Raw genomic sequence first — 115,519 nt, forward strand, 5'->3', positions numbered from 1 at the left:
GTCACCTTCCTCTTCGTTATCATTTATGGCAGAGTGGTAAGGCCTTACCAAAAATAAACTGAATAGGTAAAATGAGATAAAGTTAACTTTTATTTAACACTTATGCCAGACAACGCCACCTGGGGCATAAGGCTCCAGGAAATACATGCAGGTCCTGTTGCTGCTGCTCCTGTTGATGAGGAGAGATGTTTGAGGCAGTTTAATATAAATATTTAATATAATTTAATATATTTATTTAATATAAAATGTAAAGACTAAGATTGGTTAGGTATAAAAACCACTGTTAAGACCTGTTAAAATGAAGTAACCAAATAACTATATAAACTAAAGAAACCAGGCCAGCTGGGACCACCAGTGGAGAGCAGCCTACAGGGTAGGAGTGCCAGTGTGATGCCACCTCTTACCTTATAAACACAAACGCACTTCACCGCAAACTATAACCATGGAGCCCTCATACGCCCAATACATCAAAACAAACCAAACATGAGGGTCCCCAACCATGAGTGCCTAGTCTAGCCCATTCACCTAATGCTTCCCAGCTGCCTACAGAAAACAATTCAAACAAAAGAAAACAAAGTCAACTAACAAACTTTAACTGAAGCAAAAGCAGCAAGCAAAACTTACTAAGAATAGAAACGCTACAATAAAAATATGCTAAGAGAAAAAGCAGCAGGTGGATCTATAGACAGAAAACACAGTTAATAAAGCCCCTAAATTGGTTTTCATTTCAAGATCCTGTGCTTTTACTCACCACCCTGAGAGTAAAACCGAGCCAGGAGGAGTACAGAGGGCAGCCACAGTCATCACCACCACCAACACAGAACCAGCCAGCAGACAGAGGAAGATCAGCAGGTGTCTTTTAGAGCTACCTGCTGATTAGTGGGGCGGGGCCAACCTGAGCACACATGAGACATGACATCAGTTTGAGCCAAATCATACATATCATATAATAGAAACCAACTGAGTCGAGTCATGACTTCGTTCGAAGTGACAAGTTATGAACAGACAAGACGAAAAGATGGATAAATGGATGAGGGAGAAAAGGAAAGATGGAAAGATGAATAGATTAGGAAGATGGTGGATGAAAAGAATGGATGAGGTGGGTGAATGGAATGAAGGAAAGATAAATGGATGAGGAGGATGAGCTGGATGGATTAGAAGGGAAATGGACAAGAGAGGGAAAGACGGATGAATAATGAGCGAGGTAGGATGGAAGGAAGAGGAAGAAAGGGAAAGATGGGAAGGTACATGGTGAGAGGGAGGTAGAACAGTTTAACAGATGGAAGAGGGGAGAATGAACGAGGAAGAGGAAGGAGGTCTGAGGGATGGAAAGAACGAGGCAGACTGAGGAAGAGAAGCAGGTATCAGAAGCACTACCAGGTAACGATGGAGGCCTGACCTTCCTCCTGAACATTAAGCATTTCACCCTCCCAGCTGATCAAATCCAGCCTGGTTTGCAGCCGGCATCTTCATCGAGGCATGTTTTTAGGGTGGTTTGTTGCTGATAAAGTTAGCTTTTTGGTGAATGTAATTTTCCTTCGGAAGCCCGTCACTTCTCCCAGCATCAAGGCTGCTGTATTCACACACTCATTCAGCGAAGGCTGCCTTTCTTTCTGCCAGCTTCGGCTTGAGCTCCAGCTCTGCATCAACTCTGGAAATTCTAACAAAATGTCATTAACTGTGTGCAAATAGAGAGTGACGTAAATGAAAGTTACTGTCTTTGCTTTTTAGATTTCACCGCTTGTCGTCACCTCTCGTTGCCACCCTGTGATTCACTTTCTGTCACTATTCAATGAGATGAAAATGCATTAAGTGGTCCTCCACCCATCTAGACGGTTTATTTATGGTCGCAGCTTCTCTTAACGGCTGCTATGGTTACCTTCACACCAGATACGGTGCGGAGCTCAGGTTGGCGGTGTTGTTGTCGCTTGCACGCTCACCTCACTTTTGTCTCATAACAGATCTTTTCATTGGTGGAGGTGTGAGGCGTTACCAAGGCGTTAGTGGGTGGGAGGGGCACGGGGGCGCTGTGTTTGCATGCGTGCACAAGATGATGATGATAATGATGCACAAAGGAGCCCGAGGAGAGGTCGCAGGTTACTTTGCAAGACTTTGTCGGTAACTGTCACGATGAGTGTGTTTGTGGACGTACAGGAGCTTGTTGCCGAACGAGAACACAGAAATGAGAAGTCAGTCATTATTTTATGCCCAATGAACTCAAGACAAACAATAAAAGGTAACCTTGGTGTAATTGTGCTGTTAACCATAGCATTGGAGATAACACCAGGCTGCCTTGGATGTGTGTGTGTGTGAATGTGTGGAAGTCCAGCAGCATGTGGGAGTTGTAAGCCTGTATGCTGAGATGCAGGTGTCTCCAGGTTACTGTGGAATGTAAATGCAAACCAGGCTGCTCAAACAGAGGAGAGGGGAGCGTTTATAAAACCCAGGGCTACACACACCATTGAGTACTGTGTGTATTAGAGAGAAAGTGTAAATATGAGCGTGAGTGTTTGTCAGATTTAGAACAATATATGCAGCTGATATGCAGCCAGTGTTGGAGTTTGTTTCTGGTTTCTACAGATCAGATATTGCACGCTACAAACAGAAATAACATACATAAAAAGTAATAATTCATTAAAAATAAAAAAATCTCAAAGCTGGAGGAAAAACTGACTTGAAGTTTCGTGGAGGTTTGCAGAGATGTGTCCAGTACAGAGGTTAAGTGCAGACACCAGGAAGCAGCAGTGCCTGTGTAGCACATCTGTTTAGTTGGGTTGATTGGTGTTAGAAGTCTGTAAATGAGGGATTGACACTTCAGGACATTTTTTATTTGACTCCTCAGAAGTAGAACTAACAGTTGTTAATGTCTACCCCTTACTTTTAGAAGTGAATGCATATCATTCTACCCAGGAAAATAGTTCCTGACAAGTATGAAGTGTATTTGGGGTAAATAAATTATGTTACATACTTCTCCCTCTTCAAAATATGTATGTGATCCTGTAGTATAAATCATGTGACATTAACATGTAGCTTGGAAACATGATGGGGAGAAACTCAGCTAAAAGCATCAGTATCCAAACCAATTGCAGTTCAAACCCCAAGCAGTTATATGGGAATGTAAGAAACATGAAAAGATCACTGTGCACTTCAGAGCTTCTACCACAAGAACAAGCTGTCATGTGATGCCTGAGACTCACATCTCTGCTACTGTGATTCCTGTGATTATGCCTTTGTTTGAACAGAATCATGAAAATCATGAAGGTCCTGTTAATTTCCATGGAAATGAAGGTCGTGCAAGTTTCCATGGAAATGGAAGGTCCTGCTAGTTTACATGGAAATGATGAAGGTCCTGCTAGTTTCCATGGAAATGAAGATCCTGCTAGTTTCCATGGAAATGAAGATCCTGCTAGTTTCCATGGAAATGAAGATAATGCCAGTTTCCATGTAGATAAAGGTCCTGCTAGTTTCCATGGAAATGAAGGTCCTGTTAGTTTCCATGGAAATGATGAAGGTCCTCCTAGTTTCCATGGAAATGATGAAGGTCCTCCTGGTTTCCATGGAAATGAAGGTCCTGTTAGTTTCCATGGAAATGATGAAGGTCCTGCTAGTTTCAATGGAAATGAAGGTCCTTCTAGTTTCCATGGAAATGAAGATCCTGCTAGTTTCCATGGAAATGATGAAGATCCTGCTAGTTTCCATGGAAATGATGAAGGTCCTCCTAGTTTCCATGGAAATGATGAAGGTCCTCCTAGTTTCCATGGAAATGAAGGTCCTGTTAGTTTCCATGGAAATGATGAAGGTCCTGCTAGTTTCAATGGAAATGAAGGTCCTGCTAGTTTCCATGGAAATGAAGATCCTGCTAGTTTCCATGGAAATGAAGATCCTGCTAGTTTCCATGGAAAGGAAGGTCCTGCTAGTTTCTGTGGAAAAGAAGATAATGCTAGTTTCCATGGATGTGACAAATTATATGCTAGTTTCCATGGAAAGGAAGACAATGCTAGTTTCCATGGAAATTAAGGTCCTGCTAGTTTCCATGGAAAGGAAGGTCCTGCTAGTTTCCATGGAAATGAAGATCCTGCTAGTTTCCATGGAAATGAAGGTCCTGCCAGTTTCCATGGAAAGGAAGGTCCTACTAGTTTACATGGAAATGAAGGTCCTGCTAGTTTCCATGGAAATGGAGATCATGCTAGTTTCAATTGAAATGAAGGTTGTGCTAGTTTCCATGGAAATGAAGATCCTGCTAGTTTCCATGGAAAGGAAGGTCCTGCTAGTTTCTGTGGAAAAGAAGATAATGATAGTTTCCATGGATGTGACCAATTATATGCTAGTTTCCATAGAAAGGAAGACAATGCTAGTTTCCATGGAAATTAAGGTCCTGCTAGTTTCCATGGAAAGGAAGGTCCTGCTAGTTTCCATGGAAATGAAGATCCTGCTAGTTTCCATGGAAATGAAGGTCCTGCCAGTTTCCATGGAAAGGAAGGTCCTACTAGTTTACATGGAAATGAAGGTCCTGCTAGTTTCCATGGAAATGGAGATCATGCTAGTTTCAATTGAAATGAAGGTTGTGCTAGTTTCCATGGAAATGAAGATCCTGCTAGTTTCCTCGTAGATAAAGGTCCTGCTAGTTTCCTCGTAGATAAAGGTCCTGCTAGTTTCCATGGAAAGGAAGGTCTTGCTAGTTTCCATGGAAAGAAAGGTCCTGCTAGTTTCCATGGAAATGAAGGTCCTGCTAGTTTCCTCGTAGATAAAGGTCCTGCCAGTTTCAATAGAAATGAAGGGGATTTCATAGTGACTTATTCTCTCTTCCAATCATAAACTATGTTGGGCTTCACCTCTTCCTGGACCTCCCATGGTGTTTTAAGGTGAATGTGGCATCTATTCCTGGATTCTCCTGACTCTGAACATTGATAAAGGTATTCTACTCTACAGTCACTTAGCAGAAGCTTTTATCCAAAGCACCTTATATCTGTCAATGAGAACAACACAAGCAAGAAATCAAATAGTAGGGTATCATAGATAAGTTCTAGTCAGACTGCAACGAGTCCAGTTGGATTCAGGTGTTGCCATATAGTGCATATAGAGGCAGTAACTGGGGTCCAGCTCATTCAGTGCTGAAATGTGGCAAAGAACTGGACAAATCTTTCCATCTCATTCTGACTAATAGAAGAGTTAAACTAAATGCTGCTTGATGAACGGAGTCTTCAGCATGTTCTTAAACGTAGACAAGGACTCTGCAGATCAGACAGAGTTTGGCAGGTCATTCCACCACCGAGGCTAGTGATTTAGCTCCACGTAGTGGTGGAAACCCAAGACGTCATTCACTGGTGGATCATAACTGTGGTGAGTGTTGATAATCAATACATACTAATGTGTTAATGAGGTATTTAACAGCATACTCCGTCTGCAACAGCAACTCTTTCCGATATGAACTGATTTTTCAGAAAATCAGGTTTTGTTTTGCGATCTATTGTTGCTTCGCTCCACAAGCAGAGTAAAATTAATGACGGTGCAGTCAGATTCCTGTGCTCTCCGCTGGCCTTGTTGGAAATGTCAGGAAGTTAATGTTAGCTTACTGCATACATGGGATGTTTGGTTAATATAATAATGAGTTATTTTATTTGTCTATTTTTTTACTTTTTTGCATTGACTTTTTATTTTTACTCTTAGTTTTTATTACCAACTCCTATACTTTGAGGACAGAACCGGTACTGTTTCTTTGTGTCTTTTACACAGTAACAATAAAGTCTCTGTTCCCGTCTGCTGCAAAGAACAAGCCACAAAGCAAATGATATTGTCACAGCCTGCTCATACGCTTCTTTCTGTCATAACATTTACTCATATCAATCCCAGTTGCATTAATATGATTAAACATCACTGTGAGAGCTGCAGCCTTAAGGAACTGTAATAGTATTTCTTTAATGAGGACGCTCAATTGTTTCCTATGCTCACGGTTAAAGGAAGCTTTAATGTTCTTTTCTTTGCTGATTAGAGAATTCATGGCCACTTAGAAACATTTCACTCAGTTATCTACCTTTCATGAGGGGAAAGAGTTGGAGCTTATTGTAGCTTAAGTTGAAGCTCTTTGAATTAGTTCTTCGCTTTTTGTTAAAGAACAAGTTCTCAATAGCGCTTACGCAGTTAAAAAGTTGTAAAGGCACAAGTTCTCTCTGAAATCTTTAAATAGATCTAGAGTAACTAGATTTTCATGGTGAAGTGCCTTTCTGACTAATACAGAAGCAAAGACTGATCAAAATTCCTCTTGGTTATTCACAGGAAAATGTTAAAACTATGTGTTTTAGTTTTGTATTGAATAATTGTTAAATGAAGTGAGAACTTTATTCTTGCTCTGGAGGCTGCAAGAACAAGAAAAAAATTCTTTTTCTTCAGGTCCGTTCATCCTCCACGAGAAGCACATCTGCAGCGGGGAGGGGTCACTGCGGGCGGCGATGACTGATTTTTGTGCAATAAACTTTAGTTTATATTTTGTCCATGGCAGGGCGGGTTGCCTCCGTGTGTTTTAATACCACTTGTTGAAAAAAATCTTTGTACTTTCTCACCACCTCGATCAGCTGTTTCATCAAAATAATACAATTTACCTGCAATAGAAAACCCGGGAAGTGACAGCTGTCCACCTCACGCGTTTCTGTGTTAACCACGCCCACCTCAAATGTCCGACCAATCACACAATACTTCTCGGAGCAAGAAAAAAGTTCTGCCAGCCCCATGTATCGACAACTGTCTTCAAACACGTCTGTGAGAACAAAATGACGTAATTTTCTTCTCGGGGGCTTGAGAACACGAACAAAGTTCTCGCTTCTCATGGAGGATGCAACAAGGTTAACTCAGTCCATGTTCACTTGAAAGGGGTGGAGTTTGCAGTATCTGACCAATCACAGACATGGGGAGCTGTTTTCAGTCCTGGTCATAGACTGCATAAAAAGAGATGGACGGAGCCTCTGTGACGTCACCCGTAGGTTTCTGAAGAACTGAATTGAAGCTCGGTGGGTGGTTCCTACCATCACCATCTTAGCAGAGGCATGCGTGTCATCTCTCCCAGAAATACAAATATGGGCAAAGAGGTGGAGCTGAGACGGGGGCTGTGAGCGTCATGGTGGATGATTGACATCGAGCAAACGCCGAGCTTTCTGTAGCTAAGAGCTAACCGAGCTAACCCGGAGAAAACGGGAGCTAAGCATCTAACGGAGGTAAGCGGGCTAAAGCTAAGTCACGTTGTTAACCGGCTAAAAACCGCGGTTGTTCTACGTTCTTCTTACCTGAAGTGGGAGATCGGGTACCTGTCAATCAAAAGGACACGCCCCTAAATATGCCGAATTTAAAGTTTAAATTACTTTTCAACGGACGAGTTAGAAAAAGATTCACTCCCCCCACAGTCGTCATGAAGATAAACCTGACCTATTAAACTGAAAATGTTTTAGTACCAGGCTGTAAACATGTTTATTTCTGCTGTAAACATGTTTATTTCTACTGTAAACATGTTTATTTCTGCTGTAAACATGTTTATTTCTACTGTAAATATGTTTTTTTTTGTTGTGAAGTTGTTTTTTTAACATGGGAGTCTATGGGGATTCGCTTTGCTTTGAACACAAACCACATCTATCTGTCTATCTATCTATCTATCTATCTATCTATTTTAGCGTATAAGAGCTAAAATAGATAGATACATGAAACATAATGTTTCAGTTTGCAGGATGTTTCTGCGTTGGTTGAAACCTATAAAACTTCTGGAACCAGAACACTTGTTCCCCACCAGCTGATGAATCATTCATGTGAGGATTTATTTGACATGTAAATTACAATAAAACACCAGCGCTTGCATTTATAAATATATATCAACTTTGTTCTAGTGTAATCGTTCAAACTACAGTGTGTGTGAGTGTGTGTGTGTGAATGTGAAAAGCCCCGGGAGTGGATTAATCATTTATTGAAAAAACAGCAGAAACAAACACACTCATGTCCTTCAGGAGGTGAGCAGAACCATCAGCGTCTTATTTGGCTTGGTGGTCCGTAAGCTGCTGTTTTATATGGCTGTTTCCCAGACATGCTCTCGCTGAAACGGGTCAGTGCTCTTAAAACCCTTCACCTCTGTTCAGTTAAACAAGAAAAAATTACTGATATGTTAGAAACACACGGTACCACATGTGAAGAGTGTTTATGAAGGACAAGCCTCCGATATTAGTGTTAACTATGTTTTTATTTCCATCTATTTCTGCATTTCATGGCCTCTGATGGTTTCATATCAGTTTACAGGTCGCGAGACTGAAGCATCTTCTCCAGTCGGTTCTTTCTTTATGTGACCGACTCATAATAAGAGAAGGAGCACTTATCAACTTATCACCTGAGTTTTGCCTGTTTGACTCAGCGGTACAACCCTAACCCCTATCTCCTATCCCCTAACCCCTAACTCCTAACCTCTATCCCCTAAGTCCTCACCCATAACCCCTAACTCCTATCCCCTAATCCCTAACTCCTATCCCCTAACCCCTCACTCCTAACCTCTATCCCCTAACTCCACACCCATAACCCCTAACTCCTATCCCCTAACCCCTCACTCCTAACCTCTATCCCCTAACTCCACACCCATAACCCCTAACCCCTATCCCCTAACCCCTAACTCCTATCCCCTAACCCCTAACTCCAAATCCCTCACCCATTTAATATTTTTTATAAAGTTTAATAATTTATTTATAAAATAAATGTATTTACTTTGTGTATATTTTATCTTTATATACTTTGTATTTTATGAAAATACATTTTAACCCTTTATTAGGATTTATTTAATATATTTACACATTTATAACAACTTCCAGAACACAACGATTCATAAAATCAGAAAACATTTAATCACAGGTATCGAAAACTTAAAAATTATGTTTTTCATGTCATGATCAGAGAAACTTCTAGAAGTTATACATGTACATTTCCATATGTGTGTATTAATCCTGACCACCTGAACTGACACAACTGAAGTCACAACATTTAAGTCAGAAAGTGAAGTTTGACCTCCTTTGAGAGCGACGTGTCTATTTATGTGCATTAGGTGACCATAAATGAGCCCTCAGTAGATCACCTACAGGTGTGTTTGTGTGTTTAAATGTCTACATGTCTGTGTTGCTCTTAACTCTCAGAGGTTTATTTTTTTATGTCTAATTAGTTTATCAGAATCTTACCAGATAAATAAATAAAAACATTATAATGATGAAAATTCAAATACGAATCAAATTAAAGTAAATATATATACTGAATGTAAATCAGACACATTACTCATTATTAATTTAATGTAATTAATTCTTCAGATCCCGCATCCTATTGATTGGTTGTTAATAATAAAGAATTAACTAAGCAACCCTAAATTAGGAGAGGATACAGGTCAGTCTCAGCTATGTTCTATTTTTTTGTCCAATTCTTCAGTATTCATGCTTCATTTTTCACTTCACTCCAGGCAGTGCATTCACATCTTCAGACGTCTCATTGCACACAAAACCAGGGTTTGCTTTTGTTCTGAACCTGAGTCACATTTGTTTATCAAGGCCAGTCTTTCAGGCTGCGTGCAGCCCAAAAATACCAGCTTACTTACCGACACAAGCGGCCACTCTGGTGTGGGTTGGTGCTGATTCTGCTGCTGAGGATGACAAATGATGCTGGGGGTTCAGTTTGACCTATACAGCAGTTGTTTAAAGATAAAACTATATAGTTTTGATTTAATAATGTGCAATTTTAGAACCTGCTGAAGTTCACAGGCAATAAGTAGCTGGAAGCAGAAACAAACAACCTAAATTTGTCTTAATAATACATTTTTCATAAAACTCCACTCAAAACAAGAATTTAAAAGTTGTTTACAGCTGGAGAAGAAACAGAGTATAATAGGACATTATAAAATCATTGATCAAAACAATAAGAAAAACATAAAAGCCGTGACCACTGATTTAATCACCGCCACCAGCAGCAGATGAAGTAAAACTACATCTTTAGAAAGGCTAGTTTAACCGATATTAAAAGCTGAATATTATCAGAGATTTTAACTCCGTACTGACATGAAACATCACCTGTTTGCTGCAAATCACCATGAGAATCTCCCGTTCCACCTCATCGGGATGAGAATCTCCCGTTCCACCTCATCGGGATGAGAATCTCCCGTTCCACCTCATCATGAGGAGAATCTCCCGTTCCACCTCATCATGATGAGAATCTCTTGTTCCACCTCATCGGGATGAGAATCTCCCATTCCACCTCATCATAATGAGAATCTCCCGTTCCACCTCATCATGATGAGAATCTCCCGTTCCACCTCATCACCATGAGAATTTCCCGTTCCACCTCATCACCATGAGAATCTCCCGTTCCACCTCATCGGGATGAGAATGTCCCGTTCCACCTCATCATGATGAGAATCTCCCGTTCCACATCATCACCATGAGAATCTCCCGTTCCACCTCATCGGGATGAGAATGTCCCGTTCCACCACATCATGATGAGAATCTCCCATTCCACCTCATCATGATGAGAATCTCCCGTTCCACCTCATGACCATGAGAATCTCCCGTTCCACCTCATCATGATGAGAATCTCCCGTTCCACATCATCATGATGAGAATCTCCCGTTCCACCTCATCAACATGAGAATCTCCCGTTCCACCTCATCATGATGAGAATCTCCCGTTCCACATCATCATGATGAGAATCTCCCATTCCACCTCATCGGGATGAGAATCTCCCATTCCACCTCATCATGATGAGAATCTCCCGTTCCACCTCATCATGATGAGAATCTCCCGTTCCACCTCATCATGATGAGAATCTCCCGTTCCACCTCATCGGGATGAGAATCTCCCGTTCCACCACATCATGATGAGAATCTCTCGTTCCACCTCATCATGATGAGAATCTTCCATTCCACCTCATCACCATGAAAATCTCCCGTTCCACCTCATCATGATGAGAATCTCCCGTTCCACATCATTATGATGAGAATCTCCCATTCCACCTCATCATGATGAGAATCTCCTGTTCCACCACATCATGATGAGAATCTCCCGTTCCACCTCATCATGATGAGAATCTCCCGTTCCACCTCATCATGATGAGAATCTCTCGTTCCACCTCATCATGATGAGAATCTCCCGTTCCACATCATCATGATGAGAATCTCCCGTTCCACATCATCATGATGAGAGTCTCCTGTTCCACCTCATCGGGATGAGAATCTCCTGTTCCACCACATCATGATGAGAATCTCCTGTTCCACCTCTTCATGATGAGAATCTCCCGTTCCACCTCATCATGATGAGAATCTCTCGTTCCACCACATCATGATGAGAATCTCCCGTTCCACCTCATCACCATGAGAATCTCCCGTTCCACCTCATCATGATGAGAATCTCCCGTTCCACATCATCATGATGAGAATCTCCCGTTCCACCTCATCATGATGAGAATCTCCCGTTCCACCTCATCATGATGAGAATCCGCCGTTCCACCTCATCACCATGAGAATCTCCCGTTCCACCTCATCATGATGAGAATCTTCCGTTCCACATCATCATGATGAGAATCTCCCGTTTCACCTCATCGGGATGAGAATCTCCCATTCCACCTCATCATGATGAGAATCTCCCGTTTCACCTCATCGGGATGAGAATCTCCCATTCCACCTCATCATGATGAGAATCTCCCGTTCCACCTCATCATGATGAGAATCTCCCGTTCCACCTCATCGGGATGAGAATCTCCCGTTCCACCACATCATGATGAGAATCTCTTGTTCCACCTCATCATGATGAGAATCTTCCATTCCACCTCATCACCATGAGAATCTCCCGTTCCACCTCATCATGATGAGAATCTCCCGTTCCACATCATCATGATGAGAATCTCCCGTTCCACCTCATCGGGATGAGAATCTCCTGTTCCACCACATCATGATGAGAATCTCCCGTTCCACCTCATCACCATGAGAATCTCCTGTTCCACCTCATCATGATGAGAATCTGCCGTTCCACCTCATCATGATGAGAATCTCCCGTTCCACATCATCACCATGAGAATCTCCCGTTCCACCTCATCATGATGAGAATCTCCCGTTCCACATCATCATGATGAGAATCTCCCGTTCCACCTCATCGGGATGAGAATCTCCCATTCCACCTCATCATGATGAGAATCTCCCGTTCCACCTCATCGGGATGAGAATCTCCCGTTCCACCACATCATGATGAGAATCTCTCGTTCCACCTCATCATGATGAGAATCTTCCGTTCCACCTCATCACCATGAGAATCTCCCGTTCCACCTCATCATGATGAGAATCTCCCGTTTCACCTCATCACCATGAGAATCTCCCGTTCCACCTCATCATGATGAGAATCTCCCATTCCACATCATCATGATGAGAATCTCCTCTTCCACCTCATCGGGATGAGAATCTCCTGTTCCACCACATCATGATGAGAATCTCCTGTTCCACCTCATCATGACGAGAATCTCCCGTTCCACCTCATCATGATGAGAATCTCTCGTTCCACCACATCATGATGAGAATTTCCCATTCCACCTCATCATGATGAGAATCTCCCGTTCCACATCATCATGATGAGAATCTCCCGTTCCACCTCATCATGATGAGAATCTTCCGTTCCACATCATCATGATGAGAATCTCCCGTTCCACCTCATCGGGATTAGAATCTCCCGTTCCACCTCATCATGATGAGAATCTCCCGTTCCACCTCATCATGATGAGAATCTCCCGTTCCACCTCATCAGGATGAGAATCTCCCATTCCACCACATCATGATGAGAATCTCTCGTTCCACCTCATCATGATGAGAATCTTCCGTTCCACCTCATCATGATGAGAATCTCCTGTTCCACCACATCATGATGAGAATCTCCTGTTCCACCTCATCATGACGAGAATCTCCCGTTCCACCTCATCATGATGAGAATCTCTCGTTCCACCACATCATGATGAGAATCTCCCGTTCCACCTCATCATGATGAGAATCTCCCGTTCCACATCATCATGATGAGAATCTCCCGTTCCACCTCATCATGATGAGAATCTGCCGTTCCACCTCATCATGATGAGAATCTCCCGTTCCACATCATCACCATGAGAATCTCCCGTTCCACCTCATCATGATGAGAATCTCCCGTTCCACATCATCATGATGAGAATCTCCCGTTCCACCTCATCGGGATGAGAATCTCCCATTCCACCTCATCATGATGAGAATCTCCCGTTCCACCTCATCGGGATGAGAATCTCCCGTTCCACCACATCATGATGAGAATCTCTCGTTCCACCTCATCATGATGAGAATCTTCCGTTCCACCTCATCACCATGAGAATCTCCCGTTCCACCTCATCATGATGAGAATCTCCCGTTTCACCTCATCACCATGAGAATCTCCCGTTCCACCTCATCATGATGAGAATCTCCCATTCCACATCATCATGATGAGAATCTCCTCTTCCACCTCATCGGGATGAGAATCTCCTGTTCCACCACATCATGATGAGAATCTCCTGTTCCACCTCATCATGACGAGAATCTCCCGTTCCACCTCATCATGATGAGAATCTCTCGTTCCACCACATCATGATGAGAATTTCCCATTCCACCTCATCATGATGAGAATCTCCCGTTCCACATCATCATGATGAGAATCTCCCGTTCCACCTCATCATGATGAGAATCTTCCGTTCCACATCATCATGATGAGAATCTCCCGTTCCACCTCATCGGGATTAGAATCTCCCGTTCCACCTCATCATGATGAGAATCTCCCGTTCCACCTCATCATGATGAGAATCTCCCGTTCCACCTCATCAGGATGAGAATCTCCCATTCCACCACATCATGATGAGAATCTCTCGTTCCACCTCATCATGATGAGAATCTTCCGTTCCACCTCATCATGATGAGAATCTCCTGTTCCACCACATCATGATGAGAATCTCCTGTTCCACCTCATCATGACGAGAATCTCCCGTTCCACCTCATCATGATGAGAATCTCTCGTTCCACCACATCATGATGAGAATCTCCCGTTCCACCTCATCATGATGAGAATCTCCCGTTCCACATCATCATGATGAGAATCTCCCGTTCCACCTCATCATGATGAGAATCTCCCGTTCCACCTCATCATAATGAGAATCTGCCGTTCCACCTCATCACCATGAGAATCTCCCGTTCCACCTCATCATGATGAGAATCTCCCATTCCACATCATCATGATGAGAATCTCCCGTTCCACCTCATCGGGATTAGAATCTCCCGTTCCACCTCATCATGATGAGAATCTCCCGTTCCACCTCATCATGATGAGAATCTCCCGTTCCACCTCATCAGGATGAGAATCTCCCGTTCCACCTCATCATGATGAGAATCTCCCGTTCCACCTCATCAGGATGAGAATCTCCCATTCCACCACATCATGATGAGAATCTCTCGTTCCACCTCATCATGATGAGAATCTTCCGTTCTACCTCATCACGATGAGAATCTCCCGTTCCACCTCATCATGATGAGAATCTCCCATTCCACATCATCATGATGAGAATCTCCCGTTCCACCTCATCGGGATGAGAATCTCCTGTTCCACATCATCATGATGAGAATCTCCCGTTCCACCTCATCATGATGAGAATCTCCCGTTCCACCTCATCATGATGAGAATCTCCCGTTCCACCTCATCATGATGAGAATCTCCCGTTCCACCACATCATGATGAGAATCTCCCGTTCCACCTCATCGGGATGAGAATCTCCTGTTCCACCACATCATGATGAGAATCTACGTTCCACCTCATCATGATGAGAATCTCTCGTTCAACCTCATCATGATGAGAATCTCCCGTTCCACATCATTATGATGAGAATCTCCCGTTCCACATCATCATGATCAGAATCTCCTGTTCCACCTCATCGGGATGAGAATCTCCTGTTCCACCACATCATGATGAGAATCTCCCGTTCCACCTCATCATGATGAGAATCTCCCGTTCCACCTCATCATGATGAGAATCTCTCGTTCCACCACATCATGATGAGAATCTCCCGTTCCACCTCATCATGATGAGAATCTCCCGTTCCACCTCATCGGGATGAGAATCTCCCGTTCTACCACATCATGATGAGAATCTCCCATTCCACCTCATCATGATGAGAATCTTCCGTTCCACCTCATCACCATGAGAATCTCCCGTTCCACCTCATCATGATGAGAATCTCCCGTTCCACCTCATCATGATGAGAATCTCCCGTTCCACCTCATCATGATGAGAATCTCCCGTTCCACATCATCATGATGAGAATCTCCCGTTCCACCTCATCATGATGAGAATCTCCCGTTCCACCTCATCGGGATGAGAATCTCCCGTTCCACCTCATCACCATGAGAATCTCCCGTTCTACCTCATCATGATGAGAATCTCTCGTTCCACCTCATCATGATGAGAATCTCCCGTTCCACCTCATCACCATGAGAATCTCCCGTTCTACCTCATCATGATGAGAATCTCTCGTTCCACCTCATCATGATGAGAATCTCCCGTTCCAGCAGCAGGACTCAGGTAGGCTGTGGAGGTTAAACCATGTTATGTTGGTACTAAGAGGACCAAAGTGGGACATTAAATCTCTGGGTGTTTAGCCGCAACATTAAGTGTGTACATATGCAACAGGAAAATCAGATGTACAATCATTTAGTGTTAATGAAACTTTGGTGACCACCACTCTGTTTGAAATACCACATGGAAGCTTACAGCCACCTGCTGATGACTGTTAGCAGACTAGTTTATTCACACCACTCCAGGTGACAGAAAAATAAACCCCCAGGCAGATTTTCTGTTCAGGGAAGTCAGGCAACCTCCACATGTCAGCCAGTTAAGACAGTTCAAGGAGCTCCAGGTGTTCAAGTCATGATTACTCACATCATGATTACTTGCATTTATTCCCTGTTTGCCTTAAAGTTTAAAGTTAGTCTGTTCTCCTGGGCCCTGGATTCATCTGCCTGCCTGACACCAGCTGACCTCCAGCAGCCACCAGACTTCACTCTGAGCCAATTAACTAACACAGCTTGAGGAAACATCCACCTCAGCTGGCCTTCGGTCAGCCTATCCTGCTCTCATGCCTCATATTATATCAGTAAAGGTGCATTGTGCAAGGAAATGAAAAGTCAATAACAGAAAATGCAATATGTCATTAAAAGCAGTGTTTCTATTGGTTTCTAATCACTTTACAGAAATATTTATGTTTTATTGTCTTAGAATGAACCATTTGTATATTTTTGCTGTGAGACCACATGCATGGAAGCTGCCATGGTTCTGCCACCATTTTTGTAATGCAGTAACAACATTGTCATATGTCTGACAAACAACTCTAAGGTTTTAAAACTGCAATACCAGATTGTTTGATAGGAGCTAGTGCACCGCTTAGGATAAGCAATGCTTTAGAAATACCATAGAAGAAGAGGGTACACATGTACACAGTGTTGAAGTAGGTACCTGTAGTACTGTCATTTTTGCACCTTAGGCCACCAGAGTGTCTTGGCTGCAGCCTTAAGAATGAGGCGGGGCTGGATATTGGGCGGGGTTGGACGTCCAACATTTTGATTGGATTAACCCCAACCCTAACAATGCTCATTTGATGATATTAGAAAAGCCAAATTAGAACTTAATGAAATAATAGATAAAAGAACACAATTCATGGTGCAAAGACTTCGATTGGACAATTTTGAACATGGTAACAAATCTGGAAAGTTCCTGGCTAACCAACTAAAGGCAAATAAGGAGAAAACAACAATTTCCTCTATAAAAGATTCAGAAGGAAATATCAGCCATGATCCTGACATGATAAACAATACTTTCAAAGAATTTTACAAAGCATTATATTCATCACAAATAAATCCAACAGATGAGAATATTAACCAATTTCTTAGCAGCATCAATCTTCCTAAAATAAATCAGGAAAATAAAATGGCTCTAGATTCACCTATTTCAGTTCATGAGCTCCATGAAGCTCTCCACCGTATGCCAAATAATAAAGCACCGGGTCCAGATGGTTATCCAGCTGAATTCTACAAAGAATTCTGGACCACACTGGCTCCAACCTTTTACAGCATGGTATTAGAAATAAAGGAAAAGCAAAAAATACCCTCCAATATGAACTTGGCGAATATTTCAGTCCTATTAAAACCAGGAAAGGACCCTACACTCCCATCCAGTTATCGTCCAATTTCATTAATAAACATAGATCTCAAAATAATCAGCAAAGCTCTAGCCAGAAGGATAGAGAAAATAACCCCTTCCATTATTCACCCTGATCAAACAGGCTTTATAAAAGGTAGACATTCCTACACTAACATGCGCAGATTAATTAACATAATAGATTATTCAACTCTACACAATCTGAAGTCCACAGTTATATCTTTAGATGCAGAAAAAGCATTTGACCGTGTAAACTGGAAACTTTTATTTGCAACTTTAAAAGAATTTGGGTTTGGGTCATCATTTATTGACTGGATAAAAATATTATACAACAACCCAAATGCATGTGTGAAGACTAATGACAAAACTTCTCCAAACTTCTGCTTACAGAGAGGCACCAGACAGGGCTGCCCACTTTCTCCATCACTCTTTGCCATTTTTATTGAACCTCTGGCAGTTGCCATAAGACAAAACCCAGAAATCAAAGGAATTCAAGCTAAAAATATTGAACATAAAATTAGTCTTTACGCAGATGACATTTTACTTTTCCTTAACAACTCACAAACAACACTTTCTCAAACAATCACACTAATTAATACATTTTCTTCAATATCAGACTATTCTATTAACTGGTTAAAGACTACAGCAATGCCCATTACCTGTGACTTTAAAAACATATCTAACACCACTATACAGTCAGGAAATATTAGTTATTTAGGTATAATAATCTCTCCCAGACTAACCGAACTAATAAAGTTAAATCATGATCAGCTAATAAAAACAGTAGAGGATGACCTCTCAAGGTGGAACCGCTTGCCCATATCACTTATGGGGAGGGTTTCCACTGTTAAAATGATGGTTTTACCAAAAGTTAATTACCTTTTCTCAATGGTTCCCATCAGACCATCCTCCACTTGGTTTAAATCACTAGACTCCCACATATCCAGATTTCTCTGGAAAAACAAGCCATCCCGCATTAGTCTAAAAACTTTACAACAGACCAAAGACAGAGGTGGGTTGGACCTGCCAAATTTTAATCAATATTTCTTATGTAATAGGCTGCAATGCATCTCTAAGTGGCTTAATCCAAGTTCTTTGGATGAGCCATGGCTGGATGTTGAGCAAGCATTGTGTGAGGATTTAGTCATCTCTGATTTACCATTCATCAGCTCAACTGTCAAGTCATATAAGTGTTTTAAAAGCATTAACATCAACTCCAGTTTAACGGCTTGGTGGGAATTCCTGAAAGTAACCAAGTCTGTGCTTATTCCATGTAAGCTCACACCCATCTGGAACAATCCTGACTTCCTGCAAAACAAAAAGATGATAAACTTCCCTCGGTGGAAGAATAAAGGAGTAAAGCGGTTAGAACATATAATAGAAAATGGAAACTTTCTGCCATTTGATGCAATTTCTTCACGGTATGAATTCAGCAGCACCAAATTCTTAGAATACCACCAACTTAAATCTATCATAAGTAAGAAATACACCACTGATCAACTAAACTTACAGTTACCTATAAGGGTTGCAGAATTCCTAAATCTTAAGGCCCCGAAGCTACTATCCAAAATATACAGATTACTATTGAAGCTAGAAGATTCCATCTCTCTCCCAACTTCTAAATGGGAAGCAGACTTATCAAAATGAATGGTCACAAATCTGCTCAAACACATTCAAAATGACTAAGAATTCAAGCATGCAATTAATACAATTCAAAATTCTACACAGAACTCATTATACGGGACACAGGATGTTCAAGATGGGTCTGTTACACTCACATATCTGTCCACACTGTACTGACAACATGATTGACAGCTACTACCATGCCTTATGGTCTTGTCCACCTGTCCAGAGATTCTGGCTCCAGGTATGTAAAGATCTGTCAGACTGGTTTAAATGTAATATTCCTGCAAACCCCAAATTGTGCCTATTGAGTCACTTAGGTGAAAATAACATAGGGTTTAATTTAGCAAAACCAATCCTCAGCAGCCTGTGCATTGCAAAGAAAACTATCCTTGTGAACTGGAAAAGCAAACAGAATCTGTATATCCAGCAGTTTAGAAATCTGTTATTAGATTACATCAGCATGGAAATGATGTCTGCCTCCTCAAAGGATCAGTCAGTTGAATTTCACTCTCTCTGGTCTCCTGTGATCAACTCCATCACTTAGTGTAGGGGGGAGAGTGTGACCTCATCCTGCTCGGGGCTGGGGAGTGGCTGGGTGGCTCAGGTGGCTATGGGTCTGGGGTGGACCCCTGGACGGGGATCTTGGCTGCTTCATTACTGGGGGGGCTAGGTTTCCAGACCTGGCGGGAGGCCTTGGGTTGATCAATGGTTGGAGTTGCCTTTTGGCGGTGGGGCGAGGTCGCTGGCGGGGGCTGGATTGGCGGGTATTGGCTCCGTGACGGGTGGCCGTGCCGCTGTGGGGTGGGCGGGGTGCGGGTCCTGGGCTCCGGTGCCCGGGGCTGTCCCCTGCTTCTCGGGGATGGGGGGTCGGCCCTGCAGTGGGGGGGTTGGGCTGACCTGGACCTGCCGCTGCAGTGGGGGTGGGTCCGTGCCCTGGTGCCCGGCAGAGGGACTCGGGCCCAAGATAGTTGAGGATGGGGGGGTGCCTGTGTATATATGGGGTGTGTATGGAGGAGTGTAGTGGTACATGAATGTATGGGGGGTAGGGGTGCGTGTATGTGGGAGTGTGTTGAGGCATGTATGTGTGGGGGTGTATGTATGAGGGAGTGCGGTGGTGTATATGCGGGGTGTGTATAGAGGATTGTAGTGGTACATGAAGGTATAGGGGGTGAGGGGTGTGTGTATGCGGGAGTGTGTGAGGGGTGTTGGGGTGGAGGTTTAGAGGACTGTGATAGTACATGAGTGTGTGGGGTGTAGGAAGTGTGTGGTGGTTTATATGTGGGGGGTTTATGGGGAGTGTAGTGGAGCATGAGTTTGTGGGGGGTGGGGTTGTGTGTAAGGGGGAGTGTGTTAGGGCATGTAGGTGTGGGGGTGGAGGTTTTGGGGCGTGTGATAGTACATGATTGTGTGGGGGGTTGGGGTTGTGAATGAGGGAGTGGGTGTGTGTGTGTGTGTGTGTGTGTGTGTGTGTATGGGAAGGGGTAAGGGCTTGTGTGTGGATAATCTGGTGTTAAATGCATGGGAGATAGGGGTGTGTATATAGAGGAGTATTGAGATGCATGTGTATGGGGGGTAGTGGCCCGTGTGTAGGGGGGAGTGGGGGGGTGCATGTGTATGTAGGTGTATAGGGGGGTGAAGGGTCATGATTATGAAGGGGGTAGGACTTCAGTGAGAGAAGTGGGGAGTTGTGGTGGTTTGTTCTAGGGTAGGTAGAATGAGAAGGGGTGTTTTGTGATGGGCAGGGGGGGGAGTGGGATGTAGGGTTTTGGAGGTGGACTAATCTTTTGGCCGTGTATCTGTTAGAATGGGTGTGTATGTGTATAGATGTATGTGTGGGTCTGTAGGTGTGTGTGTGTGTGTAGATGTGTGTGTATACCAGGCTGATGGTGAGGGGGTGTGAATGTGTTGGTGTGTAAAGGAGAAGGGAATGCAACGTGTCTCTGGGTGGGGGCGTCTCCTAGGGGTGTGGGGGCGGTGGGCCCTTGGTCTGTCTCTCCTTCTCCCGCCCCTCCTCTTCTTTGCCCCCCCCCCCCACTTTTGCATGTGGTTCGTTGGTGCCTTCTGGGGCCGGTGGCGGCTCCTTTATTGGGGTTGCTGAGGGCCCTGGTTGTTGGGGCAGCTGCCCTTGGCCTGTCCTGGCCTTCGGGGGCCCCGGGAATGGGGGACGTGCCTCGTGCCGCAGGTGGCTCATCTTCTTGAGGGAGGCGCGCTTCCCTCGGGACCTAAATCCCCGGACTCCCCTCCTTCCCTTCTTCCACCACACACAGGCAGGGCGTTGGGAGGTGGACACGTTGATCTGGATGGTGAGAGAGGCCATCAAGGTGGTTTCGATCGCTGCACCCAGCATCGGTTCACCTCCCAGTTTTAATTACACTTAGTCAACATAACACAAAAAACACACACTGACAACACATGGACATATTTTGTGGGGCGGGCCATGCAGTGTGCGGTGGGCGGGGCTGCTTTGGTGGTCCCGCTCCCAACATGATGTGGTTACTTCTTCCCAATTTTAATTGCAAACAACACACACTTCACAATCATTCATAAGCTGGGAGGGAGGGGGTGACAATGGGGTCCTGCCACGCCCCTATTTCTGGGGCTGTGCCGGAGGAGTTTGGGCGGGGGAGTGGTGCTGTTCAGGGGGCCTGGGTCTGGGCTGGCCTGGCGGGGGTGGGACTGCTGCTGGCCCTGGGTGGTGCTGGATCGGCTGCATGTGTGGAGTGGTGGGGGGGCATTGACAGGGGTGGGGGATAGTTGTGGGGCCCTGATCGAGGCCCTCCTATCCCCTGCTCCCCCGGGGGTATCTCACAGGGGACACGTTGGGAAAGAAAGGTGAGGGCGTGCAGGAGCCAATGGATGAAGTGGTGACTGAATGTTAGGGTAGAGGGGGGGTGGGGGGATCAGGGTGAAAGAATTTAGGAAAGTGGATGGCCGCTGGGATAGGAGGAAGGGGGGGTGTATGCAGATGGGTGGGGGTGCGTATGTGGGGTTATGTTGGTGGTACAGGGAAGTGATGGGGTGGGTGTACAATGAGGACTGTGAATGTGGATAGAGGGGTGTAGGGAGGTGTGTGTGTGTGTGTGTAGAGTGGGGTATGCGTGTATGGAAGAATGGGTGATTATAGAGGGAGCAGGGATGTGTGTGTGAGGGGGTGTGTGTGTATAAAGAACGGGGGTAGGAGAGTGTGAGTTTGAGCGTGTGTAAGAGAATGGGTGTATAGGGTGTGTTTAAGGAGGAAGTGTGGATGCGTGTGGGTGTGGGTGAGGGTAGGTGGGTGGGTGCATGTGTGTGTGTGTGTGTGTGTGTGTGTGTGTGTGTGTGTGTGCACATGTGTGTGCGTGTGTGCGTATGTGTGTGTGTGTGTGTTTGTGTGCGTGGGTGCGTGGAGGGTCTTGGTGCTCGGGGAGCGCTGCTGGTGCGCTGGGGCGCGGCCTGGCTGCCGCTCGGTGGCGGTCTGGGGATCCCGACCCTCCGTCGGTGTGGGCTGGGCCCTCTGCCTGCGGGGGTGGGGGGTTGTTTCTGGGCTCTTGGGGCCGGGGGGCCCGCGCTCTGTCTGCCCTGGGGGGCCGGTGCCCGGCGGGGCCGGTCCTCGCTGGTCCGGGCCTGCTGGGGCCTGTTCCCCCTGACTGCGGGGGGCTCTGGCTGGGACCCCCCTCTGCCTCCTCCTGGGTCGGTGCATGGCTGGCTCCGGGGTGGGGCGGTTGGGGTCTGCGCCTGGGGATGGCTGCCGATGGCCCGGGTCTCGGGGGTACTCCTGGCATGCCTCTTGCCTTTGTGTGGGAAGGGTCACACTGGCATGATCACCTTTTCCGGAACACGTTCCACTCTGCATGTTCTGCATGTGACAGTCACCGAGTCGTCACGCAGTTTTATTCACTAACAGCAGCTAGTTTTCTCATTTCTGTTTGTTTCTCATTTATATTTAACTTTTTAGATTCATAGTTTAGTTACTATGATCTAAAGTTGGCTTGTATGTGTATGTATATGTGTTAATACTGGCAAGTGCGTATATGTTTGTACGTATGTATGTGTGTGTATGTGTGTGCATAGAGGTGTGTGTGTAAATGTATGTATGTGTATATGTATATGTGTACATATGTATATATATGTGTATATATATATATATTATGTGTGTATACGTGTGTGTATATGTATGTGTATGTATGCGTGTGTATGTGTGTGTATATGTATGTGTGTGCCTGTATGTGTGTATGTATACATCTGTAGGTTGTTTTCTTTCTTTTTGTTTTTGGGTTATTTTTTAGTTGTTTTTTTTTCTCCCTTTTCTCTCCCTTTATCTCTTTCCCTTTTCTTATGAGGTGTTTCTTCTCCTTTCTCTTTCTGTCTTTTGTCTGTCCTCTCTGGTCCAGCAGTACAAACTCTACAATTCAAACAACAATACAAAATAAACATAGAAATAAAATAAAAATTCAGAAAGTCAAGGGGATCATTATATCTATAAAGCTTCCCTTGGCAGAGAAAATTTGCTCAGCAGAACATCCAGACCATCATTCTGCTGCCTAAATGCTGGACAAGACAAAAAAAAAAAAAAAAAAAACAATGCTCATTTGATAATGAGCCCCGCCCATTTGACATTCAACTCCGCCCATCGACATCCAGTCATGCCCATTGGACGTCCAACCCTGCCCAATATCCAGCCCTGCCCCATCCTCCAGGCTGCAGCCGGGGGTTATTGGAGGCCACTGGGTCCACTAACACACCAAACTATATTCATACCTGGAGGAATTTTGACCACCAGTGGTCGCTTTCCATTCACTACTCTACTTGGCATTTAGAGCAATATCTATGCCCTTCTTTACCACTAGACCTCAGTGCCTTTAGACTAAACTCGACATACCAGACTTCTGATCTGAGTCATAGCTTCTTGCATTTGGATTACTATTTATTTAAACTGAAAACTAAATATAAATAAGATATCAGTTCAAGTTTCTGATGAACAACATTATTCTGTCAGAAAAAGTTCCTAATTGTACCTTTGCAGACACAAGGTTTGACACTGGGATGGTACCCTCAAAGTTACTGCTGTTTTACCTCCAACAGTACAGTTTGTACTTTATAAAGATCATTATTGTACCTCTGTTGACTGTATGGTCTCTCCAAGGTCTAAACTGCACTGCTGAGTGTAGAGCGGGGGGGTACCACCCTAGTGACAACCCTTTGTTCAGACAAGACCCATTTCTGCATCAGATTTCTTCTTCTTCCCTGATTTGTTCCTTCCGTCAGATGCGTGTCAGCTATTGAACTCAACAATGCCCCCGTGATATCTGGTGGTATTGCTCCCTTTTTTACATCAAGTGACAGATAACTAAACCCCTTGGAAATGGTCCAAATTATGTACCTAACCGTCACAGGAGATGGACTAAACCATGCATTTTTGTATTTGTCCTCTGCGTCCAACAGAAGTGAGGCATCATACGTGTAGTCCGATACTCTATTCTCTGAGAGTGTAAAGTGTGTCCTCCACAAATTCACACAGGGTGTGAAAAAGAAGCGGACTTGGTCAGCCAAAAAACACAGGTCAGTTTCAAGTGGACCAAACATAGGAAGTGCATTGTGGATTAAATGCACAATCTTTACTTGCACTGTGGGTAAACACAACCAAAACTTACGCATGTGGGACAGGAGAAATAAATGTGGAAAAATTTGGTCAAAGTTCTGATAGAAATCAGATCAACCAGACCACAAGGATCCGATGGACATCTATGTTTTTGGTCTTTGTTGAAGAGTGAAACACAGTTTTTTAAAGGTCCAATTCATTTGCGAAGTACAGCGTGAACACAGTCTCACTCCGGAATAGTGTTGCCCCTTCCCAAATGAACCAAGTCCCCAATCGGACCGAGTCTAGCAGACTACCCTAACACGAGTGCACCCACAGACAGCCTCACAAAATAAGAGGAGGGTGTGTGATTGGGCCCAACACTGCTGCATCTCTGTGAGCTTCAGCAGGGCAGATGCCCAACTGAGCTGCACAACAGATTGTTTATTTAAAAATCAAGCAGGACCAATCTGAGTTACTGAGTGGGTCAGTTCGGCAGACAGTCCACTTAGAACTGTCCTGGTGCTCCTGATTGCCGGTCCGCCACTGCACAAGGTACATAGAAAGTAATAAACATACCATGTGTGGCTCCTCGTGAAGGATTTTGCCCATAATGCAGATTTTTTTGGTAAAAACACACCATGGTGGTGTGCACGTACAACAATGTAGGATAAGAAAACTCAGTGAAAACCAGCAGAGGCAACTCCAGTACCACACCGTTTCAGCAGATCAAGGCGTAGATGGCAGGAAAAGGACCAGCAAAAAGAGAAATCCCTCTCTAGGTTGCTTAGGATCCGTTTGGCTCTAAAATTCATTACAAATGAGATACAGTGATACTCCAACAATTAACAGTTGAGTCTTTAGAGAAGTACACGAAGAAGAACAATAACAGCATGTTAAAAGAAGCAGATCGTGTCTCTGTAATCGCAACTAGTCCATGTTTGAGAAATGGTTCATTTTACCTTTAGTTTTAATCTCTGTTGGTGGGTTCAGTGGTGAACAATGCTCCCTAATCACAAACTCATGTCTGTCTTTGGACTGCCAGCAGCATGAATTGGTTTTTACTGTCCTCACTGACTGACTTCTTTACATTTAAAACTGCTGCAACACACTCAATATAAGGTGTTATAAAGTTATGTTTCATCAATTTCTTTTCAATGAGACTTGATTGTTTTAGTTTGTCAGAGGATTTCGCGTCCATTCTTGCCGAAGTCAGCGGCTCAACAATCAACTGTTGTTGCAGACAGATACACAGAGAAACAAAGTCTATGTGTCTTTTAAAAAACTTCTCCTTTTGAATCAACGCTAATGTTTCAAGAATCCCATCATACATGTCAGTCATTTCATTTAAAACCTCAGGAAGAAATATGCCGTGGTAACTATAGCAACCATTCTGTTCAATGTTGTAAATTCATTACAGAAGAAGATTTAGCTTGTGCTGAATAGAAAGCTCCTTTCACATGATCATGCTCTGTTTTCTATAGTGTGGAGGAATGTTTGAATTAACATCTGACCACTTCCCGCACAATCAAACTGTATCTGCTGTATCACAAGACGTGAAGAAGTTTTACGCTCACATTTAGTGAAAATACCACTCAGCATCCAGGGCTGGTTCACTCAACATGTTATGTGGTTGCACAGTCAAGCACAAGTGAGTTACACCATTATTTCGTATGATGGGGGGACGGGATGGTTTGGTGGATGATTTTGTCTAAAAAAAAAAAAAAAAAAAAGGACACGTACAAACTAAGAACAACTTTTGTTAAATGTGCTTTAACAAATGAAAATGAATGTAGATAACCTCCAGCATTAATGTATCTTTCAGCTATTAGGTGTCATATCGCCTTCTGGGAAGACTCACAGAGGTTCTTTTGTTCAGGTAGTTTTTAGAGGGAAAAAGAGTGAACTGGCCCGAAGTGTTGTGTGTTTCAGAGGTAACAGGTAAGGATGGGGGTGGGAATACCAGGTGAGATGGTGGAAGAACTTGTGATTTAACACTCAGCAAAGTCAGAAAAAAAATCCCAAGTTGTTTTCAAGTCCAACTTGAAAACAACATCCAAAACCAACAGAGGTAACTTAGCTATGAGAGCTGACATCGCTCACTGCTGGTTACACAGCATTTTGTGGTTGTAATGGTGTTTTCCAAAAATTGGACGTTCATTTTATAAAACCATCAAGACATGATCTATCTGCTCATTCACAGCACTGTCCAAACTAGGGATGGTGGTATCAGTGCTTTGGAGTCGATACTTTTGTGTATAGCAATACCACTCTGCTGATGTAAAACACACCATTTGTTTTCATTTCTGAGGATTTTAGGCAATAAAACATAGTTTAAGCCACTGTGTCCTTCTACGTCTCATGATTAAGGCAGCCTATCAGATGGCATGATGATGCTGCAACTGTTAGTGATGAAAAAAAGGGGAATTAAAGCCGCAAGCAGCATCCATTGGGTCTGAGCCTTGTGGCTCCCATCATCCATCTCATATTCAGCTTAACTCGGCAGGGTGTAATGTGTTAAGGGCCTAACAAACATAAATGCTGTCATTTTTGGTGCAGATCCCATGTATTTGCGTTTAGATTTGTAAAAACTGTTTTCCATGGCGAGAATGCTTTTTTCGTGGGTTGCCATGGTAACACGGTTTGTCCTATCAGAAAGATTTCAGTTGCGTTTGAGCTCCAACTTTTCATGAAGCTTCCAGCCAAACTTGCAGTCACTTGCATGAATCCCCTCAGACTTTTTTAAATACAATGCATGTAAAGTGGCAAAATGGGCTTAAAAATGGGTGCAAACTCCAAGACGGGGGATACCCCGTTGTCATGGCAACAGTGTTTGATTGACTTTTTTTTCTTGTCTTGGGGTTTTCCATGTGTTCCAATCTTTGTTGTTGTACGTCAAAGTAGACATTCAGAACCCAGTTCATTTTTGGATTTTTTTCTCACGCTAGGTGGCGCTGTAAAGCCGTTTTTGCATAGGAGTGAATGCCGACCATAGACTGTGAAATTTTTCTCTGGGCATGTTGTGTGTGCCAAATTTCACAACGTTTCATGGATGTTTAGGGGGTCAAATTTGCTCTCAATATGCTCAGATTAAACATTTGGATAACAAAAACTTTGTATGGCTCAGGCCCCAAAAGTCCTCTATCACAGAGAAGTTCATTTAGTAGTTCATTTTAATAAATTTATTATATATTATTTTGTTTAACTTACTAATTTACAACATCAGACGGTCCACCAACATGTCGGCAGCAATCACAGAAAGCCCAGCAGCAGCTGAACCTTTAAAACAGCTGAGGAAGTGCCACTCAGAGGGTTGTATCAGTTTGGCATACCAATCACTATAGCATACCATTGCTTAATGTGCATGCATACCACAGAATGTAGCAAAAGTATGTGCATGACAGTACTGTAATGCTACAGTTTTCTGTAATGTCTTTTTGGGGGTTAAGGTCAGGGATATGGCATGGCTTAGGCTTATTTGGTAGCCTGAACCGACAGATACAAACCGACAGTTTGGCACCTGACGAGGTGCCAAACTGACAGAACAACAGCCATGAAAGCGTCTTGATGTATAGTATCACGGTGCGGTCCGCAAGCAGCTCAGCTGGAAGCAGGAGAGCGTTACATCGAGTAATCAAAGCAGCCCAGAACATCAGGCTGCTGGAAGATATGCCACCTTAGCAGAGCAGAGAAAGTTTGCTCTGATCACTCGCATTCAGGTCAGGGTCTCTTCTGCCTCCTTCCCGCTGGCAGAGCCGCAGGTGTCGGACAAACCGTCTCAAACACAGTTTTTACCCGTAGGCAATCAGGTCCCTAAATGAATACGTATGGCCCCCACGGGTTCACTACCTCAGTGCAGCAGCCGTCACTGCTTTAACTGTTTCCCTGCTGTAATATTTACACAATATTTCTTCATTATGCAATACAAAGTGCTATACTTTTTTCTATCATTGACATGTGTTTATATCTGCAATGGACTGGCGAGCTATACAGGGTGTAACCCCCCTCGCCCAAATAATGCTGGGATAGGCTCCAGCTTCCCCGTGACCCTTCAATGGATTAAGCGGTTAGGAAAATGAATGAATGTATGTATATTTTTATATATTTTTATCTTTATTTTCTTCTATTTTAAGTGGTTTTATTCCTGAACTGGAGGGTAAAAGCTCTTTAGTTTCATTTGATACTGAGATGCACAAGGACAGTGAAAGTTTGTTCTATTCAGATACTTCAGGGTTGACCTGTGATGACAAACACGAATTATATGTAACAGCTGGTTTGGGAATAACTGGGGATCTCGAGGAAGAGATGGAATAAATTCCAGGAAACAAGCAGCGCTGCACTTCTCTGCTCTCTTATCTGAGCTTGAAATGCATAAAAAAGTTTGCAAAATGCATGAAACATCTTCATTTAATATGAGATGAATTAGAATTAACTAAAGTATTTGCTTCATTTTTCTTTTCTTTTTTTATTCCTTTCTGGGTGCAATGTGAGGTTGTTCCACAGAATTTAACAAAGTACAAATCTCATATAAAATGCATGAGATGCATGCAGGAGTTCAGTCAGATAAATCTCCATCAGACAATGTAATATAAAAAAATTTACAGATGACTCATAAATAAGTCAAAAGAGGGCAATTTTTCAAACCATTCTGTTTACTTTTAGGTCCCAGAGCTCCGAGAAGATCTCCATAAACCATTTGGAGTTCCTCAGTGACTAGTTCATTATAGATATCACATCATTACGAATATAAAATATTTTCATGCAGTCTTCTGGATGCTGCACTAAATGCAAGTGACTCCCTGGTTGCCATGGGGATGAAGAGAGAGGAAGTCCTCTGTGATTGCCATGATCTTCCTAAACTCAACCATATAAAAAAAAAGGGGCAAAGACAGGTACTGCTGTTGTACCTCACCATGGTGTACTTATTTGTACCACTGCAGTTTGCACTTTCTAGAGACTAGTACCTCTAGGTGCAGAGACTAGTACCTCTAGGGGCAGGGACTAGTAACTCAGGGGGCAGAGACTAGTACCTCTAGGGGCAGAGACTAGTAACTCAGGGGGCAGAGACTAGTACCTCTAGGGGCAGAGACTAGTAACTCAGGGGGCAAAGATTAGTACCTCTCGGGGCAGAGACCAGTACTTCTGAGGGCAGAGACTAGTACCTCTGGGGGCAGAGACCAGTACCTCTGGGGGCAATGACTAGATCCTCCGGGGGCAGAGACTAGTACCTCTTGGGGCAGAGACTAGTACCTCTAGGGGCAGAGACTAGTACCTCTGGGGGCAGAGACTAGTACCTCTTGGGGCAGAGACTAGTACCTCTAGGGGCAGAGACTAGTACCTCTGGGGTCAGAGACTAGTACCTCTAGGGGAAGAGTGTCTAGCACCTCTCGGGGCAGAGACTAGTACCTCCCGGGTCAGAGACTAGCACCTCTCGGGGAAGAGATTAGTACCTCCCGGGGGAGAGACTGGTGCTTCTCGGGGCAGAGACTAGTACCTCTGGGGTCAGAGACTAGTACCTCTAGGGGAAGAGTGTCTAGTACCTCTCGGGGCAGAGACTAGTCCCTCTGGGGTCAGTGACTAGTACCTCTCAGGGAAGAGACTAGTACCTCTCGGGGTAGAGACTCGTACATCTGGGGGTCAGAGATTAGTACCTCCCGGGGAAGAGACTGGTGCTTCTCGGGGCAGAGACTAGTACCTCTGGGGTCAGAGACTAGTACCTCTAGGGGAAGAGTGTCTAGTACCTCTCGGGGTAGAGACTAGTACCTCTCCGGGAAGAGACTAGTGCCTCTCGGGGCAGAGACTAGTACCTCTAGGGGCAGAAACTAGTACCTCTGGGGTCAAAGATTAGTACCTCTCAGGGAAGAGACTGGTGCTTCTCGGGGCAGAGACTAGTACCTCTGGGGTCAGAAACTAGTACCTCTGGGGTCAGAGACTAGTACCTCTCGGGGAAGAGACCAGTACTTCTGGGGGCAGAGACCAGTACTTCTGGGGGCAGAGACCAGTACTTCTGGGGGCAGAGATTAGTACCTCTTGGGGCAGTGACTAGATCCTCCGGAGGCAGAGACTAGTACTTTTCGGGGCAGAGACCAGTACTTCTGGGGGCAGATACTAGTACCTCTTGGGGAAAAAAAACTAGTACCTCCGGGGGCAGAGACCAGTACCTTTCGGGGCAGAGACTAAAGCCTCCGGGGGCAGAGATTAGGTGCCTCCAGGTGTCTCAATGACCACAGCATTGACACTGGATGACAACAGTCCACTTACCAAAGCAAATAACAGAATTGCCTACCTGACTGAAAACTATTGGTTTGTTGCAGAACTCAAAGCAATCGAGAGTCTGTTGTCCCAGTTTATGACTCTGGCCCACAACCATTTCCAAAAAAGTCTTCTCACTCCCTGACACTCTCCCTTGGGATTCTCTTACCTGTCTGCAGCCATCCAACTGCTTTGCACCCTCTTCATTGGCGATCGTCCAAACTCTCACTGATGTAGAATGGATTAATACTGAAGCTAGACCAAAGGTCTAACGGTTCTTCTGTTCCACCCCAAATTGCTCAGCACAACTGGACCTAGTTCCAGATGTCAAAACAAAAACAAAACCTTTACCCACCAGACTTTTATGTTTGGAACTTTCTAATCACTATGAGCTTCTGTCCGTTATTGCTCCCCCTGCCCTTGCCATCAGTAAGTACTGAGCAGGCGGTTCTCCGTTCCACTAAGGCTCAGTTCAACACAGCAGCAACCTGCTGCAGAAAGTTGCAATGAATCAGCATTCTGGGGGTTTTCGCCTCTGCAGTCAGGTGATGAGCAGTCCCCACAACCAGTATGCACCCCTTCTCCAGCTACCAGACGCTCACCTTCCGATTGTGAAAGAGACTACTTTCAAAGCATTGTACTTGCACGGCCCTCTCCACCCACAAAATACAGTCTCTACATGGACAGATGGGTTGGTGGTGTCTCTTAAAACGACAATAATTCTCAATCATCCCCTAAAACCAGCTGTCCTCCATGCTACTTTTCCAAAGATGTGCCTCATCTCCCCCCACCACCATGATGGTGGGTGACTGTATAACCAGGTACAGTTGCTTCTTTTTCTCTGCTTACACCTAATATGCAGTTTGCAATTAATTTTTCACCACACTGACTTGTGTTTACAATATACACCTCCCATGATAGTGGCACAACCTCCCCCTACAGGTCACTGCCATCATTGGTCACAAAACCAAATATTCAAGCTAAACCAGAACAAGGCTGTTCAAGTTTTTTTCAAGAGTTGTTGAAGAACAAGTTGTTCCAGAACAAGTTTTTTTTTTATGGGTCCTGAAGACAAGAGAGAGACTATTTTATCAAAGTTACATGCTTTTAAACCTATTAAGTGTGAGAAACTCTGATCTGCATTTAATTCCACAGATTAGAAATGTCACAAGGACAGGATTTTATCACCAGACTCCGCCCACTTCTCTCTCGTGCTAGCAGGAGGTGCTAACACTTTTATTTATAATAGAACAGATTACTGTAAGGCCTGCTCTGTGGTCTTCCCAGAAAGAATGTTTTAACCATGTCAGCCATGTCAGAACTCGGTTGGACCAGTTCTGACGACGACCTGAGGGCGGGTTGCATCAGTTTTAAAATGGCTGCATTGGCTCCCCGTGTGTATCAGGATGGATTTTAAGGTTCTTTAGGCTGTTTATAATTGTCTTAACAATCTTGGGCCTTATTTTATCTGACTTGCTTTTAAATTGTGAGCCCTCACCTGAGGTCTTCTGGTACCATCCTTTAAACTATTTTCAAAGTCAGAACCAGAACTTTTCTTTGGCGAGAGCAAGACTTCGTAGTGCTACTAAGGCCACCATTCAGCCTGCCAGAAAAGCTCAGGGCTGCAGAGACTGTCCATGTTCGTAAAAAGAGGCTCGAGACCATTTCATCTTAGCTTTTAAATGAATTTCTAATCATTTAATTGCACTTTGGAATTTAAGAAACAGAGTTTACATGAGTGTGCAGGCTTGTTTAATATTTATTGTGTTGTAATGTGAATAAATTGTTGTTATAAAAGGCGCTCTGTGATGCTCTGTGTATGAATAGTGCTTTATAAATAAAGGTTTATTTGATTTTCAATGGAATGAAGCAATACTTTCAGAAAGTCATGGTTATTAAAAGTTGGGCCACAACAGAAAGCAGAGAGCCAGAAAGCATCTCTCTACTCTATAACAGCTGTCCCTGGAAGTGATAAAGTGTGGTATGAGCACATTGGAGGGGAAGCGAGCTTCTTCTAATCAGAAATGACTCAACTGCCAACATGCACTCCACCATGTACAGATAAAATGTTAAACATTTTCATTATTGTCCGAACAGATGTTGCTTTAAATATAAACCTAACTCGGAGAAGAAAATAGATTCTTGGAATGGGAAAAGAATCAGCGTCAATGTGCACATTTTAAGGTCTTCGTGTCTTTAACAAGACACATCAGCAAACTGAGACACAATGTTTTATTTTAGAAATAAAATAATGGCTTCAATCCGAGCAGAGGAAAATGTGGTTTCACATCAGTTTGGTTTTTATCCACATATTTACATGAAAAAAGGTTAATTTGATATGTTCTTGCATTAAAATAAACTTAAAATAATGCTTTAATAGGAGCAATTCCCTTCATCTTTAACTTGTCATCAATAGAAAACATAATAAAATCAAAGGAAGATGGCAGAAAAGTCTTTGAATGGCTTTTTCCTGATAAGTTCTTACAGTATTTGAACAGGGCTGCATCACATCATCCATCTTCTTTCTGTGCAGCGATGCCACTGAGAAGTAGGTTCCCTCTGAGTAGCTGCACAGGTACAATTAAAATACCTGTGCAGGAATTAAACACTTTTTACTGATTTAGAAGTTTTATTACCTCTGTCTCGTAACTTTTCATTGGACATTGTGAAAATTACCAAGTAGAAACATTCTGGCGCATAAAGTACTTTGTTCCAAAGTAAAAGATAAAATGAATAACACAAAACACAACTGCTTACTCTACTGATTTTAAATGGGGGATTTTGCAACAAACTCAATAAAAAGACATTAAAATGTGGTTTAGGTTTCCAGAGGAGACCACCAGGTTCTATTCGAAGGGAGGGGGACAGAAGCAGGGCCAAAACCCTGAGGAAGAGAGAAAGATGTCTGACCAAGGCTCCGTCCAACACAGACTGCAACAGCACTCAAGGTTCAAAAACCATTCAGAATGAGTCACAAGGAATAAAGTAGTTTTCAAGACTGCAAATTGTTAGTGGATCTATTTTCCAACCTGGTCAGTACCGACTCACTTTCACTCCTGAATCTGACCGCTTTAAATCCTGTCATTTCCACCTTGACAGCATCCACGTCTGCACCGGGAGAACATGGAGACTGCACACAGAAAGCAACCTCCTGCAGCCCTGCCATATATACATCATCTTATAAACATGTTTCCACCACCGCCGTCATCATGCATGACGGTAATGACCACTACAGGTGGGATATTCTTTTACTGCGATGAGGAGCTGCAGGGGGTTGTGGGATTTCATTATCTCCTCATCTTTCACAACTGATGCTTCGTCATATCCGATGTCAACTGAGATGATGAAGTGACGACTTGTTCTGGATTTAAAGCAGACGTGCTTCTAACATGGCTGACACTCATCAATGTGAGACAGATCAAACCTGGTCCTGCTCCACAGCAGAGTCCAAACCCCAGACCAGACCTGGTGTGATGTTTACGTTTACTGTACTATGGCAACTTAGTTTATTATTGCTGATGTCTGATAAATGTTATTTTTATTTATCTTGACGCGAAATGTTTACGTTGGTGTTAGACAGTGTGACGTTATCATCCATCATAACAACATATGAACACGTTGATGGATGTCCTGTCGTTACTATGACAACACACTGCATTAAATAAAATTATAACTCATGGCAAACATCATAGTAGAAGGAGGAGATGAGAGGAGACAAGAAGAGTGTGAGACGAGTTGGGCTAAAAAATAATTTTAAAAAAAAGGTTCGGAGGCGTGGCTGAGGAGGAAGGGGGTGGGGTCCGGGGATATGGATGGTTGGGTTACAGGTGAGTTCAGGTGAACAACACCTGCGGCAACAGGTGAGTTAAGGTAATCCACATCTGGAAACAGGTGAGTTTCTGTTATTATAACAGCAGCAATCATGTTTGTAATAAAAATATGACCAAATCCAGTCACAACTCAGACACAAATGGATACAAGAAATCAGTCAGTTTTATTTTTATTTTATTATTCTTTAATATATTTATGTTATTTAATGTGGGTTTATGTGTTTGGCAGATGAATAAACTCAAAGTTCTTTCATCATGTTAGGAAAGTTGCATAAACACCATGGAGGAGACCATGGAAGAGGGACCAAAGTGGCCGGTTCACGATATTTGAACATGTGATGATTTTCCAACCTTGTCTTTATAACTTTTTCCATCTTTTAATGCGGAACATAACTCAGTGTGGCGCAAACACACTGAAAAGGGAAAAAAATGTATTTCAGGCTGTGTGTGTTTGTTGGCAAGCCAGCAATACAGGGTGATATTTTTCTGTTGCCATGCGCCATGGCAAGCCATGACGTCACTTACCAGCTTTAAATGACACGTGCAGCGTCAGAGGAAGTGATGGCAAAGGGAAACCATGTGTGTTAAAACACTCCTGACCCATCATCAGTGTGCCACAAGTCCCTGCAGGTGTGTTGATGCTACTCACTGTCTCTGTTTATTCAGGCAAATGTTCATTGTTTTAGTTAGTTAGTTAGTTAGTTAGTTAGTATGGGAGACAGAAATCCTTCCCCACTGATTCCTGAAGTCTGAACCCAAACTGGCAACAAGACCCTTCTCACAGAAAGTTGTCATTAGTTTCAGGTGAATTCAACAGTTTGGTGGTGATAAATTACCCCCCCCTGCTCTGACTGATGCACCGACACCCCCGTGGCCTCCTCCAGCTCCGGGCTGGTTCGTCTCGAGACGGTTTGCAGTAAAAAGCTCTTAGTGTCACAGCAGCATCACATCTGGTTCAAACACACTCTTTTGGTTTAGTCTTTACTTTGTCTCTGTCTCATTTGAAGCAGAAAGAGCTTCGGTGTGATTTACAGCCCCGGGTTTGATCCGGACACCCCAGGGATGGAGTGATGATGATGATGATGGTGGTGGTGGTGGTGGTGTGCTGAGGGATGAATGCGCTGCTGCTTCCATACCTTCCTGTGTGGGCGTTGTTAAAAACTCCTGAAGCGGGGAGGCGGTGGGATTGTTTCTGAAGTCCTTTTCCCTCCTATTGGTCCGTTAATGGAAGCAGCTCTGATGACACAGGCAAGACTCCTGAGATAAAAAAAAAAAAAAAAAGAAGAAGAGAGAAGCCGGGCAGGAGAAGCCAGTGCTGGACGGAGGACAGGGTTGGTCAATAGATGCGCTTCTGCAAGTCTTCACTCGGCTGGAAGTATCTGTCACACTCCTAAGGTACCACCTCTTCACTTTAGACTTTAATACATCACTGAAACTTTCATTTAAACCACATTTGGTTATTTAGTGGGCTGTTTTAGAGGAAACAAGGAGCACCATTACGCACGGCGAACAGCTGTACGCGCGCAGAGTAACAGTGCTTTAATTTTAATTCACCTTTTTAAACATGATAGATTTGGATTTTTATTAAATGTCATTTTTCCATCTGCATCAGAGAATGTGTTTAATTACTTTCCAAGTGTGTGGATCCTGAAACTAAGCCAGAATCTTTTTATGTCTTTCTTTTTGTTAAATCCAGACTTGTAAAACCTCTTTTCTTCCCTTTTATGTGTGTAGGGATCTGGTGAAGAATGGAGTGGTATGTCCTGGTGCTGATGCTGAGCTTGCCGTCCTCCATCCACGCAGATTGTTCGTCACAGTGTCAGCAATGCGCGCAACAAATGCTTCACCCCGACGCCGCCTTCGGCAGCTTGGTAAGGCAACTTTAAGCCAAGGCTGAAAAGGGGACAGAGATGGGGGAGGAAAGTTGCTGGTTTGCTCATGTATTTAACTTTCATTGGGGTTTTGTGGTACAGACCAAAAGACACGTTTAACTGGGATTGCATCCTTTTCTTTATCCACAAAAATCCAAATATTTACCTTAAAACGAGACATTTCAGGGTTTTTCCCAAGTTTAATAAGATAGAAAAATAAAATCCAGACACTGTTCAGGAAACTGTGATTGCTGAACATTCAGGGTTGATTTCCTCCCGATGTCTGAATGCAAAGTCCAAACATGTGAATGTGAGCAAATAACCTGGCTCGTGCGCACATGGCAGCTGTCGGTTCACGCTCCTGTCTGTGTGTTGTGCAGTCGTGCAGTGCGGAGTGTGAGGGCGAGCTGGAGAGCTGCAGCCAGGCTCCGCGCACGGCGGACTTCACGGAGGACGCGGCGGCGGCGGCGGAGGAGAGCCACCAGGCCGACCTGGTCAAACGCTACGGCGGCTTCATCAAGAGGCTCGACAAGAAGAAGAACAAAATCTTCACGTCCTCTCCGTGGCGCGACAACCTCATCCTGAAAGCCGGAGTGCTCCCCATGAAATACGAGGACCTGTTGAAGCGGCTGGAGGCGCGCGACCTGCGGCTGGAGGCGCGCGACGCGGACGCTCCTCCGGACTCAGCCGCGGAGGATCAGATCCTCCACAGTTACGTTAAACGTTACGGCGGCTTTTTACGCAAATTCGGCCCCAAGACAAAGAGGAGTAGCTCCGCGGAGCAGGAGAGCCTGGAGCCCGAGGAGCTGCAGAAGCGCTACGGGGGCTTCATGCGGAGGGTCCGGCCAAAGCTCAACAACCTGAAGTGGGACAAGAGATACGGAGGCTTTCTGCGCCGCCACTTCAAAATCTCTGTGCGCTCAGTGGAGGAGCCCTTTTACTCCTACGATGACTTGAGCTTATAGAAGAACCCTGCTGAGGAGGAGAAACCACAAGAACTCGCGCAGGTTGACTGCAGATGTCGACATTTATTGAAAAGTATCGTTTGCCTGCCTATCCTGCCATTCTCAGTTGCCTTCAGTGTAAAAGTCATCTGTGATGTTTGCCTCATCGTCTGTCTTCAATAAATAATGCTTGTTTAATAAAACCGTGAATGAAATCACCTGTTCAGCAGTCAGACTGCATCGTTAGAGAGAAAGCTGGAAATGTTTCTGCTACTGGAACAACTGGTGGAAACCATCAGAAGTAAACTGGAAACCAGGCGCGTCACCAGTAGCACAATAAATTAAAACTTACCTGCAATTTACATTTAAACTGGTGGCTTTTCTGATGGGAAGGCTACAGACAGACCACTTATTGTGGTGAAATTAATATCTAATTATCATTATGCCTGGAATTGATGAGGTTTATCTTCACTTTAAAAAATGGGAAGAAAAAACTGAATTATGAAACCTGTTAAACCCAAACCAGTAGGTATTCATTTTATTTTACTTTATTTTATTTCATTTTATTTATTCTTTTAACCTTATTTTGTTTTAATTATATAGGAACATGTATGTATTTATTTTCAGTAAAAATAATAATGTTTTACAAATCATGTTGTAACATTTATTTAGTTAACCTCAACAGTTTTCAGGAGATTTTGTTTTTAAAAATCTGAATCTGCAGAAAAAAGCATGAAATGTTCTGGCGCCACCTTGTGACGTTTTATTTATTTATTTATTTTGGCCATGAAGTCGTGTTTGTGCCTGATAAGAGATTAAAATATGTGCAAGCATCACTTCCTGTAGGCCTAATTTGTTCCTTTTTGTTTAAAAAAAAAAATCACTGAACTTGAAAATATTTCCTCGCTGTTTGCAAAGTTTTCAGACTGTGTTGGAAAAACAAATGTGTCAAAAATATATCAATGTAACTTCCAGCTAATAAAATCATGAAAAAATAAACAACCAGAAATCCAAACACCTTGATCCTGTGAATGTCTTCATCTGCATGTTGTAGTCTGAAAACCAGCTCTGTAATCCCACTTTTGGGTTTATATGAACATGTTTGTTTTTATTTGGCATTTTAAAGCAGCCAGTGTTGGATCTGAAAGAATGAGGGGAAATAACACACATGCAACATGTTGAGTTTATTAAATACACAAATTCTAGTTTTCTGCTCCCAGTTTAATGAGGTTGATGACATGACTTGCTTTTGTTGCTGCTTTCAATGCAGCAGCTGTTTCATTTCAGAATAAAAAGAAAACAACAGTGCCATGGAAGTCCAGATCCAACCTTTACTGCTCAACACAGAGAAAAGGAAACGTGCAGAGACTCACTTCAACATACATACAGATGAATGTTGTCCTCCGGCATTGTTCTCCATGCTTCTAGATGGACTTCCCAGAACTCTTCTTTGGGTTTTGTGCTTTTTGTTCTGTTTCTGTCCCGATGATCCCACACAGCAACGTTGAGGTCCAGGTACTGGGAAGGGTCCATCCCTCCATCGGACCTGTTCCTGATCTTCAGTCCAGTTCTTGTGACATATTTCAGCCTTTTCTCTCCATTTATCTGGCCTAAAAAGAAGGCCACTCTACAGGGCCGGATCTAGAGGGGGGTCAGGGAGGCACCGTGGCCACATCTGAGCAGTGTTGCAACCTTCGTGACATTTTGGCTTTATTTAGCGACGTCTCACCTGTCAGACGTCTCTAGCCAGAGATGTAGTGACAGGTGAGGTTGTAATAGACCGGGCTGATCATTCACAATGACTTTTGCCTTTCAGCAACTTTTAGATCAGATGATGGCTCCTCCTCTTACTGAGGAGATGGCAACAGCCTGTCTGAAATCCGTCTGGACACCCAAGGTACCACCTCAAGCAATTGACAGGTCATTGGAGGACAGAAATGTCTTCCGGACATGAATCACCAGTATCACTACACCAGTTTGAAGTAGCTTTCTAATCAGTCACATGCGGCTTCACATTTCTAGAAGAGATTTCTTCCTTGTTCCATTTAACTACTAAAGGAATAACAAGTAGCTGTTAACCTAATGCTAGCATGATGCTATGTAGGAGCGCTAATCTAGTTCTTAAGTTTTACGATAATGTGGGAACGTCTTATTTAGTTTCCAGTGAGTATATTTAGCGACTACACATCAACTTAGTTAAACAAGGCATTCACATTAGCCAAAAATAAACTATAAAAATGCTCGTAGTACCTCTGTATTCATACTTAGTGCTAACTAAGCTAGCACTACATGATCCAGTTTCATTTAGTTGATTTTAAAGTAGCTACGGCATGAAAATGTGAAGAAATACATCCCATAACCAGTCTGGTGTTGTATGGGAAGATAAAATAACTTGAATAAAGGTAAATATTTCCCTTTTATTTCTGATAATCTTTAAAACCTTCTGGCTACTTCATGTACAAAAGTCAAGCTCCGCAACCGGAGTCGTAGCGTTGATTTCTACCTGATGTGATGGAAAACGTTCCACTTTGTGCTTGCTCCGTGTATATATGAATCCTAAAATCCTTTTATGTATGAGCTGCGTAGTTTTCAGATGTTTGTTTCAAGTTAAATGGAAAAGCTGAATAAAAATGTTCTGGGAAAGAATAAAGGAAACATTTTACTCATAGCCTGTTATGCGAATTCATTTAACCCAGAACTGCTCCTCACTACTGCCGAGAGTTTAAGACATTATATTTAGTTGATTGTATCATTTTTAATATCCAGTCATTATCCATCAATTAGTTTTTCATGCCAGCTTTTCCCAGTGCAGGGTCACTGGGGGCTGAAGCCTAATACTGGGTGAGCAGAAGGGTGGTCCATGGACAGCAGGACCAACTCATAGAGACAACCACCCATGCAGGCTCACTCCTACGGAGAATGTGGAGAAGCCAGCTGACCTCACAAGTACTGGACAGTTGGAGGAAGCCGGACTAACAGGAGAGAACAGGAGTACTCCCAACAGAAAGGTCTGGACTGGGAGGTGACAGCATTAACCACCACAACGTGTCATCACCGTCTCAGAAACTTCATGGAGTGTGGGGTCATGTGGAACTTTTCTTCAGTCTCCCATAAAAGAATACGAAGATTTTGGGTAGCAATAAACGTACGTTCTGATCTGCAACGTTTTCCTGTGAAACCTGCTCAGCACGTCATTTTTAATAATGATCGTTATATTTTCTTCTCCCAGTATCTTCCCACACTGGTCCGCTGTGGTTCTGGTTCTGTCATGCGGTTCTTGCACTTAAACCAAAGTTCCACCTCTTTCTGTTTGTCTGGATGTGAAGAGAAGTTGTTGGGTTTCTCGTCACCATGTGAGACGATCCAACATGGTTTTATCACATGTAGAATATTTAAAAATGAAAGAAAAACATGCAGCTGGTTTATCTTCGGCTGTGTTTGTGCAATCTAAGCAACATTTTTGCAAATGTTTTCCTTAAAAACTGAGCATTTATTATAAAACTAAGCAATGCACTCCTAGACTCAACTCCGTTACAAAGCAATCAGTTACGAACATATTTACAGAACAAACACACACGTCTCACACCTGAACACACTCATGAAGACATGTTGAAGTCAGAGCCACAGCTACACAGAAGAACTCTGAAATGTTTAGACGTCAGATGCAAATGAATTCCAGTTCAGTGAGAAGCCAGCCAGACGCCGAAGGATGGGGGACGCCACAGCTGTCCGTCGTCTCACTGCTGCTCGGCCGGCTGCTCCCCCTCCTCCCCTGTAACCTGCTCTGGCTGACCTTCATCATCACCATCAGTCTGGCCTTCCTCTTGAGTATCATCAGCGGTGGTTGCCGTGGCTCCCACCACACTGATGCTGCTGACCTGCTGCTGGACGGCGGGGCTCTGTGACGCAGTCAGTGGCAGCGTCACCAGCTGGAACTGGGGGCCGACCACCTTAACGAAGGCTTGGGAGGCTGCAGAGCTGCTGGACCCTGCCGTGCCCTCCTGGCCCGCTGCCGTGGACAGCACAGTCAGGTTGGAGGTGTCGGCTGCCAGCTCAGACCCAGAGAGCGGAGAAGTCACCAGAGTGTACCCGCCTGCCTGGCCTCCCGCCACAGTCAGCACCTTCCCCAGCGGCAGGCCGCTCAGCTGGTTTAGAGGAAGCGTGATCTGGGTGGGAGTGGCGCTGACCGTGGCCGGGCCGGAAACGGCGCGGGTCAGGCGGGGACGTTTGGGGGTCTGGGGTGCAGGAACTGGAGTGAGAGTCATCAAAACGTTGTTGAGGTGCTGAGATTTACTCTTCAGCTCTTTGGCTCGCCTCCTGTGTTCATCACACTGCTGTTCCAGAGCTGCAGACAGAGACAACAAATCAGGACGGAACAGCAAACTTTTCCTCACAACTCCTCTAAGATCACGTCTGGAGATACGCAGACATGAAGGAACTCATACTGACCGGCGAGGCTGCGCGTGTACTGCTCTCTGTAACGGTCCATCTGGCTCTTATGGCTGGCCAGAGCCTTCTTCACCAGATCCAGCATCCCGAAGTTCTGCACGATGTTGTTGAGTAAAACGGCATCTGAGGAACAAGCAGACATCACGTCCAGTGGAACACAGCAGGGTGGACCACCTGAACGCAGACTGCCCCAATGCAGACAACCCTTAACATGTACCACCCCAATGTAGACCACCCTAACATGTACCACCCCAATGTGGACCGCCCTAACATGTACCACCCCAATGTAGACCGCCCTAACATGGACCACCCCAATGTAGACCACCCTAACATGGACCACCCCAATGTAGACCCCCCTAACATGGACCACCCCAATGTAGACCCCCCTAACATGGACCACCCCAATGTAGACCCCCCTAACATGGACCACCCCAATGTAGACCCCCCTAACATGGACCACCCCAATGTAGACCCCCCTAACATGGACCACCCCAATGTAGACCCCCCTAACATGGACCACCCCAATGTAGACCCCCCTAACATGGACCACCCCAATGTAGACCCCCCTAACATGGACCACCCCAATGTAGACCGCCCTAACATGGACCACCCCAATGTAGACCGCCCTAACATGGACCACCCCAATGTAGACCGCCCTAACATGGACCACCCCAATGTAGACCACCCTAACATGGACCACCCCAATGTAGACCCCCCTAACATGGACCACCCCAATGTAGACCCCCCTAACATGGACCACCCCAATGTAGACCCCCCTAACATGGACCACCCCAATGTAGACCCCCCTAACATGTACCACCCCAATGTAGACCCCCCTAACATGTAACACCCCAATGTAGACCACCCTAACATGGACCACCCCAACATGTACCACCCCCATGTAGACCACCCCAACATGGACCACCCCAATGTAGACCACCCTAACATGGACCACCCCAATGTAGACCACCCTAACATGCACCACCCCAATGTAGACCACCCTAACATGCACCACCCCAATGTAGACCACCCTAACATGGACCACCCCCATGCAGACCACCCTAACATGGACCACCCCCATGTAGACCACCCTAACATGGACCACCCCAATGTAGACCACCCTAACATGGACCACCCCAACATGTACCACCCCCATGTAGACCACCCTAACATGGACCACCCCCATGCAGACCACCCTAACATGGACCACCCCAATGTAGACCACCCTAACATGGACCACCCCAATGTAGACCACCCTAACATGGACCACCCCCATGCAGACCACCCTAACATGCACCACCCCAATGTAGACCACCCTAACATGGACCACCCCAATGTAGACCACCCTAACATGGACCACCCCAATGTAGACCACCCTAACATGGACCACCCCCATGCAGACCACCCTAACATGGACCACCCCAATGTAGACCACCCTAACATGGACCACCCCAATGTAGACCGCCCTAACATGTACCACCCCAATGTAGACCACCCTAACATGGACCACCCCCATGCAGACCACCCTAACATGGACCACCCCAATGTAGACCACCCTAACATGCACCACCCCAATGTAGACCACCCTAACATGGACCACCCCAATGTAGACCACCCTAACATGGACCACCTCAATGTAGACCACCCTAACATGGACCACCCCAATGTAGACCACCCTAACATGCACCACCCCAATGTAGACCACCCTAACATGTAACACCCCAATGTAGACCACCCTAACATGGACCACCCCCATGCAGACCACCCTAACATGGACCACCCCAATGTAGACCACCCTAACATGGACCACCCCCATGCAGACCACCCTAACATGTAACACCCCAATGTAGACCACCCTAACATGGACCACCCCAATGTAGACCACCCTAACATGGACCACCCCCATGTAGACCACCCTAACATGTAACACCCCAATGTAGACCACCCTAACATGGACCACCCCCATGCAGACCACCCTAACATGGACCACCCCAATGTAGACCACCCTAACATGGACCACCCCCATGCAGACCACCCTAACATGTAACACCCCAATGTAGACCACCCTAACATGGAACACCCCCATGCAGACCACCCTAACATGGACCACCCCAATGTAGACCACCCTAACATGGACCACCCCCATGTAGACCACCCTAACATGGACCACCCCAATGTAGACCACCCTAACATGGACCACCCCCATGTAGACCACCCTAACATGGACCACCCCCATGTAGACCACCCTAACACAGAAAACTTTGATATGTACCAGACCTATACAGACCACCCCAATGCATACTTGTTTTGTCAACATGCCGCTGTAAATGCCCCCCCACCCCCATGTTTTTATTAGTGCATCATATGTATTAACAGAACTTTACAGTCTTTTATTGTGTTTATTTATCTTGTTAATCACTTTAATGCATCATAAATAATCTGATTATTACTGTTGATATACTGATCAACTTGCAGGCGGATCAGAAGTTCTAACCTTTGACCTGCAGCGGCGGATCTCCCACTCTGTCATGCAGCCCCTTCAACACCTCCTGCAGCTCCTTCTGGAAGTCCTCCACCACCTCCTCCAGCAGCCCTGCCTCCTTCACTGCTCTCCAGAACACCACAGAGTCCTCTACACACACACACACACACACACACACACATTAAACACATCATACTGCACAACGTCAGAACATCCAGAGAGTACTTGTGTAGTCTGTATCTCAGGGCTGCTGATCACCTCCGATCGCTGTGACCCACTCGGACGGTTCCTCCGACACGTCCGGAAATGAAGCAGCTGCTCCGTTCACTAAAACACAGACAGTAAGAGGCTTGATGCGGCTGAATATCCCCTCTGGTCATCACTAACTTTATTATTACTGAATTATTGTTGTTTGTTTTTATTGCCATCTTTGTGATTATTTTCTGTTTTTAATCACTCAGACTTTATTCCCTTCGTCTCCCAAACTGCTTGTGAGCCTACATGTTTTCTTTTCTGCCTGATGTGATGTGAGACCAGAGCGAGCCCGGAAGCAGAGTGCCGGCTGAGGAACTTACAATCAGCTGAAGAAGTGGCGGCAGAAATGATCTCAGCGGGCTGGTCGCTGCTGATGGACACTTTGCTTCCCACCAGGTCGATCTTGGTGCTGCGGCAGGTGTTGGAGCAAACCTTGGAGTGTTGATAGAAGTCCAGCTCACCTGAGTCCATGATCTTCCTGTGAAATGAAAGGTCAGGATGTGTTCACTGACAGCGTGCGTGATAAAAGAGCGCCATCTTGAGGTGAATAGCAGGAAGTGAAACATCTCGTATTTCACCGTCTCTACCTGGACGTTCACCAGGACAAATGAATCAACAGTGACGTAGACATCGATACCAACCTGCAGCTGCAGCCATCTCATACATTTCTGTCCCAAACACGGATGTTTGGCTTCACTCAGAAGCTGCTGAACTACTGAATGATGAGAACAAAGTCATGTTTTCATGTGTTTACTGTTTATAACGGAACAATTTAAAGTTAAAACAGCTTATTTATGCAGATTAAACCTGGACACAAGCCGACAGACAACATTTACCACTAAAAAGATAATGGGTTCACTTCGGTGTTGACTTGTGCTGGGAATCTTCCAGTTAGAAACATAGTTATAACATTACAACCACTGACGGGGAGTCAATAACTCTGATTTCATCATTACATGGAGGAAACTTGGAGGTTTGGGGTCTTTGCTCTTCTGCAGACAAACAGGAACAACCTGAACATCATTTCAGACTAAACGGATCCTGTTTAATGTTTTAAAACCATCCCAACACATATTGAACCCAAACACTACGACGACCTCATGATAAAACTCAACATGTAGATATTTATTCTGTCTGAGCTGCAAGACTGAAACATGTTAAATTCTTTTTTTTTTTTTTTTTTTTTTATTTATCTCAAACACATATACTAAACAAAATGAGGATGCACATTTGTGTAATATTATACGTTGTTTGAGAAGGAGCAGAAGGAAGCCCAGGGATTATTTAAATCCTAATCCTTGTTTACAGTCTTCAGTTTACACAGTTATGTGGCTTTATACACAGATTACATACTGAAAGTCATCAGTCAGAAGGCAAAATTTAAAGCAGCAAAATAAACTCAGAATTTTCTTGTACATTTTTTAAACTGAATAATATAATTACATAATTTTAAATCAACACTTAGTCCTTTCCATAAAGTTACTCCATAAATGGAAACATCTGTTTTTTAGGGCAGTTTATGGTTTCAGTAGCATAACTTTACCTCTCAGACTGTACACAGCAGCCCTGTCGTTAAACATCTTTTGTATATCATATGTCATCTTTTTTACTTTGAAGATAAACAGAGTTATTTTAAACTGAACCAAGTCACAAAATTCTCTGTTTATTATCGGATCTTTCAATTCGGTAAAACACTTCTGATAAACAGAATCATCCAGTGAAACTCTTTATTGTCTGCATCTCGTGTCATGTAGTTAGGACACCAGTAGTACAACTGGAAACAGACACTACACTCCTGACTCACATCACATGGATCCAACAGGTTCTGCACAGTGACTCATGTCAAGTGCGTTGGAGCAGGGATACCTGGAAAAGCAGCAGGATTGTGGCCCTCAAGGAGCAGAGTTGGACACCCCACTTCATAGGTAACCCTCATTTTAACAGACATGAATGAAATAAAGGGTTCGTCAGGAGGTTGCGAAGAGCCTGATGAGGAAAGGTGATAGTCTGACTCAGGTGTTCTGGAGGCGGAACAAGTCCAAAACCTGCAGAACAATCTGAGGATAAAACCTGCCGAACATCCTGAGGATAAAACCTGCAGAACATCCTGAGGATAAAACCTGCAGAACATCCTGAGGATAAAACCTGCCGAACGTCCTGAGGATAAAACCTGCCGAACGTCCTGAGGATAAAACCTGCAGAACATCCTGAGGATAAAACCTGCAGAACATCCTGAGGATAAAACCTGCAGAACATCCTGAGGATAAAACCTGCAGAACATCCTGAGGATAAAACCTGCAGAACATCCTGAGGATAAAACCTGCCGAACGTCCTGAGGATAAAACCTGCCGAACATCCTGAGGATAAAACCTGCAGAACGTCCTGAGGATAAAACCTGCCGAACGTCCTGAGGATAAAACCTGCCGAACGTCCTGAGGATAAAACCTGCCGAACGTCCTGAGGATAAAACCTGCAGAACATCCTGAGGATAAAACATGCAGAACATCCTGAGGATAAAACCTGCAGAACGTCCTGAGGATAAAACCTGCAGAACGTCCTGAGGATAAAACCTGCAGAACGTCCTGAGGATAAAACCTGCAGAACATCCTGAGGATAAAACATGCAGAACATCCTGAGGATAAAACCTGCAGAACATCCTGATGATAAAACCTGCAGAACATCCTGAGGATAAAACCTGCAGAACATCCTGAGGATAAAACCTGCAGAACATCCTGAGGATAAAACCTGCAGAACATCCTGAGGATAAAACCTGCAGAACATCCAGATAAAACCTGCAGAACATCCTGATGATAAAACCTGCAGAACATCCTGATGATAAAACCTGCAGAACAACCTGATGATAAAACCTGCAGAACATCCAGATAAAACCTGCAGAACATCCTGATGATAAAACCTGCAGAACATCCTGATGATAAAACCTGCAGAACATCCTGAGGATAAAACCTGCAGAACATCCTGAGGATAAAACCTGCAGAACGTCCTGAGGATAAAACCTGCAGAACATCCTGAGGATAAAACCTGCAGAACATCCTGAGGATAAAACCTGCAGAACATCCTGAGGATAAAACCTGCAGAACGTCCTGAGGATAAAACCTGCAGAACATCCTGAGGATAAAACCTGCAGAACATCCTGAGGATAAAACCTGCAGAACATCCTGAGGATAAAACCTGCAGAACGTCCTGAGGATAAAACCTGCAGAACGTCCTGAGGATAAAACCTGCAGAACATCCAGATAAAACCTGCAGAACATCCTGATGATAAAACCTGCAGAACATCCTGAGGATAAAACCTGCAGAACATCCAGATAAAACCTGCAGAACATCCTGAGGATAAAACCTGCAGAACGTCCTGAGGATAAAACCTGCAGAACGTCCTGAGGATAAAACCTGCAGAACATCCTGAGGATAAAACCTGCAGAACGTCCTGAGGATAAAACCTGCAGAACATCCTGAGGATAAAACCTGCAGAACATCCTGAGGATAAAACCTGCAGAACATCCTGAGGATAAAACCTGCAGAACGTCCTGAGGATAAAACCTGCAGAACGTCCTGAGGATAAAACCTGCAGAACATCCAGATAAAACCTGCAGAACATCCTGAGGATAAAACCTGCAGAACATCCTGAGGATAAAACCTGCAGAACGTCCTGAGGATAAAACCTGCAGAACATCCTGAGGATAAAACCTGCAGAACATCCTGAGGATAAAACCTGCAGAACATCCTGAGGATAAAACCTGCAGAACATCCAGATAAAACCTGCAGAACATCCTGAGGATAAAACCTGCAGAACATCCAGATAAAACCTGCAGAACATCCTGAGGATAAAACCTGCAGAACATCCTGATGATAAAACCTGCCGAACGTCCTGAGGATAAAACCTGCAGAACGTCCTGAGGATAAAACCTGCAGAACATCCTGAGGATAAAACCTGCAGAACATCCTGAGGATAAAACCTGCAGAACGTCCTGAGGATAAAACCTGCAGAACATCCTGAGGATAAAACCTGCAGAACATCCTGAGGATAAAACCTGCAGAACATCCAGATAAAACCTGCAGAACATCCTGAGGATAAAACCTGCAGAACATCCTGATGATAAAACCTGCAGAACATCCAGATAAAACCTGCAGAACATCCTGAGGATAAAACCTGCAGAACATCCAGATAAAACCTGCAGAACATCCAGATAAAACCTGCAGAACGTCCTGAGGATAAAACCTGCAGAACATCCTGAGGATAAAACCTGCAGAACATCCTGAGGATAAAACCTGCAGAACATCCTGAGGATAAAACCTGCAGAACGTCCTGAGGATAAAACCTGCAGAACGTCCTGAGGATAAAACCTGCCGAACATCCTGAGGATAAAACCTGCAGAACATCCAGATAAAACCTGCAGAACATCCAGATAAAACCTGCAGAACGTCCTGAGGATAAAACCTGCAGAACATCCTGAGGATAAAACCTGCAGAACATCCAGATAAAACCTGCAGAACATCCAGATAAAACCTGCAGAACGTCCTGAGGATAAAACCTGCAGAACATCCTGAGGATAAAACCTGCAGAACGTCCTGAGGATAAAACCTGCAGAACATCCTGAGGATAAAACCTGCAGAACATCCAGATAAAACCTGCAGAACATCCAGATAAAACCTGCAGAACATCCTGAGGATAAAACCTGCAGAACATCCTGAGGATAAAACCTGCAGAACATCCTGAGGATAAAACCTGCAGAACATCCTGAGGATAAAACCTGCAGAACATCCAGATAAAACCTGCAGAACATCCTGAGGATAAAACCTGCAGAACATCCTGAGGATAAAACCTGCAGAACATCCAGATAAAACCTGCAGAACATCCAGATAAAACCTGCAGAACATCCTGAGGATAAAACCTGCAGAACATCCAGATAAAACCTGCAGAACATCCTGAGGATAAAACCTGCAGAACATCCTGAGGATAAAACCTGCAGAACATCCTGAGGATAAAACCTGCAGAACATCCTGAGGATAAAACCTGCAGAACATCCAGATGATAAAACCTGCAGAACATCCAGATAAAACCTGCAGAACATCCTGAGGATAAAACCTGCAGAACATCCAGATAAAACCTGCAGAACATCCTGAGGATAAAACCTGCAGAACATCCTGAGGATAAAACCTGCAGAACATCCTGAGGATAAAACCTGCAGAACATCCAGATAAAACCTGCAGAACATCCTGAGGATAAAACCTGCAGAACATCCTGATGATAAAACCTGCAGAACATCCTGATGATAAAACCTGCAGAACATCCTGATGATAAAACCTGCAGAACATCCTGATGATAAAACCTGCAGAACATCCTGAGGATAAAACCTGCAGAACATCCTGAGGATAAAACCTGCAGAACATCCTGAGGATAAAACCTGCAGAACGTCCTGAGGATAAAACCTGCAGAACATCCTGATGATAAAACCTGCAGAACATCCTGAGGATAAAACCTGCAGAACATCCTGAGGATAAAACCTGCAGAACATCCTGAGGATAAAACCTGCAGAACATCCTGAGGATAAAACCTGCAGAACATCCTGAGGATAAAACCTGCAGAACATCCTGAGGATAAAACCTGCAGAACATCCTGAGGATAAAACCTGCAGAACATCCTGATGTTGGAAGTCTAAAACTTCCTGGTGCACGGATGGTGAAAGCAGACTGTTCATGACCACTCCTGCATAGTTTTTGCTTCTGGAAGAACAACTTCAGGTGTTTTATAGTCTTGTTGCTACGAGCAACGGCCAGCTGTCCTTCTCTATCGTGGTCCAGATTCTTCCTAGAAGTCCAGTCTGCATCTTCGTCACACACTTTATCAGGACATCCTGGTGGATGAAGCTAAAACATCAGCTCAAGTTTAAAGTAGCTTGGTTTGCACGTTGCTGTAGGCTTTTAGTAAACAAACAACCGAGTCTAAATAAAATCCTGCAACATCGTTCATCTCTCCGTGGGTGTAATTCTCCCACACACAGCACCAGCTAACAGAGAAGGACCGGAGCAACAGAAGGAAAGCTCTCCCAGCATTCAGCTGCAGACTGACACGGTCTGGCTCTGCTCGCACCCAAAGCAGAACACAAATAACAATCAGATCCATAGTTTTCCTCACAAGGGCAGCGTGAGCGTGTTCCAGAGGAAACATCAGTGTTTTGCTACAGGATGCATCTGGCAGCTGGTCAACGAAGCCGTTCATATCATTCATGTACACTGTTGTTTATTACTGCATATTATTGTACATTTTCTACATTCTGTTTTATATTTTTACATTTCTGTGTGTTTATATGTGTGGATACACACATAGAAATGTCTTTAAATACTCTGATTTACACATTGGGAAGAGGGAAACATCATTTTGACCCTCTGTGTCTCCTGTACATGGAGGGGATTGAGAATATCTGACTCAACTCATATAGAAAACATATTTCTTTATTAACGCCAAGTGGAAACTGGAATTTAAAGGATTAAAATCATAAATAAAACCACCATATTAGTCAGAAAAATCACAATTAAGACCTTTCTCCACATCAGTCAGGTCTAACGTCAACCACACGCACTCAGTGACGGACACTGACCACACTTCAACTCATACAGAACGACTAACAATAAACTACCAACAACTCTGTTTGGGCCAATTAAGGACCCGTCTGTCCCTGCAATCCCTGGCCAAGAGGCAGAGGACACCCCGAACAGGTCCCCAGTCCATCACAGCTGTAGTTCTAACCACTGTGCAGCCAATCAACTTCCAGCACTAAACTAAACAGTTTTAAATGAAAGCTGGGCAGTGAGAGGCTCCTATGGGAGGACTCATCCTGCAGGTCTGACCTGAGCATGGTGCCATTGAGCCGGATGGCTCTCTTCCAGTCCTTCAGCGTAGACTTTCCAGCTAAACACACAAACTCCTTCGGACTGATGAGCTGCTCGTTGAACTGAACAGAGAGGAGAGAAATACAAGTCAAGCTGCAGTTCATCATCATCCTCAGTGTGCTGCACGGCCAGACGGCGCACCTGGACACACTTCACGTTGATCCCGGGACAGACAAACTTCTTCCAGACCAGCGTGGCTTTGACGTCTCCACATGTGATCGGGTAGAAGACGTCGGCCTCCACGTCCACCTCCTCAGATAACTTCACTGCAGAAAGAAAGTCATGAACAGCCAACAAGTCTTAATTCAGCAGTGTTCCAAACAAAACGTCTGAATAACCAAAACGTTTCATCTGCGTTCAGTGCAGGTCGTACTCACCGATAACAGCCTCCTCTTTGGAAAGAGAATCTTCTCTGTTGGCTTCAGCTTCTGCTTCCACTGGAGCTACGGCGAGGACGTCCTCCCTGAAAACACGGCTTCGGTTAGCTTAATGTTCACAGCAGTCCCGTCTCAGGGGTCAGCCAGGTCCGAACGACGGACATCAGAAGGGCTGAAATGTTTGTGATGATGCTGAAGAGCTCAGACTAAGCAGCTCTGGGAAAACAGGACAACCATTACATATTTTACATCTGAAAGGTTCCTGTCATGTTGTGTAAACTGCTAAATAAAATGACACAAAAGTCCATTTTAACAGTAGAAACAGGAATGCTGTAGGAAGCCACATCTTTGTTGTTATTTTGCATCTGTGTGTGTGTGTGTGTGTGTGTGTGTGTGTGTGTGTGTGTGTGTGTGTGTGTACGTTACCCAGCCGAAGGCGTCAGCTCTGTGGTCACCAGCACCACCTTGTCCTCCTCCACCATAGACGGGAGGTCTCCGCTCACGGCTTCAGGTAAGGTGACGATGACAACCTCGCTCATCTCCTGCATGCTGACATCCGACGACGCCATGGAGCTCGACGGAGCAGGCTGGGAGGTAAATCAGTCGTTATAAATCTGTGTATGCAGTCATAATGTATTATCATGGAAGTCCCAGCTCATCTGAGAGACATTGTCTCTCCAGCAGGTCAGAAGAACATCCATGTGAAATGTTGTAACAGCTGTTCCTTCACAAAAGTTCACATATTCATTGTGAATGAGGGAAATATTTCATAATACTTTCATTTTGGTCATTATATCCACACACTTTCAGGATGTACCCTCCCATGTTGACTTGGAAGTCATTCCAGGCAGGTTGAAACCTGCTTTAGTAGCAAAAGGAGACAAAAGTACATTAATGTGACCAAAACAGTTTTTCTGGTCGTGCCCACCAAACAAGGCATTAAACTGCTTTTTCTCTCATTTGTTTTCCACATAGAAAGATTTATTTACAATAGTTTTTCCTGTCATTTCATGTGAATCCTGTCCGGGGAAAACTGGACAGGGTGTGATAGAGACTAAAGTGTCAACATAATTTCTTTCTACCTACCTTTACGATCAGCAGTTGTTAGTTGATCTTGTGGATAAAGGTGGAGAAACGTGGATCTTGTGGACAAAGGTGGAGAAACAGCTGATCTTGTAAACAAAGCTGGAAATATTGTCCCGCCAGAGGTTTGCTGGTCAGATACTGTAGTTAGCCGCACTTAAACCAGTCAAAATAAAAGTGCATTTATTACGTTCATTTAGCTGGACTTAGGCCTCTTCATGGTCAATGGTCAACCGATATTTTTTAACTTGAATGTTAGGGAAAAAACATTAAAGCTCTCATTTTCAATCCAAACATTGGTATTGTTAGCATTTATCTTCTGTGCTCGTCTTCTTCTTCCGTCCAGTAAAATGAAATGAGCCGCTGCTGCCCCCTACAGGCTGAACCGCACCAATGCTGCGTTCACGGACAACTACAAACTTCCAAAACTACACACTCAGGAAAACGTTCAGACAAACGCAAAAGAGGTTATTTTTTTCTGCCCATAACTAATTAGCCATTCATCACAATTTTTAAAAATATCTCGTGATACAATTTATTATAAACACTGAGAACATAAAGGTGCGTATAAAAACGTACGTATAAAAACAAACGGGTTATTCAAATTCCGAGCTGTTCTGAATACAGCATGGCATCTTTTTCTTTCTCCGAAAAGGAAAATGTTTTGTTTTTTTCCTTCGTTTTTCTGAATAAGCTTTCTTGAATAAACATTGCATTTCAATATATATTCATGAATTAGAATCAATACATTTATCAATAAAGTTCGCAAGATTAAAAAACTGAGCATGCGCATTCAGTCTGCGATGGCTCCCCAGTTTCATAGACATAATATACATAGACGCTGCATTGTATCACGCTGCTGACGTCTCATCGTGCCGCCATCTTGGATGGGTCTCCCATGCGCCTCCAATGCATTTATTTGTAAGGTGTAGGCCCAACCACAACAATAAATTCAACAAATTTTACCTGATTTTTCTCACAGTTTGGTTTGTTACAAAGGGCAGAGATATTGTTATGATACAGATCACTGTATGACATTAAAAACAACACTCTTTAATGCTAAAATATTTTTTTTATGCTATTTAACTAAGACATAAGGTAGCTACAATATAAATTAATGGATAAATGAATTTGATACTAACATGTTTGATTGTTTATTGATGCATTTGGATTTTTCTATCTATTTTTTATCTGGTCAAATAAATTATTATTCAACCTTGTGAAATGTAATTCCACACAATCTACTTTCAATATTTTGCCGGTTATAGTAACTGTATGCTGAACAAAATACAGGAATAGTTGCTGGCTTTCTCTTCACTATGGTTGACTCTTTCTTTTATTTACATTCATTAACTTATCAAAATAGAGATACAGTTGTACAAAGTCTGAAAATAAAGTATTGTATCAAAACTGTGCAATTCAGAAGTTACCCAGAAAAACACTCGGAGAACACAAACCTCCACCAAGGCCTTTAAAAAGTTCCTGGATCCAAACGGTGATCCAGATCACCACCAAAATTAATTCAGTTATTCCCTTTCCCCTTTCCAAGAAGTCCTGAAAATTTCATGAAAATCCGTCCATAAATTTAGTTATCTTAAACACAAACAGACAAACAGATAAAGCCAGTAAAAACATAACCTCCTTGTGGAGGTAATTATGCTACCATGTAAAACTCTCTTTGTGAAACATCAAGATCATATTTTTCCATAAACACCTCATAGAAGTAAAATTTATCATTTGCATTTAGTAGATTACTCACTGTGTTAACATTATTTATATACCAGTTATGTAGAAAAGTGTTTTGTTTGTGTGAAATGTAATAGTTATGTGGGGAAACTACGTTGATTCTGCAGCAAGACTCGAAAGCAGAGACCCATCCAATATGGCGGCGACGCTGGTTCACTCTCCAGCGCTTAATGAGACGTCTACGTATATATGATGTCTATGAGTTTTCAGTAGCTTCTTTCAGTCCAGTGTGTGGATGTTTGTAACTTCACCCAGCTGGACTTTAGGCTGAGCAGAGAGGCGGCCTGGTGGAGAGGGGGTTGTTGGTCTGGAGACACTGAAACCTAAACATGTCTTCCGGTCTGTGGTCAGAGAAAATCCTCCAACTCCTCCGCAGAATGAACAACTTTTATTTCCCAGGTAGGTGAGAAGAGTGAAAGTAAAACACGTGTCTGACGGCATGGAGGCAGCTGTAAAGAGTCCGTCTTTCCCCGCAGGCTCCTGTCGGACCAGCTGCTTCAGGTTTGAGGTGAATGGAGTTCAAGTCGGCTGGATTCCTCCTCCAGTCGCTTCTCTGTTGTCCCAGCACCCCCAGGTGTTCAGGTCACCCCAGGAGGGCGCTGTGGGTCTCTGCTCCAGTCTGGACTCCTACCAGAGGAGGTCGGAGGCTGTGGATGCTGTCCTGCAAACCCTCAGACAGGAAGACTCCCTGACCTGCCTGAAAGGATGGAGGGATGAGGTGAGGCTTCTGTCCCAGGTACAGATGAGCGACTGTGCTTTCTTTCTGTCCACATGCCAGGTAAACCTGTAGTAACATGTATGGATGCATGTGACAAAACAAAATGGCCAGAAAAACCCTAAATGTGCAATAAGTAAAGGATTTCCTGAATAAATGGTCTAAATTCTAGCTTCGATGGTGATAGTTGTGGAGGAGTTCTGCTCCTGTCTTCTCCCCAGCGTTGCTTCAGCTCTTTGAGGTTTGCAGCGTTGGCGTCTCTGCAGCTCCTGCATCTCAGTCCAGTCTGAACTTCATCTCAACAGCTTCACGTCATTCTGCTGTAGATGTGTTTGGGATCATGGTCCTGCAGCACGATGCAGTTTCAGACGGACAGATGGATTCAGATCCGATAGAAACCTTTGGTTTCTGGAGGAGCTCATGGTCCGCTGTGCCTTCAGAACAAGCCCACATCACCATCCTTCCACCACTGTGTTTGTCAGACAGTATGAGCTCATTGTTCCAGAAGCCTTGTGGTTTGTTCAGCTGCAGCGTTGCCAGTTTAAGCTGTGTTGCCATGTTCTCTGCAGAGAGAGGAGGCTTTCTCCTGCAAGCCGTCCTGATAAACCATGGTTTTAACGTGTTTAACGTGCCAGCTGAGGCCTGCAGAGTCTGAGATGTAGCCATGGTATCATGTTCTTCATTTTAAGACCAGGTAAAGATCAGATTATCTGTGTTTTCCCTGATACAGAGGACCTAGAACTGAAGAGGGTCCATTTTTTCTAGACTCGGAAGTTGTGGAGAAGATGAACATGTTCAAACTTTCTGAGAGTAGCAGAACTGCAAGCATTTACGTTTCATCATTTCATCCCTGAAGGAAGTCCTTAAAAGCAGTTGGGATCTTTTGGAAAAGAACAAACCAGACTTTCTACACCAGCTTCATCAATGTGTTTAGTCTTCCTCTGATTATTGGTTAAACTATTTATAACTAATATTTTATTATTAGATTTTTTTATTGAGATGAAAATAAACTCTTTTTGCCTGAACATGGTTTACTTGTTTTCCTTATCAGCTGTTCTGATGACACTCTCTGCTTTCTTCCACTGGAGTTAAACCTGGACTGTAAAATGTCTCCACATGTCGTTGCTTAGCAGCGTTCTTATCTTTCAGCGGTACAGTGTGATGCCCAGGTTCTCGGACCCTCCTCTGATGTGGATGGAAAGAGCAGCAACTAGTAAGTGTCTGCCAGCGGCGGTGGTTTCTCTCGTCTTGTCTCTGATGGCGATGGTTTGAGCCACCTGTGCCGCTACGCTGCAGGTCTCTTTGGGGTGAAGCGGTATGGCGTTCACATCAACGGCTACACAGTGAGTGAGACCGGGGAAGTCAGCATGTGGCTGGCTCGACGCTCCAACACCAAGCAGACGTATCCGGGACTGCTGGACAACATGGTGAGCCCACAGTGTGACCGACTCTGAGGACACAAGCTGGATTTCCTGCATGGATTAATCACCAGGTTGTGTTTTACCTGGCAGGCTGCAGGCGGTCTGGCTGCTGGGGTTGGCATCAAACACACCCTGATTAAAGAATGTCAGGAGGAGGCGTGTATCCCAGAAGACATCTCTGAGAAGGCTCATCCTGTAGGAACAGTAAGGTGAGCTCATCCCAGAGTCAGAGGACAAGTCTGTCGGTATCTCTCATTTGTCTTGATTAAAAATGAAAAGATCTGAACTCAGACTGAATGTATCGACCAACAAAAGCAGCTTGTCCCATCATCCTCATGTTTCCTCTCTCACATCTCTGTGGCCACATTAAGTCTCATGTGTTACAACAAAAATCCAACACGGCAGCAGCAGGAGATGAGATGGATGGTCAGACTGTCACCATGAAGAACAATAAAACAAACTCAGAAAACAGAAGGAGAAGAATGTATTAAACATTATAAATCGCAGAATGGGGCTTAATCAGTCAGAAACACGGTAGGCGGTCAACAGCTGCACAATCATCAGACGGTGAATAGACTCTCATTCTAACCCTCATTTATTTCATTTTTACAATTTTATATTATTTATTTTTTATATTTTATTATATTATGTTTTATTTTGTTGGTTTCTGATATAAATCCATCCTTATTTCAGCTCTTATTTAGTTACATTCACTTATTTATGTTATTTTATTTTTATTTTATTTGTTTGTGATATAAATCCATCTTTGTTTCAGGTGTTATTTAGTCACATTCTTTATTTTATTTTATTTGTGATAAAGGGCTGCACAGTGGTTAGCACTGTGACCCTGAATTGGATTAAGCAGTTAGTATAATGGATGAATGAATGAATATTTGTGATATAAATCCATCTTTGTTTCAGGTGTCATTTTGTCACATTCACTGTTTTAGCCCCACAGATTTTATGCTGCCTTGCAGGACAGAAGGTCTTTGCACACACAAACCGAACATGCAGAAACCTAAAATCACGGAGCTTCTAGACTCCAAACAAAACCCAGTCCAAGCAGCTCTATGTTGGATCTGTTTCCTAGCTACACCTATGAGGATGAAGAAGGGGTGTTTCCAGAGAGCCAGTTTGTCTTTGATCTGCAGCTTCCTCTGGAGTTCAAGCCCAGAGTCGGAGACGGAGAGGTGCAAGAGTTCTACCTGCTGCCTGTAGAGACGGTTAGCTTTCCTTATGTTTAACTCTGGTGATGGATGGCATTAAACTCGTGCAGTTTAATAAGAGAGGCATCTTCTGCTCGAGGTTCCAGGTGAAGGAGCTGCTGGCCACTGACGACTTCAAACCCAACTCTGCCATGGTCGTCTTGGACTTCCTCATCAGACACTCCTTCATTGAGCCGGACACGGGTTTGTGGCTGCTGGCTGGTGCCGTTTAAAATGAATCAACTGAATCCTCAACATCTCTTGTTTTCTTTTCAGAGCCTTGCTATCAGGATTTTGTGACGGGTCTCCATCAGACATTATAGCCCAAAGCTGAGGTCAGCATGCACGATGTGGGGCTCACGGTTCTCCCAGTAAATCACCGCAGAGACGCCAGAAACCACCAGGGCTGTTTACTGACTGGACCCGCTGGTACCTGGAGGCTGGACCAGAGAGTTTAGAGAGGAGGAGACAGGACTTGGAGACCATTTTAGTCAGATCAAACTGTCCTGTTTTATGGTAAAAATGTCCCTGATTAATCCATCCATCTTCCACCACTTATCCAGGGGCAGCAGCCTAAGCAGGGAAGCCCAGACTTCCCTCTCCCCAGCCACATTTGCCAACTCTGCGGGGGGGATCCCGAGGCGTTCCCAGGCCAGCCGAGAGATATAATCCCTCCAGCGTGTCCTGGGTCTTCCCCGGGGTCTCCTCCCAGAGGGACGTGCCTGGAACACCTCACCAGGGAGGTCCAGGAGGCATCCTGACCAGATGCCCGAGGCACCTCAACTGGTTCCTCTCGATGCGGAGGAGCAGCGGCTCTACTCTGATCTCCTCCCGGATGACCGAGCTCCTCACCCTATCTCTAAGGGAGAGCCCGGCCACCCTGCGGAGGAAACTCATTTCAGGTGTCTGTATACGAGATCTGGTTCTTTCGGTCACGACCCACAGCTCATGACCATAGGTGAGGGTAGGAACGTAGATCGACTGGTAAATCGAGAGCTTCGCCTTCTGACTCAGCTCCTTCTTCACCACGACAGACCGGCGCAGAGTCCGCATTACTGCAGACGCCGCACCGATCCGTCTGTCGATCTCGCGCTCCATCCTTCCCTCACTCGTGAACAAGACCTCCCACCTACCAAGACCTACGCCTGGTCAATCTTTTTCCCCAAAACATTGGGATGATGTGGAAAGGGTGAAGAAAAAGTGAGGTAATTATTGTTAGCTAAATGCAGTTCAAGGACAAAATCTTACCGACTCGAGGCAAATCCTTCCTCCGCTGATCCAACATCGGGTCAAGGAGGCAGCAGATTCAGCAGGAAAACCCAGACATCCCTCTCCCAGCTCCTGTTTGGTGAAACAGAGGTGTTCCCAGGCCAGGAGGGATATACGATCTCCCCAGGTTCCTGTCCTGGTTGGATATGCAGGAAAGACCTCCGAAGGGAGACGAGTGGGAAGCATCTAGTCATCCGAATGCACCCTCAGCCAAATCCTTTCAGTGTGGAGGAGCGATGGCTTCATGATGCTCATCTCCTGGCCTAACCCGAGTCCTACCACCCTCTGAAGGAAGCTCCTTTCAGCTGCTCATATCTCAGTCTGTTGGTCACTAAATCCAATGACCACAGATGAGGACTGGAACTGAGCTGGACCAGTAAATGTCTTCCAGTTGGTTCAGGTGCAGTGCAGCGCCCTCCTTACTGCTGACAAAGCACCCATCTGTCTGTCCATCTCCCCTCTGATATGCCATAACTCACCCACCTGAGATACTTAAACTCCCCCACTCGAGGCAAGGGGTCATCACTCCCCGTTATTTGTTCAGAACTATGACCACAGATTTAGACGGGCTGATTTTTATCCATTGGATTCAGGTGTGGGGCCATCCGGTGTGAACGGAAGGTTTTTAGAAGTCAACAGAAACGCATCATCGGCATAAAAAAGAAATGAAGAGGATTTGTCCCAAACTGAAAGAAAAAAATTACTGTGTGTTAACAAGAACTAAGTATGGGTTCAGCACGCAGCTGTCAGGAGGGGTCCAGGGCTCTTCGGTAGTTGCATTAAGGGGGTCCTCTTGGAAACCAGACCTTCCAGTTGTTCAAAAGCCTGCATCATTGATGGTATGGAGACGACTTCCGCCCAGCACGGGGAGCGTGCGCCTCTGTGAAGCCTCCGTTACTGCTGACCTTCTTCAGAAGACGTCTTATTTCCGCAGGAAAAACCGCAGAGTGGACCCATAGTCCTGGTCCTCACAGTTTCCTGCAGGTTTTAGAGGTTTCCCCTCACTGCAACACACCTGATTCAGACTCAGACCCGGTGAACTGACCTGCCGGCAGCAGATCCGTCACCCAGAGACAACGTCATAAGCATTAAATGACTGTAGCACAGATAAAAGCCTGATTCATCAAGTAAGAGACAAGCTAATTAAAAAAACTATGAGTTTAGATCTTTCTGGAAGCTCGGTGTTGGTTTAGATCTTTCCGGAAGCTCGGTGTTGGTTTAGATCTTTCCTGAAGCTCGGTGTTGGTTTAGATCTTTCCTGAAGCTCGGTGTTGGTTTAGATCTTTCCGGAAGCTCGGTGTTGGTTTAGATCTTTCCGGAAGCTCGGTGTTGGTTTAGATCTTTCCGGAAGCTCGGTGTTGGTTTAGATCTTTCCGGAAGCTCGGTGTTGGTTTAGATCTTTCCGGAAGCTCGGTGTTGGTTTAGATCTTTCCGGAAGCTCGGTGTTGGTTTAGATCTTTCCGGAAGCTCGGTGTTGGTTTAGATCTTTCCGGAAGCTCGGTGTTGGTTTAGATCTTTCCGGAAGCTCGGTGTTGGTTTAGATCTTTCCGGAAGCTCGGTGTTGGTTTAGATCTTTCCGGAAGCTCGGTGTTGGTTTAGATCTTTCCGGAAGCTCGGTGTTGGTTTAGATCTTTCCGGAAGCTCGGTGTTGGTTTAGATCTTTCCGGAAGCTCGGTGTTAGTTTAAAAGAGAAGTGATAAGCTCACCTTTCTGAACCTGCAGCTGACATCATGTTGCTCAGCTTCCCCTCAGACGTTGGATTGGTAATGTTCCTGCTGATTCACTGGATTCACATTTCTTGACATTTTTCGCAGCATTATTAGACTTGAGTTGTATTTTGAGTTCATCAGTCGTGAATTTTTACTTTCCACACTCCTTTAAGTCTTAAGACAAACAGCAGCTGTTTTTTACTGGAGAAAACTGATGTCTTTCAGCCTAATAAACAACTAAAATCAATGTTTGCACTTTATTTATGATGCAGAAGGGATTGCCCATAGATCAGATGTGTTTTGTTTTACCATGTCAACTGTAAATTAAACTGATCCCTCGGCTGAAAAAGGGTTCTGCCTTCCTGTTAAAAGAGTTTTCCCTTTTCACCGTCTCCTCATGCAGCTCCGGATGGAGGGTTGAATCCAAGTGAAGATCCCATGCAATGTGTTGGTTTCTCTTAACTAGGCGACTTGTTGTGAATTGGCTTGAACTGTTGTGTCTGTAAAGGGCTCTGAGATGACATTGTTAGGTGGTGCTATACAAATAAGCTGAGATGAATAAAAAAAGTGCAATTTGTGAACTGTATTTTCTGCATAAGTACTGCTGTTTTCTAAGTAGCACTAATCTTGTAACAACAAACTTCCATTTAACACTTTCTTTTCATAATATCGTATCAGGATATCAATAATCAGACTGGTGTCCAGGATGCTGCTCAGAAATCGTTGAATGCAGCCGACAGCATGACTGGGACATTTTGAACTTCTAGGAAAAGTCAGAGAAGACAACGGACCTGCAGAGGTTCTGATTCTGATCTTCAGTTTAACAACAAACCTAAAACTGTAGAATCACTGACATGAAAATGGAGGCCACTCAGGTAAAAAGAGCCAAATTTCAGAGTAATTCCCCACTAACACTGGATGTATTGGTGGGATGTGTACGTTCAAATCATTCTGATGCATTTCTTATTGCTGCCAGGGAACATTTTCAGGATTTAAAAAAAAAAAGTTGCATCTGATTAATTTCTAAAAAATATATGAAACCCCAGGGAGAGCTCAGACCTCCTGCAAACAGCTCATTTCCAGCCGATGTTCTGGTCCTACATCCATCTTATATGGATCCACTCTCAGATTCCAGATCCATTGGTAATGAATCCACATCATCTCGGCTACATTGTGATGTTTGTTGCACGCAGAAGGTTGTTCCGGTTCTGGATGGTGGTATCCAGAATCAATAACTCGCTCCTTTGTCTGGGAGGTGTTGAGGATGAGACTGTTCGTGGAGCGCCATGTTTCTGTCCACCTGTCGTTCTGGTCCATGCTCCTGACCAGTGAACTGTAATGGGATTAATAAGAACTCAGTTAACTTGTCCCCTGATAGAAACTTTTGGCATCTTTGCATTTCTGTTATTTTACTTGCCCCCAGTGACAGACACAGCTGCCATCTTTTCCCTCATTTTCAGCTGAATCACCTCCTTTCTTCTTAGTTTCCATTAACATCTCCAGTTGGGAACATGGGTCCAACATTAAGACCTTCAACTGCAGATGTTTAAGCTAGCTTTTAGTCATATCCATGATTTTTTACTCTTCAACCAAATAGAAACAGTTCAGGAACATCTGGGAGAGCAGAATCCAGATGTTCTGCCTGAGGAATTTGGTAAACTTTTGGATTTTTGCAAGAGAACATCTCTGCAGACTGGAAAGGGGAGAAAAAAGCCGTAGACAGGGACATCAGAGGACAGCTGGTGGGTTTCCTCAAGATTAAACATGAATTTTATATTTACCGACAACGTAAAAGTCCAAACATAGAAATGGACCCCTGCAGAGAAGTGACTGAAGTCCAAATACAGACCTTCTAATTCTGATGCTCTTTCCTGGTCCAAAACCACCACAGCGCTGGTCAGGCAGCTCCTCTTCCTGCTCAGAAAGGAACACCTCAACACCTGCTGACCTTCTACTGCTCCACCTGCTGACCTACGCCTTCACAGCGTGGCATTCCAGCTGCACGGTGGACAACAGGAAGAGGCTACAGAGGGTGCTAAACGCAGCACAGCAGGTCGTCGGCTGCCCTCTCCATCTGATGTCCGTACCTCACGCTGCCTCGGCAGGGCAGGAACGTCATAAAGGACACAACTCATCCTGGCTTTCATCTTTGTGACCTGCTGCCTTCAGACAGACGCTGCAGGTCTTTACAGACCAGAACAAATTGGTTTAAAGACAACTTTTACCCAAAGGGATCACTGTCCTGAACTCAGATCTCCACCAACAAACCTTAAGACAGTCTGGCACAGTGTCTTCTTCCAGAATACTGCCTGTTTTTGTGTTGTTAGTGTCACTGAGGGCGTTTTAGGGAGTTACTTTTAAAATTCATTGTACTAATGTAGGATGACAATTAATGCTATTTATCTACCTAATCACAAAGTATATAAAAAAAAAACTTACAATTACAGTATATCCAGGCTATATAAAATATAATGTAAAAACAGACAAAAGGTATGAAAGGAAATCAGAACTTATGATGAAACTGCAGATTAAATATGTGGAAATCCGCCATACATCCACCAGCTCACAGATGAGATAAACGCTTCTTTCCTGAAGCAGCTTCAGCTTGTATTTTTCCGGAGATATGATGGAATAACTTATAGGTGTCATCACCCAGAAATGACACTTTTTTCAAGTTAAAACGTGTGTATTGGTGTTGACCAGAAGCGGTAACATCCCCAGAAGCCTTTCTTTTGAAGACGTTGAGTTTTTCCGTCTGGCCGTTTTGTTCGCAGCAAAACTGTCCACAAGGCTGAAGTCTTAAAAACGCTGTTTTTTTTATTTGTCCCAGGATTTCGTCATCCTGGGGAGCTAATTGCATAAACACACTCCTTTCTACACCTAAACACACCTGCTGGGTCTGTCTCAGGCGCCGTTATCAACAAGCTGTGAGAAGATGTGGAAACAGCGGTCGATTGTCTGCTGCCAAAACCAACACGGGATGTTTTCCTCTGCCTTCATCAGCGGACCAAACTACCAGGATGGATTACATTATTTTTTGCTGATAATACACCTGCATCTCTGCTGGATTTAGGAAACATTTAGGAAAAAAACAGGCCCTTCTATGTTTTTCAAAATCTCAGAAGAATTTTATTATGAATAAAGGATCAGAAAAATCACTTTAATAAAATTTGTTTTGATTTCATAAGTTTTTAAAAAATGTTTTTAAAACACTTATAGGACAGTGGAGACATGGAAAGACCAGGTTAGGAATCCTTTAAATACACAATTTATTACTGACAACACTTGCAGGAGTTGCATCGTGCCTCAACTATCTGCAGGGAGGAAATGTCCAGTGGAAAGACAATTACTTAGTCAAGGTGTTTATAGCTGGTAAAAAGCAAAAAAAAAAAGATCAATAAATGCAGATTACAGAAGGAGTCTGTATAAAGGCAACGTTTACAGTCAGACTACGACTGCTTTTTGAGACAAGTGAGGAAAAACAGACTTTATTCAAAGCAGAAAAGTGATGAGACGATGGTCTGAGAGGACAACAAGCAGAAAGGAACCCCAACATGTTCATACGCTGAGATTTTCTGGCTTCTCGTCTCTGTTTTGGTATGCTTTTATTCATATTTACTGGTTTCTGCACTCATAAAAACTTTAAATACCTTTTAACAAAACTGAAAGAGACAAAAACAGCAGAGGCAGAATTTGGTCTTGTTAGATTTATTTCCTTTAGAATACAGTAAAAAAGATGACTGCAGAAAGGTGACGAAAAACTGGAATATAAAAGTATTTCTCATACAAATAACCAATCCTCTTAGAGATGCTTGCAGTAAAGAAATCAACATTACTCATGTTTTCATGCCTAAATGACACTGACCTATTGTCTTATACGTTTGTGCAAATAATACAGGGTTAGCCAGTAGAATATCACAACGTTAAAGGAACATAAAATGCTATACAACGCAGGGAAAGTACAGAAAGAAAACACGCCAAGCGGAGCTGCTAACCGTCATGCATGCAGTAAAACGTAGGCTTCAACAGCACTCATCTCACCACCATCCCTCACCAGGAGCTTCCAGTAACCTCCACTTACTGGAGTTATTTCAGATCATGACCACGACTTAACTCTTAAAATAAACCCAAATCACAGAAAAATGTCTGAAAAATAACAACATGAAGGCAGTTTTATGCTAAGATCCCCATCATGACCTCACGTTATGGATTTCAGGTTGAAAGCGGCAGAAAACACGGCTCGGTTTGACTCAAATAAAACCGTGTTTCCCATTCAGATCGGTCTGAATTAAACTGCTGGTTGAGACGCTTTCAGACACTGCAGCTTCAGATCCTCCATTTACTCAAACTAAAGCACCAACACGAATATTTCCCATTCTAATCAGACATGGGCTCGACTGTCCACTGACTGAGTGAAAAACGAGACGATCCCTTTTCATCACAGAGTTCTGCCTTAAAAAAGGCAAACGGAGTTTCATTTCCTGCCGTAGGCATGCTGAGTCGGACTGAGTGTGTAGATGGCCTGATAACCGATGCAATAAATGTTAGATGGTCTGATAACCGATGTAATAAATGTTAGATGGTCTGATAACCGATGTAATAAATGTTAGATGGCCTGATAACCGATGTAATAAATGTTAGATGGTCTGATAACCGATGTAATAAATGTTAGATGGCCTGATAACCGATGCAATAAATGTTAGATGGTCTGATAACCGATGTAATAAATGTTAGATGGTCTGATAACCGATGTAATAAATGTTAGATGGTCTGATAACCAATGTAATAAATGTTAGATGGTCTGATAACCGATGTAATAAATGTTAGATGGTCTGATAACCGATGTAATAAATGTTAGATGGCCTGATAACCGATGTAATAAATGTTAGATGGTCTGATAACCGATGTAATAAATGTTAGATGGTCTGATAACCGATGTAATAAATGTTAGATGGTCTGATAACCGATGTAATAAATGTTAGATGGCCTGATAACCGATGTAATAAATGTTAGATGGTCTGATAACCGATGTAATAAATGTTAGATGGCCTGATAACCGATGTAATAAATGTTAGATGGTCTGATAACCGATGTAATAAATGTTAGATGGTCTGATAACCGATGTAATAAATGTTAGATGGCCTGATAACCGATGTAATAAATGTTAGATGGTCTGATAACCGATGTAATAAATGTTAGATGGTCTGATAACCGATGTAATAAATGTTAGATGGTCTGATAACCGATGTAATAAATGTTAGATGGTCTGATAACCGATGTAATAAATGTTAGATGGCCTGATAACCGATGTAATAAATGTTAGATGGCCTGATAACCGATGTAATAAATGTTAGATGGTCTGATAACCGATGTAATAAATGTTAGATGGTCTGATAACCGATGTAATAAATGTTAGATGGTCTGATAACCGATGTAATAAATGTTAGATGGTCTGATAACCGATGTAATAAATGTTAGATGGTCTGATAACCGATGTAATAAATGTTAGATGGTCTGATAACCGATGTAATAAATGTTAGATGGTCTGATAACCGATGTAATAAATGTTAGATGGTCTGATAACCGATGTAATAAATGTTAGATGGTCTGATAACCGATGTAATAAATGTTAGATGGCCTGATAACCGATGTAATAAATGTTAGATGGTCTGATAACCGATGTAATAAATGTTAGATGGTCTGATAACCGATGTAATAAATGTTAGATGGTCTGATAACCGATGTAATAAATGTTAGATGGTCTGATAACCGATGTAATAAATGTTAGATGGCCTGATAACCGATGTAATAAATGTTAGATGGTCTGATAACCGATGTAATAAATGTTAGATGGTCTGATAACCGATGTAATAAATGTTAGATGGTCTGATAACCGATGTAATAAATGTTAGATGGTCTGATAACCGATGCAATAAATGTTAGATGGTCTGATAACTGATGTAATAAATGTTAGATGGTCTGATAACCGATGTAATAAATGTTAGATGGTCTGATAACCGATGTAATAAATGTTAGATGGTCTGATAACTGATGTAATAAATGTTAGATGGTCTGATAACCGATGCAATTAGCTAAATGTTTACTAAACTGAAGCGCAGAACCAAGCGAGCTTAGAAGTAACAACATGGTCCTCGTTGATATGACTTTTAAAGATCCTTTTACTGTTCAATGACAGCAAAGCTTAAAGTAACTCAGAACATAATGTTCATAAAGACTGGCCATATTTCCACCCAGTACGTATACTGGGAAGCATGTAAGAAGTCATTTTGATGCAGGGCTTCCTTACTTTGGCCTCTTTACATGCCTAATGCTTCCACATGAGGCATTTAGGGGACATCACCAAGTTTCAGCTGCAAAACTAACCTTGCAACAAGACGTTTCCACTGCTGACATGAATAAACTAATATTCTTCTACATCCACATGCAGTTTGTGGGATGAAAAAAGGCCGATAAACCCAGTTTATACTCTTAAAGTTCTGGCTTGAAAGTCGTGTTTAGATCTGAAAAATGGCTGTGATAATGAAACTTGTACATCCAAACTACATTTCCATAAGCGAGTAACTTAGTTTGAGTCTGCAGAAAATAAAGGAAAAATGAAAACTCGCATAACAACAATAATGATAAAAGGTATTACTATGTTTAGACCTGGTGCAAAATATAAATACAGCTCTGCCTTTGTTTGGCGGGTGATTCATGTCTGGTTAGCTGAGAAACAAGTGCAGCCACGCTGCGAGCCACAGAAGATGATTAGTAAGGCAGGAACACACTGATGGAAACGCACAAACCAGGAGGATGAGGACCAGCGGACTCCGAGACGTTTCCGTCTCCGTGTTCGCTGGAATTCAGCTCTAATGATCTGCCAGGAAAGATTATATCATTTTATTTGATGGCTAAAATATATAACTGACTTAAATGATTATTTTCCCTTCTTCTTATGTTTCTTTTTTCCCTTTGGCCTTTTTTTAACTCGTCTCCATCACGCTGTATTAAAATCACTAAAGTCACACATCAGACCCAGAAAGAAGGTTGTTGCCCACCCTCCCCGTCCCCGCCTCCCTGGCTTGAGGCTCTATAGCAGGGCGCAGCCGCCCTTCTTTCCTCGCCTCTTGGCCTGCAGCGCCGCCCTGGTGGCCATCTCAAACACATCCCTCACGCCGTCCTTCGTCTTGGCAGAGCACTCCAGGTAGCCAAAGGCGCTGATCCGGTGAGCCATGTCCCTCGCCTCCTCCGACTTAACTGGCTCCTGTTCATGGAAAGCAGAATTATGAGCATCTATTCACGTACAACAGAACAAAAATCATAAATAAACTCCTAAACAATCTTCAGCTATGAAACGGGTTCCTGCTGGGAAGCAGTGAGCCGGGTCCGCTCGCATGACATCCAGCTGCCAATCAGGATGAACTGCAGGTCTGTTCATCATCACAACTTCTGGCCTGTTGACTGTGGAAGAAGATCCGAAGATACGGGGAGGAAAAACCAGGAGAAACTGCTCTAGAGGGTGAGAGGGTCCAGCAGCCAATCAGAATCTCCCTCACTGACCGACCTGACGCTGATTCAGGAACCCACAGAAACACATGCTGAATAACAGGGAAAACACTAAAGAGCCTGTTCCAAACGACCAGGTGTATCAAACCCTGATAAGGAGAAGACATCTGGACTTTACTTGGATTTTTGTTCATTTTCAGGGAATAACACACAATTTATGGCATTAACATGGAGTCACTGACTCATTCCTTTGGAAGTGATTTAATCTCACAATTCGGCAGAATTAGGGGCGTGTCTTTTTGACTGACAGGTACCCGTTACCGGCTGCAAGAAGGCAGCGTGTAGAACAACCGGCTAACAGCGTGACTTAGCTTTAACCCACCTACCTCAGTTAGCTCTTAGCTACAGGCTAGTCAGAGCTGGCAGTCATCTACCAGCTCCCATCGCCCCTAACAGCCTACCTCTTTGTATGTTCCGGGAGCGACGGCTGCAAGGTGGCTCAATGAGCTTTTCAGAAACATAACGGAGGCTCCGTCCATCTTTTACACACAGCCCATGAGCCGGGGATGCACCTTCTACCTACACTATGTCTATAGTCTGTGCTCTTCTTTAGTCTGGCGGGCCACACATCCGCTGTACTGCTCAACAGACTCCCCCTTCAGTTTCTGGTAGTTCTACTATATTCCCTCTGTCAGGACACAGATCCACAACAAACTCAAAATGAACCAAATTACGAACATAAAGGGCTAAAAACCAGAAAAAATGCTCCTCATCCACCTTTAGCACAGAGTGTAAATGCTGCAGCCACAAGCCGGGCCTTGCTCTGCTTCCAGACACACTGTAAAGCACTTTAACATGAAATATGACAGAAAAATTATGCTCAGAATTTCTTACTGACCTAAATACATGCAATGTGTTAAAAGCGCCAGGACTCCAGGTTCCTCACAGATATTTGTCACAGCAACACAGGAAATTTTAATTTAACCCTTTAAAACTTCCAGGGTTTTGTGCGTTTTATCTCTGCAGTTTAAAACTAAACACTATAAAGTCTACTTAAATCCAAAGAGCATATTTATCCTGGTTTTGGCAACTAAATGTGCATCACAGTAAACACGAGGGGTGGGAAAATCGAATAAAAAATCTGGATTTTTTTGCTTCAAAATTTAAAATCCATTTTTTGTTTTAAAAAAAAAAAAAAAAAAAAAAAAAGATTTTTTTTCAAATAAATACAAATCCATCAAAGTTTTTGTTATTTTTATTATTTATATTGATCTTTTTACTTGTCTTCTTGGGCGTTATAGCAGCAGAATGCTGATCTGGCTACTGTGTTGTTTACTCCGAATTGAAATAAAGAAAAATGACGAGCAAAAAAAAGTTTTATACATTTTTTTGGTTTTTAATCTACAAACATCAGCAATATTAAAGAATTGTGTGAATCGCAATTTAAATCGAATCAGCACCCAAAAAAATCGGAATCGAATCGAGACAAAAGCATATCGTCAGAGCCCTAGTAAACACACTGAATTAAAAGTGTAAATGCATCTTTATTTGAGAGACAAAGTAGCTAGATGTCAGTCCTTTTAGATTTCAGAAACCATTTCTTATGAAGACAATCTAATTTCAGTGGTTTGAACATAAGTCACTGAGATATGGAGCTGAAATCTGCATCTTAAACACACATGCAGCTGCTTCTACGGGACAGACATTTTCTCATGTTTCTTTTGGTTTAGTTAAATAAAAAAGTTCCCAGTCCAATAAAAACATGAAGTGGTAACATAACCCTCCTCTGGCAGGCCAGGTGTGATCCGTAAAGTGTGTGAGAAGATGTAAAGCAGCTCCATGAAGCTTCACTGACCTGCTTCATCTTGGCCAGCTCTCTGCGCGTGTGCTCATCATTTCGCAGGTCTTTCTTGTTCCCCACCAGAATTATGGGTACGTTGGGACAAAAATGTTTGACCTCTGGAGTCCACTTCTCTGGAATGTTCTCTGTACGAAGCAGGGTGGACATTGTAAGCATGGCGTAGGTGTAAACAAAGTGAAAGCAATAATGCCGAGCAGGAAACCCACCTAAGCTGTCAGGGCTGTCAATAGAGAAACACATGAGGATGACATCAGTGTCGGGATAAGAGAGAGGCCTCAGGCGGTCATAGTCTTCCTGACCGGCTGTGTCCCACAGAGCCAGCTCCACCTGTAGGAACAGAGCACCAAGCTGCTGCGTTAGGTCTGAGTACGACATAAACACATCTACACCGGCTGATTCATGGAGGAGATTAGAGGTCAGACGAAAGGACCAGCAGCGTGTAGTTCATTCATCTCGACAACGATAACATTCTGTTGCAGTCAATAATATCAGAAGTTTCTTTATTTCCACAGCTCTGTGTCGGACATCTGATATCCTGCTAAAGGACAGCTGAAAGTCCAAGCTAGATGTTTTAATGGCTTTCTAACTTTTCTCCTCAGGTTGAAAAGAAAACAGTTTTATAATGTAGTTCCCAGAAAGAAGCCTAGATGGAGGTCCTGTAGCCTTTTCCAGGTTTGTTCTCTGAGAAATTCAGGGTAGATATAGGATTTATTTACTCTGTACACAACAGACTTAACTCCTAGTACTTTACTTTGTTTCTATATTATTTTGTTATGTTGGCATCAAAAAATAGAAAGAGATAAAGTTTAGGGTGCATTCACACCAGTATGACTGTGGACTCTGTTAATACGAGAAACACAAGAAGAAAATGGGTTCATCTGTTGGTTAACGCAGAACAACTTTGGTTTCTAGCAGCTACATAACGACTAAACATCAGAACCAAGCACTCCTGGGTTGGTCACATTTCCATCAGACTTTTACTGAAATTTCCCACGCATGCTCCTGCCAAGATGGTGATGGTAGGAACCGCCCACCAAGCTTCAGTTCAGTTCTTCAGAAACCTACGAGTGATGTCACGGAGGCTCCGCCCACCTCTTTATACACAGTCTATGGTCCGACTGCGAGCCATTTCCCCGGTTAAGAACAGCCCATCAACCCACATGCACACGTTTTGGTTGTGTTCCCACGATGCTCTGAACCCACAGCGCACTTTGTTTTGTAGTTCGCTCCCTGTATTTAGTCAGAAACAGACCAAAACCTGCGTTTGTAGGTGGACCGAGTCCGCTCCTTTGATCTGGATCAGAATTTGTTTCACAAACACCAAACCAAGTGGACTTTCCCATCAAACGGACTGGGACATTGCAACTTTGCAGGAGTGGATCCGTTTCTCATGAGATCATGTGACCTGGTGTGCTCTGCTTTACGGCTCCTCTCTATAAAACCCAGAGGCTCTGCTTTGTGCTGCTTTTCCCTCCTCTGCCAATTAAAGATTGTCAGGGTTGACAAACTCATAGCAGCTTACCTGTTTCCCATCCACCTCGATATCTGCCACGTAGTTCTCAAACACAGTGGGAACGTAGACTTCAGGGAACTGATCCTTGCTGAACACGATGAGGAGACACGTCTTTCCACAGGCTCCATCACCGACTATAACCAGTTTCTTTCTGATCGCAGCCATCTGAAAGACAACAGATTAAGCAGGGTTATTCACACCAAAATGACATAAATAACTTTCATTTTAACCAGAGTGGAGTGATTCTGTAAAAGGAAACTAAAAAACTTCTGACTCATGATGTAGAAAGGCTGAACAGGAAGTACTGGTGTGCAATCAGTGTGAAAACGTTGTGGGAAATTGGCTAAAGTAGCCGCTTTGGAAGCTGTATGCATGTCTGACAAATATTTCCTTAAAGTTATGAGCAAACTAATAACAGTCTGAAGATTTCATCACAGAATATCACAAGTTGCTCTTTGGTAACAATGATGTTGCTGCAATTCATCTTGACCAGCTGCTGTTTCCAGTCCAACCACACGTAGACTGCAGCAATGAAAGGAGTTAAATTACCAACAAGATGATGAAGCTGGAACAAGGGCAGCTGTTTCCAAGGCTCACTTAATATTTTTCTCCCAAGGAACAAGGCTTTCTTATCTGTTCAAGTGGTCTTAAGGCCTTCTGATGGTTTTTAAAAGTTCTTCTTTGGACATTGGCCACTCTATCGCTTGTTTTTTGTTCAATCTTTGTACCCGACCAAGACCAAGGGACCAAGTGGTCTGAAAGAGCTGTTAGCTGAAACCTTGGCATATCTCAACATGGTATGGAGTGTTTCCTTGAAACTGGGCAAGCAGAGGACAAAAGGAGAAGTGACAGGACTGAGAAAAAAAAAACAGCAGATAAACAGGATCTGAAAGTGATGTCCTGAATAAATAGGAACAAATCCAGCAAATATCTGAACCAAGACCTGAGTGACGCATCTAAACCTCCCGTTGCTGAAGCATCATCAGAATCAGTCACCATGGAAGAGTGGATGTCAAAAAAAACGCTGAAGTATGCCACATAACACAAGAACTGGACTGAAAATTAGTGGCAACAGGTCAGAATCCTTCCTCATCAGAGCCTGGATCTCAACATTAGTGAAGAAGTGTTGGATCATCTGGACAAAGAACTGGGGGGGAAAAAAAGCAGCAAACAGCCAAAGAAGAGCTTTGTAAAGTCCTTCAAGAAGTCTGGAGAACTATTCCTGAGATTTAACTTCCATGTAGGCTTGATATCAAGCATGATGTTGGCACCACTCTTTGTTAGAAATAAGTACATATTAAAAAATGTATAAAAAATAAAACACAACTTATTTGTATTATGAAAATAATACAATAACATAACATTGTAAAACGCATCACTCTTATTCCTTTAATTAAAAGTCCTTTTTTTATATACAGGTTTATAAATCTTGTAATAAATTTGAGCATTTTATCATCTCATGAGATTGACACTCATAAAGGTTTTATTATAAAACAGATAACTGATGATAAAACGAGACATTTCTCTAAAATCATCATTTGCTTTAGGTTTAAAAGATTTTTACCAAAAGAGGTCATTTTAGCAGATGGTTTACCTGACAGTTTCCTTTCAGATTGCTCACTAGCTCTCTGTGACCCCTTCATATGAGATTGTTGAGGTTTTAATGTGAACATAATTCAGGTTTAAAGCTCTTTAGCTAACTGGTACATGGCCCATTTAGCAAGTCTGCGTGTATTTTAAATTCTCTTATTCACACACATTCTTCTTTACTATCAACAGTAATTCTAATTAACAGATAAACTTTGGAAAAAACAAACCAACTAACTAGATGTCATTCTAATGTTTAACTTTCAGATATTTTGGTGTTTGGAAGATATTCCTTCCGGAAGTGGAATGTCAGCTAACAAGAAGCTAACTGTTAGCATGCTAACTTTACATAGTTTTCTGGTTCCGCCAGACCTTTGTCGAGCGTAAACTAAACATGTTCAAACCGCCTCATTCTAACAGTGTCACCAACATACAAACTAACTGAATAGAAAAGTGTTCCCAAAATCACTTTAAAAGTTTCAACGCTTTAAATTAGATACTCGCCTTTCTTTAGTTTTCCTGTTGGACCCAGCAGTCCCACCCCCGATACTGCGTGAAGCCGCCACCCAAACGCTCTACTTTCAGCCAATGGGAGAAGTCGGATCATGAGTGACAAGTGAGGTGTCCAATCAACAGCCATCACACAGCGGCAAAGGGCGAGAGACATAGATAGAGAGAGAAATAGACAGAGAGAGAGAGAGAGAGAGAGAAAGCGAGAGACAGAGAGAGAGAGAGAGAAAAAACCCTTGCTCTATATTGTGTGCGCGTACCACAAATAGTGTAACTTTGTTTATTGCTGTCTTTTTGTACCCTGACTTGTTTTACAATCTTTAATAGTTAAATAAATAATTTAAAAAAACATGTGTGTACGTATGCGCGTGTGTGTATCAATACCTGATCCATACTATTGACACGATAGGGACACAAATTCCATCAGTCATTTTTTTAAAGTCTCAGTCCAAATGCAACATTATGCAAGACTTAAGTTGTGAAATTCCTGGAAAAAGTAATGTGTTTTTTTCAGCCCCAGTTCTATGGCCATAAAAAAGAGCGTATACTTAGATTATGTATCAATTGTAATTATTGCAGCTACTCAGTATTATGATAAACTGCAACAACTCATTGACAAAAAATGCCCTATTTAGTCTTTTCATAAGTACAGTATGCATTTGCAGTCTGAACCTCACTTTTTCTATTGATTGTCTGAATTATTCAGCAGTTTAAAAAAAAAAAACATTCAAAGCGAAATTCTTATACAAAATATTTATTTTTTCAATAAATTACTTTCTATCATTTAAAATGTTGGTAAATTTCTTCTTTCACTATCTAAATGGAAAAACACATTGTTTGGCAAGTCTGTATGTTTTTTTTTCCCAACAAAACTTTATTGAAACCACAAAAAAGACAAATTATCCAAACAGTATTGAACAACTGGATACAATAAGTCAACACAGATAAGACAAACAAGGTTATATACTAATTATTTAGAATCCAGCTTAAAGCAAGAACAAAAACATGAGACGATACAATTTTATGCGACAATAAAATATAAAGTATAAATTATGAAGAGGACACAATTAAATACACAATTAAAATATTTTCATAAAAATTAAGAAGCCTCATATTCTTCATATTGTTTTTTAATGGGTTTCGTAATTTAAAAAGTGAGTTAATTTCCATTTGGAATAAGGGAAACAGCAATTGTTTGAGGAATCTTTGTTTATGAATAAAAAAAATTTGGCTTGTACTATAAAATAGTTAACTACATGTTCAAGAGGTTTATTGTTGGGGTTTTCATAATAGAAAATTATATAGATTAGTTTAAAGGAGTACACAAAGTTCAGGTGATCAAATAGGTGACTTTTGAGAGCCTGTTGAAAAACATTTTTTCTCACAATCAAAAACTAAATGTGTTGTAGTTTCATCTTCTGCCTCACAAAAGGAGCATTTATTAGTGATATTCAAATATTTGGAGATCACAGATCCGGATTATGCTTTACATAACCAAACAAGCATAAACGTCACTCAATCCATTGTCTTACAAGTTGGTGTTTACAAAGTGATCCTGAGTAAGCCCATTGATAGACAACTATACAAAACTAAATAACACAGATAATGATACAATAATGGGGGGGGGGGAATACAAATTAGTAGGGGGTATTAAACACAACATAGCATTTCCTTTTTTTTTTTTTTTTTTTTTTTTTTTTTTTTAATAAAAGAAAAAAGGGGGATCATACCTTAAAAGTATTCCAAGCAGTTAAAGTTTTAGGAGCTTTTTGTTCAAAGAATGTTTGATGGAGCAAATATATTGACTAAATTCACATTGGAATACATTAAATAAGAGTTTTCAGCCAGCAAATTTACTTTTATGAATATAAAATTTTTCCATAATGAGAATAATATTAATAATATACCTTTTAGGATTATTAAACCTTTTGTCAATCTCTTTTATCCCAAACAACACATTCCTCCAGTATAATTTGAAGTTCGAATCAATGTGACAAGAAATAAACATACATACATTTATCCAAAACTGTTCAACAACAGGGCAGTTCCAAAACAAATGAACAATGGTTTCTGGGTAGCTGTCACAAAAGCTACAGTTTATCTCTATGTCTTTTTTAAATCTAATGTGTTTTTGTGAGTTTGTTTTTGTTGTTCAAGAATATGCGCGTCAGCATGGGTCACGTGGCCAGTAAGTAGCAAGTAGAGTGCAGGAAGATGAACTATGTAACCAATCAGCGGCGAGCTCGCTGGATGTAACCAATCAGTGGTGAGCTTTCTGGATGTAACCAATCAACGGCGAGCTCGCTGGCCATTGGCTGTTTTAAAATGGGGGGAATTTAAACTGTAATGCGGCGCTTCCCGCAACGGTTGCATGTTTAGTCCAAGTCGCTGGGAAAACGGACGGTCCACGGTACGTTTTTAGACTCCTTCAGTGTTGTTTCCCTCTTTTAGACTAGAAAAAAAGTTTTTTATGCTTATAGGCTGATCAGGTACCGATATGGATACTTGGCCAAAGCAAGTCGATGTTTATTCAATATTTTATTTGACGGATTAGGCGACAGTTGATGCAGATTGTACGTTCATAGAGAAATGCGTTGTCAGCTTAGCTCTTGTTTTGGGAGGGCGAACTTCATTATTAAGGCTAAAATAAGTGTTAAATTTTGGGAGATGTGTCTCATGAACCTTTTACAACAAGCTGCTTTGTGTTTTTAGCAAAGCCAGTTTCCCAGTTCTCTATGAAAACACGTAGATTTGTGCACCTGAACAGTAAGGCAGGTAAACCAAGCAGTGCTAAATAAAGACTCGTCGGTTTAATCTGTGTTTTTAAGGTTAGCCAACATAAATAAAGACTGATTATGGCTGAAAGCGACTCCGGCGACACATACGAGTACGACGCCCCGACCCACGCCGTGGATTTCCAGGAGCTGGTGAACTCCCAGACCGACGATACGTGGTTTGGTAAGGCTCCCACTGCCGGGGTGTTTATCCTGCTTCCATGGCTGGTTAGCCTCCAGTGTTTAAGATGAGACCCAGAACATTTCATCTTTACTGCATATGTTTTATTTTAATGGAAAAAGTTGTACAGAAACAGAAGTCAACCTTATTGTTTTGTTTATAGACCATGTTTTGCAGGGTTGTATGTTGATACAAAGCCACATTCCCTGCTATTTGGAAGTTTTCCTTGGGGGCTTTATTTATCAGGTTGCAGCAGATCTTTCATCCACACCTAAATGCACTTCAAGCCTTGTGGAATTTCTGTTTTGAACCGATACCTAATGAATCTACTCAGTTAAAAACAGGAGTTTACAGTGTGCATGCATGTGAGTAGAGATAATGTGGTTAGTAATTCAATGCATCACATGCAAATGTACTATCTAGCATATTTTTCTTTCTTTCTTTCTTTTTTCTTTTTTTTTTTAACAAAACAATGTAATGGGTATAGCCTTCATACATTCACATATATTTACTGTGGTTGCTGCTCTGCTTAAGTGAATATTTGTCATTTCAAAGTAGGGAGGGTGCTAAAAGCCTGCCAGATGTTCCATTTGTAAAACTTTACTGATCATTTATGAATTTATTATGTTTAAATTGAATTTATGTTTCATTTAAAAATGGCTCTTTCCAGCTATATCAAATAGGCGTTATCTTCTTTTTGCTTTTTATGCACAAGTTAAATAACTTCTGGCTTTGAGACAATAAAACATCCCCGTGAGCTGTGTGAAGCTCATTTTGTGTTTTTGTTTTTGTTTTTTTTTACCTCTGATGAGCAGAACATGCAGGAGGAGCAGGTGGTCATCTTATCACCCCTTTGAGACCTGACCAGTTCTCAATGCAAGGTGATGAAGCTGGGGCCAGCAAAATCCCTGAGAAGAATGTGGACTCTGGTCAGTGGTTTTTTGTTTTTGCCTTTTAATACTTTGTTGAAAAATAGTTTTCCTTATTTTTCTTTCAATCAAAACCCATCAGGACTGATGGATATTCCAGGTCAGAGTCTGTCTGCATCTCCACCGTCAAATATTTGCACATCCTGGGGTCCTAAAACTCAGAATGGAGCCCGAACGCAGAGGAAAACAGCTGATGAACACGCTGCACAGCCACGCAGGTACAGTCCTTTGTTCTGACTGCTTCTATTTTATTTATCCTTGTCCTGTAGGACCTGTCTGTCTAAATGGGCTGCACAGGTATACAAATTAAGTGCAGTTTACCTGTCACCAGGAGCATCAAACAGTTATGTGGTCTGGGTCTGAGTTGTTTTTTGGAGATGTTTTGGCTTGAACTCGAAGGCTTTTCTTCTTACCTGAAGTGGAGTTGTTGAGACGCGAGTTAATAAATGACATTGAGTCGCTTCACGCTAAATGCATAAATGATTGTTTCAGGGATTTTCATCACAGATCAAAGATTTATATCGAGATGAACTTTATTGATTACAGGGTTTCAAAGCGTAAGGAGATGACCACCCGTCCAGCTGCACCGCCATCAAAGAAACCGAAAGAGTAAGTTGTTGAGCAGTTCTGTGCTTTTCTTCTAAACATCAAGTCAGCAAACACTAAAACCTCGTGCTTCAGAGAATCAAATCCACCATTTCACAGTTTCTGATTGTTTTCATTCAGAACTCCTGTCAGGAAACCCAAAAGTGGGCAGCTGAAGCCCAGACCTGGTTCTCGCCAGAGTCAGCGACTAAGTTCAAAGACTGCAGCAAAAACTCAACCAGCGACTTCGTCCTCGACAAACACAGAGTAAGTCTCTGCACTAAAGACACTTTCACATCAGATTTCTTTTATTAGAATCAGTCCGTTTGCTCGGAAAGTCCACTTTGTTTGGGGAAACGTGGATGCACCAAACATTCTGATTCGGACCAAGAATTGGTCTCGGCCCGTTTCAAGCAGACTAAATCCAGGAAACAGACTAGAAAACAAGTCCATCCTGTATGTGGCGAAGCGTTGCATTGTGGGTAAGGGTCCTATGCTTCGTCTGGTGTTTGTTGTTGCTGTGTATTTCTGCAGTATACTTGCTAGGGTGGGAAAGTCAAATCGAAAGATCGAATATCAGGATTTTTTGCTTGACAATTTTAAAATAGTTTTTTGTTTTCAAATAAGTAATCTATTGTCAAATGTTTGGAATTTTTCTTCTTTTTACTTGTTGTTTTGTGTATTATAGCAGCAGACTGATGGTCTGGCCACTGTTATTTTTTCCCTCATTGAAATCAAGAAAAATGACGAGCAAAAAGTTTTGTATATTTAATTTTTAATCTACAAAAATCAGCAATATTGAAGAATTGTGGGAATCGCAATTTAAATCAAATTGGCATCTAAATAAATCAGAATCTAATCAAATTTGGACAAAATCATATCGTCACTGTCGTAATACTTGCATAAGACACAATTAAAAACCCAAAACAGCATCTCCATGTTTAAGTTGCAGGTGGAGGAAACTGAGTTCTTTCTGTGGTGGTGACTTATTGGCATTTTGCTTTAGTCACTCTTTTTCTGCACCAAGGGGTGAAAGAGCAAACGAAACTTACTGGTCACAATAATTCCCAACAGAGCAAGCTCATCTGAGGAACTGGAGTTGGAGAGAATCCGGAACCTCCAGAGAGAAGTGGCTCTGCACCGCCGGAAGAATGAGGCCAGCTACAAGGCTGCTCTGGCTGGCAGTAAGTCCACGTCTCTCTGAGGCTGCAGCTGTAAACCTGTACTCGTTTTACTCCTCTTACTGTCTAAATCATTCATTCAGATCCACCGCCAAAGAAAATGCAGCTTTCCACGACTGTTCCTCAAGAGTTCCACTTCAACACAGACACTCGTGTTAAAGCGTCCGCTTCGTCAAACGCATCGCACAAGGAGGTGGACTTCATCCATCAGCTTCGCAAACCCTCCTCACCGGTGGCGGTGAGTAGATCACGTCCAACACCACACATTTGCTTCCACGCATCACACACACACATCTGAGAAGAGTACTTTAACCAGGATGTCCAACGTTCAGGAAAAACAAACATCTGAAGCAGTTCCTTTCTTTTAAAGGCAAGGCCGAGAAGAGGCGCTACAGTACCCAAACCTTTCAGCCTGTCGAAGGGCTGCAAGAAGAAGGAAGACGAGGCTAGAACATATGTGTCCATGGCTCAGCAGATCGAGCAGTTCGAGAAGCGAACCCCGACCCGCTACCATATGCGCAGCCGGAAAACTCAGGAAAGAGGTGTGACAGACTTTTCTTTTCCTCTTTGTTCGTTCAGTCCCAGATTATCAGAACCGGCTTTATTCACGGATCATGTGCACACACGATGACTTAACAGGTGTTAGTAGCAAGTAGTGAGATAAGTAAAGCATAATAAAGTGAGTAGAGATTAATGAATTACTCAGATTGTGTTGTAATCATGTTTAAATGGCATGCAGAAGTATTTGTTTACAGTAGGGTATAAGAAAATAATAGAAGTGATGAAGTGGGCAGTAAAATGACTGCAGTGGTGAAGAAGCAGTTTCAGAACCTGTTAGTCCTGGTCTGCAGTCGGACTGGGCGCTACGACCTCAAATCATCAGACAGGTCACCTCCATTACCTTTAATTACCTTTAATTCCACTTTTAGTTTCAGCCCTGATGGCTGTTGCAAATATTTTCACAATGGAGGAGCAGATAAGTGGAAGGAAACATGCAGTTGAAATGTATTCATAAGGTTTTTTTTTAATATATTATATATTATATATTATAAAATGTATATGTCTGGCCTGTGAGGTAGGTAGTGGTTTGTTCATGTCTCCTGATGTGAATCGATCTCGTAATTCTCATCTGTGAAAGATACTCCAACACCCAGACCCATATTAGTTTTCCAGTCGCTGTACTGGACTGTAGCTGAAGTGAAGATGGTGCTCTGTAGTTTATAACCAGTTTGGGTTTAACGCTCAGTCACTGGAGGAACTGCAGAAACATGTTATCAGTCACAACGGAGTCCAACATCTAAACAGTTTTCTCCTCTGTTTGGTCCTTACTGGGACTAAAATCATATTTTCTTACATGAGCTGTGAAACCAGTTTCACTGGACATTTAGCATGACTTGGGACAACTCGCTGTCCTTCACGTTTCCTCTCGCTGGATTCCTGTCATACTTCTGAGCCAGTCAGACAGGAACTGCAGACCAGTTTAGCTCACCAGTCTGCTGAGTTCTGTAAGTCAGGTTTATGTGGACAGAACTGGTTTCATTGTGGGGTCTAATGTAGCGAGCAGCTCATGCTGGGAATGTTTATGGGAACATGCATGAAGTCGCATCTCATTTTTCTCATCAGCCTCAAACCAGACTGGTCTGTTTTTGTTTTTTTACGCTTCTGCATCTCCCTTTTTAGTAAGGAGCCAGTCTTACCAGTTGAAAGGATAAAACACCATATTTCTTTGCTGACATAAGGAAGACATTCAAGTAGTTTTAGTTTAAATTCTGTGATATTCTGCCATCTCAGGACCACCTCTAGTTAAAGGTAACCACCTGAAGCTCACACAGCCTCACTCTCCTCACCTGGTGACTCGCCAGAGAAGCCGACCTCCGGCTGTTAAGAGCAGCGCAGAGCGGGAGGCTGAAGAGGTGGAGCAGCTGCAGAAGTAAGGACCTTCACTTTGCCTCCACCTGTACCAGCTGATCTGTCTGCAGCAGATACTAACTGGGGTCAATCACAGGTTTAAAATCAAGGCCCAGGAGCTGAACAAGAAGATACTGGAGGGTCCAGAGGAGCTGAAGAAGCCGGCAGTGAAGGAACCCACCGTACCCGAAGGTTTTGAGTTGGAGATTGAAAAAAGGCTGCAGGAGAGGCAGGCCGCCAAGAAGCCTCAGGAGAGCGAAGACAAGCTCCACAGTTTTAAAGCCAAACCGCTGCCCAAAAAGGTCCTGGAGGGAGTCGTGGTGAGTCTGAAAGCTGGCTTTAGTCCAGACATCATTAGGTTTTTACTCCTCCATCCTAATGGGAACTAAAGGGGAAATCTTGCCTTCTACAGGGTTTGCCAGACAAAAAGGTTCCTTATCCAACTGTGCCAGAATCCCCAGCGTTTGCCCTGAAGAAGAGGGTTCGCTTGGACCGTAAGGTCGAGGAAGTAAGGGGACGCATACTGTCGTTTATTACAGACCCGTTGACTTTTAATTCAGGACATCAGCTGTATTTGTGTTTATTTGTTGGAGACCTTTCACAAACATCCTGAGTCTCTGCTTTGCACCAGATTTAGCCACCTGGCAGGTACACAAATAGTCAAAACAATATGAAGCAAATAAACATGTAATAAATACTGCAATAAGACTGAACTATAAAACAGTAAAATCAACTAATCTAGTCCAGTATTAAAGTTTATGTCTAATAGATGTAATAACTATCAACATGTCGTCATGGCAACAGGGAGTTTTTATTCCGTCTCCTAATCACACTGATCCAAATGTTTTGTTCAGGTGAAACCACCATCGCCGCTGAAGGCCCCTCCAGTTCCTCACTTTGGCCTTCCGTTCCAGCCCCGGCTCCCTGAAAACCACCACGTGGAGCTGTGTCCGTTCTCCTTTGAACAAAGAGAGCAGGAGAGACGGGCTTTAAAGGAGAAAAGGCTGGAGGAGATGCGAAATGAAGAGGTGGAGTATCTGATCTGGAAGCAGGAATCTTGGCTGTCCGTGTGAAGAAGCATCTGTTGATTTGCTTTCTTCTCCTACCTGGATGCTCGCAGGTCCCACAGTTCAAGGCCCAGCCGCTGCCGGACTTTGAGACGGTGGTCCTGCCAGAGAAGAAGAAGCTGGAGCCCACGAAGCCTGAGCCCTTCCGACTCCTCATCGACGAGCGAGGAGCCGCGAAGAGCAGCCGCTGGGAGCAGATGGTACGACGGGACTGCTTACCTGAACTGTTTCCTTCCTCGGTGATGAGTCTGAAACAATCTGAATCTTCCAGGTGAAGGAAGAGCAGAAGCATCAGGAGGAGGCTGCCGTGTTCAAAGCCAGGCCCAACACCGTGACTCACAAAGAGCCTTTCAGGCCCCGGAAGGAGGGCCGGAGTGCTGTGGGTAAGACCCGTTACTGACCGCCAGCTCTGAGCAGTGGTTCGTCTCAGACATGCTTACTTCACCTGCCTGCGTTCACATCTAGATAAAACATTCCTGAAGAGGAATCCGGACTAACCAGGTTGGAATAAACAGGTGGAAGTTTGGGAACCCTTCAGTTTGCACAGGAAAGGCGAGTTGCCTGAGACGGTTAGGACACACGTTTCTTCATATGAAGTGAAATGTTTTCCTTCAGACGACTCCTGTCATGGAAACGTTGAGCCATTTTTAGAGCTGCCTCTTCCTTTGGGATTGTTGGGAGTTTTGTTGCTTCTTTCTGACTGAGTCTGGCAACAACAGTTCCATATAATGCAGGAATGAATCATTCATTTATCGCCCCAACATCCATCTGCAGCTCAGAAGAATCCTGAAGTTGAATATTTCTGGCCCTGAAACTTCCATGATGGCGGTCGGACGTGGAAAGCTGAATTTTCTGCTTTCCCAACTAAAGAGTGGAATGCTGCAGCTTCCCGTCTGTGTGACATCACCTGCGCTTGCAGGAGTCATGTCTCCTCCAGGAAGCATGTTAGAAACAGTAAAGCTGTCCAAGAAGTTAAAGTGCTTCTGTTGTAGAAGTGTTAAAAACCAGGAGGTGCATCGTGGGAAAAGGACTTGCCTGCAGCTGGAGGCGGTCCTGAAGATCCCTGCAGAAAGTCACAGTGATGTCGACACAACTTGTAACAAATTAAAGCATCTTTTTTAGAAGGGAACAGTTAATCTCATCTGGTCGAGCAGATGTGGGCTGTTGGGGTTACAGTGCAGCTGCCGCTGGTTTGAGTCCCGATCTGGAGCCCTGTGCTGTTGCACGAGTCAAACAGAACTATAAACACACAGCCTGTGGTGGATTTTACTTCCTCTGACTGAACACAGCAGCTGCCAGAGAGGATCTCTGCTGGTCATAAATGTCCTGCATTCATACAGTCTGACTGCTTTTACTGGTTTAATCCCAGTACTGCCATTATTTAATCTTAATTTCAGCTTCATCCCAACAGTGGAAACAGTTTATTACACTGGAAATGTGTCAAACCTCCAGATTCTGAAGGGTTCACAAACTTTGTCCTGGTTAGGAAAATATTCTCGTCCTGGTTACTGCTGCACTCAGCCTCCGTCGCTTTGTAATGTTGCCATAGCAACCTGAGCCATATTTAATACATCTGCAACCGATCGGGATGAATTTTCTTTGGTTTAGATTTATGGTCAGTTTCTCATTTTTAAAAACAAAACCCTTTGTGTTGGTCCGCCATGACGACAGACATTGCAACAGAAAGTACTACGGTGTACACGGATCAGATCGGTAAAGTACTACGGTGTACACGGATCAGATCGGTAAAGTACTACGGTGTACACGGATCAGATCGGTAAAGTACTACGGTGTACACGGATCAGATCGGTAAAGTACTACGGTGTACACGGATCAGATCGGTAAAGTACCACGGTGTACACGGATCAGATCGGTAAAGTACCACGGTGTACACGGATCAGATCGGTAAAGTACCACGGTGTACACGGATCAGATCGGTAAAGTACCACGGTGTACACGGATCAGATCGGTAAAGTACCACGGTGTACACGGATCAGATCGGTAAAGTACCACGGTGTACACGGATCAGATCGGTAAAGTACCACGGTGTACACGGATCAGATCGGTAAAGTACCACGGTGTACACGGATCAGATCGGTAAAGTACTACGGTGTACACGGATCAGATCGGTAACGTACCACGGTGTACACGGATCAGATCGGTAACGTACCACGGTGTACACGGATCAGATCGGTAACGTACCACGGTGTACACGGATCAGATCGGTAACGTACCACGGTGTACACGGATCAGATCGGTAAAGTACCACGGTGTACACGGATCAGATCGGTAACGTACCACGGTGTACACGGATCAGATCGGTAACGTACCACGGTGTACACGGACCAGATCGGTAACGTACCACGGTGTACACGGACCAGATCGGTAACGTACCACGGTGTACACGGATCAGATCAGAAGACGACGGACTGTTGCAGGTATTCAATATGACGAGCAGGCGCCTTCCGTGTACACTCCCCTCGTTTACACGGTGTGACAACGGAGTCATGAAGCGTGTGGACGATGTCCTGGGAGGAGCTCGGCTCGCCGTGCGGAGGCTGAAGCTCCTCCCAGAGCTGTGAAACTCACTGTGTTCTTGTCTTCACCTCCACGCCACTCCTGAAGACATTAATTCTTCTACAGTGGTGGAGGCCTTCGAGCTGGCCACGGAGCGCCGAGCCCGGGAGTGGCAGGAGTACGAGCGGATGCTGGCTGAGAAGGAGGAGCTTAGGGCGCGCATGGAGGTGGAGCAGAGGCGGGAGGAGGAGCAGAAGGTGAAGGAGGAGATCGCCAGGCTGCGGCAAGAACAGGTGACTTCTCTCAGCAGCAACTTGTGTGTGAGGTGGCGGCACCACATGGATGGTTCTGGTCCGTTGATCAGCTTTTAGCTGCTTCCTTCTGCAGAATGTTTGTCTTCTGCTGTCCATCTCCATTTTCCAGTCCAAACAGCTGGACTAAGCAGGAAATCACTGGTTTCAACAAAGCAGTCATGTCCACTGGAGAGAAAGTAAACCAGAGCCCTTCTTCTGGGCTCGTTTTAGGATCTCTTAGGTCTATGAAGCCAGATGTTCTGCCTCTGCTGTGGTGTTGTCGCTACAGAGCTGCAAAATGTTTCAAACTAAACATAAAACTGTTGAACGTGAAGTTAACTGGTTTGGTTTTTCCAGTTCAGGGTTTAGCTGTTAAACGTGAAGTAATGACTCTGCTGCCTTTTAACAAGGCCAAACGTCATATTTAACACTTTGTTTTCTGAGACCTTTCTTTAAAAGTGTTGAGCAGGATTTAGAGCAGTCTGCTTGTCGGACACACACCAGCAAGCAGCAGATTAAACTGTAATATGTTAGAACTCTTACATAGTAATAAATGCTAAATATCTCAGACTGTTTTCATTGGTCGGGCCTGAAAGGGTTAAATGACCTGGTCTCTCGCCTTCTGTTGTCTTCTGGGTTCTGTGGAAAACTTTCCTCTTCCTGCAAAGCTTCATAAGAATAAAACACCAGAATAGAGAGGTAGTGATGTCTGCAGGGAGCTGCCACCAATCAGCTGCGTCGTGTCGGGTTTTTAAACTTGTCTCGCTGCTGCTAGTCGTACAAACGGCACTAGACTTTTGTGTGTGTGTGTGTGTGTGTGTGTGTCAGGCACGCACGCTGACACTTCTTCTCCTCCTCCTCAGGTGCACAAAGCAAACCCCATCAGACACTATAAACCTGTTGTGGTGAAGAAGAGCGAACTGCCTCTAACTGTCCCAGAGTCGCCGAACTTCACCGACCGCTTCCGCTTGTGAGCAGCCGCTCTTTTTACATGTTTTACTTTTTATATTTGTTGTTTTTAAAATCCTTTATGTTGACTTTTATGTTTTTATTCCAAATAAAATGATTCATATCGTGCTGCTGGTTGTTTGTTCTGACTTGTGCTGCAGCTGCGACTGCTTCGGTTTTTAACTCTGTGGGAAAACGGTCCTTCATGTTGCTTTGGAACATTTACAGCTTTTAACATTGTAGTTTATTTTCATGAAGAACTCTGCTGAATGAATAAACCATCACTCCTCACACAAAGTTGTTTTATCAGCTGATTCCCAGAATTTTATCCTGAAACATTCAGGCTGATTCTGACTCCTTTGTTTACTGATAAACATTTATGATCATCTAAAAATATTTCATTTCTGGTAGAAGCAGCAAGACTTTGGTTCATCAGAAGTTCTTCAGTGTGGAAGCGTCTGAAGTCCTTTTGCATTTCAGAGGCCAGGTGTGCTCTCACCTGCCACTTCATCATGTCCACATGGGTCATGTCTAATCAGCCAATCACACGGCAGCATTTAGTCACACAGACGACCTGATAAAGTGGCTGATGGGGGTTTATCAGAGTAAATCTTAAACATATTTCCAGCTCTGATTTCCATCAGATCTACATGATGCTAAAACAATGCAAACGTCTGGTTCGGCTCAAGCAGCTGCAGGTTTCTTCTCCAGTCCATGCTGACGGCGGGTTTTCTGGATCAGTGAGCAGAGGAAACTTTCTCTGGTCAGTTCAGCTTTATTCAGGTTGTTTAAAGACGTTCTCTTCCAACAAACGCCACAGAGCCGTGGCGTGGAGTCACAACACGGCTTTAACGCGTCAAATATACAAAAATAAATACGGTTTACTTTGGAGTGTTTCAGTCAAACGTCTTTGGAGACAGAAAAAGGCACCTTTAGGGTAACTTGTAGTAAAATTCAACATAAGTTTCTTTGACATGTAGAAAAGCTCGAACCTGAACCGCTGATCATCTCCTGAGTCTGACTTCTGATCCAGACCAAACAGGCCCCGATGCCGCTCCAGCATCTGCTGCAAACCGTGTGTTGATGGTAGAGGAACATGGCGAGTTAGATTAGCACCAAGCAGCTGCAGATGAGACCGACACACACCTGGAAGTCAAGCTTCCCATGATGCACCTGATGTCGTCCACCTGAACAGTGACGAGGCTGGAGCTGGAAATGACATCCCTGCAGCTGACGGCGTTCCAGTTAACAGGTCAGCGGTGGAAGGGGAATACAAACGCAGATGACAACCCACTGCAGTGTGTGTGTGGGGGGGCACAAACCCATGGCTGGATCATTAAACGCGTGGGAACATAACTATTTAACCCGACAGGGACGTTCAGCGTCTCTAGAGCCGTGGTCTGCCTTGTGTCAGCGCCAGCAGAGCGACTGGGAGGAGTCAAGTGCCTTGCTCATGGGCCCACAGTCCCGGTTGGCACGCCAGGGACTCGAACACAGATTCTCCACCTGTGTGACAACTATCCCCCTCATCCAGGATGCTCTGACTGGTTCTGGTCCAGAATGTAGACCCGATCATCTGACTCCGCCTGAGATCATCTGGGCCCAGTTCCTTTCCATCCCAAGAGTTCACACTAAACTGGTTTTTTTCTGCTCCTGATATCTGGAACAACCTGATCCAAACCCGAGTTCTGGTAAAACCGGGTGTTGATAAACACTGAGGTGTCACAGTGATGAAGGCAACGTTTCTGGAAAAAAGGTGCTCTGTGTCGCCATGGTAACCCTTCCAGGATATGGTCTCACCCATCTCCCTGCTTTCTTTCCTGCTCCGATAATTCCAGGATCATTCTGCTCCTTGTATCCACAGAGACCGACCAGGCTCCTCTTCCTCTTCTCTCCCTGGCAGCTCTCATTCCAGCCAATCAGAAACCAGAAAGTAACCTAACCATCCGCCAACGTGGTTTAACGTCTAGTTTGAGTCTCATTTTCAGTCATCTCTCCGTGTTTTCCTGGATCCAAAACTCCCATCCGACTGTCTGCAGCCCGACGACGTGAGAGAAAACCCCACAGCTCCCAGAAGGCTTTGCTTTTCCTGTTAATGACACCTGGAATCAAACGTCTGGTCGACACGGCGATGCCTCGTGGAGGTTGAGCGAAACCTCTCCGACTCCAGAAGTTCCCTCTCCTTTCATGAGCCAGTGAAGTTTTCTCACGTCGTCGTGTCGGAGCTAAATTCAGGGTTAGTTCGTGGAAATCAAATTTTCTGGCTACCTGGTGTGTAAATCTGGCTCAGGAAGTCAGAATAATCTCACCAGTGCTCCCAGTAGCACGGAGACACCAAACTGGTGGATGTGTTGTTACTGTTTACAAGCACAGCTGCTCGCAACTGGTTTACCTAAACTGGTTAGTGCGCCAACATCACTGGTTTAGCAGCCTGTAAACTGGGACGTGGTAACGCAGGTGGGCATCATTTCCAGCTCCAGCTTCCAAGCTAAATGGGTCACATGATCTGGTAAAAATATGTTGACAGGGCGGGAAACCCAAACCAACGCCTCGAGACGTCTGATGTCTTGGCCAGTGACTCAGACAACGGCAGCTTCCAGTGAGTCCCAGCGGAAGTGATGACAGCTGTAACGCGTCTGTTCAGCTCGGCGCCAGCAGCAGGAGACGCCAACGAGCACACACACACACACACACACACTTTGGCTTTTAGGTTAAATCCCAGAAAGCTGGTCGTCTGCAGGCGACAGCAGGTCGGCGAGGCATGGAGGAGACGGCGGTCAGAACGGAAGGATGCTGGAGGTCCAGCTCAGCGCGGGTCCTGTTTGGTCTGGACTAAAGAGGAGCAGGAAGCCGTCGTTGCAGGTTCAGGGATCCACAAACGACACAGCGATGTAGCGGGTGCCGGAGGTGGTGGGCAGGCCCTCGTGGTAGTGCGTGAGGCGGCCCGGGTGCATGAGGGTCCATCCTTTGCGAGGAGCATCGATGGAGCAGTTGTAGCGGAGGAACCTGCATCCGCCACCCTGCAGTCACCAGACAGCAGCAGTTATCAGACACTTCCGCAGCACGTTAATAGAGGTTATACATGAAAATAAAACAAAAGATGTTTTTACAGTCATGTTTTATCATTTAGTTTCTCTGTTTAAACAATATATGGTTTCATTTTGAATCTGATGGCAGAAACAGGTTTTTAAGAAGCAAACAGAACGCCAGAAACGGCGTCTCCACGATCACTTCTCTCACACCGCTTCAGAATCTGCAGCAGCAAACACGAACACAGATTTTCAGTCATTTCTAGCAGCCATTCCCAGTCAAAGCCGGATTATCCAATGGTCATTAGGGACACACGCCCACTAGGGGCCCATTTGGAGACTAGTGGGACCCACATAGGGCACAGGTGTCAAACTCCAGTCCTTGAGGGTCAGTATCCTGCAGGTTTTTGTTGGCTCCATGCTCCGACACACCTGACAAATTAAGGAATCAGTTGACAAAAAGCTGCTGCATCCATTTGATTTGAATCAACTGTGTTGGTAGAGAGAAACAACAAAAACCCACCGGATAGCGGCCCTCTAGGACTGGAGTTTGACACCCCTGACGTCGGACAAACACCAGCAGTTTGGACATATAGTTACACCACAGTGTCCAGTGTGTTGCTACTGGTACCACTGGCTGAGAGATGTTAGAAATGTCGTTTCAGTGTATCATTAACAATTATCACGACACTGGGCTGGGGCAGGGGGGCCCGTGGACACTCTGGGCCCAGGGGCCTGTGCACTTTTAATCCGGCCCTGCTCCCACCACACACATCTGGTCACATCATGTTAAAGATGCGTACCAAAATATCGTGCTTTTATCTCTGAGCAGCAGGTTGCCAGAAAGAGATTTTTTAAAAATCTCCCATATGTTGCAATTTGCAATCATTTGTGATCAGTTTCAGTTGTTGAAATGTGTTGCCATTAAATTCAAAATGAAATTCATTTTTTCACCCTAAACAAGAAGAAAAATCTGCTTCAATCTTTAATATTTTTTCACATCTTTGTTTTTAGTCACATTCTGAACATCTTCTCATCATTTCCTGAAGCATGAATATGATTTGTTTTTCTATTTTTTGTGGCTGAAAGCACTCTGACTAAACCTCTGAAGTAAAGGCTGAATGTTCCGTCCAGTTCGTGCTCGATGCAGGGAAACAACATGGAAGCAACAATAACAAGAGGAGTCTGAGCTTCAGCCTTGTGTGTCATGCAAAGAGACATGAACGTAGAAACATGATGAAACATGATTTTCATCGTAGCGTTGTGCTAATTCAGATCAGAGCTACTCAACCTGCATGTCCTGAAAAAACTGAGCTGAGGAGCTTGTTTCCAGCTCCTTCTCGACACTCACCTGGTAATCAAGGCCCACTTGATTTAACGCAATGTTAATAGTGAATGTGGAGGCGTCATGGTGGGGCCTCAAAGAGGGCTGCTCATCTGGCCTATATCTAACTACAAAGGCCAACTCAAACTGAGCCTGCGAACACAGAAGAGACAGAGAAGAGTCATGCAAGCATCTGCACACAGACCGCCGGTGTGGCCCCGTAAGTCAGGAACACCCTCACAGCTTCTGCCCGGGGAGGAAAAGCATCAGGTGGATCAGCTTCCAGAGCGAGAGCAGCGAAGCAGAGGGAAGAAGCAGCTGCAGACCTCCTGCATCGTCATGTCCGCGCCTCTACTAGCTGCAAGCGCTCCAGGATTTACCTGGTAGTCAACGTCTTTGCTGTTCAGAGCTATGTTAACAGTGAATGTGGAGGCGTCGTGGTGAGGGACGAGCAGGGGCTGCTCGTCCGGTTTGTACCTCACCACAAAGTTCAGGGGATTGGAACACTGATGAGAGAAGACATGGTGGTCAGACACAGCTGGTGATGCTCAAACCATCAAACAAATTCTGCTGGCGACAACCTGCCACCTTCAGCCAATCACCAAAGATGGCATCACATTCATAAATAACGTGTCTTTCTTCTTTAATCTGTTTCTTTCCGACCCTGATGACGACTGGAAGGAGGTTTTAAAACAATCATTAAACAGAAAACGCTGCCCAGGCTGGTTTCCTCCCATCTGACCAGCAGGTGGCGCTACAGGCCACCTCATCCTGGCCCTCCTGCTCTGAGCCAATCAGACGTCAGCATGACAACACAGCTGATTAAAATATAAAATACACAGAAATACTGACGGTTTCCATGGCGACACTGTGATACGTTTGGGTCTTTTATGGTTGCTGCTGAAATAAAAACGGGAAAAAAGTTTATTGTTCAATTTCCTTTTGATTGATTATCTGAAAACCTCAAAGCACCTGTAAAAGTACTGGCCAAACACTTATCAAGTATTTGGATATTGTACTGTAGTCAGTGACGGTTTTATGTGTAATGAAATAAACACACATAGCAACACCTCCCTCACGTTAATCTGCATCGCCCAGCATGTTTCTGTTATCAATATATCTATAATTATACCTCTGATATCTGTAACGTCACACAAATGTGATTTTCCATGACTGACAATCACGCGGTGTGGCGACCATCTGCTGCTGGCTGGGGCGCGTTGTGCGTTCAGAGATCACGCATGTCTGAGCTGCTGCCGCGTGATTGGCTGAGTGTACATCAGACGGCTCAAACCTTTAAAGTCAGGTTTGGTTGGACGGTTAGGGTGAAATACGCGAACGTTGTGGCCTCATGCTGAAATCGGATTGGCTCAGAGGGCAGGCGCTCTGTGGTGGACTGGAAATAAAAACAAAGTGGAGGAAGACAAACAAAACCTGTGAAACGTGAAGAAAAGTTTGGATTATTTTCCATGTTAGGTGTGGAAAAATCACCAGAGACGAGTAGAAAATCCTCCCCCATCATTTATGGTCCTCCTCCGTCGTGCTGCGCTACATGCATACATCAGTCTCCAGGGACAGGGGTTTTATTCTGCGATAAAACAAGTAGAAACTGTCCTGAACGCTGACTTTCTGGTTTAACACACACTCCAAACCGCCGATGCTGAACCAGGATATGGTACAGCTGTATCCTAACATTCCTCGAACCATGATCTGGTGGAGACGCAACACATCTGGGGAAAGAATTACAACGTTTTAACTAAATCTGCTGCCCTCATTCCTCCTGCTGGAAACAAAATGAATCATGGAATGATTAAAACTGACTGATGAGACTTTAAGAGCAACAAAAAGTCCTTCAGATGACATGCAGGGAATTGTCCAACTCAGTGGTTCCCAACCTGGAACCGGTGAACCTCCCAACGAGCTCAGGAGTTCCAGGAAGCTCTGACACCGGCCGTACAGAGACGAGTAAAGGTGTCTGCAGTACGTTTATATGATTTGGACGTTTTGTTTACATGGAAACGATGTTTTTAGTCGCCTGAAACATGAACTTCTCAAACAAGTGAATGAATGAAGGTCATCAGTTCTGATATAAAACAAGATTTAAGATGTATTTTAAAAAGTATTTAATAGGCTGCATCCTGTGTATCCAATCAGTTCTCTTCCCTGTGGTTCCATGTGGTTCCATATGGTTCCATGTGGTTCCATGTGGTTCCATATGGTTCCCTGTGGTTCCATATGGTTCCATATGGTTCCATGTGGTTCCCTGTGGTTCCATATGGTTCCCTGTGGTTCCATGTGGTTCCATATGGTTCCATATGGTTCCATATGGTTCCATGTGGTTCCCTGTGGTTCCATGTGGTTCCATGTGGTTCCATATGGTTCCCTGTGGTTCCATATGGTTCCATATGGTTCCATGTGGTTCCCTGTGGTTCCATATGGTTCCCTGTGGTTCCATGTGGTTCCATATGGTTCCATGTGGTTCCATATGGTTCCCTGTGGTTCCATATGGTTCCATGTGGTTCCCTGTGGTTCCATATGGTTCCCTGTGGTTCCATGTGGTTCCATATGGTTCCCTGTGGTTCCATATGGTTCCATATGGTTCCATGTGGTTCCCTGTGGTTCCATATGGTTCCATGTGGTTCCATATGGTTCCCTGTGGTTCCATATGGTTCCATGTGGTTCCCTGTGGTTCCATATGGTTCCCTGTGGTTCCATGTGGTTCCATATGGTTCCCTGTGGTTCCATATGGTTCCATATGGTTCCATGTGGTTCCCTGTGGTTCCATATGGTTCCATATGGTTCCATATGGTTCCATGTGGTTCCCTGTGGTTCCATGTGGTTCCATGTGGTTCCATATGGTTCCCTGTGGTTCCATATGGTTCCATATGGTTCCATGTGGTTCCCTGTGGTTCCATATGGTTCCCTGTGGTTCCATGTGGTTCCATGTGGTTCCATATGGTTCCCTGTGGTTCCATATGGTTCCATATGGTTCCATGTGGTTCCCTGTGGTTCCATATGGTTCCCTGTGGTTCCATGTGGTTCCATATGGTTCCATGTGGTTCCCTGTGGTTCCATATGGTTCCCTGTGGTTCCATGTGGTTCCCTGTGGTTCCATGTGGTTCCATGTGGTTCCATATGGTTCCATGTGGTTCCATGTGGTTCCCTGTGGTTCAGTGAGGCCAGCTGGTGGGTCATCAGTTCATGTCTAACCCAGTAACCAGGATTTACCTACATCATCTTATCATGGTAACGTGTCTGAGGGACTGACATCCATCCATCCATCCATTCATCCATCGCCCATCCATCCATCCATCATCCATCCATTTATCCATCCATCCATCCATCCATTCATCCATCGCCCATCCATCCATCCATCATCCATCCATTTATCCATCCATCCATCTATCTATTGGTCCATCCATTGGTCCATCAATCCATCATCCATCCATCCATCTATTCATCCATCCATCTATCCATTTATCATCCATCATCCATTCATCCGTCCATCCATCATCCATCCGTCCATCCATCATCCATCCATCCATCCATCCATTTATCATCCATCATCCATTCATCCGTCCATCCATCATCCATCCATCCATCCATCTATCATTTATCATCCATCATCCATTCATCCGTCCATCCATCATCCATCCGTCCATCCATCATCCATCCATCCATCCATCCATCTATCCATTTATCATCCATCATCCATTCATCCGTCCATCCATCATCCATCCGTCCATCCATCATCCATCCATCCATCATCCATCCATCCATCCATCCATCCATCCATCTATCCATTTATCATCCATCATCCATTCATCCGTCCATCCATCATCCATCCATCCATCCATTATCCATCCATCCATGGAGGATGAAGGACAGTGTGGCCACAGTGAAGATGTGGAAAACGATGTTTCCTGGTGAGAACTTGTCGTGTTTGGAGGACTTACCTTGGTGTAGTAACCAGGGTACATTTTCTCTGTTATCGGAGCCACAAACTCCACTAAGAACTTCTGCCACTCCTTTTCAAAGTTAATCTGATTCATGTGGATGTCGATGGTGGGGACGTTCTCATAGCCTCCTTGGATTCTGGTGTCCTGCAGAAGAATTAGTATCAGAGGTCTGTTTGCAGACAACACATTCTGCACATAAATAACACAGATGTAAGACTTTCAGGGGGCTTAAGAATGAGTAAGACGTACCACATTGCCCCCTCCTGACCACCTCCCAAAGTTTTCCATTTCTTCTACAAGGTGGTTGCAAGCAACATCAGAGAAAATTGGAAACCAGTACACGTCTGGACAAGGCTGGAGGACCAAACACAAGTTAATAACTCATTTATCCTCCATTTAAAACAAACACCCTTCAGTTTGTATCGCAACTCACGTTCTCAATCAGCTTGTCTTTCATGATCAGCGAGTAATTCTGGTGAATGTAGAGCTCCTGCCAGTCCTGGAAGAAAGACGGAGAGGAGGTTATCTGAAAAAGCTCGTCTCTCTTCTGCAACACCACGTGCTGGAACGGTGCTTCCTGTCTGCATCTGGCTGCGACCAGCAGAACCGGACAGAGGTCTAAGAAGCTGAACGTCCAGCTGGATGAACCGTTTAACCCATGGAGCAGCAAGACTGGAACCAGACGAGCAGCTCAGCTGTTCATTAGCCAAAAGATTTCTACCCAATTCAATGTTATTTCCCCTTGTTATCCCGTCTTTTCAGTTATAACTGTGTCCACACTGGTCTGTTGTTGGTTTCATCTTCATGCATTATCACTGCATTCATTCTGCTTGTCCGCAGATTAAAGGTAGCGTGTTCAGATCATCTAGTTAAAGATGAGCACAGACGTCACGCCAAGCTAAGACAAGAACGTACGGTGACCATCGGTGGCCAAAAGTCTAACAGAATAAACCCGTTTTTATCTGCAGGTGAGATGACTGCACCACAGGGAACTACTGTTTGGTGCCTTTTACGGGACACTTTCACAGCAGGCTGTTCCGGAGGACTCGGCTCAGTGGGAGCGAGGAGATTTTCCTCTTTTGTTTGGTTTGCTTTACACAAACAGACCAAATCCCTTCAACCAAGTCACACAGCTACAACAGCTGCTCGGGAGGAGGAGGTATTCCACAAAACCACAGGTGAGAAACGATGAAGAAGAAAATCTGGCTCATTGATTGGCCAGGACTGAAAGCAGCTTGGTCACTGCAGACAAACTATGAAGCAACATCAGGTATCTGCAGTCTGTACTTTTACTGTGTTGTTCAAACCCTGTAATGTGACGGAGAGGCGAGCTGTTCGGGGTGAACCTGCCTCTCGCCTGATGACTGCTGGGATGGACTCTGGCTGACCCGTGATCAGACAAACCACTACAGATATTGAATGAATGTTTAAACCTAATGCAGCAGGAGAGGCAGCGAGTGATCCAGCATAATAAACTCTACATGTCCTTTGTTACGTCTTTTCTTCGGTTTGCTTGCAAGTGAACGAACACCCCTGGTTTTTAGGACTTTACCTATCAGCAGCTGCCATGTAGGCGGACAAACAGGACCTACAGATATAAATGTCTCGTCTAAAGCGATTAGATGCAAGTAGAAACAGTTTTAATGACAGCATCCACTGGCCTTTTATTCTTAACATGAACCTGTGAACAAACTGCCTGATCTGACTATCACTAAAATCATTGACCAGTTGAAGCATTAAAAACTGATTAATACTGAAGCGCAGATTAACGACTAATCCAGCATCTATTTGTTTTATCCTCCCCGTTCTCCAGTCACCGCCTGAATAGGAGTTATTCATCTCGTATGGACTGAAGAGTCTGCAGCTGATCAGCAGACATCTAATCAATCCGTCTCACCAGAGGGTTCTCAAAGATCTGCCACAGGTCGTTGTGCAGATGGCTGGTCTGGTAGTTTTCTGTGGACAGGATGCGTCCGAAAGGCTGCATGTTGGTCACGTACATGAAGATTTCCTGACAAAGGCAGACACAGGTCCAATGTTAGTGTCCAAACTCTGTTTTCTTACAGGAGCCTCTGCAGACTGCTTTGCTCTTTCCAACCTTTTCACGAATGTTGTGGCAGTAAGCCATGTCGGGGTCTAAGCCGTGCAGGGTGAACAGCTCGTAGTCGCTCAGCTCTGATCGGAGGAGGCTGGCCTTCACCAGGTACACGCTGGACACATACGGGACGTTCCACACACCCCTACAAACACACACTCTTAGACACATCAGAGGAAACTCCCACAACATTTTGTTATTCACACACTGAGGAAGATCACGACTTGTTAAACCAGAGACTTTAACAAACGTCTTCTGGGCCATAGAGGTCCATCGCTGTTCAGACATACGTAGACCCTGCTGCTCACTGCTCCTGACTGGACATTACCATCAGTTTAAGCTCTCTGACTGGTGGAAAGTCTGACATCATTTCCAGGTCAAAACAGAGGTCTCTTTGCACCATGGCAGTGACAGGGATGAAAATGTGACGGTCTTATTTCCGGACGGGACATAAATGCAGGGAAACTTCCGTAGATTCAATCCAGCTTTATTTGTACGGCGCCGCTTGACAACAATGTCATCTCAGAGCCCTTTACAGACGCGTCGAGTCAAGCCAGTTCATCAGAAACATCCGGACCTAAAAGGTCAGATAGCCTTCACAGAGTACCCACAGAGTCACACACTACTGTTCCTCACACACTGATGATGATACAAGATACGGCTCTCAGGGATGCCAGCAGTGTATTGGAGTTTTAAGGGTTAATACTATCACACACACACACACACACAAACACAAACACACACACACGCACACCCCTCCCCAAACCCATCTATCACACTGTGCCGCAGACCTCAACAAATCAACAGATTTTTACTCCAAAAAGGTTTGAAAAATAAACTTAAACTAATTTTATCGATGAGTATTTTTATTGATTTGTTGTTGTGTTTTATCTTGTATTATTATTACTATTTTTTTTTATATAATAATAATAATAATAATATTATAATAATAATAATTATTATTATTATTAATTGCTGTGCTCCTGTGACTCACAGTCTCCGTCCCTGAACGATGTCCACGTAGTCCTCAGACCGGGCATAGTATCCGTCTGCGCTGAGCGCTCCCCAGAAGTTGCTCCACAATCGTCCGACTCGAGTTATCATGGGCGCCACGACGGGTCTGAGGAACCCGTCCAGAGCAGTTAGTCAACATGCATGTTCTACATACGATCACATAAATCAGCTGCAAATCAAACTGCTGCAGCAGAAATGACAGGATGACTGAATGTGGACTGCAGCAGTCCAAACACACGAGACCCAACCACGTCTGAACATTTCACAACTGATCAGGTACTTACAGGTTTTGTTCTACGAGGATTTTAAGCGTGTTCTCGTTTTTTAAGACCACCTCGACGTCCAAGCTGAAGAGATAGTCGCAGTCTTTGTCCTTCCGGCAGATATCACTGTAAAGAAAGACATGGTGTCCATGTTAGTGCAGTCTTACTGAACCTTTTCAGCATCGTACCGCCTGTAGAATCATCTGCAGCCTCCGAAACCAGCAGAGTCTGTTTAGGCTTTAGTTCAGGGGCCACATTCAGTTCCATCTGGTCTCCAGTGGACTGGACCAGTTAAATACCAGCATAAAAACCTGTAAGTAATGAAAAACTCCATGTTTATTATCCAGATGTTTTCATTTAATAAAATATCATTTTCTAACAAGCTATTATAAACAAGCTGAAATTTCTGGAGAAAAAAGTGACTTTTTAATATTTTACCTCAGTCTCACATTCATTTCCTTCATTTTTTCACCTAGTTTCATTCTAGTGGACTCAAAAACTTAAAAAAAAGGTCATTTTCTTTGCCGGTTTAGTAATAACTTCCTGACATGTCCCCAGGTCGGGAATCAGCAAACTAAACTGCCAGTTTTAGAATATGGAAAACTGCTGAAACACCACAGATAACATCACATATCTCAGCTGAGAAACATATTTAACGGGAGTTACGCAGACAACCTCTGGTGTTTACACATCACTCACAAGGCCTGGTTCCTGGACTCTGCCTCCTCCATCCCCTCCTCAGGAATGACGGATTTCACGTCCTGATACAGACCTCCGTGCTCCTGCAGGAACGTCTTCACCTGACTTTCATGATGAGGTTCCTGCAAGAAAAGCAAAGATTTCTTCTTCTGTGGTGGATTTACAGTTACGTGGTAATGTGGTTAACGTTTGTTCGTCCACAAGAGTTTTCACATGGCCGGGTTTGTTCTTTACCAAGAAGTTCAAGCTCACTTCACACATCTGTGCATGAATCACCAGGAATTTCTTTTCAGGAACTAAAAAGGTTGATATAAATGCTGTCTGTGGTCTGAAAGAGGAAGTCATGTGCAGTAAAGCACAGCTATGACACTCGGTCCCACAAGCATATCCCTGCAACAACCAGCCTGACTCTGAATGAGCCGTTTTGCAGAATTTCATTGGCTGTTGGATGGATTTAATGTGGGTCAGGTCAAGTGCGTTGAAGCAGGGATACATTGAGAAGCTGTGGGGCTGCAGCCCTCGTGGGACAAAGCAGCAGTAAAGGATCTGACTCGAGTCGACTGCATGGAGGAGCTGAACCTCTGTACGAGACAGCAGCTCGACCAGGTGAGCTAAACCATGCCCCAGTGTGTTAATGAAGACGTAATAAAAATCCTTTCTGATCACAGAGGTGAAGTATGCTACACATCTTAATGTTTTGTGCCAAAGCAAAGGTCCGATATTGTCACAATGTCGGACCAGTAGCATACAAAACCGCTGCGTTGGGATAACGTTGGGAAATAACTTCGTTACCTTGTTGTAAATGAAGAGTTTGAGTCTGTCCTTGGGATACTGGAGCTTCAACAGGCGTTCAAAGAACACTGTGACAAACGGTGTGGGCTGCTGGATGAAGATGGCGATCAGAACCAACGGGTATTCGTTCTCCTGTTGGAGATGAACAGACCAGGACACGAGTTCAGATTTCTGATGGATGGAGAAAACAGCTGTGCAGACATTTCCCCCGTCAGGAGACAAACAGACCTTCAGAGCTGCGAGTGAGCGCAGATCTTTGTCGCACACAGTGCATCCCGTCTCAAATGTCCAGATGTTGGGAATGTAGTTGCCCAGGTAGTTGATCTGGAGCTGGAAGACAGATGTGCGTTCTTTAAAGTCATCATCTCTCAGATTCAGAAAAGATTTGTTTGCAACACATTCATTCATTTTCCTAACTATCCATTTCAGGGTTACAGGGAAGCTGGAGCCTATCCCAGCAGTCTGTGGGCAAAAGCCAGGGTACACCCTGGACAGCTCACCAGTCCATCGCAGGGCGTTTACAACACATGTCGGAATCATATCAACAAGAGACCTTCAGTCTGAACATACTTTCTTTAAAGTTAGCTTATTGTTAGCCTCTAGAATGCTAATGGTAATGCCATATCCAGTCCATCTTTCCCTGATTTCCTGATCCCACAGACCCCAGGAAAGCCACCACGGATCCATGTTGTCATGATGTTTCCAGCAGATTCTGATCCTACCATGTGAATGTGGAGCTGAACTGGAGACTCATCAGACCAGCAACGTTTCTCCATCTTCTATTGTCCAGTTCTGGTGAGTCTGTGTGAATTGTAGCCTCAGTTTCCTGTTCTTACTGACAGGAGGGAACCCGCTGTGGTCTTCTGCTGCTGGAGACCATCTGCTTCCAGGCTGGACCTGGTGTGTGTTCAGAGATGATGTTCTGCATGTTTTAGATGTAATCAGTGCTTACTGGACTTCCTGTTGTCTTTTCATCATCTCAAACCAGTCTGACCAGTCTCCTCTGACCTCTGACATCATCAGCTGGATATTTTCTCTTCTTCAGACCTTCTCTGGAAACTCTAGAGATGGATCCAGACCAACAACTAGCCACGTTCAAAGCCACTTAAATCTGCTTTCTTCCTCATCCTGATGCTCAGTTTGAGCTTCATCACGTCGTCTTCATCGTGTCTACATGCTGCCATGTGATTGGCTGGTTAGATATTGGTGTTGGAAGTTGGAAAGGTGGACCTAACGGTGGCGGGGGAGTGTATGCTGAGCTTGCTAGCTTTGGTTTGTCATTAAGGTGATGCTCCTGATCGTCAGCTGACCATCTCCTGCCCGTCAGAGAACATTTGGCTTCTTTAGACACTAATATGTAAAAAAGGAACATTGTTGTTGTTCATCATGTCTGAACAGGGCTGATGAGAAAATGATCCTTTTTCCACTTGACCTGTGATTTTAGACATTTTCCTCACAAGTTTAGTGTCAGACCCATTTTCGAGTCTTGCTGAGCAGAGAAAGACGTTTACTTGGTAAACTCTGCCTCCAACAACAGTAAAAGACCAGTAAGACTGGGTGTGCTTTGCAGTAGGGCTGGCAAACTGGGATTATTCTACACTTCAAAAGTAAAATGTAAAACTGGAAGATTGGAAAGACACGTACAGCCACTCCTGCCACAAATTCTTCATGCACCAAGGCCACATCATTGTTACCTTTGTTGGTCCGTTCCCGTGGATGATGGCAGGCAGGGTGTCGTACATCACATTTCTGGCTCGTACGCGGCCATTTTCAAACTTCAGCACCACCTCGTCTGGCGGGAAAACACGTTAATCAGCCAAACTTCATCATCCTGACGGCTGAAGGTGATCGCTCCAGTATGTTTCATCCAGAAAGCAGCTGAGGGGCGTTCAGGTTTGGTGATGGATGCTCTCATGATCATCCATCCATCCATCCATCCATCCATACATTTATCATCTATCCATTTATCATCCATCCATCATCCATCCATCCATCCATCCATCCATCCATAACCCCTATATTATCCATCCATCCATCATCCATCCATAATCCCGATATTATCCATCCATCCATCCATGCATCCATCCATAATCCATATATTATCCATCTGTCCATTATCCATCCATCCATAACCCCTATATTATCCATCCATCCATCATCCATCCATAATCCCGATATTATCCATCCATCCATCCATGCATCCATCCATAATCCATATATTATCCATCTGTCCATTATCCATCCATCCATAATCCCTATATTATCCATCCATCCATCATCCATCCATAATCCCGATATTATCCATCCATCCATCCATGCATCCATCCATAATCCATATATTATCCATCTGTCCATTATCCATCCATCCATAACCCCTATATTATCCATCCATCCATCATCCATCCATAATTCCGATATTATCCATCCATCCATAATCCCTATATTATCCATCCATCCATCCATAATCCCGATATTATCCTTCCATCCATCCATAATCCATATATTATCCATCTGTCCATTATCCATCCATCCATAATCCCTATATTATCCATCCATCCATCATCCATCCATAATCCCGATATTATCCATCCATCCATGCATCCATCCATAATCCATATATTATCCATCTGTCCATTATCCATCCATCCATAACCCCTATATTATCCATCCATCCATCATCCATCCATAATTCCGATATTATCCATCCATCCATAATCCCTATATTATCCATCCATCCATCCATAATCCCGATATTATCCATCCATCCATCCATAATCCATATATTATCCATCTGTCCATTATCCATCCATCCATAATCTCTATATTATCATCCATCCATCATCCATCCATAATCCCTATATTATCCATCCATCCATCATCCATCCATAATTCCGATATTATCCATCCATCCATAATCCCTATATTATCCATCCATCCATCCATAATCCCGATATTATCCATCCATCCATCCATAATCCATATATTATCCATCTGTCCATTATCCATCCATCCATAATCCCTATATTATCATCCATCCATCATCCATCCATAATCCCTATATTATCCATCCATCCATCCATCCATCATCCATCCATAATCCCTATATTATCATCCATCCATCCATTTATCCATTCATGCATTTATCATCCATCCATCCATTTATCATCCATCCATCATCCATCCATCCATCCATAAATCTGTGCATCTATCCATCCATCCATCCATCCATAATCCATATATCATCCATCCATCCATCCATCCATCCATCCATCCATCCATCCATAATCCCTATATTATCCATCTGTCCATTATCCATCCATCCATCATCCATCCATAATCCCTATATTATCCATCCAGCCATCCATTTATCCATTCATGCATTTATCATCCATCCATCCATACATACATTTATCATCCATCCATTTATCATCCATCCATCCATCCATCCAAAAATCTGTGCATCTATCCATCCATCCATCCATCCATCCATCCATCCATCATCCATATGTCATCCATCCATCATCCATCCATAACCCCTATATTATCCATCCATCCATTATCCATCCATTTATCCATTCATGCATTTATCATCCATCCATCCATCCATTTATCATCCACCCATCCATTATCCATCTATCCACCTATCCATTATACATCTATCCATTCATCCATCCATTATCTATCCATCCATCCATCCTTTATTCATCCATCCATTCATCCATCCATCCACCCATCCATCATCCATTCAATTTCTTAACCATGATGAGGCTAGTGGGAAGCTGGGGTCCATCCCAGCAGTCATTGCGTGATAAGTTGGGTACACCCTGGAAAGGTCGCCGGTCCATTACAGCCTGATCCATGTGTTCTGCCCCCTGGTGGACACCTTTCACATTACAGCCACTCTGACATATGCATCAAATGCAATATGTTAAATATATATGTTGTTAAAGGAATAAATCAGGACTTCATAGGAAAAAAAATAATTTCTGTCCATATTTCTTGGGTTTCTCTTTACAGGTGTACAGAGCGTGAATATTACATAAACTAGTGTTGATGGTGTAAGCAAAAAAAAGCCAATTTAAACGCCAATTTTCATTTTACTTGGTTTATTTAGTGTCGTTATTTTTATTTGTATTGCTAATGTCTGTTAAAACTGAGCCTAAAGTGGAAATAAAAGGCTATTAATTGTAAATTATTCAAGATGACAACAAATACTTCATGATTGTAGATCCTTAGTAATGTTTCCCGCTTCGTGTTTATCACTCCTGATCAGAGTTTTAAGTTTAAATGAGTGCTTGATGTCTGGAGATGCTGCTGTTCATAAGGACGTTTCCATGCTGAGCATATTTGATGAGGAGGCAGGTCTCAGAGGGTTCATCCACCTCCCTGAATTCTTCATGTCATCTCTGTAAACTTTGACACAGACTTCACAAATTCCTTCCTCAGCTCAGATGAAGGTGAGGAAGGTTTGCTGGAGTCTACATCCAACCTGCTGCAGCTGAAAACCTCAGGTTTGACTCTTCCGCATGTCCACTGTCATGACATTTCAGCTGTATATTTAGCACATTACAGAGAATCTCCTCTTAAAGGACATTTTCAAGGCTTTTCCATACTACATGTTGGTCTGAAAAATGACACAGAACTCAGGGAAGGGAATAACTCTGCTCTCTTCTATGAGTTCCTCAGGGACCAGTCCTCGGACCACTCCTACATAAACACGTTTGATGTAAAATTGTGACTTTTGTGCAAACATCAGTGACTTGCTGCGTGGCAGCTGCATTAAATGCTTCTGAGGCGGTTTGAACCTGCATTCACATTATCTGCATTATCACTTTTAAGCTCCTTACATCCTCCACTAGAAGAGAGAACTTTGTTCTTACTGTCAAGGCTACGAGTACGAGCAAAAAATTATTTTTCATCTGTTCCATTCATCTTTTAAGAGAGACTTCATCTGTAGCAGGTGAAGATCTCTGCAGGGAGGCGTGGGTTTCTACGTACGACGAACCTGATTATTTCGTATTTAATGAGAAACTTGTGCACGCGGCTGCATCCATGTTTAATTTTTCACTGCCTTGATCAGCTGTTTAATTAAAACAATATATTTAACCTGCATCAGCCAAACTGTCCGCTTCATGCGTTCCCATGTTAACCACGCCCACCGCAAATGTCGATGAGATGTGTCGAGAACTGTCTTCAGCCACTTTCTCGTGGCCTTCAGAAGAAGAGGTTGTCGCTCGTCGTGGAGGACGCAGCAGCAGGCTATACCTTTCGGTCGTGGAGAACTCTGCTCCACTCTTTACGATGTCGCTTCAGCTCATTGAGGTCTGCAGCTCTCTGAAGCTCCACCACAGCATCTCAGTCAGGCTGAGGTCTGGACTTTTACTGGACTGAACTTTTCTTTTCCATCCTGCTGCAGATGTGCTGCAGTGTTTGGGCTCATCGTCCTGTCCAGGACAGAGTAGCTGTGCTGCTTCGGTGTTTTTACAGCAACCCTTCCACACGAGCCACACCGCTTCAGTCTTTTTCTAACTGGACTGTTGTGAAGTTTAACATGCTAACTGAGACTTGGACAGTCGGAGATGTAGGTCTCGGTTTAATTTCTTTTCATCTGAGCATCACTGAACCTGCTGAGACATCCCATCCTGGGAAATAAGCAGCTGCGTGAATATTTTCCACTTGTGAATGAGAATGATGGACTCCTTACAGTTGGGAAATTGTCAAAATTAACGCATTATTAATGCATGAACTCAAAATCTTTTTTAACAACGTGGCTTTATTTCAGGCCCGATGAACACATGCGCTGCCTGCAGAGTTTCAGGAAGAGATGCAGAAATAAGGTTATGGTTCTCCAGCAGAAATGAAGACAGAATGGGTCTTTTATCAGGACAGTTTGGCTGCAAAGCTCTGAAAGTTGCCTCTCTGGATGAGATGAAGGTGATTTTTTAACGTGTGATGAAGTTTATTAAATTACTGCTTAACATGTGTTGCGTCTCACATAGCAGCTGCTGCACTGAGCAGATCATTCAGAGATCTGTCCATTAAGGACAGTTTCTGTTACTGTGTTTAAATAATCCGCACACAGGAGTTGTGTCGTCACGGGACTCGGTACGACAGCATTACGGTTCTATCGGAGGTACCGGTATCTTCATACACCAGAGGATCCGGAAGGTGTTCATGTTTCTTTTTATAATTACAGGCAAAATGCCACTGCAGGCATTTTTTTCTACATGATAAAGTGGTGAATATTTTAGAAATATTTTGGATATTTTAGAAATTTCCTGATAATTCTGCAAGCTGAAACTTTCTGCAGCTGATCTGGATAAAATGAAGAAGCTGGAAATGGTCCTGGAGCCCTGCAGGATATTTAATCCTGCTTATATGTTTGTATCTTCACAAAGGTGAGGTTATCAGAAGCATACATGCATACATCCGTGTGTGTGTGTGTGTGTGTGTGTGTGTGTGTGTGTGTGTGTGTGTGTGTGTGAAGTCATTCAGCATCTGGTCGGTAAATTCCACAGGTGATTAAAGTACCCATAACTACACATAAACAAACCGAACCAGGAAAATTAAAAGAAAGTGATAGAAATACTGTCATGGTACATTCAGAGATATATAAAAAATCAGTGATTAATATGCGATTAATCGCGATGAAACATTTTATTCGACTGACAGCATGAGGAATTAAATAATAAAAATGGATCGGATCGTTTTTCTTAATGTCCTGACACATGAAAGCTTTACATCAAGGAGTCTGGACTTTCTTTTGCAACACTGCAACTTGGGATTTAGATACTGAAAACACTGAGTCGCAGTAAAATTTGATCTATTACGAGATTTTAATTTTATTTTCTTCAGTCAATCAGAACTGAGCACTTTTCTGGTTCTTGGTATAAAACCTGATTCTTCTTATTCCTGCAACACGACGCTCATCCTCCAGGAGAGGATGCCAGATTGTTTATCATCCCTCTTCTGATGCAGACGACGTTACGGGGGATATCGGACACATTAAGATCGCTTTAAGAGCCCAACGTGACGTATCTGATACATACAGTTTCTGAGACAGTTTACATGACTGTAATGTAAAAACTTTGCTCCGATCCTGTAGTCTCCTGTCTCCCATCAGACACCAGGAAGCAGAAGATTAAACTGTAATAACTTTGACATATCACATGCTAATAACCAGCAAACATCCATTAAAATGATGTTTTGTTAATTTTCTTCCTAACATTTTGTTAAAGGGACAAATAAAGACCTCAAACTGAAAAAATGTCACTTTTCTTATTCAGTAAAAGGTTAACAGCATCCAGTTACACGATGCTTTTATAACAGAAATGATGAAACAGATGTCACTCACCGAGGGCTCCGTGAAGGTTCTGGAACAACCTGCATTTACTGTCCAGAGTCATGTTTAAAGATTTCTGTAAACAGATTGAATAAATAAAACACACATTAAGTTGAATGGCGCAGCACATTCCTGCACGTTTCACATGAAAAGCCCGACAGGAACAGGAGGGATTTCACCCGCCGAGTTACTGGAAGGCCTGTAAGATCCAGCACGTGTGCAGGAAGTCTCATTAGCAGCAAGCTAGAGACAACAGATCTTACCCGTTTAACGGGATCGATGTAAATCTTAGTGAAGAACAGCTGATCACTCGCATCGTCCTCTCCTGTCCAGTTAGCAACCATGTCTTTAATGTTGGGCAGGTAGCCAATGAAACCTGAAGGGAGGAGAAATCCAGAGGAATCACACTGGACTGCAGGATGTCAACGTCTACATGAGCCGTGTTCACATGAAAGATTCCGCGCTGCGTTTGAGTTTTCTGCCACCAACGAAGCCTGTTAGGTGGAGTTTTTATGAGCCCGCGTGGCGCTGACTGAACGAAGCATGGTGGCAGTTTAGGTGGAGTTTTTATGAGCCTGACTGAAGGACGGCAAGCAGCATCAGCAGGCTGTGCACCGTAACATGCACAGCTGATTAAATAAGATTTTTAATCTGATTTAAACATCCTGGTGAACAAAGACGAAAGTGAAGAGATTCTAAATGTGAAATAAAAAGAGGATGATAGAAGAAAATATTTGTAAATGGAAAAATAAAAGGGAATAAATGACTAAATAATGAGTAAAAACTATAAGTATTACAGTAATTAGTAAAGTACACGTATACTTCAGCCTGATGCAGAGTGAAAGCAGGCTGGCAGCGTCTCCTCGCATCAGCAGAGTGGTGATGTGTCCCAGCAGACGTACCTCCTGAGCCCAGGAACCGGTTGCCCTCCCTGACATGGGGGTGTTTGTCCTCCAGATGTCGGTCGGGCCAGATCAGGCTCTCGGAGGAGAACACCACCTTGTGTTTGGCCTGCTGGAACTTCCTGAGCAGCTCTTTGGGACCTGAGGCGAAAACCACGTCGTAGCTGTGGGAAGGGAGATTAAAAGGAGAGAAATTTACTGCTGCGTGTGGCTCCGCTGAGGGAGAAGCCTGAGAAAACAAATGAAGGGTTGCATCTGTAACGTTTAAAGTGTGGTTTTGTTTATATGAATGTAAAACTATTTCAGCGTGTGTGTGTGTGTTTCACCAGAACACCCAAATGAGGGTGAAGACTTGTTTACAGGAAGCCCATCGCTACAGTACACCACAGATGAAGAATGGCGGCAATAAACAGGAAAACATGAAGAAAACGATGTTTCTGTTTGCTTTTTAGGCTTTGAAATAAAAGAAAACTTCATCTGGGAAAGACAGAAAGTCTGACTCGGAGCACAAACGATCATTTCCACTGATTCCTCACTGCAGCACCTCCACCTCAGCTGCATCCCAAACGTCTTCTTGGCTTTATTCCAGCCATAGAGGATCATTATTTTCCTGCTTTTCTCATCACTTGTTGATCTTTGGCTGCTCCTGATTGGACGTTACCGTCAGTTTAAGCTCTCTGATTGGTGGAAAGTCTGACAGGAAGTGTCTTCATCATGTCCAGGTGAAAATAGAGGTCTCTTAGCAACATGGTAGTGATGGTGATGTTTTTTTCTGATGAAAATGTGATAAAAAAAAAACACCATGCTTTCAAGATGAATGTTAAGAATGACCAGACTTTGTCAAGTCCCTGAATGCAAAAATCAGTCACTTCTGGTGGCCGAAAGCATTAAAACATTCATGACAGATGAATCACTTTTAAAGTACTCTATTTTCACAACCACAAGGCGCACTGTATTAAAAGGTGCAGTTACGGGTCTGTATTTAACACACACATAAGGCGCAGCTGATTTTAGGGCACAGGCATGGTAAACATATCGGTACTCTAGCTTCAAACATGCTTGCTTGTGTTTTAAAAAAGGCAGCAGAAGAAGAACTGTGCTTTATTGAAGAATTTAGCAACATTTTCATGTCGTTTTTTTGATTGATCCTCATTCATAAATCCTCAAAGTCTTCATCTTCTGTATCCGAAATGAACAGCTGGGTTGTTCTCCATCAAACACACCGGTTCCCGCTCACCACTGTCAGAGTCCGTCTCGTGTGGCTCCTCATAAATAATGCTGGCTTTTGCAAAAGCTTGAACAACAGAGCAAGCCGACACGTTAGCCCAAGCATCCACGATCCATCCACAAATTGTGGCGTAACTCGCCTGGCGCTGCCTCCCAGTCTTAGTAAAACTGTGTTCGCACCACATTATAAGGATCTCTGTTTATTTTGGAGAAAAAAAAGACTTTTAAATGCGCCTCATGGTCACGTAAATACGGTAATAGCCAGTAAGTGATGCGTGTTTGATCCATGTGTCATGCAGGATGTTTGCTTCCTGCCACAGAGTTTAACGCAGGGATCCTCAGTCCAGGTCCTCGAGGACCGGTGTCCAGCAGGTTTTCCAAGCATCCCAGCTGCAACACGCATGAGCATGATTCAAGTCAGTGTGTGTTTAGCAGACATGTGCAGAGCTTGTCTGAGTCCAAAACTGGTGTGTTCCTGCAGGAAAACCTGCAGACACCGGGCATGAGGACCAGGACTGGGGATCCCTGGTTTAGCACACTGAGTGGAAGGTTTGTTACCGGCCCCTCTACAGCCCACTCACACCAGCTGTTGTTTACTCTGTACGCAGCATAAATGTTATCCTGGCTGCCATACAGGAGCGTCCAAACTGCTGTTTTTTTAGGTTTTTTAAGCTGAAACAATGTAGAAATAACTCAGCTTTGTGTTTGGATCGCCAACATGAGCTGTGATATGTAGGTTAATGAAACAGAATGTGTGCCTGCCGTGTCGGAGGTCTACCTGTCAATAAAAAGGACGATTTGGTCCTCAGTCTTAATGTCCTGCAGAGCCTCCTTCAGGTGTCGCACCTTCTGGCCTCCTCCTGGAGCGGACATGTAGTCGCCTCCTTTCCATTTCTGCCCGCGGCCGAGAACCTTTAAACACAGACGCTTTTACTGGCGGCACGTCTGAGAAATAAGTCCCAGGTGTTTATTCAGACTCATTGTGGATAATAAAGCCCTGAGACAGAGAGGTGTCACGTCTCGACAGCTGCAGGAATGGAGCCGAGTTCCTCCTGCCGGCTTTCCTACCTTGACAGAGTAGTTGAAGTGTTTAGCCGACCTCAGAAAGCGCCTGAAGCCATCTGTCTCTTTGGTTGCAACAGTTATTACTAGAAGTTTCTCTGGAAAAGAAAAAAAGGTATGATGGGATTATTCAGACACACAACAGTCTCTTTGTGTTTGTATCTTTGGGAACCTGGTTGTGCTGTTATTTCTGACAGTTTCTGCAATATGTGTCTGAGTGTGGAGAAGACGCTGTTCACACAGTAACCAGACAGAATTACAGCTTAACGCTGCAAGCGGCAGAAATCCTCCCATCTATTACAGTGTTATAGAAAACTTGCATCTTATTCAAGTCTTTAAAATCACAGCTATAACGATAAACAGAAGGACTAAATGCATCTCCATACATGCTGTTTATAGAATACCACCTCAGCAGCAGCTCAGGAGGAAGAGCGGTGGTCTGCTAACTGGAAGATTGGTGGTTTTTAACCCAGTTCCCCCAAACGACGAAGCCTCCTTGGGCGAGATACTGGAGCCAGCAACAGTAAAAACCTCCCGTTGCCTCTGATGGCTTCATCGTGGCTTAAAAGCCTCACACAGATAACTAACAAGCGTGAAAAACTGCTTTGAGTGGCCAAAAAAGATGAGACAAGACCCCTACTTACAGAAGAAAATGAATTATTTAGAAATGTATTTAATTAATGTTGCAAACATCAGCGTACGTAATGAAAAACATAAATTGTATATTTCTTTTGTTTTTCAGACAATGTCCAAACTAAGACAAGCTTATCTAAAAACAATCATTTTTCTTCAAACATCTGATTTGTAGACTTTATCTCACAAAACATTGCAAATAAAACTTTATAAAGTTGTTCATTTTTCATCTTTAAATTTTGACTGGAGAGAGTAACCAGTCACACTGTGATTTTTGCTGACTTCGGATCGTATTACTGAGGATCTTGAAGGCTACTGGGGGCCCAATGACCCTGCTCAGGTCCTCCAATTGAAATAGTTTACTGGTGTAATGATATATCATTTGCATTGCTTTCATTCTTGCACTTGGAAGCATAGTACTGTATACTACTCTTGGTAATACTTTGTACGATTTGTGGTAAAACCATGTCATTTGACAAAGCTGGCAGACTTGGAGGACACTGATTTAGCCAGTCCATGGTAAAAATGCAAGATAGACAGATTTTTTGTTTAATCTGGTTGATGGTTTGTGTTATTATAAACCAGGTTTATTCTGACACCATGTTCACATACTGACTATAGTATTTCTAGATCAGTTCACTGTTTGATATACACAGAAAAAAGGTGTTTAAATAACCTGCATACTGTGTAATACAATATTTCTTCTTTTTATTTAGCCTTAAAACCTAATATGAATGTCATAAATATGTACTTAAATTAATTTTTCCCTGAATAAGTTTAGTCCAGTTTAATCTACGTTCTGTCAAACTCTTTAAACTCCAAGTCCGCAAAAGGAAAATTTAAAACGTTTATATATGGCAGATTTTTAAAACAAGATTACATGTTTTTGTGTGAATAACGTAGAAGCAAGCCCAGGTTATCCAGTGGAAATTATGGGCACAGGCCCAGGGGCCCACGCCCACTTGGGGCCCATGAAGGGCAAACACCAGCAGTTTGGACATGAAACAAAATGTAAATAAAAGCTACATAGTTACACCACTGTGTCTAGTGTATTGCCATTGGTACCATCGGCTGAGAGATGTTACAAATGTCATTTCACAGTGTATCATCGCAGTTTTCACAATGATATGGTGGGGAAGGGGGGCCCTGGAACACTCTGGGCCCAGGAGCCTGTGCACTTTTAATCCGGCCATGCGTAGAAGGCTGTAAAAGCAGAGCTTTTTTTTATTTTCAATTTTTATTGAACAACAATGTACATACATACAGCATATTGGTTGTCGTATACATTTAACAGGTGTTGAGGTAACTTACAACAAGGTAGTCTGATAAGAATGAGAGCCTAAACACACACACACAAAACAAAAGAAAAAGAAAGAAAAAGAAATCGAATAGGAGTCTCTGTCTAGTAACATGAACAAGTCCATCAAGGAAAAAAGTTTTTGGAAATTTTTAGTTTTCATATTTTGAAGAGATTTTGTGAATGTACTGAGATAATTTTTCCACCCATCAATGTGGAAATTAGTTCTGGCATATTTACATCGATGTACAACATGTAGGGCCAACAGGATCAGGTTGTTCACAAGAAATTCCAAGTTGTTCTCATTTAATACTACACCCGTTTTGATTAAGCACATAGTCAGAAGCCAAGCCTGAAAGGAGCCATCCTGCTGTGAAAGCAGAGCTGACAGCCATCCTGCCTCTGCTCTGCTCCCGTCCACGTCAGCGGCAGGACGGTCCGCCTTAACGGCTGCGCTCGTGCACCGTGCACCGTGCGCCGCGACAAATACTCAGCTCAAATCGTGTTTATTTAGACTTATTCTACTGTTTTCAGCCATAACACTAAACTTTTTACATAAAGTGGTCCGTTAGATGTGTATGTAGAACTGTAAGTAACACAAGTATGCCCCTCTCAGTGGGAATGAAGAGACATTTTTTGTGTTTTCCTTTAATTTAGCTAGCTAACAAGCTAACACTATATACGGATGTGTTGGGGCACGCGGCACCAACGTTTTCACACAGCGTGCGCGCGACTCGCCTGGAATGTTCTGATACAGGTTAACTATGCCCGGTTTAACCATACAGTCTATGGGTTAAACCGATACGTACAGTTACAGCGGTGTAACGTGCATTTATTAAGCTGGGAAAGGTTTGCTTTTAACCATAAAACAGAGTGAACGCGCATTAAAAGTGACTGTGTGAACGTGCTGCAGGCTGCGTGTCTTCCTGACTCACCCTGCGGGATCCGCTGCTCCTCCGCGGTTGTCAGCATCAAAACTGCACACAAACAAATCCACAACAACACTAACAAAGACGATGGCCTCATTTTAAATGGAGTTGCGATAAATTAGCTGCAGAATCCCTGTGTGAACGGATAAATCCACTTTCCCCGGATGGATTCCTGCGCTAACTTTTCCAGACTCTGCAGACTGGCTGGACGCTTTCTCTCCCCCCTTCTTCTGCCTCCCACTTTTCCTCCCCCCTTTTCTCTCCTGGCCCTCTTTAAGCGTGGAAATGATCGCTGTGTAACATAAACCTGATGTTTGATGTCTTTATAACGGGTTTGACATGAATACTTGTGTTACACATGTGAAAAACGCCCACTCTGGGTGGGATGGAGCTTTTTGGAGAGGAAAGCTGGAACTGCTCGGAGGACATGATCACCCGCACGTACACGGTTTTTTCTCACCTAGCGGCTTCCTCGTCTTTATTCCTCTTACTTAGAGTGAAATGTCAATAAAACCAAATATAGTTATCTGCTAATTATTTCACTATTCTACTAAGACACCATCGTAGAAAGTTGAGCTTGTTAAGATGTAAAGTTTGAAAATGCTTTGACAAAAATGGAGAAGAAAAGTCATTTTAATTACGTTTTAATACTTTCTCTATTTATGTCAAAGGAAAGCATCCTGGAGGAAAAAGGAAGGAAAAAAGTTTCTGTGCATTTTTTTTCTTTCCATTTGCACAAGAATAATAATGTTCTGGTTGAGACAACAGGTAATATAGTAACAATGGTCAAGTTACCTTTTGGCATCACCACCCAAAGCAAGAGGCAGAGATGACCCAGTTAGATTCATTTCTGGAATTGTTTGATAAAATTCATCACAGCCACTGAAACATTTGTGCTACCCAGAAGAGGGAGTTAAAAGGCTCAAAAGGTTTGTCACACACTGGCAAATAATTAAACAGTTAAAGAATAACACTATTAGAAGTCTTCAGCCACTCATTTCTTCTCCAAGTATTGCTATGAAAACTGAAAATATGTGCAGCGATTTACTGAAACATGCTGAAATGTGCATGACGATACATTATTTTTGGCTAAAAGCTGCTTCTCTTCATTGGCTCCTTGTTAATCCAGAACAGAGTTTAACGTTTTTCTCCTCGTGTCTAAAGCACTTCATGATGAGCTCCTTTGTTTCTCAAACTTCTCTGTATTCACTCTCGGTCCGTAAGTTTACTTGTGGTTAAGATTAGCCATCAAACTTTCATTCTGATAAATGTTTTAGGTAGGACTGGCTTGGTGACCACTTCACATCTCTTTAGTTTTGCTGCTGTGGGTTGAGACAATAAATGAAATGAAATAAACAACATTGCTGTTGTCATAAATTTGTTTTCTTGTTTTCTTTCTCAGCAAGTATCTCTGGTTAGAGTTCTGGAGCTTGTTGAGCCCTCAGGGGCCTCTCTCTGAATCATTTAGGCCAGGTGGCAGGGCCTGCTGAGCCTGATTTTTATTTCTGTTGAAGAGCATTTTACCTCTCCGCTGCTCCCCATCACCCCATGCATGCTCAAGATGAGGAATAAAGTGATGAGATTTGATGCAATCCACTGATATCTTTTCATAGACAGTTATTTATATGATTGGGTTTATATAAACAGTTGTTATGAACTATAGTAAATTATTTATTTGATTAAATGGATTACCATAAACTGGACTGTCTCTTTTAAAGTGATTATTTTGCCGTGAGCTGTCAATAAATGAAACTGAATTGAATTTAATACATTTCAATAAGGGCAGTAGTCAATAGATATGTCATTAACCTTATTCTTTTAGAAAATGTTCATGAAACATTTGAAAAGTTAGAGAGGTAGTTGGGAAAAACCAGAATGTTTTAAAACAAGTTTATGCTCCTCTGTGTGTTTATGGATTTTATTTCTGGCTTCATGCATAAACAAAATGTTCTCTGTCATAATGTTTTGTTCCATTTGTGTTGGATGTTGTCACTTAAATACAGCTGTGTTTTAATACAAACACTCAGTAATAATTTTGCCCAATAGAGAAAAAAAAAAAGAAAAAAGAACCTTCTTTCCACAGACATCATATATACATAGACACCTTGTTGAGCGCTAGAGAGTGAACCAGCGTCATCGCCATATTGGATGGGTCTCTGTTTTCGAGTCTTGCTGCAGAGATAACGTAGTTTCCCCACAAAACTGTTTTCTGTGGAACAACGTGTATACATTACACACAAAGACACTTTTCTACATAATTGGTTTATAAATCATGTTAACACAGTGAATAATCTAAATGCAAATGATAAATTTTACTCCTATGAGGAGTTTATGGAAAAATATTGATATTGATGCTTCACAAAGAGAAGCATCAATAGCATAATTACCTCCACCAAGGAGGTTATGTTTTGATTTTATCTGTTTGCGTTTCAGATAACTTAAAAAGTTATGGACGGATTTTCATGAAATTTTCAGGACTTGTTGGAAACATGAAAAGGAAGTGTCACATAGGGTTCTTGTGATTCCAGATAGTTCCCCACTACTAAAGGAACAGAATGCCAGGAAAAGGTTAGAAGGGATGAAAGTTCTTTTTATTAAAAGTTCCAGGATAAAAAAAAAAGTGTCTTGTCCCTTTAAAATGATTAAAACTTGTCCCATGCTCAA

At 43.5% G+C, this 115,519-nt stretch overlaps 6 protein-coding genes across 7 annotated transcripts; 3 read left to right on the plus strand and 3 right to left on the minus strand.

Moving 5' to 3' along the window:
• Positions 1–35,800: 35,800 nt before the first annotated feature.
• On the plus strand, positions 35,801–37,645 carry pdyn (prodynorphin). Its single transcript, XM_079238670.1, has 3 exons — positions 35,801–35,888; positions 36,228–36,364; positions 36,745–37,645. The coding sequence occupies exons 2-3, from the start codon at positions 36,242–36,244 to the stop codon at positions 37,327–37,329; spliced, it is 708 nt and encodes a 235-aa protein (XP_079094796.1). The 5' UTR covers positions 35,801–35,888; positions 36,228–36,241; the 3' UTR covers positions 37,330–37,645.
• A 3,291-nt stretch (positions 37,646–40,936) lies between these two features.
• Positions 40,937–53,152, minus strand: gmeb2 (glucocorticoid modulatory element binding protein 2). Its single transcript, XM_079239774.1, has 10 exons — positions 52,867–53,152; positions 52,207–52,367; positions 51,781–51,866; positions 51,545–51,669; positions 51,362–51,465; positions 44,815–44,972; positions 44,498–44,566; positions 44,252–44,389; positions 41,758–41,880; positions 40,937–41,653 (listed from the first exon to the last, which is right to left on the minus strand). Exons 2-10 carry the CDS (start codon positions 52,347–52,349, stop codon positions 41,046–41,048), a joined length of 1,554 nt encoding a protein of 517 aa, XP_079095900.1. The 5' UTR covers positions 52,350–52,367; positions 52,867–53,152; the 3' UTR covers positions 40,937–41,045.
• Positions 53,153–54,848: 1,696 nt separating this feature from the next.
• Positions 54,849–61,474, plus strand: tpk2 (thiamin pyrophosphokinase 2). The gene is made up of 8 exons (XM_079239702.1): positions 54,849–55,008; positions 55,086–55,327; positions 56,474–56,537; positions 56,621–56,751; positions 56,836–56,954; positions 57,836–57,968; positions 58,058–58,154; positions 58,227–61,474. The coding sequence occupies exons 1-8, from the start codon at positions 54,939–54,941 to the stop codon at positions 58,271–58,273; spliced, it is 903 nt and encodes a 300-aa protein (XP_079095828.1). The 5' UTR covers positions 54,849–54,938; the 3' UTR covers positions 58,274–61,474.
• Positions 61,475–66,728: 5,254 nt separating this feature from the next.
• rhoaa (ras homolog gene family, member Aa) lies at positions 66,729–73,958 on the minus strand. Its single transcript, XM_079239479.1, has 5 exons — positions 73,900–73,958; positions 71,818–71,973; positions 70,502–70,622; positions 70,290–70,420; positions 66,729–68,192 (listed from the first exon to the last, which is right to left on the minus strand). The coding sequence occupies exons 2-5, from the start codon at positions 71,971–71,973 to the stop codon at positions 68,019–68,021; spliced, it is 582 nt and encodes a 193-aa protein (XP_079095605.1). The 5' UTR covers positions 73,900–73,958; the 3' UTR covers positions 66,729–68,018.
• A 2,802-nt stretch (positions 73,959–76,760) lies between these two features.
• On the plus strand, positions 76,761–86,314 carry tpx2 (TPX2 microtubule nucleation factor; the record flags this gene model as incomplete). Its single annotated transcript, XM_079239586.1, has 16 exons — positions 76,761–76,863; positions 77,676–77,789; positions 77,872–78,007; positions 78,297–78,398; positions 78,516–78,641; positions 79,449–79,558; positions 79,639–79,787; positions 79,926–80,097; positions 81,347–81,485; positions 81,561–81,783; positions 81,876–81,971; positions 82,318–82,491; positions 82,584–82,730; positions 82,802–82,913; positions 85,156–85,340; positions 86,204–86,314. 16 exons carry the CDS (start codon positions 76,761–76,763, stop codon positions 86,312–86,314), a joined length of 2,199 nt encoding a protein of 732 aa, XP_079095712.1.
• A 396-nt stretch (positions 86,315–86,710) lies between these two features.
• On the minus strand, positions 86,711–113,139 carry plod1a (procollagen-lysine, 2-oxoglutarate 5-dioxygenase 1a). 2 transcript variants are annotated; one of them, XM_079239821.1, is made up of 19 exons: positions 112,862–113,139; positions 110,003–110,094; positions 109,713–109,846; positions 107,708–107,871; positions 107,069–107,181; positions 106,818–106,881; positions 101,158–101,255; positions 99,692–99,793; positions 99,464–99,595; positions 98,672–98,793; positions 97,994–98,098; positions 97,690–97,815; positions 96,699–96,840; positions 96,498–96,611; positions 95,034–95,099; positions 94,850–94,954; positions 94,598–94,744; positions 90,669–90,794; positions 86,711–89,308 (listed from the first exon to the last, which is right to left on the minus strand). In XM_079239821.1, exons 1-19 carry the CDS (start codon positions 112,950–112,952, stop codon positions 89,153–89,155), a joined length of 2,199 nt encoding a protein of 732 aa, XP_079095947.1. In that variant the 5' UTR covers positions 112,953–113,139; the 3' UTR covers positions 86,711–89,152. The 2 variants fall into 2 exon arrangements, with proteins under 2 accessions (XP_079095947.1, XP_079095948.1); XM_079239822.1 differs by lacking the exon at positions 90,669–90,794.
• Positions 113,140–115,519: the final 2,380 nt, after the last annotated feature.

The sequence above is a fragment of the Telmatherina bonti genome (genome assembly GCF_933228915.1).
Source record: "Telmatherina bonti genome assembly, chromosome: 4".
NCBI lineage: Eukaryota > Metazoa > Chordata > Actinopteri > Atheriniformes > Telmatherinidae > Telmatherina > Telmatherina bonti.

Coding starts and splice junctions, on each gene's coding strand:
- pdyn (XM_079238670.1), top strand. CDS start 36,242: ATGGAGTGGTATGTCCTGGTGCTGATGCTGAGCTTGCCGTCCTCCATC. Junction 36,365..36,744: donor ACGCCGCCTTCGGCAGCTTG/GTAAGGCAACTT, acceptor TGTGTTGTGCAG/TCGTGCAGTGCGGAGTGTGA.
- gmeb2 (XM_079239774.1), bottom strand. CDS start 52,349: ATGGCGTCGTCGGATGTCAGCATGCAGGAGATGAGCGAGGTTGTCATC. Junction 51,867..52,206: donor GAGCTGACGCCTTCGGCTGG/GTAACGTACACA, acceptor CCGTGTTTTCAG/GGAGGACGTCCTCGCCGTAG. Junction 51,670..51,780: donor CAAAGAGGAGGCTGTTATCG/GTGAGTACGACC, acceptor TTCTTTCTGCAG/TGAAGTTATCTGAGGAGGTG.
- tpk2 (XM_079239702.1), top strand. CDS start 54,939: ATGTCTTCCGGTCTGTGGTCAGAGAAAATCCTCCAACTCCTCCGCAGA. Junction 55,009..55,085: donor GAACAACTTTTATTTCCCAG/GTAGGTGAGAAG, acceptor CTTTCCCCGCAG/GCTCCTGTCGGACCAGCTGC. Junction 56,538..56,620: donor GATGGAAAGAGCAGCAACTA/GTAAGTGTCTGC, acceptor GCTACGCTGCAG/GTCTCTTTGGGGTGAAGCGG.
- rhoaa (XM_079239479.1), bottom strand. CDS start 71,973: ATGGCTGCGATCAGAAAGAAACTGGTTATAGTCGGTGATGGAGCCTGT. Junction 70,623..71,817: donor TCGAGGTGGATGGGAAACAG/GTAAGCTGCTAT, acceptor CTGTTCCTACAG/GTGGAGCTGGCTCTGTGGGA. Junction 70,421..70,501: donor TGACAGCCCTGACAGCTTAG/GTGGGTTTCCTG, acceptor TGCTTCGTACAG/AGAACATTCCAGAGAAGTGG.
- plod1a (XM_079239821.1), bottom strand. CDS start 112,952: ATGAGGCCATCGTCTTTGTTAGTGTTGTTGTGGATTTGTTTGTGTGCA. Junction 99,794..101,157: donor ACGGGAACGGACCAACAAAG/GTAACAATGATG, acceptor TCTGTCTTCCAG/CTCCAGATCAACTACCTGGG. Junction 99,596..99,691: donor GCTCACTCGCAGCTCTGAAG/GTCTGTTTGTCT, acceptor CATCTCCAACAG/GAGAACGAATACCCGTTGGT.